At 39.7% G+C, this 144,179-nt stretch overlaps 1 protein-coding gene and 1 long non-coding RNA gene across 3 annotated transcripts; one reads left to right on the top strand and one right to left on the bottom strand.

Moving 5' to 3' along the window:
• Positions 1-29,478: 29,478 nt before the first annotated feature.
• On the top strand, positions 29,479-127,654 carry LOC122811465 (class II histocompatibility antigen, B-L beta chain-like). 2 transcript variants are annotated; one of them, XM_044083321.1, is made up of 6 exons: positions 29,479-29,668; positions 44,621-44,887; positions 99,116-99,397; positions 110,289-110,402; positions 115,293-115,335; positions 124,695-124,916. In XM_044083321.1, exons 1-5 carry the CDS (start codon positions 29,605-29,607, stop codon positions 115,331-115,333), a joined length of 768 nt encoding a protein of 255 aa, XP_043939256.1. In that variant the 5' UTR covers positions 29,479-29,604; the 3' UTR covers positions 115,334-115,335; positions 124,695-124,916. The 2 variants fall into 2 exon arrangements, with proteins under 2 accessions (XP_043939256.1, XP_043939255.1); XM_044083320.1 differs by lacking the exon at positions 124,695-124,916 and adding an exon at positions 126,730-127,654 and having other exon boundaries at positions 29,480-29,668.
• LOC122811466 lies at positions 126,785-128,101 on the bottom strand. Its single transcript, XR_006366260.1, has 2 exons — positions 127,320-128,101; positions 126,785-127,267 (listed from the first exon to the last, which is right to left on the bottom strand). It is a non-coding gene; the product is annotated as an uncharacterized LOC122811466 (long non-coding RNA).
• Between the last annotated feature and the right edge of the window lie 16,078 nt (positions 128,102-144,179).

Genomic DNA, 144,179 nt, shown 5'->3' with positions numbered 1-144,179 from the left:
ATATAGACCAAATAGGAGAAAAAAGTAGAATGCCAGAGGTCACTGCCAGAGTTTGAAGATAAGAAACCCACTCTTATCTTGCTAAATAATATATAAGAAAGTAAGTCACAAATTTTTCTCAGACACTATAGTCACTGTACGTCTGGTTTTAAGTGTTTTTCCTTGATTTTTAAATTGCTGGTTGTATGTAATGTTTATTGACTGATAAAGAGATAAGAAATATGAAAAGACAACTGTATACTGGGAGATGGGGGGTGCTAGTTATTGCAATCCGATTAGTATTTGCACCATTACCCAACCTCAATTAATTACACAAGTTAAATAAACTTGCAACAAAACTGCAGCTTAGTGGGGAAGACATACATTGAGATGAACTCGAAAATTCAAAGTTGGGATTAAAACCAGGCCGCCCCCCACAAAAAAACACCTTGGGGGATGTCTAGTATAAACAGACTGTATAACAAAAGGAAGAAACTGATGCCCAAGAACAAGAGGCAACTGCCTCTGCAGAGGAAGAATTCCCTCCACCGACTGAACAAGCAAATCAGAAGTCTTATAAAGTCCTCTGAAGTTAGTTATGAAGCTAAAATAGCACCCATAGCCAAGGACAATCATAAGGCATTCTTTACCTCCATCTGAAATCTAAAAGGGAGTGCCTAGCTATGTGCCATATTGTTAGTAGAAGGTACCACTCACACTATACTAGATTAAATTGCCAACCTGCTAGCTGACAGATTTAGTGCAAAGTTCACCTTCCTACCTCCACCAGCTATACCCCAAAGCATACCTGACACCAGTTCTCTACCTAGTATCTCTAGAGATCAAGTCATATCTGCACTCTCCAAGGCCAAAAACACAGCTTCAGTAGGGCCAGATAACATTCTAGGCTGCTTACCAAGCAATCTAAAGCAGGACCTAGCTAACTCACTTGCTGTTCTCTTTAACCATAGCCTGAGAACTGGATTTGTACCAACAGAATGAAAAACAGCAACAGTAATCCTCTTGCATAAAGGGGGGGCAATCAACTGACCCTGGGGAACTATAGTCCCTCAAGTCTAACCAGCCTCATCTGCAAGGCCATAGAAAGGATCATCATGTACCTTATCAGCAAAGGCCATAGGTGACCTTCAAACTCTAGACCCAAGCAGGTTTGACTTTGTTAAGGGTAGATCATGCTTATTAAACCTAGTAGACTTCTTCAAGAAAGTCACCAATGCCCTGGATGAGAGTAAGACAGTACATACTGCCTATCTGGACCTAGCCAAAGCCTTTGACTTACTCTCCCACTTGGGCATCATTGAAAAACTCTCCCAGCTAAGTGTTATCCCTTAGTAGCTAACTGGCTCACCAAGAGAATATAGACTGTCAAAGTTGATGACTCCACCTCTATCAGTAGACCCGCCATCAGTGGTGTATAGCAAGGATCTGTACTGGGCCCTTTATTTGTTTGACATTTGTTAACCGGGTTAGTCTGGCTGGGCAGCATGCCCTTTTTCAGCAGAGACCTGAAGAGAAAAGTTCCATTGCAAAACAGAACATACACAGAGAATTATAAAATTGAAGAAATAATGTATTAGTCTAATACATGGCTAGCATCAAAAACACCATAAACTAAATGGGAAATACATAGTTATTACAGGGAACATAAATTCTTAAATATAATGGTATGGGAGAAACAATAACATATGGTAAGTAAATATAAGAGGAGTAGGCTAAGGTAGGGGCTGAAATGATATGACTCTAGGACAGAACTCAAATAGGAATTGAGATAGCTAGAGCAGAACAGGTAAGAAACTGAATGGATAGGAGATAGAATGAGGGCAAGACAAAGGTTAGTGGAGAAATAGGCTAGAGTCAAAGGAGGTAGTATTTAAGAGGGGTCATTACAAGAGCAGATCCAGGTGTTAAGGAGAAATTCATTTAATGCTATTTTAAAACTAGATGTGATGTTAAGTGAGCGGATGCGGAGAGGTAGTTTGTTCCAGATAGTGGTGACTGAGTGACTAAAATGGAATTTCCCAATGGCTTTTTTTAGGTTTAGAAATTTGCAGAAATTGGTCCGAGCTACATAGGTCATGATTAGGAATATGCAGGGAGATGAGGTTTGTCAAAGATGGGCAAGCTAGGAGTTGGTGAAGGATGGAGTGAGTCAGGTGGAGCTGTGGTAGGAGGAGTTGATGCTGAAACTCAAGCCAGTGAGTTTTTTTAAGGAAAGGAAGTGGTGTGATCGATAAGGGAGCTTACTGGTGAATATGGTGGGGCAGCGTATAGTAGGGTGGAGAGTAGGTAGGCTAACGCTAAGGTCAATTTGGATTCTGGAGTTAGGAGGTTTTTGTTCCTATACAGTAGTCTAAGTTTTTGATCTGTCTTTTTAATACAATTATTGATGTGGATGTCAAATTTAAGTTCATCGTCTATATAAACCCTGAGGAGTTTAGTGTGAGATTCAACTATGATAGTGGTATTATTTAGAGAGGAGACAGAAATGGAGGGTTTGTTGTATTGGAAAGAATTAGGAATAAAGAGTAAGAGTTTTGATTTGTTCAGGTTGAGCAGTAGTTTATTGTTAGTCAGACATTTCTCACGTGAATGCAGAGATTCTTGAGCGAGGGTGAGTAGGTGAGGGAGATGGTCAGATGTGGAGATGATAGCTGAGTCATCAGCGTATTGTATAAGAGTGGAGAGTGGGCAGGATTGGTAGAGATTGTTAGTAATTTACTATTTGAAATCTATTTCTCAGATGACCAGGCTAAAGAGGACAGCCTCTGGCTTGTAAGTTCGCTGATGATTGTAAACTAGGTGGAATCATTGAGTCCCCCAATGATGTTAACAAATTACACTAGGGATTAACACAAACAAATGACTGGTGCAAAAGTCATGGTCTAAAACTAAATGCAAAAAAGTGCACTGCTATCCCATTTGGCAAAGTGGAATTCTCCACTAATTATAGTATTGACAGCAACCCCCTAAGTTCAAACCCAGTGGTGTGAGATCTGGGAATATAGGTCAACAGCAATCTGAACTTTGACCACCAGGTTTCCACGGTGGTAAGGAAAGCCTTCTACATTGAGCATCTCATAACCATTAATAGAGTACAATGTTCCTTTCTGCATGTATCTCACCAGACACTTGTAGCAATTGGAGACACCACAGAGGTTACTCACTAAGAAGATACAGGGCCTCCAAACCATGACCTTCATGGATAGACTGAAAGCCCTGTTATTGTACTCTGTATCATATAGGCTACTGAGAGGATACTTGTGCCTGGCCTACAGGGCAGTCTCTGACCCTGACCTGATGAAAATAATGCACATTTGCAAATCAAATGGCAACAGATTCACTAGCTCTAGGTATCTCAGCCTTGACAGTGACATTAACAAAACACACATGAAAAAATCTTCTCCTGGATACTGCAGCCAATGACGTAAAATTGTAAGTATCCAGAGAAAAAAAAGTTAGTCTGATGAAGCGGGAGTTGTCTACGAAAGAGCTTACTTTCTCTGTGTTCTTTTATATTAAACATATTTTTTCTAATGTGCCTGCTGTGTGCCACCGACGTTTTTTTTTTTTTCTCTGGATATTTACATTAACGGAACATGCTGGAGAGACAGGTATGTTTCCCAGAGATTTCCACTGCTCTGGAATAAACATCCATTTCATGTGAAGCAGGGCTACTCAATGACCCTATTCAAGTGCAACCTGGACAAATGGATGGGTGACTGCAAATTTGCCATTGGGGTGGCACCCATGTCCCTCATGGACAGGGGTAGTTGGATCTGATCTATAAAGTACGTCCATCTAATAAAGGACAATTGATGGAACCCAGAATTAACATGGTGGCTAGGCTTGCAAAGGCTCTATGGCAGCTAGCCTAGTAACCTCCTATGAACCTATGGACCACACCCCACCTCTGTGCTCTGAATTTGGCACCATCCTTCCCATCACCTGCCATGTCTGCAAAGGTCCTCCAACAACAGTAGCAATGGTTTCCTGCCAAACTGTGATCTTGCATTTTATGACCAGTGCACAAACATGCACAATCATGCCAACCGCATTTGTGTGATGGTAAGCAAAGAGAAACACTGCCAAACAAAGAGAAGGGTGTTTATAAAACAGCAATTATGATGTGAGATTTGGCATTGCTTTTTGGCATGTGTGCTGCTATACCTGGTCACACTTAGTCCACTGGTCAACACTGAGATACTAAATGACTTTGCTTTTAAGAATGCATATTTGCATGTCTCACAAATTGGGTCTGTGTTAGCTAAAAATAAAGGGCTGTTAGTAAACATGAGACAGTTGTTATAATGCCTCAAAGTACCAAATACAGATAGGCTGGCAAATAAGGGCCCCATGATAGCAAAGGAAAGATAAGGGACAGATTTGCTCATAGGTTAGAACAGTGGGCTTTGGGAGAGTGAAGGTGAAATAAATTAAATGGAATTGGCTAGTGGCATTAACAAAGCAGGAAGGTAGAGCACACAGGGTGTAAGGCTTCAGGTAAAAAAAAAAAAGCTAGACTAATGAACGCAATCAGGTTATCTGCAGGAATATTTAAGAAACCACTGATTACAGTAAACATTAAGCACAGTAAAGGTCATATCTAGCAATTATAAATAAAAATTCAGGCACAGTAAGAATTCAGAACAATGAAAATTCAAACAAGGTTGTACATAGAGAACTAAAGTTGCTAGGGATAAGACAATATAAACACACTAAAAAATCATGAATAAGTGAATGAACAGCAATGAATTACAGCAGCTGACAGGTGACAATGTCATGAAGCTACAAGGTGCTTATAATATAATGAGTAAAATGAATAAAAACAATTTCAGTGAGACTGATAGTAGCAAAAATTAAGCACAGTAAAGGTTTTAACACAGTATAAATTCAAGCACACTAAAAAGCAAAAGCACAGTTAATTCACGTTAGTCTAAAATTACTCAGGGAGGAGTCGCTATAGACGCTAAAATCATATATGGTGAGTGTACAGAAACAAATAATGCCAATAGATATGCAAAAAAACACATGAAAGAAACAATGAACTACTGGAATGGTGTGTAAGAACAAGTTCAGTGATCCTAACAGAAAAAAACGTAACCACTGCAGGAAATTTAAGCACAGTAAAAAAAAATCAAACAAAGGAATTCACAGTAAACTGCAATATTGGCAGTTGAAGGGAAGAACAGCATGGAGGTCACAAAGTACTGAAACAGATAAGCCTTGTACACTAATGAATACAAATGATTACAGCAACACAGAAAAAAGTTGAGCACAATAAAAATGGATCACCATAAGGATTTAAGGACAGTAAAAATGTAAGCACAATACTATATGCAAAATACAGTAACACAGGGATGAGCACAAGTCAACCTAGTACTATGTAATAATAGGTCAGAAGGAGTTGAAAGTGTAGCTTACCTTGTGCAGAATTAAATGAACAATTCAGCTTTACACAATAGGAAAACAAAAAGAGAATAGGAAATCATATAACAAGCGGTGCATATGGTGAACTTGGCACTGTATATAGTGCAGTAGTTAATCAGATCCCAGATGGAAATGGGAATGTGTTTCCGGCAAACGCTGTTTGTCCAACTGACAATAACTAGATATCTTTATCGCCATTAGCCACTTTCAGCGAACACAATTGTGTTGCCCTTTCTCCACTGTTATGTGATCCTGGAGTTGGTATATATAAGATAGGTGGATGTAGTGGGTCTCCACCCACATGGGGGGGGGGGTGCAGGGGGGCAAGCACCTGCAAAAAAAGCTTTACTTTGTGTTTTGTGAAAGTGAGTTTCAGCACTTTTTTTGCAGCAGAAACACCAATCATTAAATAATCATAAATGTTTGAGAACTTGTAGTAGTGGTCACCTCTTTCATTTTTAAAGTGCTCGGTTGTGTAGCATAGAGTACTTTAGTCAAAAGCGCACCCAATCATGCATCACTCCAAATTAAAAAACAGAAAGTTTACACCCATTCATTTTGCATTTTCATCACTCTGTTTCATTGTCACCTTGCTTTGCAGTATTCCTCAATCTTAATCTTATTTGTTGTAGTTTCAGTTTATGAGATAATTTCATGTTGCAAGTAAAATTAACTGCAATATACTGTATAAAATATATACTTACACTTAAATTATAATATTTTCTGACATTTCCTGTTATGAGCAATTCTTCTATATTTGTTTCTTATATTCAATTTCTATCCACTTTCTACTCTAGTACTTTTTCTTACATATAATAAACTCACACTCACTAAATAAATGTGAGTGTGAGTATACCTGTCTACCCAACTCACAAATGCATTCCCTCTCTCTCAACAATACTCTTGGACTTAAAGGCTCCCTCTCACAAATACATAATTTAACGTGCATGCATAGTCAAATAAAATCCATAGAATATTCTTGGAGATTGCCAATCAGCTTATTATTTATTTGTATTTGTTTTCTGGGTTAGTACATTACCACTCAGCTCATTGTCCGCATTGTGTCTTTCTTTTCCTGTACCATCCTGCATACATCTTTGCAAGGATTATTTCAGTACACTTAGGTTTTACTCAAATTTTTAAACAATTTAGCAAATCATTTGGGCAGCACAATGGTGCATCACTTAGCTTTGTCACCTTACAGCAAGAGGTTGTCTGGTTTGATACCTATGTTAATGAGGTTTCTGTACTTTTTGGGTCACTGCCCCTGAAGCCTTTAACAGTACATGATTCAGAGATGCCTGTGCTATGCAAGAACCAAGAGGAGAGAAACTGAAATGTGTTAAGTGTATGCAGCATTTAGCTGCATTGCAGCTACTTGTAGCTACAGACATTAATTGGAGAATCTGAGTAGAACAAAGCTACATAGCTTTGCTGATATTGCCAGTTTAAGTGAGTATTCCATTGCAGACAGTGTGTGTGTGTGTGTGTGTGTGTGTGTGTGTGTGTGTGTGTGTGTGTGTATGTGTGTGTGTGTGTGTGCCTTTGTGTGCCCATGAATGTCTATGCTTATATATGTGTCTGCGTGGGGGTATCTGCTTATGTGTGCATGTGCACGCTTGGGTTTGCATGTGTGTGTGTGTGTGTGTGTGTGTGTGTGTGTGTGTGTGTGTGTGTATATGTACGTGTGCATATGTAGCACTGCTGGGGCTTTGTTTCCCAAACCAAAGAAATGACTCTGATTCAATCCCACGTCAGGGTACCTGTCAGAGTGCTATGGCATCAAACACAGGGCATCGACATTCACAGGCATCATTGTTGTCATTTGTAGACATGCAGGTTGCCTTTCAATGAGGCTTAGGACCACAAAGTGCTTGCATGTCTGTGAATCACTAGTTTACATGAGAGCATGAGCGGTGCTCCTTCTTGGATCTCTAGAAATACCACCCAATATCTCTCATAACAGGTTTTAACCTAAATATCCACAAAAAAAAGAAAAGATGGCACAAATAATTTTCCTTAAAAATGTGTAGGTAAAATGAAAAGTCAGCAATAGCTGTATATATCAATGAAAAAATAAAAACTTTGATATAACAGCAATGACAAAATAGAAATTGTGAACATTTATAATGTCTTTGCCATTAGCCATCCCTTCCATATATTCACTTTTTCTTAAGTTTTGTTACATATGCTATCCCAGTTCCACATAGTTATAATGCATTACAGAAAAAGGAGCAAAGAGGAAGATGATGGAGCTGGTAATAGACACCTGGGGAAGAAGGTACAGTGGGGAGTCAGATCTCTGAAAAATACATACATACATACATGTATGGATATAGGGTCTATATTATAACAGCAAACACTTAAAATAGTGAAAGCTGTATAATCAACCCTTAAATATCGAAACATCAAAATGCTGAATACATAATCATCCCAGGGAAAAAAAATTGCTGCTTCGTAAAAAAAAAAAAACAAACAAAATAAATTGGAGCTGTGCCCCCCACACCCCCCCCACTTAAATACACCAACTCCGAGATTGCACCACAGTGGAGGAAATGGTAAAGTCCCTAAAGTTCCATGTATTCGGGATTTTGCAGTTTCAATTTAAAATGGTTGATCAAACAGCGTTCGCTATTTTAAGCATTCACTGATATAATAGGGAACCATATATATATATATATATAAATATATATATATATATATATATATATATATATATATATATATATATATATATATATATATATATAAATATATATATATATATATATATATGTGTGTGTGTGTGTGTGTGTGTGTGTTACTGGGCATCTGGGTGCCACAACTTTGAACTGAAGCTGAGATATGGATACCATAAAACTGATCACTTTTTCATTGACTAAATTGCAAACTGTGATGCAAGCCATTGCAAACTGTGATGCAAGCCAGTGCTGTACATTCCAGATGCCTCCTCTTAAGAATGTGATAAAAGTTTTCTTTTTTTTTTTTTGCTGCACTTATTTTTAGAGCGTGACAAGCTCTTCATATAGCCCTACACATAGGGGACTGTATCCCCCACACCAATGCATCTCTCTCTCTCTCTCTATAAATAAATAAATAAATATATCTATGGTTTATATATATATATATATATATATATATATATATATATATACATACACACACGCACACACACACACACACACACACACACACACACACACACACACACACACACACACACACACACACACACACACACACTGGTTTTTAGTTATATATCTAATGAGTTTCATATTACTGTCTGTAATAAGGCTTAAGAAATGTAATGTTTTCTGTTTTACATTCACCTTTTTGTAAACTGTGATTGTTGGCAGCTGTCAAACTGTTTGTATATTGTTTGTAAATCTTTTAAAAATGTTTGTGATCTTTTTGTACTATTGTTATGGAGCTTATCTCCCCACGTCTCCGCTGAAAATGGGCTACTTGCTCAGCCAGACTCTATCCAGTTAACAAATATAAAATAAATAAATTATATATATATATATATATATATATATATATATATATATATATATATATATATATATATACATACACACACACACACACACAGAGAGAGACGGATATCACTCATCAATGGAGAAAAAGGATATACGTCCTAATCCCTACTAGTGTGATCTGGTATCTTTTCTACACTGCTTTTTGATTAACTTACCAGTTCATTGGAAAGCATAGGTTGTAATCACTTGTTCCATATATCTATCTGGGTCTCTCTCTCTCTCTCTCTATATATATATATATATATATATATATATATATATATATATGTGTGTGTGTGTGTGTGTGTGTGTGTGTGTATCTGTGTATCTATATCTGTTTATTTATCTATCCATGTATCTATCTAGCTAACCTAGCTAGCTATCTTTCTATAAAATACTTTTTATGTTTCTATTATTTTTCAGTTTCTTTCTTAACTGTCTTATATCAGTATTAATCGCCCTCAGGTAATGGGATTCAAAGCAGCTAAGATACAATGGCCATACCTGGCAACCTCAAAAATTAAAGTTACCACCATGAAATAACTTTAACCAGTAACACAGAGAAAAGTTTTTTTTTGCGTTAGGATAAACCCACCTGTTCCCCACACCCCTGCTTCTCTAAATACACTAATTCTGAGATTTCTGAATGTCAGGGGCAAAAGAAGCATAATTGCCTTACAGTAATGTGAGTTTAACAAAGTCACAATGTTCAATTAATCAAGGTTTTGAATAAAAATAAATTACCAAAGTCCACTACAGACTAACTTCAATCTACAGATAATAACACTTATAGTACAGAAATAAGTCACTATTATATTCCTACCTTCTTGCCCCATCCCACTCCCTTGAGTTAGTTTTACTCTTTTCCATGTAGAGTTTAAGAATTACATTCTTCCCCGCTGTACCTCTAGGATTTCTGAACCTAAATCTTTTTGTCTGAAACTAAAACAGTGCCATCCACCTTGTCATGCTATATACGAATGCTCAGTCATCCTCCTTAGATTAATTTCTGACTTTTTTCCAACAGAAACGTTCCTTTCTTTAAAAGTGCATTTGTCTGTCTAAACACTTTTTCTAACCTCAAGTTTCTTTACTTTATTTGTGCAACATTTTTCCAGGCACATTTTATACTTGTATGCATTTTGCTAAAGTCTATTAATACCGAGCCATAAATACTGACTCTCATTAACAGTGAGTTTCACTGTTCTAAGCTTGACTGTTATACATTAGGCATTCTATATTTATTTTTATTTATTAGTATATACTTTAAGGATTTACTTTAGAGAACAGGGAGTTTCATTCTGTATATTTCATTTTGCACTGCAGTTTCAGTTTGAGTAAAATGCTTGAAGTGATGCAGATCATCACCCCCCCCTTTTCCCATTTTCTGCATGGAGTTGGGTTGTTGTGTCAACTGTTGCCATCTCTGTCTATTCAATGCCACTCTTCTGCCTTCAGCACTCATGCCTGACTGTCGCAGGTCTTCTGTCACACAGTCCTTCCACCTTTTTGCTGGACACTCATTTCATCTTGCCTTCTACCTGTCTGTCCTAAATCATCTTCAACGGATTGTGTTCTGCCTTTCTGCCCATGTGCCGGAACCACTGTAATCTGTTCTCTTTGATCTTTTCTACAACTGGTGCAACTTTGGCTTCTTCTGTTATGTCCTCATTTCTTCATCTGTCCCACAGTAGGCACCATACCATCCATCTCAAGCACTTCATCTCCATGACCTCTAGCTTCCTCAACTGCTCTGCCTTTACTACCCAGGTTTCTATACCATACAGAAGTACTGGTCGCACCACTGTTTTGTACACCTTACTTTTCTGGTTCTTTGGCATTCTTCTGTCATATACCATGCCTGACACTCTGTGCTAGTTGGCTGCAGTCCTTCTGATTCTAACTTTGATCTCCTTATTCAGATTTTCCTTCTCATCAACCACCCCCCAGATACTTGAAGCCGTTAACCTATTTAACTATTTCCCTTCTATCTCCATTCTTAGCTTCTTCTGAACTCCACCACGTGCTGCCATTACAACTGTTTTATCTGTATTCAGTTTCATCCCACGTGCCTTCAGTTTTACATTCCATTCTCCTATCCTCTGCTGAATTCCTTGCTCAGTCTGCCTCTAATGCTACATTATCTGCATACAACAACTTTGTTGCTCTGTCCCCTCCAGCCGGTTTGCTAATGTAGTCCATCACCAGTTTGAACAGCAGTGGGCTCAGAGCTGAACACTTGTGCACACCCACTGCCACTCAGAACCCCTCGGTGAGACCGAATACTGTTTGTACTTGAGTCACTGGGTCCTTGAACATAGCTTGCAGTAATTCTACCAATGTTTTGGAACTTTGAACTACCTAAGGACTGCCCAAATCAACTTTCTAGGGATCTTGTCAAATGCCTTCTCCAAGTCCAAGAATGCCCAGTTGGGCTCTTTCCTCATTTCTAGCTTCTTCTCTACCGTCTGTCTCAGTGCAAACAGCGGGTCATCTGTGATGCGGATGGGGAGTAAAACTATATTCTCTTTCCCACAGCATTTGCCCTTTTTCCATGTTTGTGGAAATATGGAGTGGTGCCACTTGAAATTCAGAGGAAATGTGATCTGTGGAACTGTGGAACTACAAGCGTGAATGACGAACTATAACGGTGTTAATAAATTGGTAGCAGATGTGTGGAGAGCTGAATTCACTCTTTCTTTTGAATAACAGTTTACCTTTTGAAGTGTTAGGAGTCATAGAATTGGATCTTGTACTTTTGATTTGAAGCTCCATATTTATACAGTGATGGTAGTGATGTACAGAGAGCTTGTAACCCAACAATTAATTTTCTTTTATTTTTAATTGTACTATAAAGTGTCTTTTACTATGCTCGATATTGTTGCTGCAGTGTTAATCATTACAATGTTTCCTCCTTCACTGTTCCATCAGGTCAGCTATTGCATGTGAGTACCTTTAAGTATCTCCTACTGTAACTTTCATACAGCCCTTCTTGATGCAGAAACGAATCCATCATTGTTATTCTCCCTCGCCCCATTGTAGACAGATTCCCTTAGATCAAGCTGAACGATTTTTAGTGTTTGCTTTATTTCCATCTTTGATTCAGATGTTTTAACTGCTGAAGCTCATATCCTTCTGAGGGAGTAGATTGTCATCACTGGATTTTATTCTGACTCAGTCAAGAAGACAATTTTCTGCTGATAAGTCCTAAGATACAGTTCTTTATGTTCTCATGCATGTTTACTAGTTTCCACAGGAATGCTGAAAAGAGTCCATCTTTTTTCTTCTGCCATTTTCGACACTGCCTGCAAATCAACTATACCCTCCATTTCCTGCAACAACTACTGCTCCTCCTCCGCCTCACTTCCTATCACCTGACTCAACAGTACAGCTACCTTTCATACCTTGTCACCTGTTACAGCCATACCATGATTCCAGCAGTTGACAAAGTAGGGGAGTGTTTATTTATTTTCAATATGTTAACCAGGTGGGTAGTACGGTTCAAGGACTATTTTCAGCTAGGACCTGCGCTGGAGGTAATGAAAGACAAATAGACTGCTACAATATTATTATACAGAGAACATACAACATGACAACACATACTGATACAATCAGGAGTTACTTCCTATAATGAGCTACTCTGATATTTGTTACAGTGTTGGAACTAGGGTATTTCAATATTAGAGGATATAATCAACACATACAGTTAATGCGCATTGTGCCATTTAACTTGCAGACTTAGATCAAACATTTGCATAAGTTCATAGTAAGTGATTAAGGATGAGTGACATACTCTGTCTCCTAGTATATTCAAGAATATATTCACTACCTCATAGCATGTACAAGAAGGAAGTCATCCACCTGATTAACTTTTGCACATTGTAAAAAAATAAGGGGACAGACTTTTACGCTACAACTTAGTGGATGGAAAGCGTAATGTTAGTAGACAAATGTTAGTGGCCTACATAGCATATGCAATGTATTCCGTTGGTAGTATATACTATACAGTGTTCAGTGTTAGTGGATACTTTAGATATTTACATTATTTCCAGTGTTAAGCATAACCTTATTGTCCAACAGAGGTATACCTAGTTTGTCAGGTAGTCTGTTGTTAGAATTGTAGTGTGCTGTGGCTATTACCTTATATCCCTACACGACCTGCATTCATGTTTTTCAGAAGCTTTATAATTTCCTTCCTGAAAGTAAGGTAGTCTATGATCATTTGGTTAAAATTTGCTGAGAACATTTAGTAGAAGAACTTTTCACCTACTGCTTTTTTTTTAATTGACCTCTATGTGATTTCAACATGTCATCTAAGTTTTCATTGGGGTAATAGAGTAAGTTTTTATGCATTATTTGAGAGGGAGGGGAACAGAATCTGCAAGGGTCCAGTTTACATATGAAGGCAGATAGAAGTAATTTCACTTCTGCAGTTATCAGGAATCAACTGACATTGTTTAGAGTTCTACAATGATGTTCTTGGTATGGGAACAAGTTAAAAAACGAAATACTTTATTTATAGTTGTACATTTATATTGCTATTCTCATGGATAGATTAATCCTGCTGTCTCCCCTGAAAAGTGGACACAGGACTGGTTGAACTTATTCAGTCAACAAAGTTATATATTAAAAAAAAACAAACAAAAAAGAAATCAAAGAAAGAAAGAAAGAAAGAAATGTTCTTTTTGTTACTATTAAAGTTTGTGTCATTTACTAATGTAAACCAAATATTAAAACATCATCTTCTTTTGGCTGTTCCTGTTGGGGGTCGCCACAGCAGATCACCTGTTTCCATTTCTTCCTGTCCTCTTCATCTTGCTCTGTCACACCAACCACCTGCATGTCCTCTCTCACCACAACCATAAACCTTATCTTAGGCCTTCCTCTTTTCCTGTTACCTTGTAGCATCATCCTTAGCATCTTTTTCCCAATATACTCAGAATCCCTCCTCAGCACATGTCCAAACCAACGTAATCATGCCTCTCTGGCTTTGTCTCCAAACCTTCCAACCTGGGCTGACCCTCTAATATCCTAATCCTGTCCACCCTCGTCACACGCAGTGCAAATCTTAACATCTTTAATTCTGCCACATCCAGCTCAAACTTCTGCCTTTTTGTCAATGCCACTGTCTCCAACCCATATAACATAGCTGGTCTCACTACCCTCTTGTAGACCTTCCCTTTCACTCTTACAGGTACTCGTCTGTCACAAATCACTCCTGACACTCTTCTCCACCCAATCCATCCTGCCTGTACTCTCTTCTTCACCTCTCTTCCACACTCACCATTACTCTGAACTATTGACCCCAAGTATTTAAACTCATCCACCTTTGCCACCTCTACTCCTTGCATCCTCAGCATTCCTCTATCCTCCCTCTCATTCACACACATATATTCTGTCTTAGTCCTGCTGACCTTCATTCCTTTCTCTCTAGAGCATATCTCCATCTCTCCAGGGTCTCCTCCACCTGTTCCCTACTCTCACTACAGATCACAATGTCATCTGCAAACATCATAGTCCACGGGGACTCCTGTCTGATCTCGTCTGTCAACCTGTCCATCACCATTACAAATAAGAAAGGGCTCAGAGCTGATCCTTGATGTAACTCCACCTCCACCTTAAAGCATCCGTCACTCCCACCGCACACCTCACCACTGTCACACTACCCTTGTACATATCCTGTACCACTCTTACATACTTTTCTGACACTCCTGACTTCCTCATACAATACCACAACTCCTCTCTAGGCACCCTGTCATATGCTTTCTCTAAGTATACAAAAACACAATGCAACTCCTTCTGACATTCTCTGTACTTCTCCATCAACACTCTCAAAGCAAAGATCGCATCCGTAGTGCTCTTTCCTGGCATGAAACCATACTGCTGATCACTAATCATCACGTCCCTTCTTAAGCTTGCTTCCACTACTATTTCCCATAACTTCATGCTGTGACTGATCAATTTAATCCCTCTGTAGTTACTACAGCTCTGCACATCACCCTTATTCTTAAAAATCGGTACCAAAACACTTTTTCTCCATTCCTTAGGCATCCTCTCACTTTCCACGATTTCATTAAACAATCTGGTTAAAAACTCCACTGCCATTTCACCTAAACACCTCCATGCTTTCACAGGTATGTCATCTGGGCCAACAGCCTTTCCATTCTTCATTCTCTTCATAGCTATCCTTACTTTCTCCTTGCTAATCCATTGTACTTCATGATTCACTATCCTTACATCATCCAACCTTCTCTCCCTCTCATTCTCTTCATTCATCAACCCCTCAAAGTACTCTTTCCATCTCCTCAACACACTCTCCTCGCTTGTGAGTATGTTTCCCTCATTATCCTTCATCACCTTTACCTGCTGCACATCTTTCCTAGCTTGGTCCCTCTGTCTAGCCAATCAGTACAGGTCCTTTTCTCCCTCCTTAGTGTCCAACCTTTCATACAACTCTTCATAAGCCTTATCCTTAAACTTTGGCACCTCCCTCTTTGCCATGCACCTCAATTCCTTATACTCCTGTTTACTTTCTTCATCTCTCTGACAATCCCACTTCTTCTCTGCCAACCTCTTTGTCTGTATACTCTCCTGTACTTCCTCATTCCACCACCATGTCTCCTTGTTGTCCTTCCTCTGTCCAGATGTCACACCAAGCACCTTTCTAGCAGTCTCCCTTACTAGCTCTGCTGTAGTTACCCAGCTATTCGGTAACTATTCACCGCCACCCAGTGCCTGTCTTAACTCTTCCCTGAACATCACCTCACAATTACCCTTTTTCAGTTTCCGCCATTTGATCCTTATAATCTAAAGTTTCTATATAATCTATTTAATGAAAACTGATACTATCAAAGAGATAAAAAGAATCAAAATAAAGCATAGCAAGTGACAAAAAATGCCAGCCGTTAAAAAGAAAATATCTATATACTGTTACCATAGTGATGGAGGTATCACTATATACCAAGATTTCCTAGAGTACTATACCAAGCTTTCCCCCAACTGGAGAGATTTGTATGAACTGCATATCTTCATCTGTCATTTATTTATTTATTTTACATTTTATAACTGGCTATGCACACTGGTCCAAGGGCCCTTTTTCAGGCATAACCTAAACCATTAAGACATTAAAGCACAACTGGTAGAGAATTATATTTAAGGCAATATTATTATGAATTCAACAATCAAGGCAAAACATTATTAGTACATTATAAATTATAACATGGATTCAGCAACAGTTACTACATAGTTACAAACATAATACTGATGTTAATATAATATAAACACACACACACATATATATATTTATATATATATATATATATATATATATATATATATAAAATCTATATTTAATCAATATATATATATATATATATATATATATATATATATATATATATACACACACACACACACACACACACACACACACACACACACACACACACAGACACACACACACACACACACATATACTCCTACAACTTAAGAAGAAATTCTATCTCAACATAAAATGCTCTCTTAAACAAGAACAAACCCCATGGTTCATCGAAAAGTTTATATCTCTTCTCAAGCTAAGGGATGAAGCCTGCCAGTCTTGGAAAAAACAGCATCTATATTACCTTATCATATGATCAAAAGAGTGAATGCTCTTTCATCGTACCGATAAGGTCTAAAGCACAAAATATCGAACATACGAAACATCAAATTTTTTCCCAGGGAAAAGATTTGCTGCTCCGCAAAAACAATAAATAAATAAATTGCTATAACAACCAAAACAAAATGACCAGTGAAAAACAGCTCTACTTTCCAAATACACTTTTAATCAAAGAACACACTTCTCCTAGCGCCTCGGCCGTAGCCTTTACAGAGTAAAAACTTTCTTTATTAAAAGACATCTTATTTATACAATTTCTATTAATCAATTAGCAATTAAGTTACAACAATTATTCAATTCTCTTCTTAAAGTTAAAAAACATTATATAAAACTTTGCCAATTGCATTCTTTGTTCATACCCTTAGGTATAAGTGTGTCATATTTCATTATTAAAATAGACTCCTTCTGTCTTAATACATATTTTAATAGCTCTACATTACCATATTGTAATGTTACTTGTTCCAGCACTGTTACTTTCATAGTTTTTATATCACCTTTATGTTCTTTATTAAAGTGTTCAGCTACAGGACTGAGAATTTTATTATTTCTTATGTCTCTCACATGCTCTTCTATTCGTTCTGCCAAAGATCTTTTTGTTTCCCCTATATAGCATTTATTACAAGAGCACATTATAGCATAAATCACACCTTTACTATAACAAGAGTACGTCCCCAATGTGTCAAATTTCTTTCCCCCTACTTTCTCTATTTTAGGTGTTATATGCTGGCATACAGAGCATTTACCACAGGGAAATGTTCCTTTAATTTCCACATTCTCCAACATTTTCTCTATCGGTCTTCTATATTTTGCATGTACCAAAAAATCCTTTAAATTTCTTCCCCTTAGGTAAGAAATTCCTAACTCTATTCATGATAATGACTGAACATCCCTTCTAATTTGTTTCCAATATTCCTTAACCACCTCTGTCAATCTCTGAGAAAATAAACTATATTTAGTAACAAAGAACATATTCTCCTTCCCAGATGTTATTTCTACAACTTTTTTCTTCCTTCTTTAAATCCACCTACATTAGCTCTTACCATTCCTTGTTTTTTATTAAATATTTTCTGTACGCTACCATACACATTGTCCATCTTACAACCTCTAGATATAAACATCACAGCCACCCTCTGAGCCTCTTCATATGTTTCTTTTATGTCACTATTCAATCTTTTAATCCTAAGCATTTCTCCATATGGAATAGATTCTATTGTATGCTTAGGGTGACAACTTGTGGCATTTAACATCAAATTTATTTGGTTAAACTTTCTATATATATTGGTATGTATTTTTTTATTTTTATCACCTCTGAGTGTAATATCCAAAAAATTTATCCTTGTACCTCTCTGAATACCATCAAATTTAATACCAAATTCATTAACATTTAAATACTCTATAAACCCAGATGAAATTTCTTCTCCCCCTTTACAAATAAAAATTAAGTCATCTATAAATCGATAATATTTTATTACATATTTTCTAAAAAATTCACTTCTGTAAATATGTATACTCTCCATCAGCCCCATAAATAAATTGGCATATGCTGCGGCAAATGCCGCTCCCATTGCTGTACCTATATTTTGTTTATATAAGTTGCCTTCAAATTCAAACATATTATTCTTAAGACAAAAATCCAGTAATTCTTTGATATACTGAGTCTTGGGACTATCCCCTAAAAAATATTGTGTGGCTTCAAGACCCAGAGTATGTGATATATTGGTATACAAACTCACTACATCTACTGTTATGAAATACATATTCTCATCCCATATCACATCTTCAATTTTACTCAGAAAAATCAAAAGAATCCTTAATATAGGATGCCAGCTTCATTACTTCCTTCACTAAAATTTCATGCAATAGACAACTTAAATTATATGTAAAATAACCTGTAGCTGACACTATAGGATGACCAGGCGGTTTTACTGGGTCTTTATGAATTTTTGGAACACAAAAGAATTTTGCTATTGTATTTCTCCTAACTTTAAGCTTATGTGTTACATCATAGTTTGTGAAATAATGTAATCTTACACCTTTATTTAATAACTTCTGAAACTCATTTTGTGCTCGTATTAAACTTGCTGTATCTATTCTGCTATATACATTCTGATCGTTTAAGTGTTGCATACACATAATATAATAATCCTTAGAATTCATTACTACTAATTTGCCCCCCTTATCTGATGGTTTAAAGATTATTTCATTATTCCTGCTCAGATGTTGTAATTTAATCCACTCATTCCTTGTTAAATTATATTCCTTCTCCGGATTTTTAAACTTATTAAGTTCTCCATCAATTATCAAATTAACTGCTTTATCAAAACTTTGAATGAATGAATTTCTATTCGGTGGCATAAAAGTACTGTGCGACTTAATTTTACTTCTGTCCAATAAGCTGTAAGCATTAATTTCAGTCTCCGATTCACATGAAAAATAAAAATCATGATTATTATCGGAATCTGATGTTTCATTATATACATTTCTTTCATCATTTTGCATAAGAAAAAAATATTCCTTTAAACACATTTTACACACCAAATTATATATTTCACCCTTCACTTCATACATTCTGGGTAAAACTGTCGGTATAAACTTGATTCCCCTATTTAAAACTGATATTTCTGTCTCATCCAACACATAGTCAGATAAATTAACAACATATTCCCGTGTAATAATATTTTCTACCTGTTTACACAGTCCATTTGCTTCTTTTAAAGTGTCCTTCTCCCGGGTCTCTGTTCCGATCTGGTCCCTGCCAACCTCGCTTCCTGGTGGTATAATTCGGTTCATTAGATCCTCTGAAGGTTTTCTGAAAGGATTCTGGATTTGCTGCTCCATGTAAATTTGGAAAATGATCATTTATTTGTTCTTCTTCATCATATGAAGATGCTCCTCTCTCCTGAAATAACGCTCCTACTCCTCTGTGGACCGGAAGTAACGTCATTCTTTTGAAACATTACACTCCTCCTCTTCGGTCGCTGATTGGCTGTGAGAGCAAAAGCTCTCTTGTGCTCATAATCTTTAATGTCTCTATTTAATTTATATTTTTTACGGTCAACTAGATCTTTTTCATAAGACATAAGTTTATTGTTAATATTCACCAGAAATGTCTCTAGTACCGAATTAGAAGTCATTTTTACGATTTCTTCACGTTTGTTTCGTTTCCATCAAAAGTCTCTCTTTTTATACTGTCTCTCTCAATCAAGATCGCTACCCACTCCAAACTGCACCGATGTGCTGCTGCTATCCACTGCTTCTGAAATTTTGTCTCTAACTCATCAGTTAACACAAATGGGGATGAGGGGTTTTTGATGGACCTTAAACCCCTCTGTGTTATCTCCAACTCCTCATACCTCTGGAGACTGCCTATATTGTAATAAACTGAAGTCTCTTTGAAGATCAATTTCTCAAGTTTAATTCACAAATCTTGTGCTGCTGGAATGTCTGATACTGGTACTTTCCTACCCACCATAGCAAATGGGTTAGTTTTAGTCCATTGCCTAGAATCCTCCCATTTTTTATAAATGCTGGATATCGGTGCCTCTGTAGATTCAGATACACCATTCAAATTTCCTAGTGTTGTTACTTCGTTGTTTCCGTTAATAATTGGTATCGCATTTCTGTTACTATTTTCACCATTTTTGCTGACAAAATCCAGTCCTGTTTCTTGGAATATCCAAGGAAAGGAGCACAGAGATTCACTGGTCATTGAAACTAATGTAACCACTCCTTATTGAACTGATAAATTGCTATAACAACCAAAACAGAATGACCAGTGAAAAACAGCTCTACTTTCCAAATACACTTTTAATCAAAGAACACACTTCTCTTAGCACCTCGGCCGTAGCCTTTATAGAGTAAAAACTTTCTTTGTTAAAAGACATCTTATTTATACAATTTCTATTAATCAATTAGCAATTAAGTTACAACAATTATTCAATTCTCTTCTTAAAGTTAAAAAAACATTATATAAAACGTTGCCAATTGCATTCTTTGTTCATACCCTTAGGTATAATTGTGTCATATTTCATTATTAAAATAGACTCCTTCTGTCTTAATACATATTTTAATAGCTCTACATTACCATATTGTAATTTTACTTGTTCCAGCACTGTTATTTTCATAGTTTTTATATCACCTTTATGTTCTTTATTAAAGTGTTCAGCTACAGGACTGAGAATTTTATTATTTCTTATGTCTCTCACATGCTCTTTTATTCGTTCTGACAAAGATCTTTTTGTTTCCCCTATATAGCATTTATTACAAGAGCACATTATAGCATAAATTACACCTTTACTATAACAAGAGTACGTCCCCAATGTGTCAAATTTCTTTTCCCCTATTTTCTCTATTTTTGTTGTTATATGCTGGCATACAGAGCATTTACCACAGGGAAATGTTCCTTTCATTTCCACATTCTCCAACATTTTCTCTATCGGTCTTCTATATTTTGCATGTACCAAAAAATCATTTAAATTTCTTCCCCTTAGATAAGAAATTCCTAACTCTATTCATGATAATGACTGAACATCCCTTCTAATTTGTTTCCAATATTCCTTAACCACCTCTGTCAATCTCTGAGAAAACTATATTTAGTAACAAAGAACATATTCTCCTTCCCAGATGTTATTTCTACAACTTTTTTTCTTCCTTCTTTAAATCCACCTACATTAGCTCTTATCATTCCTTGTTTTTTATTAAATATTTTCTGTACGCTACCATACACATTGTCCATCTTACAACCTCTAGATATAAACATCACAGCCACCCTCTGAGCCTCTTCATATGCTTCTTTTATGTCACTATTCAATCTTTTAATCCTAAGCATTTCTCCATATGGAATAGATTCTATTGTATGCTTAGGGTGACAACTTGTGGCATTTAACATCAAATTTATTAGGTTAAACTTTCTATATATATTGGTATGTATTGTTTTATTCTTATCACCTCTGAGTGTAATATCCAAAAAATTTATCCTTGTACCTCTCTGAATACCATCAAATTTAATACCAAATTCATTAACATTTAAATACTCTATAAACCCAGATGAAATTTCTTCTACCCCTTTACAAATAAAAATTAAGTCATCTATAAATCGATAATATTTTATTACATATTTTCTAAAAAATTCACTTCTATAAATATGTATACTCTCCATCAGCCCCATAAATAAACTGGCATATGCTGGGGCAAATGCCGCTCCCATTGCTGTACCTATATTTTGTTTATATAAGTTGCCTTCAAATTCAAACATATTATTCTTAAGACAAAAATCCAGTAATTCTTTGATATACTGAGTCTTGGGACTATCCCCTAAAAAATATTGTGTGGCTTCAAGACCCAGAGTATGTGATATATTGGTATACAAACTCACTACATCTACTGTTATGAAATACATATTCTCATCCCATATCACATCTTCAATTTTACTCAAAAAATCAAAAGAATCCTTAATATAGGATGCCAACTTCATTACTTCCTTCACTAAAATTTCATGCAATAGACAACTTAAATTATATGTAAAATAACCTGTAGCTGACACTATAGGATGACCAGGCGGTTTTACTGGGTCTTTATGAATTTTTAGAACACAAAAGAATTTTGCTATTGTATTTCTCCTAACTTTAAGTTTATGTGTCACATCATAGGTTGTGAAATAATGTAATCTTACACCTTTATTTAATAATTTCTGAAACTCATTTTGTGCTCGTATTAAACTTGCTGTATCTATTCTACTATATACATTCTGATCGTTTAAGTGTTGCATACACATAATATAATAATCCTTAGTATTCATTACTACTAATTTGCCCCCCTTATCTGATGGTTTAAAGATTATTTCATTATTCCTGCTCAGATGTTGTAATTTAATCCATTCATTCCTTGTTAAATTATATTCCTTCTCCTGATTTTTAAACTTATTAAGTTCTCCATCAATTATCAAATTAACTGCTTTATCAAAACTTTGAATGAATGAATTTCTATTCAGTGGCATAAAAGTACTGTGCGACTTAATTTTACTTCTGTCCAATAAGCTGTAAGCATTAATTTCAGTCTCAGATTCACATGAAAAATAAAAATCATTATTACTATCGGAATCTGATGTTTCATTATATACATTTATTTCATCATTTTGCATAAGAAAAAAATATTCCTTTAAACACATTTTACGCACCAAATTATATATTTCACCCTTCACTTCATACATTCTGGGTAAAACTGTCGGTATAAACTTGATTCCCCTATTTAAAACTGATATTTCTGTTTCATCCAACACATAGTCAGATAAATTAACAACATATTCCCGTGTAATAATATTTTCTACCTGTTTACACAGTCCATTTGCTTCTTTTAAAGTGTCCTTCTCCCGGGTCTCTGTTCCGATCTGGTCCCTGCCAACCTCGCTTCCTGGTGGTATAATTCGGTTCATTAGATCTTCTGAAGGTCTTCCGAAAGGATTCCGGATTTGCTGCTCCCTGTAAATTCGGAAAATGATCATTTATTTGTTCTTCTTCATCATATGAAGACGCTCCGCTCTCCCCTGAAATAACGCTCCTACTCCTCTGTGGACCGGAAGTAACGTCATTCTTTTGAAACATTACACTCCTCCTCTTCGGTCGCCGATTGGCTGTGAGAGCAAAAGTTCTCTTGTGCTCATAATCTTTAATGTCTCTATTTAATTTATATTTTTTACGGTCAACTAGATCTTTTTCATAAGACATAAGTTTATTGTTAATATTCACCAGAAATGTCTTTAGTACTGAACTGGAAGTCATTTTTACGATTTCTTCACATGTTTGTTTCATTTCCATCAAAAGTCTCTCTCTTTTTATACTGTCTCTCTCAATCAAGATCGCTACCCACTCCAAACTGCACCGATGTGCCGCTGCTATCCACAACTCCTGAAATTTTGTTTCTAACTCATCAGTTAACACAAATGTGGATGAGGGGTTTTTGATGGACCTTAAAGCCCATCGGTGTTATCTCCAACTCCTCATACCTCTGGAGACTGCCTATATTGTAATAAACTGAAGTCTCTTTGAAGATCAATTTCTCAAGTTTAATACACAAATCTTGTGCTGCTGGAATGTCTGATACTGGTACTTTCCTACCCACCATAGCAAATGGGTTAGTTTTAGTCCGTTGCCTAGAATCCTTCCATTTTTTATAAATGCTGGATATCGGTGCCTCTGTAGTGCAGATACACCATTCACATTTCCTTGTGTTGTTACTTCGTTGTTTCCGTTAATAATTGGTATCGCATTTCTGTTACTATTTTCACCATTTTTGCTGACAAAATCCAGTCCTGTTTCTCGGAATATCCGAGGAAAGGAGCACAGAGATTCACTGGTCATTAAAACTAATGTAACCACTCCTTATTGAACTGATAAATTGCTATAACAACCAAAACAAAATGACCAGTGAAAAACAGCTCTACTTTCCAAATACACTTTTAATCAAAGAACACACTTCTCTTAGCGCCTCGGCCATAGCCTTTACAGAGTAAAAACTTTCTTTGTTAAAAGACATCTTATTTATACAATTTCTATTAATCAATTAGCAATTAAGTTAGAACAATTATTCAATTCTCTTCTTAAAGTTAAAAAACATTATATAAAACGTTGCCAATTGCATTCTTTGTTCATACCCTTAGGTATAAGTGTGTCATATTTCATTATTAAAATAGACTCCTTCTGTCTTAATACATATTTTAATAGCTCTACATTACCATATTGTAATTTTACTTGTTCCAGCACTGTTACTTTCATAGTTTTTATATCACCTTTATGTTCTTTATTAAAGTGTTCAGCTACAGGACTGAGAATTTTATTATTTCTTATGTCTCTCACATGCTCTTTTATTCATTCTGCCAAAGATCTTTTTGTTTCCCCTATATAACATTTATTACAAGAGCACATTATAGCATAAATCACACCTTTACTATAACAAGAGTACGTCCCCAATGTATGAAATTTCTTTTCCCCTATTTTCTGTATTTTTGTTGTTATATGCTGGCATACAGAGCATTTACCACAGGGAAATGTTCCTTTTGTTTCCACATTCACCAACATTTTCTCTATCGGTCTTCTATATTTTGCATGTACCAAAAAAATCCTTTAAATTTCTTCCCATTTGGTAAGAAATTCCTAACTCTATTTGTGATAATGACTGAACATCCCTTCTAATTTGTTTCCAATATTCCTTAATCACCTCTGTCAATCTCTGAGAAAATAAACTATATTTAGTAACAAAGAACATATTCTCCTTCCCAGATGTTATTTCTACAACTTTTTTTCTTCCTTCTTTAAATCCACCTACATTAGCTCTTATCATTCCTTGTTTTTTATTAAATATTTTCTGTACGCTACCATACACATTGTCCATCTTATAATCTCTAGATATAAACATCACAGCCACCCTCTGAGCCTCTTCATATGCTTCTTTTATGTCACTATTCAATCCCTTTCTACTTCAAAAATATCTCAAGATATCAGTAACCTATTTGAAGACATGCCCACCCCTCCCCCAGGTTCAGGCCACATTTTCCCCTGTTTTTCTACCTCTGCAGAGAATATTTAACACAGCATCTTCATCTTTAATCTTTGCCCGACACAAGTATATAATGCTTAAAATCTGTAAACCAGCACGTATTACCTTCCTGTCCAAAGAATCTGTACCTTGAAACACCTAACATTTTCATTTTACTTCCATCCTATCCATTAGTGGAAAAAGGTGCTAGGAAAATTATTTGCATCCAACTCTCAAGCTACATTAAGCAATACCATCTCTTTAACCTAAAACAACATAGATGCTGGAGAGGTCACAGTGGCATGATGGCACTTTGGGGCCTAACTGATAACATTCAGTTACTTTACAGGAGCAATATTAATTGACCTCACAAAAGCCTTTGACCTAATTAAACATGACCTCTTCCTTCTCTCTGTCTCTTCAGAACACAGGCATTAGTAATACATCCCTCACCTGGTTCCAAGAATTCTCATCAGACAGATTCTGGAAAAGTTCTATTAAGCTCTTCCTTCTCTCAGCCCAAATGTCTTTCAATGGGAGAACCTCAAGGTTACATCTTAACTCCTCGTCTTTTCTACTTTCTGTAATAAGCTACCTTGTGACCTTCCACTTTACAACTCACTGACTATTCAGATGAAGTGGTAATCTTTAGGTCCAGCTACAACCGCTCTACATTTAAAACCCTCAATCTCAGGTTCATTAAGTACACACTAATACTTCCCTCTACAAAAACAAAAAGTATGCTATTTGGAACCATACAAAATCTTAGAAAGTGACCAAAGACCTCAACATCACTACAGTTTGTGGCAAACTAATAGAAACCACCAACTCTTTTAAATGTCTCAGTTTGTGATAAGACCCATCACTAACATTCTGTACCCATATTACGAAATTGAGGGCAAACATTAACTCGCTTCTTTTCTGGGCCAGGAAAATCTCTCCATACATATCCAAACTTGCCAGGGCAGCAATAGGCAAAGGAATGCTACTGGCACAGCTCAAATATGGACATCCTTTAAAATCCACAGCCTCTAATAACTCCATGCTGCAGACTACTGAAAACAAAATCTCTTGTTTCATCACAAACTTACCTTCTCATGAGCACCATTGCCTTACCCAAATGGTACCCACTGCAGCACAGAGTAGATCAGCTACTGGGCTGTCTTAGCTTCAAACTTCTCCATCCTAATCCATTTCCACCACTAGTGGCCACATTTTATACTAGACACACACACACATACATACGCACACACACACACACACACACACACACACACACACACACACACACACACACACACACACACACACACACACACACACTCTACATCAACAAACTTCCTAAGTACACTGCACCAACTACTCTTTCTCATCCTTGCTCCTTAAATATGGAATCTCCTCCCACCTACATGAACTACCCACCTTCAGAGCTGAACGTAAAACATTCCTCCACAACAAATCAGATTGTACTTGTCACACAGCAGGTCACATCACATAAGGACATCTCATTCTATAGCCTTACTCACTTTCTCTTCCTTCAGTTACTAATGCCTCTTAACTTCACCCCCTGCTACCCTCCCCTGCCCTGATGCTCATTATTCCACAGCATTTCCACCATGATGTAAACCTGAAATATAATCATGTAAAACTATAAAATGTACATTTCTCTCATAATTGTTGCTACATGTATTCATTACTAATGTTCAATATTTGCTATATATTGTTGCTTTTTGCTCTGTTTTTGGTATGTATAATTTACTGGCTCTGTTTCACTTTTTCTTCTTTGTGAATTATTTCACCCAGACTTTAGCTACAAGTGGTCAGTTGTGATCAGTGTACTACTCTGGTAAACACATGTAAAATACATACATATATCCATACATACATAAAGGAAATAAAAGTTCTAGTACAGAAGAATATTTTATGAGGGGGGCTAGTATTAACAAGAGAGACTGATGTGATGAAGGGCGGAGGTGGAAAATGTGCAAATGAACTGTTCCAGGTTTAACACTTAGGCATATCTTTCATGCCTTTAAGTTGGTAGCACATAAAGCATATGGGGACTGATGGAGATCTGTGAATCGGGATTCGTTATATTTTTCATGTCTAACACAGGTCAAGCATAAAACAAAAAATCTTGAGACTTAGTCGCTGTGTACAACAACTGTTTCCATTACAGATTCAGTGAAGAGCAGCATTTGTAGTAAAGGCATTCAGTCAGTTTTAGACTAATCGTGTTCTTATAAAAAAGGTCACAAAAGTCCTCTCAGTTTTAACAGCTATTTAATTTTGTTTATGCACAATGAATTGCAAGTGAGTGCACAAGCATAAACTCAGACACACACTCGTGAACACACACACACACACACACACACACACACACACACACACACACACACGCACACGTTTATATTCTGTAATAAACTTACCGGTATTGAGGGGTTTGGATGTCGGCTCTGTGGCCCAGAAGGAGGGAACTCTGTCTGCAACCTAGGTGATCCGAGTACCATTAGAGGGTTTGGTGCTTGAGAAGCTGACCGAGGGTAAGAAAAGAAGTGGCATTTTACCAGTCACCTATGCCAGGGAGTATGGGCAGTGCCATAGGTAAGGATAGCAGCTCTGGTGATACTGGGGAATACATTCCATACTTACAAGATACCAGGGCACATACAGATGAGCATTGTGGCTTTACTTTATTGCATACCAGGTAATCTTGTGGGGAAATGGGTAGGGCATATTAATCAAAATCCCTATGGCTACAAGAATGATGCTGCACTGGAATGCCTCAGTCTGTTCTCAGACAATGGAAAGGTTCTGTTTAGATTTTAGGGATCAGAAGTGAAACCTGCCTTTCAAGATTGAGGTGAGATACCAATGGCCGCTGATAATCTGCTGCATAGAGGCCAAACAAAAAGTATTTTAAAAAAGATATGGGGGCATTTAGCTGGATTTTTTTCTTGCAATAAAAAAATAATTAGTGTATAGTATTAGAATTGGAGTTGCAGTGGTGCCATGGTTAGCACTGCCACCTAGCAGCAAGAGGTTCTCCTGTTCAATTCCTGGTTGGGGTGCCTTCTGTGTGGAGTCTGCATGCCCTCCCTGCATTTGTGTGGGTTTCCTCCAAGTGCTCCAGTTTCCTTCCACATTCCAAAGACATTCAGTAGGTGGATTGGGTACTCTAAACTGACCGTAGGTGTGAGTATGTGCATATGAGTGTGTGCTGCACCCCGTGAGGAGGGTTGGGCCTTGGGCTAGCAACCCAATCCCATAAAACCTGTACTTGCTACAGAAAAAATGAATGCTGCAGGGTGCTAGCTGCCTGATGTGCTGAATGCACGTGAGTGAATGCAGGATTAGAATTGGAGTATGCACTTAGAGGAAGTTATAATATGTTTTTAGCAGTTCCTCTTTGCCCATTTCGACTTCTGATTCTTCTTAATTGTTTTCCTTCTGATAATATATATTTAATCTTTACCCTGGTGTCTGGTACTGACCGCTTGTTTTGCAGCAGTGTGAGATGGTCGAAGGCAGCACTGCATTGCTTGTGAATACAGTTTGTGAAATTTGTGATCACCAGCTAGTGCTAGCTACTTGGTAGCTAGCAGCTGCCCCATGTCTAAGGTGAGAAATGAAGTGTATTTTGTTTGTCTAAGTATGAGCCTGCTGCAGTTATTTATTTATTTATTTGACATTTGTTAACCAGGTTAGTCTGACTGGGCAAGAAGCCCCTTTTCAGCAGAGACCCGAGGAGAAAAGCTCCAAAAACATAAGCAAAATAAAACAAGACAAGAGAAATATATATGTATAGTGAATAACAAAGAACTCATAAGGTATACTCATAGTAAGCACACTTCTAAATACAATTTTAAATAGTTACATAGACAGAAAGTAGGATCACAGTTTACATTTGGAATTTGTCAACAAGTTAAAATATAAAAAGGATTTAACATTTGACAATAAATAGTTTTTGATTTTGTGGAAGATTGTGTACAGAAGAGAGAAATAGAAATAGGGTTTTAGATTACCAGAAAAGATAGTGCTGAAGGGACAGGAAAAACAGGAATGAGAAAGAGTAGGCAGATTGGAGAGAGGCAGGGGCAACACCATGTTACTTGATTATATCTTCAGTGAGCTACAGGAAATGAATATTGTAGGAGTTCTGCAAGTGTGCTGAGAGATCAAAGTACAAATTGTCAGTACCCAAACTCTCAAACTGTAAAATTAGCTCAGCTGTTATTGCATGCCTAGCAACTGATGACTGCATCAGTCTGCTATATAACTGGCTCAGACAAGCTGCCCTGAAATGTAGTAAGAGTTTACTTATAAGCTCACATGCTGTATGTTTTACGTGCTATAATTGGTGATACAAAAACAGGAAACCCTAAAAAGGACTGCAGCAACAAGTATCACTTGCACACACACCATTATTTTTTTTTACTTTTTTTATGTATAATTTTGCCTTCTTGAAGAATGTTGCTGTGGAACTGCTTATCAATCTGTTGTTCCTTACTCCTGGGTTTCCACTTTGCTGCAGGTGAGATAATTCTTCTCAGAATAAACAGTGTTCTGCGAAATGAAAATCACAAGGTTTTCGGTCCCTCTGAAATGTGTGTGTGTGTGTGTGTGTGTGTGTGTGTGTGTGTGTGTGTGTTCTGGAGATGGAGGAGACTCTAATGCTCTGTGTAAATGCATGCATGCCACCTGATAATGCATTTAGAAATCTGATTCATCTGTGTAATGTCATAATACTGTCAGAACTGTGAAATGATATATAGTGTTTTTATTTAGTTAACTGTTATATCCCAATATATTTTGCATTGGAAGAGGCTACTTTGGTGTGTTTTTGTGAACATCATGGATACAAGTTTATTCTGTCCAGCAACTGGACTTTATCAGTCAATATGGCAAATTTCTTACTGGTGTTTGGAATATGGGTAAATGGTCCTTTCAGATGAGCAGGATCAAGGCTGGATGTGGGAAGGCAGCAGGTGCAGGTGACTGGGTCTCTTACTGTCTGAGGGGGATGCAAATTAGTGGTCCCAAATGAACATCCTGCAAACAGAGATTGTCTTCCTTTTCAAATACTGCTTTTTGTGGTTCATTTTAAGATTCCTAATCTACACTGTAGCAGTGTTATTAATTAATTTATTTATTTATTGATTTATTGACATCTGATTACTGTGAAAGTCCAACTGGGTTAGTGCCCATTTTCATTGGAGGTCCAGGGAGAAAATCTCCAAAGTATGACAAAACATTTTAAGAACAATAATTGTACAAATTACTTTCAAAAATAATATAAAAACGTCTGCAGTTTAAATAATTACAACAAGTTAGACTTACAGTGGATATAAAAAGTTTACACACCCCTGTTAAAATTCCACTTTTTTTTATATAAAAAAATGAGACCACAATAAATCATTTCAAAACATTTCCCACCTTTAATGTGACCTATAACCTGTACAATTCAATTGAAAAACAAACAAATCTGTTAAGGAAAAAAATATAAAAAAATAAAAAACGTACGATAAGCTGGTTGCATAAGTGTACACACCCTTAAACTAATACTTTGTTGAAGCACCTTTTGATTTAATTACAGCATTCAGTCTTCTTAGGTAGGAGTCTATCAGCATGGCGCAACTTGACTTGGGAATATTTGTCCACTCGTCCTTGCAAAAGTGCTCCAAATCTGTCAGATTGCGAGGGCATCTCTTGTGCACAGCCCTCTTCAGGTCACCCCACAGATTTTCTACTGGATTAAGGTCTGGGCTTTTTTTTCTTCTGGTGAAGCCATTCTGTTGTTGATTTGGATGTATGCTTGAGGTCACTGTTGTGTTGAAAGGTGAAATTCTTGTTCATCTTCAGCTTTCTAGCAGACGCCTGAAGGTTTTGGTCCAAAACTGGTATTTGGAACTGTTCATAATTCCCTCCACCCTGACAAAAGCCCCAGTTCCAGCTTAAGAAAAGCAACCCCAAAGCATGATACTGCCACCACCATGCTTCACCATGGGGATGGTGTTCTTTTGGTGATGCGAAGTGTTGTTTTTGTGCCAAACGTACCTTTTGGAATTGTGGCCAGAAAGTTCAGCCTTGGTCTCTTCAGACCATAACACATTTTCCCACATGCTTTTGGGAGATGATGTAATGTTTTGCAAATTTTAGCCAGGCATGGATGTTTTTCTGTGTAAGAAAAGGCTTCCATTTTGCAACCCTACCCCATAGGCCAGACATATGGATAAAACAGGAGATTGTTGTCACATGTAGTACACAACCAGTACTTGCCAGAAATTCCTGCAGCTCCTTCAGTGTTGCTGTAGGTCTCTTGGCAGCCTCACTAACCAGTTTTAGTCTTGTCTTTTCATCAATTTTGGATGGATGTCCAGTTCTTTGCAACGTCACTGTTGTCTTATATTTTTCTCCACTTTTTGATGACTGTCTTCATTGTGTTCCATGGTATATCCAATGCTGTGGAAATTTTTTTGTACCCTTCTCCTGACTGATACCTTTCAACAATGAGAGCCCTTTGATGCTTTGCAAGCTCTCTGCGAACCATGGCTTTTGCTGTAGCAGGCAACTAAGTAAATTTCAGGAAAATCCTTCTAGGACAGCTGAAATTTACTTGGGGTTAATAAGAGTCTCTTTAATTATTGACAGGTGTGTACCTAAGAAGACTGAATGTTGTAATTAAATCAGAAGGTATTTCAACAACGTATTAGCCTAAGGGTGTGCATACAACTACATATTAGTTTAAGGGTGTGCACACTTATGCAACCAGCGTATTTTACATTTTTTTTTAATATTTTTTCCCCTAACAGATTTTTTGTTTTTCAATTGAATTGTACAGGTTATAGGTCACATTAAAGGTGGGAAAAGTTTTGAAATGATTTATTGTGGTCTCATTTTTTTATATCACAAAAACCTGGCATTTTAACAGGGGTGTGTAAACTTTTTATATCCACTGTAGTATGAAAACATTGGTTAAAAATAGATGCAAGTTATATGACAATGATTTATTACATAAATTTTAGCCTGACTATAGAGAAATTAAAAGTAAATTAGTATAATATAACCAGGAGTGAGAGAAAAGCAGGCTTATTGTATATTAAGAGAGAAAGCCGGGGAGAGAAATTGGTAGAAGTATGGAAGAGATTGAAGAGGGGAGAGTAAGGAGGTACAATGTTTGAATAGGTACATGTTCACAATTAAGTATTTAATTTATCATGGCGTTGAGCAGTTTAGTAGTGATAGGCAAATTAAGAGCACCCCTCTGTACTTATCACCATGCATGGATGGCCAAAACTGACAGCATTTATGCATTCTAATTTCTGTTACATGGAAATCCCTGTAGTAGGTAATAGTAGGTCAATAAAATCTGGGTCTGAGAGAATAAGCCAGAAGCAGGCTGGTGGAGACACCTACTCACTAAAGCTCAGTATGAATGCAAAATTTCAGTAGTGAAATCAGTGTAAAACTCTACAGCTGATATGAGGCAATGGTATCATAGAGAGTTTATAGACATTTTGAAGATGGCAAGTACCCGCAGTGGTGGTGCTGCGGTAGCGTTGTCACCTCACAGTAAGACGCTGTCCAGTTTGATTCTCAGCTAGAGCGTCTTCTGCGTGGAGACATGCGTGAATGGGCGTACCTTCGTTGAAGGTTGTGCATCAGGGCTGGTAACTCGGCACGTAAAAATCAACTACCACTCATTAGCGGACCGGAGTTCCGCTGTGGCGACCCCTAACTGGGAAAAGCCGAAAGACACAACAACATAGCCTAGTCTAAGGCATGCCTTTGTAATGAATCTAATCTCAAACCAGTGCAAAACAAATTTTAGCCACAGCAAAGAACCATCTACTAATAAATTCTCAGTGCTGTGACTGCTGAAAAATAAAAAAAAAACAATGAATTATGTTCCTGAAAACAATTGGTGTCAGCATCCTAGTATAAATCCTAAATAGAGTTTCCACAGCTATGCATAAGGATAAAATTACAATTTCCATTGAACTGTGAAGCAAAATATTGACACTGTGCTAGTTTGTTATGAACAATATGCCAGTGTTATAAGGATGTGATATTTAGCCCGAATTTTTGGTACGTAAATGAATTACACAGGTTTAAATTCTTTACTTAGTACTAGTTACCATCATAAGTTGCTTGCAAAATAAATATTGCATCTTTGTATTCTGTGTTACTAGTTGCTTTCCTGCCTTACCTATGATGTCACTTTAGGAGAGAGAGAGAGAGAGAGAGAGAGAGAGAGATCCGTAACTTAAAGTGTTCCTTCAATTTACTGACATAAGAAAATATTTTCTCCCACAGAGAGCAGTTGCATATACTAGAACAGGTTTTTTGAGAAGGTTGTCAATTAAAAATAGCGGGAAATTGCAACACATGTAGAAAAGAAGCAGTGTAGTTGTAGTGCCAGGGAAGATGATGCAAACTTTAACCTGTAAGGATCAATTACTTATCCTAATATCAAAGATTGGGCACACTGGATGGGCCAAGAAATTGCTAATTCATAACAGTCTATACTTATTTGTTTCTCTTCATTTCTCCCAACTGCTCCTGGAGTATATGCCATGTGGTATGTCTGTGCTGTTCATCAAGTTTTCTACTTAGCAAGTGAAGCTATTAATTTTTCTCCTGGTGCGTCTATTGGTAAGTGAAAAACCATTTAGCAGAAACAGTGTGAAGAGAGGTCAAAGTTAACTTTTTTGCATGGGATTCTGGACGGTAAATGGAGACATACCACTCAATCTCTTAGCACAAGAAATCTGGGCAAGCCTGACATAATGAAGGACAAAGGCCTAAAATTAGGGACAGATTTTAAATATTGTTCTTATAAACTTAGAAAGCTAATAGAATGACAGGATTCGTCTTCGCATCCATTTTTCTGAAGAACGTGATTTCAATCCTCAAATCATCCTAGTAATTTGTCAAAAAAATACACATTTTATGATAAACAGACCAAATATAAGAGGTAAAAATCTGGATATTCTATGAAAATCTGGACAGCTATGAGGTATGAATGGAGGAGTCTGCCAGACTAGGCTGAAGCTTGTGTTCTCGTCCAAACTATTTTTAGATATAGCACTATCCTGAAGCTCTTTTGCCTTTGGAAAATACCTGCCAGCTGATCAGGGGATATTGTCAGCCAGGGTTTTTCTTCTTTGTCTCAAGAAAATGTAAATCAGCAATTAATGCAGTACAGAATAGGATTACTTTCCTGGTCTGGCATTAAACAAATGTAAACGCAAATGGAAGTAGTGCCATAACTTGGCACAGAATTTATTAAAGTAGACTTTAAAAAAAATCCTACTGGCTAAGATACTGGGAACTGGTGTGGAGATTTGGAAACCAAAAATTAGATAAATCTTTATAACTTACTGACATCTGAGCTTATGAAAGAGACATAAGTTTTTCTGGTGGTAAGTGGGACCCCAGAAAAGCTGTATTAGTAGACTAATCAGACTTCAAAGAGACAGTCACCTTTTTGATAGAGAGCAGAATATACTGCTATAGAAATGTAGCATGGAAAAATATCTGAAGACAGCTACTCAGGATGACTGCAGCTAATTAGTAGTGTGAAAGTGATTACTTACAAGGGCAGTAGTACTGACAAACCAACCAGTAACCACCAGTGTGGAAGGATCCTGAAGATCACACAACCAGCTAACTCCTGGGGTACCAATTTCGCCAGTGCAGGCCGACTCCCCACCCTGTGGTCAAGACAGTCATGTTTGGTGAAGGAATGCAACAAAGACAAAATTGCAGCATGGATATCTGCAATAGAGACATTCCTGAAGTAAGAACTGTAGGCAGCCAGTCCCTAAGTGGAGTGAAATTTGATGACATCTGTGACAATGTGAGGTATTGCCAGCTATGCCAGGAGAATTAGAGCATGGGTATGTAACATATGCCAGTGTAGCTAGTTTGAGTTTTGTAAAGAATTATATGTCATTTGTATATCAAACTGATTTGTACAGGTGCTTCTGTTGAAAAATGTGCCAACAGTGGCTCCTGCTGGACAGAAAAAGAAGTATACATATATTCCAGACTGTATGTTAACTACTGAAATGAATACATTGTAACAGAGGATACTGGAAGAGAAGAGATTAATCTCAGTCCATCTGACTTTGAAAAATAGCTTGAAATTAAATTAATTGGTATAAGCCATAAAAATTGTATCTCACAGGTCTCAATGCAGCCAGAGAAAATAATTCTGTACTAGGAAGCTTTCTTTATTGTCCTTGGGGTGAACTAACTGCTACACTGGAAGGGTGGAAGTTTGAAATTATTTTATGACTTCTAGAAGCTGAAACAGATCCTAGCAAAGCTCTATGTGTCTGTATTATTGACACATATGTGCTAGATTCTGGTTCAATTGCTAGGAAAGGGGGTAGTATGGGAACCAGAGTCAGATGACCAGATGTATGTGATGTCATTCTGTAATCCAGGACTAAAATGACGTTTTAATACCAGATGAGACAGAAGTCTCAGAGCAGTCTGTTTTTCTAACCTGACAAAGAAGGATCCCTCACCCATTTCATCTTGCCTTACTTTAGTAAGTAACCAGGGAATAGTAATTCTTTAGATCAGTCAGGAAAATATAGTGAGATTAGTTAAGTACTGTTTTTCTGTATCTGTGTGAATATATTCATCTGTGTTATTTTAATATTTCCTGTGACTGAAACTCTGGTATTTATTGTAAATAGTTACTATCTTCATTTTTTTATTATTTATTGTTAAATATATTTAAACATTTCATTGTGGCAGGTCTTTTACATAATATTTTAACTTTTGGGAGTACTGATATTTATTTGGTGACATTGTGGCCACTTCTAAAAGCCTTACTGCATTGGTCAAACCCTACCATTTGTACTAGTATTAATTTCACTCAGTATAATTAGGTACCCTTTTAAGAGCCTTAGAGTAGCTGGATTTGGAGTGTCTGGTGGCAGCAACTACCTTATAGTCTGGGCAGAGGGGCATGAATGGTGAATCTGTGCCAGCCTTTCCCAGGTGTGTGTGTGTGTGTGTGTGTGTGTGTGTGTGTGTGTGTGTGTGTGTGTGTGTGTGTGTGTGTGTCTGAACTACTTGGAGCAGGGACACAGAGTACTTGTTTCACAGAGGGAATGGTGGAGGACTTGGCTTGGACACTTGGCTGAGGACTCGGCTGTGCCAGTGGGGAGTCTTGTTGGTGGCTTGGAGAGAGAGAGGGAAACCAAACTCCTGGACTGAGTGTGTTCCCTGTGTGCTCTTGGGGAGGATTGTGCTTGATGCAGAGAGCTGCATCTGGAAATATTCTGTGTATCAATTTTTGTTCCAAATGAACATCCCTCATTGGTGAGGGTTCATGCTCCTTGATTACTGGCCCAGAGGAGGGAACGTCGCAGCATCATTTGTCAGTGGATGAGTATTTGCCATATGACAAAGGACGGATGGCTGCCATGATCCATCTAATGTTACTTGCTCTGCTTTCCGTAGTGCAAAGTAGACAAAAAAAAATAGCCATATTTCTATACTCATGCATTTGATTTGGGGAGAATCTGCACCCTCTCTCCCTTGTTTTCTGCTCCCATGAAGAAAACCAAGAGAAAGCTGCCCCAATATAGGACATTTTCAAACCTGCTTTATGGAGTGCTCCATCTTTTTGGAGTATCAGATATAATTCCCTAGACATAACAGACTGCAGCTCCAAGACTGCATGTATAAAGATGAGGGTATCTTACCACAGGCAACATACACATGCTTCAGTCAACCTTAACCACAGAGACATGCCATGCAGTCGCCCCCCCAAGTGCATAGTACCAGTAACAACAACCATTTCACTACTTTAATAACCACTGTCATAGTCTCAGTTGCATTAAAATGCAAGCTAACTGCTGTCACCTGTTTTTATACTTTTCTAATCACTTTTATGCATTTCCTCTCAGTTTAAGTAAGAGTAAAAGTACAAATCATCGAACCATAAGGATTTCATCCACTGCTGCTTCCCATTGCCCCAATGAACTGAGCAAAAGGAGGAGATGACTGCAGTCCCATAGATGGTAAATACGTTGATCAAAGGAATGTCTCACTTCCAATGCACCCTTACCAAACAAGGCCTCTAAATCTGAAGCTCTGGCAATGGAGTGCATCACTTCCAATGGACCCTTACCAAACAAGGCCTCTAAATCTGAAGTTCTGAAAGAAGCATGGAACTATGATGCAGGGAATTTGCCAGATCATAAACTTCTCCAAAGATGCAAACTGCTGTGAGACCGTTGTCTCTGTGTAGTCCATTACCAAAAATGCATAGCCTCTGACCATGGGGAGGTATTATTCTGTTTTCCTTTCTTATTAAGTTACCATACAATTGACTGCTTCTGTGACCAGATGAAAGATGCTACAGTAACATTGTCATTAAAACCAGGAGGACTGTCCTTACCGCCAGCTGATTGATATCTTATGCCATGTGAGAGCTTATTTCACAAAAAAATCTTCCATTCTTAAGTATTGGTGTCATTCAAAGGGGATCCAATGCCTGTCAGCCTGGGGTGACATGCTCGACAAGCCACGATGCTTCGCTAGGGACGGCTTGCACCTGTCACCCATGGGCTTTCGGATATTGGCAAAGGCTCTTGCTACCCCCATAGTGCCTTTTTAGGCAAGGCTCAAAAGACAAACCCACCTCCATAGGTATCACAAGGGATAAGAAACTAAGAGTAATGTTACTCAACGCCAGAAGTCTAAACCTCAAGATGCACGCACTCGAAACTCTCCTTAGCATGGAGAACATTGATATCTGTGCAGTAACAGAAACCTGGTTCAAGGCTCCAGAGAGCACCCCAGCACTACCAGGTTATACCTCATACCATGCTTTTCGGCCCCAAAACTTGGACCAAACCACAAAAGGAGGGGAGTATCAATATTCATCAAAGATACCCACACCTCCAGGTTGGTGGCACAGCACGAAGCATCAGAGACTATCCATGTGCAACTAACAGTGGGTAAAACTGCCTTCCAGTTTATAGCCTGCTACAGACCACCCTCCCAAACCCAGGAACCCCACTTGGTCTTCCTGAGAACACTGGAAAATATGAAGGTCTCTCCAAATACCATTATATTGGGTGACTTTAACTACCCAAACATAGACTGGGAGCATTACTCTAGCTCCAACACCCTAGCCCAAAGGTTCCTAGAATTTATAAACTCAAATGCTATGGAACAACTTGTTACCACTCCCACAAGAGTGGAAAACATACTGGACCTGATCATCACCAACATGGGGACTCTATGCTCCAGACCAGAAGTGTATCCCTCATTGGTAAGATCAGACCATAAACTAATCTCACTGGATATTCACATCCCGACTCCACCCCTGCCCTGAAAACCACAGTGAAAAACTTCTCTAATGTAAATTTCACACTCCTCAAAACTGAGGTGGAATCCTTCAAAGCCCCCGGGCCTGTGGAAAATACGGCCCAGACCACAGAATCCTTTATAAACGTATTCTATGAACACCTTCAGGAATGCATGGATCATACAATCCCAAATAAAACCAAGTCCCAATCCTCCAAAGGCAGACGTCCTGTCTGGTGGACCCCAGCCATAAACAAACTATACAATAGAAGGAGGAAGCTACTACATGATAGAGCAAAATCCCAAAAAGGGAAGGCATCTCTGATCAGTATTAGCAAAAAACTACTGGCACTCATTATATCGTCTAAGGCCAGCTTCGAGAGAAAAATTGCACAGGACACTAAGGATAATCACAAGGCTTTCTTTAGTTATGTTAGGAACCTGGGTGGGAATTCCCAGATATGCTCAGAATTAGTCCAAAATGACAAAAAATACACCGAACCCACAGACATTGCCAACATCCTAGCTGACAGGTTCAGCACAAACTTCTCTCCCCCCCTCCCCACCAAAAGGGCAAATATCTATCCCAGCAGAGTGCTGCCCTTCTGACATCTCAGATGCTCAGGTAAGAGCTGCCCTCTCCAAAGCAAAAAACACAGCATCAATGGGACCAGATGGTGTCCCGGCTGCGCCCTACATGAACTGCAAGAAGAGCTAAACCCAAACATAAAACTACTGTTCAATCTCAGCCTTACTACAGGATATGTACCCAAAGAGTGGCGTACAGCAACAGTGGTCCCTCTCCACAAAGGTGGTGCCTCAATGGATCCTGGAAACTATCGCCCCATAAGCCTGACTAGCTTGGTCTGCAAAGCTATGGAAAGGATCATCATGGACCTCATAAATAAAGATATTGGGGACCTACAGACACTGGATCCTACCCAGTTTGGCTTTGTTAAGGGCAGATCCTGCCTCTTAAACCTGGTTGATTTCTTTGAAACAGTCACTAAGGCCATTGACGAGGGAAGGTGGTCCACACAGCCTACCTGGACCTTGCAAAAGCCTTCGATACAATACCCCACTCAGGCATTATAGATAAGCTCACCAGCTTAAATATAAACCCCTATGTCACTAGATGGGTTGCAAACTGGCTCCCCACATGGTTAGAATTGCTGGAGCCATGTCAGACTCCAAACCAGTTACAAGTGGCATCCCACAAGGCTCAGTCCTGGGACCTCTCTTGTTCGGTATATATTTCTCGGAGGTACAGGTCAACATGGAAGGACTGTGGCTGACCAAGTTTGCAGATGACTGCAAACTGGGCGCCATAATCAACACTCCAGCCGACACAAGCATCCTCCAAAAGGGCCTCATAGAAACAGACAACTGGTGCCAGAGCCATGGCCTCAAGCTAAATGCCAAAAAGTGTATAGTCATCCCTTTGGCAAAACAAAGTGCTCACAAATTACCACATAGGTGGTAATCCATTAAGTACAGAAGATGTAATTAGGGACCTGGGGACCCAAATTGATAGCAATCTCTCATTTGACAACCACGTGGCCAAAGTGGTTAGAAAAACATTTTATATAGCCCACCTAATCATGAAGGGATTCACATCTAGATCAGGGGAGGTCATCATGCCTCTTTACTCATCCCTCATCAGGCCCATAATTGAGTACAATGCCCCTTTTGGGATGTACCTTACCAGACACCTGCAGCAACTGGGAAGACCCCAAAAGCACCTCACCAAGAGGATCAAAGGGCTCAAACAGATGCCATATGCTGCCCGGTTAAAGAAACTCCAGCTCTACTCAGTGGCATACCGCCTGCTCAGAGGCGATCTGTGCCTGACGTATAAAGCCATGTCCAACCCAGAATTAATGGACATGCTGCACCTCAGAAAATCCATCCCATCGAGCTACGCACTCGAGAGACTTGAACCTCAGCACTGAAATAAATAGGACATGCTGGAGGGACAGATTCATAACCCAGAGGCTGCCTTCACTCTGGAATAAAATCCCAGTCCAGGTTAGGCAGAGTCCCTCATTGACTTTCTTCAAGAGGAATCTTGATGAGTGGATGGGAGATCGTAGGTTTACCCCGGGTATCACTTCTGTGTCACTGTTAGACAGAGGCACAGTATACTAACCTTGAAAAAGGGCATAACAAAATTATTTTAAAATGGGTGGCGAAAGCCAAACACACTCTGGCTAGGCTTATAAATGCCCTAGGGCAGATAGCCCAGTATGAACCTATGAACCTATTACTAAAAATTGTGATAGATAAGGATGCAGAACTAGAAGACCCAAAAGAAACCTGTGATTTTCCACCATTCTAGGACCTACCTGACACTAGAAGCAATATCGTAAATATGTTGATTCTGAAACCATTATTCAGTCATACTTCACTGTAACACATACATAATCAGATTCACAGAGTAGCTTCAGGCAGATCATGGTACCCATCATCTGTAAAAAGAAGGAATAACAAGCTCCAAACCTGGACCCTGCACTGTAACTTTACCTAGTCCACTAAGACTATAACCTCTGCAATGGTAGGAATGATCAACATGGATGTGTGACCCGTATCACACAGGAAAAGGCTTATTTCTGAGCAGGACTCAGAAGGGACTTCATCAAATGTATGGTCACCTACAGGAACCAAAAATTTAGGAGTATCACAACAGGGCTTCTTCTATAAAGTCCCCTGGATGGGGTAATTAGGAGTCAGTCATTCAAGTATGGGAACACTAGGAGATCCTTCTACTGCAAAACATTGGCAATACAACATACACCTTAGTACCTTTGTGCTGCAATGAATGCCCATAGCAAAACAGAGGAATCCCAAGTATAGACCCTAAATGTTGATATGCCAGCAAGTTTCCATTATGTCAAGAAAGACCATCCAAGTGCTCTCCAATATCAAAGGCATAATGCCGTGTAGGGAGACCTTCCAAAACTGAATAAACAGATGTGTTGGTTAAACTCTTTGAGATCCAGAGTGGGGAGAAGTTATCTACCTCTTTTGAATTATGATGCCTTATGCTGACCATCTAAAGAAACTCCAGCTATTCTCTGTCGCATATCGCCTACTCAGAGGCGAACTCTGCCTAACATACAAGGCCATGTCAAACCCAGAGTTGTTGGACATGCTACACTTAAAGAAATCCCAATCCTTCAGAGCCACACACTCCAGGGATCTTAACGCTGTCATCAAAATGAATAGAACATGCTGGAGAGATAGATTCCTGACCCAAAGACTCCCCATACTCTGGAATAGACTGCCCATACATGTCAGGCAGAGCGCCTCGATGGCCCTCTTCAAGAGGAACCTTGACGACTGGATGGGAGATCGGAAATTCACCCCGGGGATCACATCAGTAGCCCTGCTAGACATGGGTCCAAGAAAGTAAATATTTATGGGAAGCAATAGGCAGGGAATTGTTATGGCTAGGCTTGCATAGGCCCTAGGGCCAAGAGCCTAGTACCTACCTATGAACCTATGAACACTGGACTAACCACATCTGCAGGAGGCTGGTAACTACCCCAGTCTGAGTTATATGACTTGGCTTATTTCTTCACAGTGTTATTGAGAAATAGTACACCTGTTAAAACTAGTAAATTAATGGTGACATAACAATGAAGAAACCCTATCATGGCAATTGCATGTAATAAGAGTATGATACAAAGAAATAAAATGTCATTAGAGATGGGCTGTGACTTTACTCGTTACAGTTTTTAAAGGAAGAACATGGAGAGGTAAAGAACATTATTAGAATGTTTCCTTTGTCTCTACTCATAGTGTGTCATTGTATGAGCCTTCTGGTCTGGCTAATAGCTGCAAATCTCTGAGAACCAGTAAACTTACCTGGTTAACAAATAATAAAGAAACAAAAAAAAAAAAAATTAAATAGGAAATGTAGCCATTGCATGTCAAAAAACATAATAACTAAAGCTGTGTCTTTGGCATAGAGGGATAAATCCCTGACAGTGTTCCAGACACCCCAGGTTTGACTAGTGACCTAATAGTTAGATTAGCCTATCATGGAGGTATAGGAGTAGTTGGCTTATGGACAACCAATCCCTTTATGATGCATTATCATTACATTGCAACTAAATATTCTGTTGTCAATTACTTTAAAGTATCATTACCATTTGCCTCAGGTCATGGCTGAAATGGTCTGTGGACCAATCCACCCTCGTTTGTTAATAATATATCTAGAGAGATAAAGACATTGACCTAACCCATTGCAAGAACACAGGCTGAATGAAGGCTTAGAATCCCTGTCCTAAAATGAGGGGATTCTAGAGCATCATAAGTGTGCTGCAGCACAGACCTATACTGGTCTCATCACAGTAGGAAAGGCACAGTGCATGACAGTCAACAGTGGAAGTAAAAGAATAACAAATTAAATAAATTTTAAAAAAAGTTCATTTCCAGTGCAGGAAGATGATGTTAACCTCTGCCTACTTTTGGCTTTCCCTTTGGATGTATTTTGATGCCTGGACCTGGAAAAAACAAATGGACCTATCATGGATAGAGGCTTGATTGTCACTTTGGGCGGGATGGCAAAACTCAATAAAAACAGAACTAATAACTGATAAAGAGAGATGAAATGACCCTGGACTGAATTTGGATACCAACTTGTAAAACTCTTACTGGTTTCCAGAAGTGGACATTAGTTTAGAACATTATGACAGGCACATTTATTTAGCTGAAAAACAGTGACAGAAATGACAAACATCCACCCATATTTTAGACAGATAATTAGACAAATGGGATAGTTATATGCAAATGCAATAAAAAATACACTTATTAGAAATGTTTGCATGAAAAGAATCCCAAAAGAAAACACAGAAACTAGAAAGCAGCCTTTTTGCAGGAAGACATCTGTTGTATCCCTATGTGTGTGCCCCTAAAATCTCACTCTGTAAATATAATAAATCCAATATTGCACAGCAGTGAGGATAAAGGTAAACATTGTTAACATCACTGTTCCATTAACTCACACCTAATCATATATATATTTCAGTGAAATGGAAACTGGAAAATATAATAGACAAGTCTCAGCTAACAAAAAAAAAAAAAAAAAACATAATCAGCAACCTTAACAGCTTTCATATCTGCTCTTGTGGACCATGTCCTACTGAGGTTTACTTGGACTTGAAAACTTGAGAGGTTAGCTAGGGAAGGCTGGGACTAAGAAACTGAAAGACAGATCAGCACAGTGAATTAAAATTAAGTAGTTAGAGTGTTCTAGAGCTCATCTGGTGGGGTAAATACACCACATTCAAATGATCCCTGGATAGGGTTTGTACAGTGTTCTAGAGCTGATCTGGTGGGATAAATGCACCAAATGCAAATGATCCCTGGATAGGGTTTGTACAGTGTTCTAGAGCTCATCTGGTGGGGTAAATACAAGAGCTCATCTGGTGGGGTAAATACACCACATTCAAATGATCCCTGGATAGGGTTTGTACAGTGTTCTAGAGCTCATCTGGTGGGATAAATGCACCAAATGCAAATGATCCCTGGATAGGGTTTGTACAGTGTTCTAGAGCTCATCTGGTGGGGTAAATACACTGCATACAAATGCTCCCTGGATAGAGTGTGTACGGTGCTCTAGAGCTCATCTGGTGGGATAAATGCACCACATGCAAATGATCCCTGGATAGGGTTTGTACAGTGTTCTAGAGCTCATCTGGTGGGGTAAATACACCACATGCAAATGATCCCTTGATAGAGTTTGTACAGTGTTCTAGAGCTCATCTGGTGGGATAAATGCACCACATGCAAATGATCCCTGGATAGGGTTTGTACAGTGTTCTAGAGCTCATCTGGTGGGGTAAATACACCACATGCAAATGATCCCTGGATATGATTTGTACAGTGTTTTAGAGCTCATCTGGTAGGGTAAATGCACTGCATACAAATGATCCCTGGATAGGGTTTGTTTACATTGCTCAGATGGCTATGCTCTAATTGCTCATCTTTACTGCCAAGAAAGTAATATAAAAGATAATGTCATAAAGACAAATGCAAATAATCACGTTAGGAGATTTTTGTCTTTTGCTGTTGTTGATACAATCTTCATTGCACCTGGCAGTGTTCTGCAGATGACTTACATTGTTATATCTTTCTACAGGGGGTTTTGTTTTGCAGATGATCTCAGAGTGCTCATTCAGCAGCCTAGAAGACATGCAGTACTTGTATATATTCACCTTCAATAATCATCCGTTCCTTTATTTTGATCCCATTGAAGGGATGTTCAGTTCCTTAACACCCTATGGATATACTATAGCAAGACAACTCAACAATGATGCTCAGATGTTGGATGAGTTGAAAGAAGAGATAAATGTGACCTGCAAGAATGACATGAGTGAATACTGGAAGCAAACAGTGCAGAGAAAAGGTAAGAAATGAACTAACATCCAAAAAAAACCTCCAAAAAAACAGCGGCATGCTTGTTTCTTCCCAAATTACCTTAAAAAGTACAATAAATTAAAACTGTAACAAAGTTCCAGATTACCATTGGATGATAATGTCTTCTATAGTTTTATAAAAGCCCATAATACAGGCAGAAAAGGTACAGAAGTCCTACGGCTAGCAATGGGTTTGGTTGTCATTGAGAGGTTCACATAAAAATAACAACTTTCTAGACATATTGCTGTGCTCATTGAGTTATGTCCTGAATACAATGAAGGTGAATTAAAAGATTTCTGACCTTCACCCATTTAATGAGTTACTAGTTCAGTTTAGCTAGTACTAAACACTGACTATAACTTCTAATTAGGAAAATATTATGCAGGTGAACATCCTGTAACGAGTCTGGTGAAATGCTGCTACAGTAAACCATTTTTAATACTTTCCCTTCTATGGTTTTAGCCAGAATGTATAGGAAATAAAGTGCTACTACAAAAAGCTTTACCTTATTATTTTACTAACCTTACATACGTATAGTGATAAATAACACAGTGAAACAGTTTGTGTTAAGTATATTTGCTTTTATGAAAGTTAGGCAGCTACTCTCTTACAATTTCCTGTTAATAGTGACCAACAACTAATAAAAAAATACACAGAAAAAAATCACTTGGGCAAAAACTTAAAAAAATCTGGGTAAATAAGTCTTCACTGTGTAATACATTTCAGTAAAAACTGCAAAAAAAAACTGCAAAAAAAAAAACCCAGCCTAATCTAGAGCTTTCATTGTACAGTACATTAAACTTCCTGTAATGGAGGCCCATGGGATATATGCAAATAACCCATTAAGGACATCAAGAGTTTCAGCTGTTTGTCTTCTGAATGTCCCTGCCTTTTTCACTTTTTATGTCATTATGGCTACATTCAGGCCTATAAGATCAAACCCCACTAGCTGTAGAAATGCATGTTTCAGCATTTTTATTGATTTAATCAGTACAGCATAAGTAGATAGTTTGGCTATACTACAGAAACACAGAATAAACATTAAGGTGCCTGCAAAATATCCCAACTAACATCAAAACCAAAGGGTAAAAAGATCACACAGGCAAGCCATTCAGTAAAAACTGCAAGAAAAACCCAGCCAAGCTAGAGTTTTAACTGTGTGATACCTTAAACCTCCAGAGAGACACAAAGGCATAAAATACATTGATCTGCAGGCAGAAACGAGAGCTATGTGGAAGAAAGATACCCAGGCAGTTCCAATAGTAGTATGAGCAAATGGTTTTATAAAAAAGAATTTACAATCGTATTTAGATATGTTACCAATTCATGTAACACCGTACGAATTGCAGAAGGAGTCATTACTGGGCACATTGCGGGTGCTGCGAAGAGCACTTTTGGCTAACATCAAAGAGTGAAACAATACTAATTTTATGAACTTTAATCATACTTTGACTTAGGAATGGGGACCATTCCTGTCATGGTATTAGAAACCCAAAAGACTTGGAGAAATTAAAAATGACATAATGTTTTAGCTACATGACTTCTGAATATCCATGACCTTTTTTCTTTTTAAGTCTTTGTGGTTACTTTCAGGTCAACAAAGGCAAACCCCTCGCAGACCTCCTCTGAAGGAAGATAATGGGAAAAATGCAAATAACCCCTTGATGACAGGTGCTCCAGTTACATGACTTCTGAACTTTTAAAGTCTTTATCAAAGGTTTATATCATTAGATGGGTTGCTAACTGGCTCACTGATAGAACACATATAGTCAAAATGGGGGAATCCACCTCCAACAGCAGACCTGTATCCAGTCCTATAACCTCTACTGTTTGGAATCTATTTCTCCAATGTACAAGCAAAAACTAAATGTCTGTGACTGACAAATTTTATTGATGACTGCAAACTGGGAGTGGTCATAGAATCTACAAATGATGTCAACATCCTAAAAGACGGACTTACACAAACAGATGATTGGTGCCAAAGTCATGGCCTTAAACTCAATGCAAAAAATGTATTATCATCTCTTTTGGTATGACTGATGTTCCTGCTAACTACTGCATCAGTAATAACACCCTACGTACGTACTCAGTGGTGAGGCACCTGGGCACACAGGTTGACAGCAACCTTACCTTTGATCACCAAGTCCCTACAGTGGTAAGAAGGGCATTCTACATTGCTCATCTCATAGGTAAGGGCATTGCCTCCAGAAAAAGAGAAGTTATAACCTCCCTGTACTCTTTCCTCATCAGGTCAATAATTGAGTACAATGCCCCTATTGGTATTTACCTTTCCAAGCACCTGCAGCAATTGGAGAGACCACAAAGGCTCCTCACAAGGAAAATTCAAGGTCTTCAGCATCTGTCCTGTGTGGATCATCTGAAATCACTGTCACTTTATTCTGTTTCATACACACTAATCAGAGGCGATCTCTGCCTTGCATATAAGGCAATCTCTGACCCTGTGTTATTGGAAATGCTGCATATCCACAAGTCAAATGTTAAATGGGTTACTTGCTCTAAAGAACTTAACCTGGTATGTGACATTAATAGAACCCACCTGCTGGAGGGACAGAATTGTTTCCCATAGGTTACCACACCTTTGGAACAGACTCCTACCTCACTGGCGCTCTTCAAACGCAATCTGGACGATTGGATGGGTAACTGTAAATTCACCCTGAGGTTCTACCTGTGTCCCTCCTGGACAGGGACAAAAGGTGCTGATCATGGAAATAAGGGTAGAACTTGTCTAGGTTTGTAATGGCCCTAGCTAGTAACTTCGTATGATCCTATGATCCTATTCAGGCCAATAAAGCCAAATCCCACTTCCTTTATACTATACTGAGCTCTCAAAGAAGGCAAAATATTTTGTGTCTACTGCTAGTGGAGTTTGGCTTTATTGGCCTGAATGGCTCGATAAAAACTTTATAGCATCAGTGGCGGTTGCAGTGACTACAGCTAACAGAAATGGTTAACATTTTTACATTATCACTGCTGATATGATCTCTGCCCTATAGGTACAGGGTCCTGGGATCGATACTAAACTCTGGTCACTGTCTGTGTGGAGTTTTATATATTCTTTCCTTGTCTATGTGCATTTTCTCAGGGTTTATCCATTTCCCGCCACCTCTCAAAACATACTTTCTCGTTGGCTGCACTACGTTGCCTGCCTATTGTCTTTGTGTCTGAAACCATGGATACAAAGTATCTGAGGACCAGATAACTTCCCAGTTAACAAATAAATAAATGGAAAAAAAATACTGTTTAACTCAAAGAAATGATCTACAGCTGCTGCACATTCAAAACTAGTGTAAGAGGCTTGGCTTGCTTTGCTACGTTTCCCAGCTAAACTCTCTCCAGCCAGTAAATACACCTGGCAATAGTAATATGTGTCAAATAGATAATCCTGATTTCATTTGCCAGTCATTTCAAAATCTAAAGTTTCCACTGGTAACCAACTCATTGGAACGAAGACTGACTGGGGCCTTCTTCTGTAGAGTCTGTGTGTTAGTCAGTACATGTCAGCTGACTGAGGCCTTCTTCTGTAGAGTCTGTGTGTTAGTCAGTACATGTCAGCTGACTGAGGCCTTCTTCTGTAGAGTCTGTGTATTAGTACGTCAGTGGTAAAAGCGCTGCTTATCTTTGTAACTAATAATGCTTCTTTTGCAAAACATAACTCGTGAATAGTTCCTGGCTGGTTATAACATTTGTGATGGTAAGTGGTTATAGCTGAAATTGCCCTATGTGAAAATAATAAAATGAAAAAAGCTATACAATTTTGTACCTTCAACAATCTGACTAATATGCAGGATTTTATATTAGACAATGCCAAAACATTTTTTGTGCTAAAAGCGATAATACAAGGTTGATCTCTTGTATTAAAAATAGTTGGTAAATCAGCAGAGCTTTCTGTATTACTTGTTTTATCTAAGTTGTGCACACCTTAAATCTTGTAAAACAGTTGCCAGTAAAGGCTAAGGTCCAGAGTGAAGTTTCTGGGAAGTATTATAAATGTTTGTAAGATTTGGTAGGTTTACAATAACATTATGGACAGGAAAAGTAACTCTGGGAAATGAAAATGGGAAAAGGGTTGGCAAACCACAACAGTTTGTATAACGGTTTAACAGATTATTCTATTAAGTATGATCAGGATAGTGCTACTGCCAGAAGGCAGGAAAATTAATTTATTTTTTTTATTGTTTCCATCATGGCATATATACTGGTTAATCAAACTGAATAACTCTTAACCTGCTAAAGGCACAGATATCCTGGATATCAGGATCATAGGTTCATAGGTAAGTACTAGGCTTACGGCCCTGGAGCCACTGCAAGCCTAGCCCAATAGTGCTCCCAGTCATCTGGCTTACCAGACGTTAGTTCCCTGTGCCCCTATCTAGCAGTGCAATTGAAGTGATCCCCAGGATGAATTTCCTATTTTCCATCCACTCATCAAGATTGCTCTTGAAGAGGGCCAGTGAGGTGCTCTGCTTGATGTGAATAGGGAGTTTATTCCAGAGTACTGGAAGTTTCTGGGTTAGGATCCTATCCCTCCAGCAGGTTCTGTTTAATGTGTTGATAAGGTTGAGGTCTTTGGAATGACTAGCACGAAGGGATTGGGATTTTTTCAGATGAAGCATGTCTAGCAAAACTAAGTCAGACATGGCTCTGTATGTCAAGCAGAGATCACCTCTAAGTAGTCGATATGAGATGGAGTAAAGTTTAAATTTTTTAAGTCTGTCTGCATAAGGCACATGTTTAAGTTGCAAGATCCTCTTAGTGCTTAACTTCTGTGGCCTTTCCAGTTGTTGGAGGTGTCTAGTGAGGTACATGCCAAATGGGGCATTGTACTCTATAATGGGTCTGCTGAGGGCCAAGTAGAGAGAGATAATGACTTTTTTTCCTGGTTGAGAAACCTTTTGTGATGAGATGTGCCACGTAGAAGGACTTTCTAACTAGTGTCAACGTGGTTGTTTAAGGAGAGATTGCTATCTATCTGTGTCCCTAGATCCCTTATAACACCTTCAGAGTTAAGTAGGTTCCCTTCGATATGGTAGTTTGTGGGCACCGTGTTTTTCCTGAAGGGAATGACTATGCATTTTTTGGCATTGAGCCTAAGGCCATGGTTTTGGCACCAGTCGTTGGTTTCCGTTAGGCCTTTTTGTAGTATGTCCACATCAGCTTGAGAATCAATAATAGCTCACAGTTTGCAGTCATTCACAAATTTGGCTAACCAGAGTCCCTTGGTGTTGGTTTGAACTTCAGAGAAGTAGATACCAAACAGGAGAGGACCCAGAACCGATCCCTGTGGGACTCCACTTGTAACTGCCTGGTAGTCAGATTTGGAGTCAGCTACTTTCACCGTGTGGGTTCTGTCAGTGAGCCAGTTGTCAACCCATCTAGTGATGTATGGGTTAATGCCTGGATTAGTGAGCCTATCAATGATTCCAGAGTGTGAGATGGTGTCGAAGGCTTTTTGGCTAGATCGAGGTAGGCTGTGTGGACAGCCTACCACTCTGGTGGCAGCTTCAAGTCTATCAGATTGAGCAGACATGATCTGCCTTTCATGCCTCACATGATCAGGCTTATAAAACTTGACTTTGAGTATTCGATCTGATCTATCACATATCTGTGTAAAATATTTGAGGTGAAGGTGCTTGTGTATCTCAGTAAAGTTGTGAGCTACTTCATGTAGGGCCACCGAAGGCAGATAGTTCATGGCAGAGAAATGGTCCACTGGGCATGATAATGCAATCCATTACACTTTTTTTAGAGACATTGATAGATAACATCACTAAAATAATCAATATTAATTTGCCAGAACTTAAAGAAGTAGCTGTTGATAGGTATGTGTCTTGTGGCTAGGTATGCTGAAGTACCAGTGGTCATAAAGTGTTGGACTTGACTAACTGACTAAACAACACCAATTAGAGAGTACATTTCCTGAAAGAGGGATGTGCGCCCATGTTGTGCCTGTTTATAGAACAGGAAACTATAAGGATATATCCATGTTTCTTTATTAGCCTACTGCCTCCACTTCCAATAGATTTAAAAAAACAAATAGTTTATAAATAATTGACCACCATTATGAGGGATTTGGCAAGGTTTCCAATACTCAGCATAGACTGTCACAGTTCATATAATGAAGCTGCTTTAAAGACACCTAAATTATAGAAGGATTTTGGAAAGGATAGAGTGGAAATGCTATGTTATGGCTTTATGAAAACATTCTGAATAAGATAATGTCCTTGGTAATGAATGAAGTACATATCAGATTTTTTTCCAAGAAAATGCAATTTAACATATGATGTACCTTACAGATTCACACCAGGTCTGTTTTTCTTTATAGTAGTTCTTGAAGAAAATGTTTAGATATGTAAAAGTCATTCAGCAATTGCCTGTTCTGATGCTTTAATAGTTTTGTGTCAAGTAATAAATGATGGAGGATACATAATTACAATGCAAAATAATTTTATAGAAATCTAGGAATGGAAGAATTAGCTTAAACATATGTTTAATCTATAGAAGATGAAGGGAAATGTATTTGTCATCCTTAAGTTGCATGAATAGCTTAAAAGCACTGTCAAGATAGGAACTGGGGGAGTGGTTGTATTTTGACTTGGAAGTTGTGCTGGACCCACGCTTCCTTTATTCATTTATTATAGATAAAATTATGAGATCAGTCTTAAATGTGAATGTGCTATAGTATATAGAATGTGAACCATTCAGATTATAACTATTTTTTGGAAACTTCATTATTGCTGTCAGTATGGATGATATAATTAATTGTTCAACCTTAAATAGTACATAGGAAAATTCAAATAATGTATTTACCGTTCTAGAAGACATATTTAATTTGAATACAGTAGCTCATTGTTAACATTTTGTCAAGTTATAAATGGAAGTTCATTAAAAAGTAGAACTAATTTGAAGTTAGTAGTTTATAACTAGTAGTATTACATAAACAATTTTCATCAGTAATTCTTAAATTAGTTTAATATCATACATTGAGAGGGCAAGATTAGGAAGCGAATTTTCACCGTGTTTGGCTAAATTAACCATTTTTGCACCAGTCCCCGTACTCAGAATAATATTGGCATCTAAAAGGTTTCAACACACAGAGCCACTGCAAGTCTGTCCTTAAAGATGTATTTGGCTTATCAATTGAAAACTAGCTATGATTGATATTAACTGCTATTTTTGTTCTCAGTATTTGTTTTTTTTTTTGCTATTCCCCCTCAGCTGTCTCTCAGTCATCAGACCCCTCTGAACCAGTTGGCCATTTTATTCCCCAATCACTATGGTGATGGCCAGATGAGGGTCAGGAAGAGCCATTGTTTAGGCAGCCTTCATGGTGGTTTGAGCTTTTTCTGATTAATGACACTACTTTTCCATGCACACATCCATGTGTAGTGGGCTGACAGTGAAAGATGCTCCCTCACTTCCACAAGGGGTATTCCCTCTGTGCAGTCTTGCCCCTCTTCCTGAAACATTCCCTCACTCCCTCACTTCCACAAGGGGTATTCCCTCTGAGCAGTCCTGTACCTCTTCCTGAAACACTCCCTCACTTCCTCACTTCCTCAAGGGACATTCCCTCTGTGCAGTCCTGCCCCTCTTCCTGAAACACTCCCTCACTCCCTAACTTCCACAAGGGGCATTCCCTCTGTACAGTCCTACCCCTCTTCTTGAAATGCTTAGTAGTAGTTTCTCCAGTCCTTCCCATAGAAACTGTAATGCCTTGTGTGACCCTGAATATACAGAACCCTCCCCAGCCCCTTGGAGAGGTGATTAGGCTGTGCCCTGAGTGCACACAACTGTCCACAGCCCCTTGGAGAGGTGAGTAGGCCATGCCCTGAGTCCATACAACCCTTCCAAGCCCCTTGGAGAGGTGATTAGGCTATGCCCTGAGTGCACACAACCATCCACAGCCCCTTGGAGAGTGAATTAGGCCATGCTTTGAGTCCACACAACCCTCCACAGCACCTTGGAGAGGTGATTAGGCCATACCCCCTTATTCTTGTTCTCCCAGTGCAGGGACCTCTAACTGGAACCTGAGTCTCCTGGATCAGTGAAGATCTCCACCCTTCTGCACCATTTGCAGTATGTTTTAATGGCTATCTACTATAATATGGTACAAAACTGTATTTGTCTATAATTATATGGAGAGAGTTGTATGAAGTCATTACATACTGTATTTATGAAGTTATCTAATGCATTTATTTTAGCTTGAGAAAATGTGATGGCACTCAGTCCATCCTGCAGAATAGTTAGCACAACAGTATTTTCTCTACTGTGTGAAAGATGAGTGACTGGTTATTTCAGCAGCATGTAAAAAGGTAAGTAACTCTTAAGTATATATTTCAGTTGCCAGAGATTGTATAGTAGCACAAGCTATTTGATGTCAGCATGATCAAAGTCTACCCCTTCCAGGAAGCACTTTGCCGTATCTGTGGTGATGGAACAGGTGAGGATCCTACTGTAAATGTCTCACTGAGGCTTGGTTTGAGTTCCCTATGGATAATTTAGCAGTTTCAAAGCAACTGCACAAAATCAAGTACATGAACTCCAATCAGTAATATAAGAAATGGGGGAGATTTTCAAAGGCAAACCTTGGTGCACTTAATTGAATAAACGTCATACGGACACAGGAACCAAAAAGTCAGTAAGACAGGCTTTCTATAAGGTACCTGATAATATAGGAGCTATGAGAAATGTCAAACCTAGGTTAATCCAAGAGTCAACCAGTCAAAGAAGAGCCCCAGTTACCAGGAGGTAGTCCACTACAGCTAGGTGACTGGGAGGAACACCCCTTCAGCAAGCATTGACCTGCATTTTCCTGGACTTGTAAAGTACTATTGAAAAAAGAAAGAGGCAGTGCTTAGTGACACCCCTACAAATGTGCTAATAGGAATGCAGTCTGACTACACAGATGTCCTCATAGCCATACTTTTGCAGTTGAATATGATATCAGTGATAACAGAATGGGGATCACAGAGGCTTGCCAGCTGGCCTTCCAGCTTGTGTGTGTCTACAGATGGCAGAACATCCAGTTCCTATGGGTAAAGCTATACAGCAGCAGTGGTTCTGAACTACAGCTGCAAGAAATAAAATGTACTGGACCTCCTTCAAAGGTTGAGCAAGTAAGGGTTAATTTGGAAGACACAGCTCAAGCACAACTGCCAGATCTTACTTTCAGGGCTTATGGAAGCTTTCACAGTATTCCAATCCTCCAGGGGAAAAATGAGTGAGTATATTGTGACACCTGTTTGTCATATTAAGAATGGACTTTAAATGAGGTGCCAGAGAGATCATCACTGGATGATAATCACAGCAACTTATTTCAATATATTTTTGGATTGTTTCATCAGGTAACAGAAGAGACAAGTGTGATATCATATAGGTGCACAGGATCATGTCATGGTGGTGTGAAGCAGTCATCTGAAAAATGAAGGACAGTTGAAAAGGGAAGACAGGCAGTAGATTATCTGGAGTACTTCCAGGATCTTTGAAAGTACTTCACAGAGAGGGTTGCAGACCTAAAGAATGGACTATCAGAATCAGTGGTACATAAGGAATTTACCAAGGCATTCAAGCATTCAAGTGGTTAGAAACAAGTGGAGGAAAACTGAAGGGTAAGATAAGAGTAAAGAAGTGGACTGTTGAATGCCATTTAACAACAAACTAAATAGGTTATTGCCTTCTTCTGTCATCAAGCAAATGTAATTAAATGAAAGCATTTCAGAGTGTAGCCATAGCTATGGAGGGGCCATGAAACCTCTCAGCACTCCAGATTCCAGTGTAAAAGTTTATATTTGTAGCCATGGACTAAGATGCTGGGTATCTTGAGATTTGGACTCTGTATGTTTTGAGGTAGGAAAAAGTGGCAAATACTCCAATATAGTTTCACAGCAGAATTTGTTGTTTCACCTGGAAGCTATGTTAGAGAGGAAACTAATTTCATGATAGAGCTGCTGAACTGTCTGTGAAAGTTCTGTGAAGTAGTGCAGTCCACGATGACTCTGTGAGGTTTACATGCAGATGGTTAAGTACAGTGGTTCAATTCCACCCTTAAGGTCATGATTAGAACATTCTCTGACCGCATTAAGAGTCATGTTTTATTTTATTTTTATCTGTTTATTTATTGTTTTATTTTATTTTTATCAGTTAATTTATTTACTAAGTTAGTTAACAGGGATAGTGCGCTGATCCCTTATAGACTCATTTCAGCCACAGTCTGGGAACTACAAAATATATTTAACATGAAGAGAAACAAGAAACAAACAGCAAACAAACTGCTGTAAAATGATGTTGCAAAGTTAGCTAATATAACATTAGTATTTACACAAAAAAGTTATTTCAGTCACGGAATATGAAACTGTTAAAGCATACTTGCATACAAACAATGAACGAATTCTCAGGCAATGTTCAACAACGTGATGACATTGTTCTGAGATGTAAACAATGTGTAACATGAATATTTGCACTGTTATATACATTATATGCACAAAGTAGGATTTTATTCTTCATCAGAAAATAAAGTTGTGAATATAGCAGGAGAATTAGTAGAAATTATTATTGCAAGTTTTTGTTTTAGGTTATATCAGGTTATTTAAAACAAGAATAAGTATTTATTTTTCTTGTGGGGACAGTGTAACAAGTACCCACCTCCTTTCTACCCAAACGTGACAAAATTGTACCTCTGACAGAAATGTTGCAGGCAACATGGGGGGGGGAGAGGCCCAGTGTCTTTGTGTGCCATTACATGAAAAATGACTGATGTTAACCATATAGTGAAAAAAGCAGAAATGAGTCAGTAACACAGTTTCCAGTATATCGATGCAGTCAGGCCTTACTGTGGCAAGTATGCATCACCTTTAAATATGTGCAGTGGCTCAGAGAAGAAGACTAAGTGATCAACTGACTGTTCTTTCCAGCGAAGTTTGGTCTGAGATTTAATTTGATAATGCAGTACTTTCAAAGTAATTATTGCCTATGCAGGTATAGGGAAATTAAAGGAGTGTTACAGAAGTTTGGGAGCTATTTATTTATTTTATTTTATTTATTTATTTGACATTTGTTAACTGGGTTAGTATGACTGGGCAAGAAGCCCTTTTTCAGCAGAGACCCGAGGAGAAAAGCTCCAGACATATACAAAAAAATAATGCATATACAAGTACAAAAAACAGATACAGAGCTTAACAAAATAATAAACATGCAAAACCAACTAAGACAATAACACAAAATGTAAAAACAGTAGTCTTCACACAGAGGGTAATACTACAATTACAACACTGGAAAATAATTCATTAAGCAGTGGCATGTTAACCCCCTTCGATATATAACAACTGAGAGAAAATGGTTTATTAATATCCTTTGTTGGCCAATATTGATTGGCAAATTAAAGTCCACCTAAACGGGCATGCATCATGAGAACCCAGGGTCCAAGAGCCAGTAAGGCTTTTTATAGGGTACCTAAAAAGGTGGACAGACCACTATGGAGCAACTGCAATAGATGTTGAATCTTGGAGTGTTCTCAGGATTCCAAAAGTCCTGATTTACAGTACCACTTCCTAAAATGGATTGTCACATCTGGTGCTGCATGGACTACTAATGGGTAAGAAATCCAAAAGGATCATATTTTTGCCTCATAGTTAAGATTCATGAGTCTGTAGAGCAGCTGGATTTGGAGGAAGCAAAATACTTTACCTTTATTACTTTAGACAGATGTTATTGGCAAGTATTCTTGACAACAGAAGTAATAAACGTTCTTAATTCCTTGAAATTACATGGATTTACCAGGCAGAATTTCAGCATGCTAAGCTCACCCTCTACCTTCAGAAGTTAGCTGATCGCACATGTGAGGCGATGAAGACTTTGCACTTGACTACATAGGTGATATCATCATTTGCACCCTGACGTGGTAGGATCATAATCGGCATGTTTGTGAGACGTTGGGTAGACTGAAGAAGACAAGTCTAACAAATCAAGGCTAAGGTGTGACAGGACTAGCAGAGGCTCCTCACTTTGGGCACAGGCAAGCCAATGCATCCTCTAGACAAAACTTTCAGAGTGAGAACAATCTAGGCTTGACCTTTTTCTAAATTTAAGAAACAGGGAAAGGCATTCCATGGGAGGGCAGGATGTTATTATTATAAGGTATTCTTCACTCAATGCATCACAGAAGTGACAAGCAAAAGCAAGCTAGACAAAGTGAAGTGAACTATGACTTTGGATCAGGCTTTTCAGAAAGTTAAATATTTTTTAACAGATGCACTGTGCTGACCTACCTGATTACATCTGAAAATCTGTGTAAGTTAAATGCTTCAGACCATGATCTGAACTCGTACTCAGCCAGGTTTCTCTGCATGAGAGTCAGATGGTGTTTGCCAGCTATATACTCCTGTTTACACAGAGGACATGCTGCAGTGCTAAAGAAGAGCATATTGGCATTGCACTGTGTGATACATTCGATATGTACAATAGATGCAACAGGAGGTTCACAGTGGTCACGTGTCATGCCCCTTTAAAGAATGCACATTGTCTTTTATAAGTAAATTATCTCCTGACCATAAACGTTGTCACACTATACTGTTTCTAGTGCAGGAAGCAGATGTTTTGGGGTTTATTTTGTTGCTAAACATGGCCCCTTCAGTATTCTTGTTGATTCAACTTACCTCATAAGACATTAAAATGGGAGAGGTATGTAAACTGAGAATATATTCGATAAAGGCTATTATACGTTGTTGCTAAATGTAGCCAGAGGGACACATACTCCGGTAAAGACAGATACAAATGTTTATGGGTCAGTACTAGGCAAGTGGCCTGAACAGCCATATAGAGCCTAGCCACAGACCCTAGGAAATATAGCCAGTAGATTTACCTTCCTTTGTGATAAGGGCCATAATATTTATCTGAACTCATCCAATCATCTGGTTTTCAGTTGAATTAGGCTGAGGTGTTACACTGTTTAACAGGCAAGTGATGTTTATTCCACATGTAAGGAATTATTTGGGTAATTAGCGTACCTTTCCAAGAAATTCTTTTTATGTTACAATATAAGTTGAAAGCTTTGGACTGTCTGTTCCTAACATTATCAGTATTTCTACGTTGCAGGAGATCTAGTAACACAAATCATAGAGTGTACCTTGTATATTAACTAGTGCAGAAATCCCTCTTTTACCCCCACATTCACTGCTAATTATATATAATAACTCTGAGACTGCATGCTCTCAGGTGAAGGGGCATGTTCCCCAAGCCCAGAGATTGTCAGTCTCGCACACCTCATAGCTATCTTTTTGTTGACTTAATTGTGTTTACAAAACAGATGTTGACATTTGAGAGTTTCATTTAATAAATGTGCTCCCATTCAGATAAATAAGGAAATCTATTCAGATAAATAAGGAAATCTATTCAGACAAATAAGGAAATCTATTCAGACAAATAAGGAAATCTATCTCATTGATACTTTTAATTAGGTAGTGTTGAGGTCTTTCAAACTGGCTTACATATTTTGTGAAACACCTACCAAAAGAAGCATTATAGTCAATGAATAGCCTATTAAGGGAGAAATATTGGTAGAAATGTAGGTAGATCTCTTTGTATCTTGATGATGTACCTTAACTAGGCAATGAAAAAAAGATTTTCCTTGTCTGACTGTTACTTGATAATCAAAGCACAGTTCACTCTTGATAAAAGTGCCTGGATCTTTAATGACTGTACCCACCTTAAGAGGGGTGCCATTTATTTGATAATCAATGCAAATGATTTGATATTCAAATGCAACTTCAAGCCCCAGAGACCAGCCAAAGAGATCTGTGTATAACCCAGCTCACAATCTACAGTATCCCACCCAAATACAGGTCCAGACAACATGGATATGCAATTTGTAAATGTCTCTGTAGCCAGCTTTGTAGATATGGGCATCATGAGACAATGTCACAATTGTCTTATTTTTCACAGCCAATCATTTAATCCTTAAAGAACAAATATAAGACAGATACACATACATAATTTCACTGGAGTCAAAAAGGCTGTCAGGAATACACACTACATTCACCACACAATGTCCATCGCACACATAGACTGACTTATGCTGATGCACTAAATAGCAATCTTCCCAAGCCTCAAAGATCTCCTAAGTCTATAAATGGCAACATCTATCCTCAGTAATCTCTAAAGCACTCAACTGCAGCAACAATAAACGCCACACATACGCCTACACCCACTAGTGTACCAAGAGCAAAGACGATAAGGCAAGTAAACACATTACCCAGGACTCTTGTCATTTGGGACTCCATTGTACAACACACAGATGCCCTGCTCACCAGTCAACAAGAAGATAATAGTTGTTCATCTGGAGCCAGGCTCCACCAAGTTATACACACACTCAAGTTACTACACCACAGGTTCATAGGCTATCTTTTTACAATTTACTTTACAAGCCTAGCTCCAGGTTTCTTTACTTACGCCAACATAGTATGGGGTTGAAAGCTATTTATTTTGCTTTGCCTGTGCCTCTGTCGACCTGTAATCCCTGGGTATTCTCCTATATTCGATCATGAATTTCCCCATCAAGCATTCACTCTGCCAGGCTGCTGAGGTGCTCTGCCTCACATATATAGGGATTCTATATATGAGCATAGGAGGATCCAGGGTGAGATGAATTATCCCTCCAGCCCCCCCTCCAGGCCCTATTAATAGTTTTAAGTTCCTCTAAGTCTTGTGGCTTTTTGATGGGATAGATTTTTCAGGTGAAGCATATTCATCAAATCTGTCTTTATGGCCTTTGTATTGTAGGCAAGGCTGCAAGTGAGCACTACCTAGAGCTAGTGAGAGTCAGGAGAGTTTCAGTCGGACATTGGGGACAGATGTTGAGACCCTTTATCCTTTTGTGAACTTTTTTTTGTGCTCCAGTCGCTGTGCACAAGTGTCGGGTCAGGATACATTCGAATGGGGCATTGTACTCAATCATTGGTCTGATGAGTGATGAAGGTAGGAGGAGGACCTCCTTCCTTGATCTAGAGAAGACCTTCATGATAAGGTGGCAATGTAGGGCCTTCCTACTACTTACTAGCTATGCTACATGGGTGTCGAATGACTACTATCAACTCCCCCTCCCTCCCCAGATCTTAACTAACTTCTTCTTCAGTGGATTGCCACCTATTTGGTAGCTAGTAGGGTAACCTTTTCCCAAGGGAAGGGTATGACTTTTTTTTGCATTTTTTACTTAGGGCATGGCTCTGCACCAGTTATCCGCCTTCGAGACCCCTTCTAAAGGATATCTGTGTCAGATGTGTTTTCTACTATGGCGCCCAGTTTGCAGTCATCTGCAAACTTTGTCAGCCATAACCCTCCTGTGTTTGCTTGGATTTAATGAATTTAAGGTATCATATGATTCTATCGTAGTCCATGTGGGTGTTAATGATCTACTGGAATATATCAAGAGAGACATTAAAACTTAATGCGAAGAAATGTATTATAGTGCCTTTTGGGAAAACTGCCACTCAGGCTAGCTGCTCTATCAATAAGGCACCCCTAAGAGTTGACACAGTAATAAGGAATATGGTAACATATGTAGCTGTAATCTGGCCTTTGACAAACATGTGGCCAAGGTAGTAAGAAAATCATGCTATGTCGCCCAACTTATAAGTAAGGTCATGGCATCCTGGTCCAAGAAGGTCATAGTGACCCTTATTAAATCCATCATTAAGTATAATGACTCCTCTGGCATGCAGCTGACCAGACATAAGCAACACTTCGAATGCCCACAAATGTTCCTCACTAGGAGAATCCAGGGTATAAATACACTGTCCTATATGGATCACCTTAAAGCCCTATTTCTATACTTGGCCTGCTACAGTTTACTGAGAGGTGATCTATGCCTGGTATACAAGGCATCCTCAGATCCAGCTCTGATGAAAAATGAACAGCATCAGAACTAGTAGATCTAAGAATTTAAATTTTGCTTGTGACATAAATAAGGCATGCTGGTGAGACAGATATGCGACTCAGAGGATTCACATACTCTGGAACAGGCTCCCCATCCATGTCAAGCAGAGTCCATTCCTAACCCTATTTAAGTGTAACCTTGTGTAAAAGAAAAACTTCAAAGACCAATGCACGTTAGGTTTAAGCAAGGCACCCTTTATTACTTGCAGCAAGGAGACAAAGCATGTAGGTACAAGGTTTGTCTGGTTTTCTGGAGATTTGTATGTTATTCTTATACAGTTCTCTTCATGTCACACAGAAAATGTTACTAAATCTACTGCTGACGTAGTCAGACACAGCTTTCTGTATGTTGTATATAAAATAAAATAAAAATAAATTCAAATACAGATTGTCAATATAAACTATTTAAAAGCAGACTGAGCGCTGGAAGCAGACTTCTGCATTTCGCTTATCTTTAACTAAGCGCTATCTTTAGGAATTGTGATGTGAATAACTTTTTTTCGTCTGTTCAGTATGGAACTTTTTATTTTATTTGGTTGGTTTTTGCTGTTGGACACAGAAAATGCTACCAGACTTATTACTGACATGGTCAGATTATTGCTGTCTTGCAAAAACATTTGAGGAAAAACAACCTAGCCTTGGGCTTATTTTAGCCCTCCTTGGTTCTTCAATTCTTCAGTTGTACAGTTCTAATACATGTGTTACATTTTGTCTAGATTCAAGGTACATTTCTAGCTTTGGTACAAGTAATGCTGACTATGGTTTAAGCTTTCAAACATCTATTGTTTTCTTTATCAAGGCTTCTAGCAGCTGCACATTTTCACATGGCATAAGCAGAATAAAATGTCTCTTATCAGGTTTCTAGCAGCTGCACATATTTTCATGGCATAAGCAGAATAAAGTGTCTCTTATTAAAGTTTCTAATAGCTGTGCAGATTCATACAACATGAACAGAATAAATGTATTAACCCTTTTAAGCCTTTAATGCACTAAGCCTGAGTATTGCTATTATGCATTTTCCTAACACCTTGACCAACGGATGGGAAATTGGAAATTCACCACAGGTCTGGCCCCCCCATGTCTCTGAGAGACAGAGGAAGAGATTAATACCCAAACTAGCATACCCCCACATAACCTCTAGAAGCTTCTTAATTAACATACCCACTCCTAATATATACCCATGATACATAGGGACACAATTGGGCTGGGTTGCATGGCTAGGCTCATAAAGGCCTAGTATACACCTATGAACCTATGAACTACACTGACCTTTTCTGCGTTAAGTGTATGGTCAATGTCAGAACACTAGGTGCTGATGCTATCTAACCCTTTTGGAGAATATAAGAATCTGTGGAGGAATCAATAGTGAAACCTAGTTTGCAGCCATCCACAAACTTGTTCAGACACAAACCTTATATATCCATGTTCACATCAGCGAAGTAAAGACCAAAGAGAAAATGACCTAGCCAAGAGCTCTAAGGGACTCTAGTAGTGACTAATCTATTAGATAAGAGGGTACCCCCGACTCTCATCCTGTGCATGTTCAAAGAAACAGCACTACATCAAGTAACATATGGGTTAATATTTATTCTGGTAAGCTTATAAAAAAAATTAATTCATGGGGAATCATACTGAATGCCTTGGCAGTGACAAAATAAGTGGTATAGACAGAATGACCCCTTACAATAATGATAACCACATCATCAAAAAAAAAAAAAAACAACCTAATTAAGTAAATAAGACATACCATTTGCAAAACTATACTGACCAAGGATGAATATTTGTAAGTTAACAGTTTTGCTGTTAATGAGATTGACTAAGATCTGTTCCATGATTTTAAGGTGATACTAATAAGGCTAATGAGGCAATAATTACCTGGGTCATTTCTAATACTGCCCTTATATAGGGGCACTGCAACCACACTTCTCCAGAACTCAGGTACATAACTTGAGGAGAAGCAGAGATTAACAGGCCTGAGGAGGGGTTCAGCAGTAGAATAGTTTGTGTTAGCAAAAAGGCAGCCAGGTATATTGTCCGGCCCAATGGATCTCTTATTTTTAATATTGGTATTAGCTTTCAGGATCTGGTCCATAGTGATAATAGGAGGACCAGTAATAAATGATTCAGGGGAAGGGAGGCTGGAGTGCAAGGAAGGGAAAATTTTGAGCTACTTTTGTCACCAAGAACACTTGCTGCGGTTTCAATATCAGAATATGTAGTACCATTCAATATGAGTTCAGAGCAGTACTGGATATTACTTCTATTCTCCTAATATAGATGAAAAAAAGCCTTGTTATTATCTTTTGAAGAGCTGACTACATTCAATTCATATTCAGCCTGCTTTTCCTAAGCACATATTTAAGATCCCTGCATACCTGTTTATATTCTTCTTTCTGACTATTGATGGAATTTTTTATATGAACCATTTATAGTTCCCCTCCCTTTACAATGTTTGTTTATTTGAAAGTTTTACAGGGTTTACCTTTGAATATATCACCATAGTTATGTTTAATAGGTATTAACTTGTCTATGCAGTTTGATTTGGCTATAAAAATCAAAGTGAATTGTGGTGGTTTTGGAACTATGGTCAACAGTAAATAAAGAGCTTCTGAAATTCATAAGGCCCTTGAGTAGTGACAGAGTGTTGATTCTGGAATATTCCCTCAGTGTAATTGAATTCATATGGAATTTGGTACTAATTTTGATAGAAAATTTTGTCAAGTCTGGTGATTTGGGAGGGGAGTGTGTTATCAGGCATGCAGACAAAGACAACATTTGTAAAGACAGAGTCAAGTATGTTTATTCCTTTGTGGGAACTTAGAGTATCTGATCTATTGAGCTGATTTTAACAAGCTTTAGGAAATGCTGGGCACATTTATTGCTAGCTGTGTAAGACTCACAGTTGACGGATAATTGAAGTCACCTAGGATTATGGCCCTGAGACTAAAAGAGAAGGAATTAAGGCACCTAGTACAGTCCGCAGATGACAATGAAGGAAATCAATAGCTAGCAACAACGTGGTAATTGACCTTATCAAATGATACCAAAATGTTACAGAGTTCAAATCAAGAGTCTTCAATTATTTGGCACAACTTAATATGTGAGTGGACAAAATAGGTACCCTCCAACCTCCCCCAATGATGTGACGGTGTGGTAGTACTGCACTGTGTTGTAGAGGGACATTGAAACCGCATTTCTTTAATAATTAATAGCAACACATATATATCAATACTCTTGAGTTTCAAGAAAACCTCCAAATCAGGCAATTTCTTGTTGAGACTCCAGGCATTGACAGAGCCACCTTATTATAGGCAACATTAGAATTTTCTAGGCTGGAATGATGAATAAATGAAATTTGCCTAAAAGACTATTGTGGAGGCAGATGAAGTCTTCTCAATGTATATATGCCCTAAGGAGAGAGGTGAAAGCAATCCCTGGCAAGCAGGCAGACCTGTCAATCATTACCTCTTGTCATAGCGCATATTGAGTCTCCCTGAAATGACACCAGTAACTAAATCAGTTGTTTTTGTTTGAAAATAATTCTGGTCAAGGCTAGTGTCTTAACCGCCTTAGATACATGCATGCAGAGCCCACCTGTATTTCTGTGCATAACCGCAATATAAAGGATCTAAGGGCATTCACCCAGATGTAGGTGACAACAAGATTATGCTCATATGCGGATACTTACGATGAATGGACCTCAGAGCTCTGGTGAGATCCCTTATCCTGGCACCAGAGAAAAACAGCTGAGCATGACCCTGTCCTTGCACAGTCTACTGACTGGAGCATCAGTGTGCCTATCTATAGAGCCACCTATTACTAATACATTAACATATGTGGCTATAGTCTCAGCCATCCCTATGTGCATGGAGCTAGGAGGACTCACTATAGTTGTAGGTGAAGTTGTGATGATGTGTTACAATGGGTAGTGCTACGTGGGTCAGGTTTGTTCAGTCAAAATCTTGGTAGCTTACAGAAGGTTTTTTTTGTCTTAGCAAAAGTGAGTCTGTTGCTTCATGGTTGTGGTGTAGTGTTAAGTTGCTTCCAGACTTGTGTAGTGGGCAAGAGACTAGTGTCCAAATTTAACAAATATTTACACCTCTCAAAATAGTATCAGCAAGTAGTAAAAGTAAATAGTTTCTAGTGACCATGAAACACTTTCTACACTGTCACAGATTTCGAAAAATGAACAAGCTAGCAACAGAAGGAGACAGAACAAACTGCAAAGTCAGGGTGACAGAGGCTGATACACCACCATATATCAATTACCACCTAACTGGTGAACTATAGCAAGAATTAAGCAGAAGGGACCCTCAGTTGTCTTAAAATTGAATGAAATTTAGCAGATCACTAGATCCAGGTTTGACAAGAATGAGCTCAGAAAAAACGCATAAAATGTAAAAACCTGTGGTTGCACCCAATAATTCCATGCCAATAATATTAAATTAACTATTGTGGTGCTATAAGTAAAACATAACTCAGTACAAGCATAGCAAATCCAAATCAAGGTAAAACAAGAACCATACACACACACACACACACACACACACACACACACACACACACACACACACACACACACACACACACACACACACAAATCTACTTCATGCAGCAGGACTCCCATCAAGCTCAGTAAACCACGGTCCACCATTATGAAGACCATGCCTATTTACATAACTTCCTTACATGCTAAGCAAATACCTGTCTGAAGGAGAAATCCACTGCTCAGGTACAAGGGAACAGCAGACAGACAATTAGCAAGCAAAAGTAAGGGAAACAGCTGACAGTTCAAACAGGAGTAGGATCGTTCCTCATCCCACCAGAGGTAGTGCCGCCAAGCTCAAAACTAGCAACAGTCAGTCCTAAGTGACCCACCTGCTGTCTGGTTCAAACCCAGAGAATCAAGCCAAGGCAAAAAAAATGAGTTAACACAGCAGGTCCAAATACAAACAAAATCCATTTAGTATAGCAAGGCTCCATGAAGCTCAGTAAACCACATTTCAGCACTATGATATATCAGCCCATGCAACAAAGCTCCTTAGCATTATTTATTTATTTACATTAACTGGGACTGTCTGACTGACCAGTGCTACTTTTCAGTGGAGCCACAGGAAAATAAGCTCCACTAATGCTACGTATTATAATTACAAGTTCATACACATGCACAGGAGTTTAAACATTATTTATAGTTCATTAATTTTTAACATACCTACATTACACATTACATACATAATCAGAATATTACTTTACAGCTGAATGAAAAGTTTTTGGTGTGCAATGCGTGATGAGAGAGGAAACATTTTTTTTCTACATACATTGAATCATATGTATAATTGATACACTGAGTATTTATTAATAGTTGAGACAGTTATACGCAGAAAATTAAGAGTTTGTATTTATTTTATACTGCAGGAGAAAATATCAGTCTCTGTGGTCATATATTGGTACATAGATATAGAGATCAGCCCACAGGAGTCTGTATGGTGATCAGTTTAGGGACATGCCTTTTACTTTATAACTGCAGCTAAGAGTACTCAAATCTGAGATCTTTAGTGAGGAAACACTGAGGCCTCTCTAGCTGGTTTAGGTGCTTAGCCTGGTGCATGCCACAGGGTGCATTATATTAAATGATGGGCCTAATAAGGGTGAATAAAGTGGGACTGTATCTTCTTTGAACCTGGATGATGTACCATAAAGGATAAGTTAAGCAAAGTTAAGGGATTTTCTAAGCATCACAGAGAATGGTGGTAAAAGAAGAGTGTGTTAGTGCATGTCCTACATCGCCAATGAATGTGTTAAATATAAGTGGAATGTTAGCTGTAAGGAGAAGTGATGTTAGAGCATTATCAATGCATGTACCCACATCCCTGATGAATGTGTTAAGTGTAAGTGGAATGTTAGCTATATGGTAAGGAGAAGTGATGTTAGAGCATTGTCAATGCATGTACCCACATCCCTGATGAATGTGTTAAATGTAAGTGGAATGTTAGCTATATGGTAAGGAGAAGTGATGTTAGAGTATTCCCAATGCATGTACCCACATCCCTGAAGAATATGTTACATGTAAGTGGAATGTTAGTTATGGTAAGCAGTACCAAAGGAAACTATGCTGTATTTCTTGGTGTGTACGATAAGTCCATGATTTGTTTGGTCAGTGTTCGCCGGAGAATTTCAGTATCCGAATGGGACATAACCACCCCAAGTTTGCAATCATCAGCAAACATGGTTCATCATATTTCGTTCATATTGTTTTTATGTCAGAATAATATATGCCAAATTGTACATGTGAATTAGTGACTCTCAGTGGAAAAAGTGAGTGGTTTGTCAGGAAAGCCTGTATTAATTTGTGTAAAGCTTTCAGAAATATGACGTCGTGTTAGTTGGACCATTGAGGTCTAATCAATGTAGTATAGTGTATGAACACATGCATTTAGTGGTTGGGCAAGTTTTAATGGTTACTGGAATATTTTGAAGAAAGGGCTCTTGTTTATTTTCATTTGTTATGGGTGGGGAAAAATGAATCTCCATGGTGGTTATTTGATTTCTCAATATGCATTATGTTCTGAGTTTGAGATCAAAACACTTGCCTAAATTGGAAAAGCACCAGTCAGCTACAAGACAGCAACAAAGAGGCAATTAGTAAGAAAAACTCAGGACAAATACAAATTAGTTTATTCAGAATATCTAGCACTGTTCCTTTTTATCAAAAGCAGTAACCACAACCACCAAGCCTAAATTCAGCAACAGTCAACCTCAAGTCACTCACTTACTATCTGGTCCAAACTAAAATTAAACAAAGCTGGATGCTTGTAAAATTGACTTAGAGCAGCAGGTTGAAAACCAGTTGAAACATGGGCAATATATAAGCAAAATTCGCTTAACATAACAGGACTCTAATAAGATCATTAAACCACACCTGAGCAATATAAATGTATATACTGTCAACTAAACATTACAAGTCAACTGCCTACATTTACTATGAGATGTTATATCATTGAAATCAGATCATAAGCAAATGTATTCATATCTGAAGATACAGACTGACTTTTGTTTGATACAGAATACGTTTTTGCTATTGGCATATCCTGGCCACGATATCAGCTGATATCATTCTGGGGTATGACATAGTGACAATAGTGACAATATGTAAAGATGAGAGAAAATAAAGTCTCAAAAAGAAGAACAAAGCTTTCCTCCTTTACAGAGTAAAGTGTTGCACCATTATATCTGCATTACAGCTTCCAGTAAAATAAAATGCTGAGCTAAGGTCTCTGGAAAGATGTTACACACTGTTTAAAATGGCTACAGGGGTAAAATAAAGCTTATCATGTGAGTATACATCCTTTCACCACTAGGGGTCTGCAGTTCCAGTGCAGAAATATAACTTTGTTGTGAGATACATGTACTGGGATTGTCCTAAAATGAGTCAGTTTCATGCCTCTCAACTGTGCAGATTTTTGCAGAATGTCCAGATTTTCAGCTCATATTTTTGGTCTTTTTCTCATAAATATGTGGTTTTCTGGCAAATCACTGAGATGATCTGAGGAATGAAGTCACTAAATTTTTTTTTATTTTTTTTAAGGAGATTATCTATTATGGCAGGAATATTAGATATCTGTAGATGTGGCAACAAGACGGAAACAAATAGCTGACAGAATCAGACTTGATGATATACCACATTAAAAAATAGCATAGTAAAAAAACAAAAAAAACTTGCCTAAACCATTATGAGCAAAGTATAGAATAAAACAAATGGAAAACATGTTCAAGGACATATATCTAGGAGATGGAAGTCACAAATAGGAAAATGATAATGCGTTTTACTGATTAGACCACAGTTAAGCTGCAACTGAAGTTTTAAATACAGACCTAGAGGCCTTATGGAGAGGGAGTGTCATATAATTAGATGGATACAGGGGAATGTGATAAGAATGGTGTATGACTTATGAAGAGAGGCTAAGGGAGCTTGATCATTTCTCAGTAAAACAGAGAAGAAACAATATATTAAGAGGATGATGTGATGGAAAGGAGTCAGAGAGGAGTAAGACAGGACAACACCAGCAGATCAGTGGGCCACCTTTAAAATGACATGAGAAAATATTTATTCACAGAAAGGGTAGTTGACGTATGGAATAATTTATCAGAAATGGTAGAAGAAAATGAGAGAGCTGAGATTTTAAATCAGCCTTAGCTTCCTGACAAAGCTGGATAAAAGTTGTGCGCACGTGTGTGTGCGCTCGTGCGTGTGTGCGCGCACATGTGTGTGTGTGCCTGTGTGCGTGTGTATGTGTGTGTGTGGGTCTCTTGTGTACACGTGTGTGTGTAGTGATGGGGAAACAACATGTCTTAGGGAAAGCTGCAGTCTCCTGCATGTTATGTTATGTTACATGCTCTGTTATATCCTATTGCATTAATCTCAAATTAGAGACTAAGTGAAGTCTAGATGCAGACACCTATCTGACCTGTGTAATATATTGTAGTAGAAGAAGAACAAAACATACTTAGAGCAGTCTATTATGGTACATGGTAGCAAGGACCTTGCTCCTTTAAAAATGTAACTTTATGTAAAAAGCCCCTTAAATAAATGCACCTACAGTAATTTGTAACCAAGTGACACTATATAGAGACAGTCTGCTTCTGGATGTCTGAGAAACTCATCAAGAACCAATTTGTAATTATTTTAAGCTTTCTCTTTCTAAATGCCTGCTTTGCTAGGTATAGTTTTTGAAAACAGTCTTTTTCAGTGACATAAGAAACATAGCTTATCTCCAGACAATTTTCTCACAGCTTCTCACTCCTTGCCAGTAAATACTTGATTTCTTTATAAATGACTGCAGTGTTATTTGCATACTTCAAGTGTATTTGGTTAACCTTCAGTACAGAATACTTGCTTGCAGTTGTTTGACATATGTAAAGGGACCCTCCCCAAATATAAGTAAATTAGGACTATTTTTATGGCATCTGCCTTCTGAACAGAAAATTTTAATCAACCTGCCAGGCTATCACAATCAGCATATTGTTGCATTTAATCTAATATTCTATTGTGGATTTAGTGCAATATACTGCCTTAAAGCTTTATGCGTCAAAAGATTAACTGTTTGAGAAACTATTAAAAGTCAGTTAGGGTTGGGGGTTTGGAAAAGATGTAGTTAGTTAATCGTGTGTGTGTGTGTGTGTGTGTGTGTGTGTGTGTGTGTGTGTGTGTGTGTGTGTGTGTGTGTGTAAGTTAAAACATATATGGTGTCCTTGGTCAAATGCAATTTAACTTTTAACTACTCATAAAGGGTTGGCACTTGCACTTTAACTGCATATATTGATATAACCTAAAGGTGAGGATATATGTTATCTATTCTAACTGATACTCTTTGCATAATTAGTTTTTCTTATTTGTTAATTTCTTCTGTACCACTAAATATTAATGACTTTAAGAAGGTTGACTTTCTTAGGAAAGAGCAGTATGCATCCATGTTTAATTTTCTTTCAGGTCTTCAAAAAAAAAAGTGGTTAGCCAAGGATATGTTCCTCTACTGGTGGGCACTATGAAATTTCTCGAGTGGCAGTTACCTGAAGCAAAAGACTCTGAGGAACATAATGTTGACCACTGTTTTCCATTGGAAATCATTCCCAGTATGATTTATAAGTCTGGGTTAGCAGCAGTTCCTTTCTTTTTGGGATATTTCTCCCTTCTTTTGAGTTGGTGCAACTATGGAGTTGGAGTATATATGTTTGAGGGGTCTGGGAGTCCCCCCCCCACATTGGGGATTAGTCCCCCCCCAAAAAAAAAAAAACACTTGCATGCAAGTTTTCCACCAAAGTTTTGCTGTTTGGTAATTGATCCATAGTAGAGCCCATTTGCACAAATGCTGCAAATTCAGCAAAACTTAAGTAGCCACAAGTATTCATATGTTTAGTCTTTTAAAAAAACTTGTATTTTTCTGCAACAATACGTCAGCATTAAACTAGTACAGTCATTTATGCACAAAAGAAAGAGACCAAGTCTCACGATCCACTCCAAGAGTATTTATTAGCACTTTCATCACATAAATAGAGACTTCTTCGGATAAACACCGCTGTTCAGATTAAGTCCTGTACCACAGTAACAGAAAAATCTGTAAGCAAACTTTACTTTGAACATCAAGACAGAGACAAACATCATCATCATAGGCCCATCCAGCTGCCGATATGATATGCAGAAGTACTTGTAGAGTTTAGATTGTATCTTTCAGACCTTACTTTTCCACCTGAGGTGTTCTACAGTCTATATGCTGACGAGTCCGACCTAAAACTGTGTAAACTGATCACAAATGTTACAGCTTAGGCATGTCTGCAAAATAATTTGACTAAATTGACCATTTGGGCACAGGAGAATAATAGGTTGATAAACACATCAAAAACTAAGCATATGAGATTTGGGAGACATAAACTGAAAGGTGAATATTTAATACAGCACACAGTGATTAAAACTGTAATGGGTAGATTCAGTTATGAATTTTTCTAATCATATCAAACAATTGGCTAATGATAGTTACAGAACTATAGGTTGTATAAAAAGATTTATAAAGTCTAGGAAATCAAACATAATGAAGTCATTGTTTGTTAGTTACATTAGACCCAAACTTGAGTATGGAATAACAATATGGAAACCCTATAGGAAAACAAGCATGAATAAACTGGAAAGAGTACAGTGGAAATATACTAAGGGCATCCATGGATGTGAAAATCTAAGTTATTATGAAAGACGAAAATATGTGAACTTGTACAGTGTCTCTTACAGATATTTAAGAGGAGATCTTATTCAGGTATATAGGGTATTTAGAGACAACTACCTCTGGGAATGTTTGGGGTTATCAAAAAGTACTAGAGAATAGTCAGATAACCTATGTAGAAGATTCTATAGGAATGAGAAGTGCACTAATTGGTTCTTTGACAGAGTAGCTGATGCTTGGAACAGACTACCAAATTATATTAAAGCAAGTACTAGATTAGATATTTTTAAGAACAGCCTGGACATTTATTATGGGAACAAGTGTTTTGGCATATTGGCAAGCTAGAAGGGCTTTAATGCCCGTGCTTGAAACATTTGTTTGTATGTATGTATATGTATGTATTTACTGAGTTTGTAGTTAACAATAATCCACATACTGGCATGTCTTAACAATATTTTTATCAGACTGGATCCGATAATTAATTTTATTTAAAAGTTTATGATTTGATAAAACTACTGAAGAAATCACACTCCACTTCACAGGGGTATTTTTAGCTAAACCTAGTAGAAACATGGGATTCAAAAACTGAAATAATATGACATTAAAGTAACAAGTATAGATTATGATTAATTTAGAAAATGAGAGTTACTTTTCACAGGTTCAGATCAACTAATTTACAACTATCAAGAAACAGATATAGTGCATTCCTAAGAATATGGTACAAAACTATACCACTGATTACCACTGATTATAAAACTGCATAAGGAACAGACTCTCCCCAGGATTCATGAAGCTTGCACCAGGCGCAGGCGTAGAGTAGGCGGTATAATGCCAACTATGGCCGTCGAGCGATTCAGGTATGATCCAATTCCACGTGCACTACCGGCGTATGCCAGAACTGTGCAGCCCTCGGCTTAGGTATGCTAATCACCCCATGTGCAGTGACGCACCATGCAAATGAAGGTAAATAGTGATTCATGAAGTGGTGCAGGCGTAGCGTAAGCACACGGAAATGTAAACCAAAAAACATGGTTTACATTTTCCCAAACAGAACATCGGAGCTATGGAAGTGGCCAAGCCTCATGTATTACAAAGTTAACATATGCCAATGGCTAAATACACAGCCAATGGCATAAGAAAAGATGCACAACACTTAAAAAAAAAAACATTTAATGTCATGTCCACAGTAACGCAAAGTACAACTGCAGGACATGTGTGCGCGAACTGGAACACAAAGAAAATATACACAAGTGTCATAAAATCGCAATGTAATACAAATCAGGATTTCACCATAATACGCAATGGTATGCATGGTACACCACAACCAAGCTGCAAGGGTTGCTAAGGGTCTGTGACAGTGTTCGGCGTGGTAACTATGAATTAGTAGTCAATGCCATGCAAATGAGGCAGGTAATACTGAATCGCAAACGTCCCGCTAGATTAAGGATGTACCATACGGTGCAGCACTATAACACCGAGGAGTTGCTCAGAGGTATACATGACATCAGCAGTGGGGTGTGCCACCGTAGCTGTAAGCACATTGGAGCAATGCAAATCTGGCCTGGCCGTTGCTAAGCAAAGCTGCAGGACAGGGGTGAGGAGGTAGGTATAGAATCGTTTAGCTGACAGCACACATGGTGCGTGAAAGCGCATGTGTACGGGGATGAAAACGTGCCCGAAACCCAGTAAGCAGATGCACGTGCCGCAAACCATAGCACAAACATGAAGGTCAGAGGAAGAAAAGAAGGAAATGCCACAGTAGGGTAATTGGAGTACAACTGAGCAATTAACACCTATTAACTCACAACGGGCAATCAACGGCAGCTGACAAGTCTGCTCACAGAAACCTGCAAAACAGGATAGGGGAGGCATCGGATTGCAAAGAAAGGAGAACTGTCATAGCAGAGCAAAGCAAACCTACAGTAGACTGGCAATAGAACACATTATGCAAGATAAGCCAGGTCTAGGAAAGTACAAATGAAAGCAGGCTGCTGGATGCATGCCAGAAAATTGTAGGTGAAATGTGAAGAAATGTAAAGGGAAGAGCAAGAGGTAATCCACGGCAGACAAATGTAATTCAACACCAAAGGCACCACAATAGTAGTTCCTGTAGTAAAACACATAAGATACCCTGTAGCTACGATCGTACATACACACCCTATGACATCATTGGTGTTCACAGCACAATAGTATAAAGTGTGAAAGCACCCTACACACACCTGTGTATTCCCAAACACTGCACCATAGGTGTAAACACACGGGGAACTTTTAAAATGTACATGTTGGGAGCTGCCATAGCTGTGATTCATCACCATGTGTTAGAGACTGACGGTGTTGTGGAGGATGATGCTGACAACCACCGCAGGCCCCGGAGGAGGAGAAGAGTGTTCAGACCAAGGGTAACCTATCAGGGGCTACATGATCTGGAGATAGTACAGTGTTACAGGGTGGACAGGGACATCTTACAGCAAATAGCTGAGCTGTGCCGGCCATGCCTGAGAACCAGAAATAGAGGGGAACCCATCCCAGTGGACACGAAGGTATGTGTAAGCTTGCGAATACTAGCCACAGGTACCTTTCAAAGGCCAACTGGAGATATAATGGGGATCTCACAGGCATCAGCATCTAGGGTACTACACCAGTTCCTTGATGCCATGTTACCACATGCCAATGAGCATATATACTTCCCCCGAACTCAGGAGGAGTTGGCCAGCAATATGCGTCACTTCCACCATGTGGCACACTACCCTGAGGTACTGGGTGTGATAGACTGCACGCACATACATATCAAGTCACCACCCGGTGAGCATGGTAGGTGCTACATAAACCGCAAGGGATTCCACTCCAATTGCCAGGTCATGTGCAATGCCCAGGGCATTATCATAGATGTGTGTGCTGGCAGCCCTGGAAGCTACCATGACTCCCACATCTGGCATGCCTCACAGCTGTATCAGGTATTTGTCAGGGGGGGCATCCCACATGGCCACCTTGTGGGAGATGGTGGCTATGCACTGGAGCCGTGGATAATGACTCCCATCAGAAATGCACACACACCCATGCAAGAACGCCATAATGAGGCACATGCACAAACCAGAATCATCATAGAGCGTGTGTTCGGGATGCTGAAATCACAGTTCCGTTGCTTGGACACATCTGGTGGAGCCTTGCAGTACTCTCCAGGCACGTGTGCCCACACCTTCATAATATGTGCCATGCTACATAACATAATCCTGCGGAAACAGCTGCAGCAGGGACAAAATGGTGAAGGCCCTCATAGCCCACCACAATTGCCAAGGCCATCACAGGCACAGAGGGATTCAGACCACGAACACCCTGTGCCAGCCCCAGTAAGTAGACAGAGGCATGCCCAATATGCCTACACCTTGGCAAAGAGGGAACGTATATCACATACTCTGACAGTGTAGGCCCCTACAGACTGACACACCTCTCCACCTGCGCACACAGTAAAATGGATGGCACACACACACGACCACTTGTAAATTGTAATGTATAGGTGGCCTACTGTGTGAATCCTACATAAGCAGCCCTCAAACATTGTACACACAACAGCTATTGGAACAAGGAATGTCAACACCTGAACAGTGCATGCGCCTATCAGCAGATGTTGGTGCTGTGTGTATAGGTTCCTAGGTACATCGGTAGGTACACGCCCGATTGTCAGAGGCCATACACCAAATGAGGTAAACAGTGTCTGCTGTCGCCACAACACCGAGTAACCAACTGTCACTCAGTGGAGCAGAGGCAATCGCGGGATCACATGTGTGTAAGCACTGTTCTGCACACACTCTGCACGGATTCCCTGCTGCGTTAATGAGGGGCTCCACATAATGTAATCATGGATGTTGTGTCAAGGCATGGGGTGTACCCATGACAGGTATTCGTCATCCCAGCATGCTCCACCTACGTTCGTTTGAAGGTGTAGCACATTATCGTGTGTGGCTCACTGTGCTATACATACCCAATGCTGGAGCACATCCAGTAAACTTCACATGGACATACCAGTAATTGGACTCATCCATATGTAAACTAACTGAGTTACCCATGTGAGTGCAGTATGGAGTAACAGCCGTAGTATACTCCACATACAAAATGCTATAACACGTGTACAAATCCCAGATGGCCAAGTGGTAAATGCAGTGACCGTCATGCATGTTCCCAGTCCCACGTCCTGCAAGGGATGTAACATAATCCCGAAGACACGAATAATGCATGTCGGATGCAGGTCATTAGATCATGTTTAGCACACATTAGCGGGAATATGCGTTGCTCAGTGCTGGTAAGCGATATTTAAATATGAGTATAGATATGCGCGAAACAGGGCTAAACTTCTCTGAATATAGCACAGATCACGGTCAATGATGTCCAGAACAGGTGAAACCAGCATTATTCACCCCTGTACTAATAGCGCCTGCTCTGAGGGGTAAAACGACCACTGCCAGGAGTAGAACACGCAATCATGTATACAATCACCTAACACCATGGTAGCTAAGATGTACCTACGGCAGGTGTGTAATGTGACAGGTTCAGACACAAACGTGTGGGGTCCAGGAAACAATATACACCGACAAGTACACAATGAAAGGTGTAGTTTGCCTGTCACTTTCCCTGTCAGATATATATATATATATATATATATATATATATATATATATATATACATGCATACATATATACATAGACATAATGCAGATAGAAAGGGTGATAGAGAGATATATGTTGATATATACGGATTCACCAATATCTGCAAATATATAGATAGGTCAACGACATTCATAAAACCTTGGAGGTACAAATAAATAGGACACCGCCAACTATGGAATGTGTCACATACCGACACGCGTAACTACGAGGCTGAAAGACCAAAAGAACACAGTACCGGAACACTAGAACCGCGAGTAATATTATCACGATAAGAAGGGACATTTAGTCACCGTTGCCGGTGTTGCAGTCCACGTAGGTACTGTGTTCAACTGTGTTTGTGATTGCCGTAGTCTGTGTATGTGTGTGTTGAGGGTGCCGTGTGCATTTCCATGTGACTGTAATGTGTGTGTGTGTGCCTGCATCGTGTGTCTGTTAGTGCCAACTCGGAGGTAGATCATTACGGTAGGTGTGGTTATAGCTAGCCTTAGGCATACGGTTGCCACCTGTCCCACATTAGGAGGGACAGCCCCTCCCTGGGCAGTTGTGTCCTGACATAAAATATTACAAAGGGCAACTGTCCGAGATTGTAGGACATTATTATGTGCCATATATTATGTAATAGTTGCATTAAATAGTTATGCCTGTGTGTAAGAAACGTAAATGTTACATGCAATATAAGTAGCCAAAGTCCTACAACAATAAGTATGTATTGAGGATAAAAGTATGTGATATCCTGTGTACTGACCATGGGTATGTGTCGGCCTGTAAACACCGATGTGTGTCCCACAAGTGTCCCACAATGTCCATTTGAAAAGGTGGCAACCCATGCCAATGAGGTTCAGTTACCAACACAACTGCAATGATTGCAAATATCTGGGACAGAAATACACGGGACAGCTATCAGTTAGTAACATCCCTTTACATATCGCTGTAATTCCGGAGGTATGGAAATATCAACCTCACCTACATACTATACAGAAACCAATTAACAACGGCCCAATGTATAATCCCGTAACAAAAGTCTACTAACTGATAGCTCTTTAATTAGGGAAGGAGCCCACACACATATATGGAATATGTAGAAATACAAGCCCCACAAACCTGTATATGCTACGTACACCCACCTACATCCCTCACACACGAAACTATAGCAATACAGACTGTAATTACATCACAAACATCCAGTCAGTCAATTACATCTACAGAAGCGTTAACATACCTTGTGAGAGACACATTTAAAGGCGCCATGTGAAATTGTAGCCGTTGTATAATGGAACAAACAGCGATGTTACAGGTTTTGTTTGCAATAGTCCCTTATCATACGGTTGGGATGACAGGTACACTCACATGTAGAACCACATACTCTAGCCGTCACACACAATCCACGGGGGACATGAATCCAAACTATACGTGTCTCTACACATAGCAGTTGCAATTACACAGAACAAAACACAATACAGGCCGTCTCCCCAAAGGTAGGGCAAATGGGCAACGCCCAAGTGGAGAATTCAATTATACCCCACTGTTGCCACGTAATTGGCGAATGGAGTAGCTGCACAGCTGATGTGCAAGTAATAAGTCATTCAGGAACAGCAATTGGCGTCAGGAAACCACATGTTACAGGTATCGACGTATATAAGGATGACTTGCCAGACATTCAAACCGTATGCTCATACCATAGAATTGTTTAAACAATGTAAGAGAGATAGTTACGAAAGTCCGGAACGATAACAAGGTATGTAGAACACTCGGTATGTAAGTGTATGTATAGCCTGTTTTGTATTAATTATGTTAATGTATGTATAGCCTGTTTTGTTTTAATTAAAAGTGTCCGCAATGCATAAAGTGGGACAAGGTATTATGTAGTGATGTCTTGCTGAGCATAGTAACGCTTGTAGAAATTGTGTGTCCTGCAGTGGGCCACAAGGTAAACATCACAGACACCACAAGAGATGCTACATGAGGGCTTTAAACAGAACAATTCCATACCACCCGCCATCAGTGGTAGGGTATGTCCAACAAGTACGTGCCATAGCAGGGGTAGTATATGTTGATATACTGTCACAGTGGGCATGTGTATGGGCATATAACGACAATGACATGTCGAAGGTGGTCCCGCTGTGCAAGTATGCTTTGCATTATGGGATACTATGTAAAATATGTGTAATGTACAGTATTGTAGGTAGATATGTCAGATATTCTACACAGCATAACAGGCATATCATGCATACCAAAGGTATCGTCTATTGGCATGTACAATATACAATAACAGGATACATATGGCTTGTAGTCATGGGACACTGTAATAGCATGATAGCTAATCTAAATGGAAGGGCTACTCAATTAACCATGCACAAAGGACATGTAATAGCTTCACAGGTTCATAGTGGGGTACTATGCAGTCTGGCAAGTCTGTGTAAGCACAACTACAGTGTTCACACCAGTGGCACCTCTCTAGGATAGTGTCCTGTCTGTGAACAGCAGAGCCATGTGTTACCTGCACCTCTGCACAGTACAGCCACTGCAGTGATTCCTGGCATACATGTGTCTCTCATCCACCAAGTGAGGTATCATATGAACAGTGCTACTGAGTGTCCCTGAGTGATGTACATAGGAATCATGTTCCAAAGCATGGTGAGTGTCTGGTTTGGGAATGTAACCCTCAAGCACATCCCACTCATCATTGCGTGTGTGCACATATAAATGAGCATGTTGCTCACAGTGGCTTTTGCTTATGTCGCTTATGTGGAGTATATCCATGAATATTGTTGTGGACATAGGCCATGTCTGTTCAGCAGAGGTCACCCCTGGGTATGTAGTATGCAAATGTGTACAGATGTGGTGTCCGTAGTTCTGCCACATATTTCAACCGTCGGAGCTCAATAAATGTCATAGCGTGTTAATGTTGTGGTATGTAAAGCCGTAGCTGTTGTGTAAGGTACATCCTAAACAGGGTGTTGTACCCTTGAATGTGGGTATACGTCTGGAGTTCAGAGGTACAATGGGTGCCTATGTTCCAGCTACAAACCCAGTACAGATAAGTGTGGCCACGTAAAAGGATATCCACGCTACAGTGGCAATATGGTTATCAAAGGAGTGGGTGTGACATATGTGTGTACTACGAGCACGTACAATGAAACAGGTATGTAGGGGACTACCACCTATGTGATAGTCAGTGGGTGAATGGTGTAATGCAAAGGGGATGTTCATGCACCTTGTGTCATGCAGCTTGAGGCCATGATATTGATATCAGGTATCCGTCACAGTGACACCCTTATGGAGGGGGTCAATATCAGCTGGAGGATCAATTATGGCGCTTTGTATGCAGTTGTCTGTAAAGCTAGGCAGGGAAAGTCCCTCTGTGTTAGCCTGTACCTCAGGGAAGCATATACCGAACATGAGGGGCCCTATGACTGAGGACTGTGGTATGCCAAGTGTAACTGAAATACAGTAGGTACTATGGTATGCTACCCTCATTCTGTGTGTCCTGTCCGTGAGCCAATTTGCATAACATCCTGAGACATAGGGGTCGATGTGCAGGTGGATGTGTATGTTGTCAATACCAGAATGGAGAACAGTGCTACAAGGCAATGAGTGGACAATGTAGGCTGTGTGGACCCTCTTACCATCATCAACTACCCTGGTAACTGTATGAAAGGAGTCCACCAGGTGTAGGAGCCATGCTCTGGCCCTAACAAGTCCAACCTGGGTGGCATCAAAGGACCGGAGCCCACCAATGTCTCTGTGAATGACTTCCATGATGATGTGCCCCATAGCCTTGCAGAACAGTCCAGTCAGGTGTGTAGGGAAATAGTCCCCCTCGTGCATTGTGGCGCCACCTGTGTGAAGTGTGATAACTGTTGCTGTGTGCCATTCAGGGGCCACAGTGTCTGATACAAGGCTATTACTGAATATGGTGGCCAAGTGGGGAGACATGTCGTTCAGGGGTTTGTGTAAATCACAGCCTGGGATGTTGGACGGTCACATGGGCCAGTGTTTCAGGCCATATAGAGTGCAGGTTAGTACTGTGTAGGTGTGACCGCAGGGACACTGCAATGTTCCTGCATGGATTATGGCCTTGTAGGGAGTGAGAGGGTGTAATGTTAGCATTGAACCCATCCGCCAGCATGTTGCCAATATCACCTGGTTCTGTAATGTTCCTGAGTAACTGTTGTATGTCAGAGCAGATGTGGTATTGCCATTGACTACTGACATACCTCCATAATGCCCTGTGGTACACCCTGGAATGTGTCGCAGTAATGTTTACGTAGCTAGTTAAGGAGTATGTGATGAGGGATCCTGTAGCCCTACTGAGGCTGACCAGTGAGCTACCCCACCCATGGGATTGTACTCCACTTTGCAACATCCTCCACCTGTTGTAAATTATGTCCATGGAACTGGACCCCCAGAGTGGCATCTGTTATCTGGTGGGTACCATCATGGCTCTGTGTGGAATAGCATGATCCATGCAGACATGTAAGTGCTAATGAAGTGCACTGGGGTATGTTTCAGCATTTGTATGTGCATTGTCCATCTGCACGGGTGTCATGACGTTAACTACTGCTGTCATAAGATGTCTGTAGTAGGCGTTGTAGTACTCTTGTACTGTGTATGCCATGAAGGGTGTGGTGCCGGGATGTGGATAACAAGGGTGATTAGCATATATTCGGAATCCACCAATGAGGGGATAACCCCAGGTGTGGAACACCAGTCACATGTTGGTAGTGTCCATGTCAAGGATATTGTTGGTCTTGGAGGTGGTGTGTATAGGTTGATCCAGCCGAGTGGAGGTTATGAATCCCGGACAGCTTTGGCCTAATGTGCTGGTACATGAGTGGCTATCCCAGTTAAGTGTGAGGTAGTGTCAGTCTCACATCAGTAAGACCTGTCTGAGCCCTACTGTCCAGTACACCAAGAAATGAGGTCTGGTAACCGTGGGGTATGTTGTTGAACCCGTAGCTTGTTACAATGTGTATAGCAGTTCTGGCCACAGTTAGTTGCACGTGGATCACCTCTGATGCATTGTGCTAAGTAACTAGCCAGTATGTGTGTACAACATAGTGGAATATGAAAACACCTCAGCTGTGGGTGTGCCGGTCCAGGTTACATGACTGAAAAGTATGGTCTGTGTATAACCTGTCATTGCAGGTGTGCTCTGCAGAGCCTAGAGGCAGGTCCCAGTCACTGCAGAGATATTGAAGTGGTCCATTATAAGGAGTGCCTTGCTTGCGTGTGTCAGAGATGAAGATGTCAAGCATTGCATCACATGACCCGATGTTTTGCTTGCCTGTTCCCGTTCTGGTGGTGAATGTTATTGAAACTGTGCAAGACAGACAGTATAGAAGCAGCAAGAGCCTTACATGTTATCTATACTCCCAGGGCTGACAGGTGCAGGTCAGCTGTGCCAAAGCATCGTGTTTTGTTCACCATGTCAGTCAAAGCAGACAAATACCAGATGCCTGTGGAATGACAGCAGTAGCATAGGCAACTGTTGAAGTGACACAGTCAATCATTGTACAGTGGTATCAGGTCCGGATGAATGCATTATGCTCCCCAGGGCTTGGCCCATACCTTCAGGGCTAAAAGACTGGTGAGCTATTGTATGTCCGTGCACACGTAGTCTGTGAAGTTGCATCTCAGGGCAGTCACACTAACATGGAGAATGACAGACAAATTGTACCTGGTGAGGTGTGGCATGGGTGCATAGGTTATGTTGCAGAACCAGTTACCCGACAGCAAGATGTAAGCGACTATCGCCTTGTGTAGCCTGCTGAGTTTAACATCAGTGTGACCGCCTACAGAGTCACCTATGACAGGTGTGTTGTGTATGTTATAACACCCTATTGGCTGTATGTGATGGGCACACATGAGTCTGTGGGCTATAAGTTATTGTTGTTGTGTTTGGTGATGGGGGCTGCCTTTGGTGCCCACACAGAGTATGGAGAGGTACTGAACAAGTTGTACCCGTATGTGTGGCCTGTGGTGGTGGAGATCTTGTGAGACTATGTGATGAGTGGGGTGTGTTGCGAATGTTACACATCCCCACATGATTGTCAGGTGCAGTCAGGGTTGGTGACAGCATTACCCCCAGCAGGACTGCATATGTGCATCTCCCACAGGCTGTAGTGTCATATGTTGGGAGGTGAGCATTGACTGTGTACATGAGACAATTGCTCTATTGCCACATGTACGACATATTCATCATATAGACAGGCAATAGCATTGGTACGTGACAGTTGGAGATGCCTGTATATACAACCATGTCTCACAAGATATGTGAGTTACATGTGTACAACAGTTGTTGTACTGTAAGCAAGCTGGAAATGTAAGGACAGACAGTGTACTTGTGAGAAATGGTGTGGAATGGGTGCTATATTAATCAGTAGCTCATGGAAGTGCTCACAAGTTCTGAACAAGTGCTGAGCATGGAAATACAATACAGATAGGGTGTTGGATAATATCAACCCACAAGTGGTGACGACAGTCATAATTGGTGGCACCACACTATAACCCTGCTGAGTATGGTCTGCAAGTCCATGAACCATTATCAATGTAGATGTTAGCAGTACAGATGTACATGACAGTACGGATGTTTGACTACATATACCTTTGTATGTCACAGGAGTGTTCTACCAGTGGCCTGTTGACAGAATCAACACTACAAAGGGTGCCAGAGTGACATGTGCTATCACACCAGTGCCAGCTACAGTAAAACAGGGTTAATGTGTTGTACTCCACCCTCATTGTAGCCCATACCACACAGACAAATGTGAGGCATCTGCGTATGTAAGGATGTGAATGGCCATGCCCTATGAGCAATAGCTGTCTCAGTGTTGTGAACAACATACAGAATGGGCTTTGTGGGTGAGGTGTGTGACATATGTGCACATTCTGATGGATGATATCAGCATTGTCTCCGCTAGGTGAATATCCCTGTACCCATTAACTACCACCTAGGCTACGGTCAACATTATGGACACTGTGTAAGGGATGGTGCTGTACAGTTTACCTCCCTGAGTTGGTGATGTCTCCAGGCCCCCTAGGCAGTCATACAAGCATGGAGAGCATTGGACAGGCATACACAGCACTCGGGTGACCAATATTGGATCACATATCACCTTTAAGGGGTATTGGCCATGCGTGGATGGGTGATACCAGCCTTCACAATCCTCACCTCCACTATGCAGCATGCTGTCTACCTTGCATAAAGAGATGTGCTACACTATGATGTTGGACATGCTACATGGCCATATTCTGATCTGAAAGACATACGTCATGGACAGCCACCGTCCTACTACTAGGATCGCCACATGCTGGACAGATCCCTGTGCCATACATGTGACATACTCCCACCATACCATGCAACCCTGTACATCAAAGCTGCACATATCATCTCTGTCATACATGGTGTGATGGCCGCATGGTAGATGTAGTATCAACCGTCTGGATCAGTAATGTGGCACTGATGCACCTCACAGTGGCAAAATGGCTGTCGGATACAGCTAGGAAACCTTGCCCGTACATGCTATAGTTGATAACCATCCCTGTGAATGACGTCCGACTAGCCATTGTCCCATGTCTATCACATGTGCAACACAGGCGATCCGTGGCAGGATGTTGAACAGATGTACAGTGCCGTGTAGATGTATATGGCAAAACACATGCATGTAAAGGTTTCCATGTGTATGTGTGCATTGTCACTGTTCAAGTCCATTAAGGCAGTGTATGTGTTGATATGTGACATATACACAGCATCAAGGTCAACAGCATTACCATGGACACATCCAGGCATATGCTGATAGGTAAGAACACCAGTGCAGGCAAACAGACATGCCCACATCAAGACAGCATTCACATGGAGTATGAACAATGTAATGAGGTGACACACATATATGGTGATGATATCCAATGCATAACGGGTGTTACATGTGTGTGACACAAACATTTCAGTCATGTCAGTGTCATGATGATTTGCAAAGATAACTGTGCAGATGTACTAGATTTACTAGAAATGTATGTGCGGCAGTATCTCTGTACATCTCTAATACGGTGACCTGTCACCATCATTATGTCTTACAGATAATGCCTAATACACGCCTGCCAGCATACAGCTGCCAGGAGGATGATGTCCTCATCCCGTACCTCCACGAGAACTACGAGGTGTTGTTCAGCCATGTGCCACAGCATGCCCAGCAGCGTGACAACCTGTGTCAGGATCTTCGCAGGAGGGTGCATGATGTGGGTGGTCATAACAGCACCTATCAGCAGGTGCGCAGACACTGCACGGACTTGATACAACATGCAAAACAGCATGCTACTGCAATCACCAGGGAACAAGGTAGAACAGGTGGTGGGCCACCAACCCAGCCCCCACTCACACACACCGAGGAGCTACTGGCCAGTCTGGGGACACCCTCAGAACAGCATCCTCAAACACTAGCTGCCATCGTGGAGGTGGCTGTCTCCCAACCAATGAGCCTGGAGTTGCCTGGTAAGTCACTACTGCACATATGGCCATTATATCCCATTTAGTTGTATGTGTCACTGTACATTATGTAATGTAACATCATATGCAAGGTATGTTTACACACATGCATACTACAGTATGCTACCCTGCACACATGTGCATACTATATGCTATTGTACAGGCAAATGTGTCAACATGCACAGTGCACCCTGTGGCTGTCATACAGTCATGGGTAATGTTCAAACTGCTGTGTCACCCCTATACAGGTACCTCTGGCGTGCCGCACAGACATCAGTCTGTTGCAGGTGAGACTGTCATCAGTATCAGGCATGTTAAAGCATAGATCTATTCTCCATGTGGCCAGTTAACACCTGTACACATGATGTTCGGTCCAGTCACGATATACAGGTCGCATCACCTATCATTCACACTGGCCACCCATGTGCAATATATACAAACAAAATGATACGCCGACATGACACCACAGTATTCGTCATTGCTACATGTGTGGACAGCTGTGCATACAATGGTGGAGGTGTTGTACAATGTAGGCATGTGTACTATACATTGGAACAACACGTGTGGTACGCAAACAATACCACACAGTGAGCTGTGATATGGGCAGTCCACAGGAGTCACCATTGTGTTATATGCTCCTGCAATGGGTGCACCACATTGTGATGTGCCATCTGACATGTCCCAGACACAGTGTTCTGGCTGCAATAATGTCACACTATCCCATAACCCATACCCCACATACCAAACATACAACCCGTTGTCTGCATAACCCTGTTGATGGTGACATATCCGACATCTATGGGTGTATGTCATATGGGACAACACAGACATGTGAGATTGACGGCCATCATACACATTTGGCCAACACATGTGCACACATGGCCATGGGGGATGGCCTGAGACACATAGCCACACAGTAGATGTGATGTGTATACACCCTGTTGCACATTGTCCACACATGGTCCAATTATAGCCTTAGTTGACTGATTATACAGTTGATGTGGTACACTGGACATTCTAAAAGCCTGTGCACAGCTAGTGGAGGTGTCACTGAAGTCTACCATATAAGATGTGTTGAACATCACGACTATGTCATAGCATGACAGAAGTCACCTCTACAGCTTCCACAGACATTGACACTGCATCAGGCCACAGATACTGTACATTTCCCTTGCTGCTGTAGGACATCACCGTCAGCTGTGCACCTCGTGTGTGTGGTACATCAGTGTCATGTGGGACATGGTGAATTGACAAGTCTGCTATGTGTGGGCATGGTTACCAGGCAGCTAAGACTCTGTAGTAGTTGTGCAGGGGTGTCATCTGTAGGTCCTCCAGTGACCTGTCACATGACACAGCATGGTTTGGTGTGTATACGCCTCAGCATCGTGGGTCACAACCCACAGTTATGTCATGAGTATGCATGCAGTTATGACTATGCAATATATTATGCACTGTATAGCAATATAGATGCCTCATGATGCCATGCAATGGCACAGTGTCTGTACCTCACACTGTATAGCAATGTAGATGGCTCACACTACCCTTCCATGCTCATGCACATTTGCTAAACATGCATTCTATCTGTATGGCATACAGACAACACCACAATGTGATGCCCATTACAATGCTGTACATGTGTCAGGACACCATTGTGTCAGACATGTATGCATGTTAATGCACATGTTAGCAGATTACATGTCAAGGTCACGTCAGCCATGTGTACTGTTATCCTGTCCTGGTCCACATGGTGTATCACGGGGATACTTGCATACTACCATGATTGTGTGAACTGCATGGCTACTGATATGACACCTGCTTGCTGTATTGTGCACCCCAGGGAGGTATGCTAACTAACACTATTAATGTCTGAGCTGCATGCCATCTGCTGTATCACAGGCATGCTGCATGCCATCTGTCAAATCACATGCATGGTGTGTCTGTGTGTGTGTCTGTGTGTGTGTGTTTATTGTAATTTAGAGTCTTTCTTTGCATTCACAGGTGATGTAGGTGCGTTACCCTCCTGCGGTCCATCTGATGTTAGTGCCCCCACAGATACTAGCAGTGATGAACATATGCATGAGGTACAGGCAGGGTTGTCAAGGGCTGAATCTGTACCAATGGTTGCCATCCCAGCTATGTCTCCCTCTTCCCCGCACACAGTTCTGCTGCCAGTCAGCATCTGTTAGCGTGGAACAGGAATGTGTGGTGGCTACAGAAGGTGTGTGTCCACACCATGGTGTCAGTGTAATGACTGCAGATGTGCCACACAGGCATGTGGCTGGTGCTGCTCGTAGGAGGACCTCTGGCAGACATGCACCTGCAGGACAGAGCGCAGAAGCTGGTATCACCAGATTCATGTTCTAGACTGTAATGGCGGCACAGGCACATGCTGAATGGCAGAACAGAGAAGGGCAGAGGCTGCAGAGGGCTGCCATCCATACCCTAAACGACAACATGCAGGCATTGGCAAATGCTCAACTGTAGATTGCTGATGTTCTGGACAGGTGATTGGGTGACATGGTCGGAATCCTTGACCATGGCATGGCAATCCACGAGCGTGAGCTGTCTGTGCCGGAACATCTGGTAGGAGTGAGGCATAGGCCACGTGGACATAGGCCAGCTACACCACCCAGTGCAGGTCAACATGAGCGTGCCACCTCACATGCCCGCTCCCATAGTGCCGGTAGCAGTAGCAATGCAGCTGGTGCTGCGCTGTCCACACCTGGACACAGCAGGCCATGTGGATGTGGCCCTGTATGTTCTCAGTGGGGACACGGTTCCAGTGGACATGTGTCATCGGACAGTAGCCAATCTGTACCTCCGCCTGGTAGTGCCCGTGCAACCCCTGGCAGGCACAGGTCACATAGCCATGGCCGGGCACAGTGAGCTGTACAACCTCGTCTGTACAATCTGGAGCTGTCAATAATACCCCTGTGTAGGCTTCACAAAAGGCAGAACTGTGTGCACACATACACGCACACAGCAAACACATCTGTAGGACACCACAACACCCACATGCATACTGAACAGACATGTCCAATCATATCACTGGCCCTTACCCACACACATGATGTCATCCATTGGTGCAGCCTATACCCCTGGCAAACATTATCACCCTGTGCATATGATGACGTCTGTGCCACATCCCTGTCATCCACACCATCGGTGCAGGGACATGCTCAAATGGTCTGATGCACAGGGTGAACAGAATAGTGAGAGAAGTGTATGTTGCATTAGTTGTGTACTGTTAACATGCACCAGACATACCATGTAGTACAGGTTTAGCAGGCATTGTTATATGTTCACAGTATGTGCCTCGGTAACAACAGTAACAGCATGTTGGTAATGATGCCCTGGTTCCCTCCTTATGGTCTACTTGCATATGCCTACAGGTAGCAGTGTTTGCAATCTCCCATGTAAAACTGTGGTGTACTCGCAGGCACGTATGGCAATATCAGCATGCTATACATAGCCTCAACCTGACTGTTGGAAAGGCTAACATACCACAGATGTCCACAGATATACTGATCCAGAAGCATGTGGGCAGTTTAATAGGCTATAGTGGCTAGAGACGTGACATCCATACCAGGTCACATCACAGGTATGTTGACATGGTGCAGGGGTTGTACACAGCGGTCTGGCCGATGATAACGTTAGAGGCCACTTGATAGCATGAGGCCTCACTGTGTAGCAGTATTACCCTGTCACATTACAGGAACATGCCCACACTCACGGGGTCAACAACACTATAATGCACACCCCATAGTGTTGAGGTGAGGACCCCTGCCTATGTGGTCATCACCCTCACAGTACTGTGCACCCACACGATGCGACACAGAGAAAGAACATGTACAGGTAGCCAGTACGGCTGAGACCGATGGCATTAACAGGGTAGCAGACTGCATCACCATGAGGGGTTAGGGATCTTGTGTGTTCTGTATGGTAGCATACACCCTCACTTCATGCACCAGACAGCCATACATACATACACACACACACACACACTGTGGAGACCACAAATGTCATACACATACGGATAGCTGATGTGTGTGATACACACACCACCCCTGCCTACGTCATGCTTTCCACACTGCAGTATGTACAGATCTCTACAACAGTGTACAGGGGTGTGTAACAATTGGGATGTATTCCCCACCATATGTGGCATATATGGTCACACAAGCAAACACACATGGCAGTACTGTGAATGATACACCTGCTATATGATGATACGTCTGACAGACATGCAGCAGTATTGGCCACATTATGTGTACCAATGCTACGTCTGGCAATTGTGCTGCTATATGCACACGGGAGGATGTAAGTGTTACAGGTGTCAAGTGACATACAGTCAGTAACACCTGACCGCTGTGTAGGTTTTATGTCTTCACCGTCAAGTAACAGTAACATAGCGTACTGTTTGCACATGTAATAGTAGAATGGCATGTGACACACCTGTGAGCCGTCCCCGGCAAACATCCATCTGCACAGGTGGATCACCACTTTATGTACACATCCATCCATACGTGATGTACATCCTACCATACTGTCAGTATGTCACCATATACAGGTGTCAATGATGGGGCTGCATTGCAACTGCATGTTGTAGTTAGGCACAGATGAGTTACATACATCAGCTACTGCACATGCATGGTAGCTGCATACGCACTACAAGTTGTACATGTGTGTTGGTCCTACATGCCTGTCATGTAGTCATGTTTGTATGCATTGCAATTGGTGGACATGTGTGATGACATACATAACACATGGACTGTTGTATGATATGATGGGTGTCATGGGTAACTAGTACAGAGGGAATGTGTCCTCGGTCAACATTGCTACCTCATGTACTGTTAGCATTAAACAGCCATGGACCCACCTTCCATTTGTGATCCGTGTGATTGCTGTAGCCACTTGTCTGCACGGAGGACAGCAAAAACTATGCTATGTACATATGTGTTGTGTGTGTGGTCCATGCACATATCCACTGCAATTACATGTATGTCATATCCAAACATGTGTGTTCTTGGGTGTACAGCGACAGTCATCTGTCACAGCTGTGTAAGATCCAGGGCTCCTGGTTATTACAGTGGTATCATTGCAATGCATAACACATGATGGAACCCTGCCGGTACATGTGTAGTCTGCACAGTTGCTGTAGACCTATGTACAGTCCACTGGTCATGAGTCACACAGTGTTGGGGTAATGTATGGCTGTGTATTGCTGGTCCAATGACATGGTGATGTCTGAGGGCTACATTGTAGACTGCGGTGTGTACCTCTGTGATCTGCACCTGAGACATCTGTGATGGCTCCTGAGTGTGTACTGGTCAGTACATGTGAGTGGCCTTCATGTACGTGGGGACAGTAACACCATACTGTGCCCTTCCATGTTTAGAATCCATGTGACCGCAAGACGGCCCTTTGCAACTAAGTGTGTGAGCATGCCCAGTATGCCGTTGTGTAGATGGACACACAGTACATTCCAAACTGTGCCCTTCTGTGTTTAGAATCCATGTGCATGCAAGACGTCCCTTTGCAACTGCTGTGTGAGCATGCCCAGTAAGCCATTGTGTAGATGGACACACAGTACATTCCAAACTGCGCCCTTCTGTGTTTAGAATCCGTGTGTATGCAAGACGGCACTTTGCAACTGCTAAGTGTGTGAGCATGCCCAGTATGCCGTTGTGTAGATGGACACACAGTACATTCCAAACGGACGTGTGATACTAAGCGTGTGGGCATGCCCAGTAACACCTTGTGTTGGTGATGTGCCTCTGTGTATGGGCATGGCCATTGACATCCTGTATAGTGATGGTGGTCATCCAGGCAACAGATGTCCATTTACAATGTCATGATGGATGCCTACATTGAACACACTGGTTGACTGTCTTGAAGGGTGTACTGTCTGTGGCGCGTCCCATATCTATGTAGTGTTGTCGTAGTGCTCCGTAGATATTTGGTTGCCCTGATCACACCACTGCCGTGTGTGTGTCTACATCTACCTTGGGACAGTAATATGCTTTCAGACTGCTCACTCTCTATACATTCCCTATCAGCGTCCATGCCTTTGCGGATGATGTCATCCACCTAGAAGTATGCCTCTGGGAGTGCTGTGTTCAGTAATCTTGGTAGCGCGTTCTGTAACTGCGTATTGCTGTAGTGTGATAAGGTAGTTAGGTGTATGTTCGACTCCCAGCCCTGCCAGGTGTGTGCCTCTGTGTGTGTGTGTGTGTGTGTGTGTGTGTGTCTGTGTGTGTGTGTGTGTGTGTGTGTGTGTGTGTTTCCAGCTGCCTGGGGACAGAGTAATGCTTTTAGACAGCTCACACCACATACATTCCCTATCGGCATCTTTGCCTTTGCGGATGATGTCACCCACCTAGAAGTATGCCTCTGGGAGTGCTGTGTTCAGTAATCTCGGTAGCGCGTTCTGTAACTGCGTATTGCTGTAGTGTGATAAGGTAGTTAGGTGTGTGTTCGACTCCCAGCCCTGCCAGGTGTGTGCCTGTGTGTGTGTGTGTGTGTGTGTGTGTGTGTGTGTGTGTGTGTGTGTGTGTGTGTGTCTGTGTGTTTCCAGCTGCCTGGCAACAGAGTAATGCTTTTAGATGGCTCACACCACATACATTCCCTATCAGCATCTTTGCCTTTGCGGATGATGTCACCCACCTAGAAGTATGCCTCTGGGAGTGCTGTGTTCAGTAATCTCAGTAGCACGTTCTGTAAATGTGTATTGCTGTAGTGTGATAAGGTAGTTAGGTGTGTGTTCGACTCCCAGCCCTGCCAGGTGTGTGCCTGTGTGTGTGTGTGTGTGTGTGTGTGTGTGTGTGTGTGTGTGTGTGTGTGTGTGTGTGTGTGTGTGTGTGTGTGTTTCTAGCTGCCTGGGGACAGAGTAATGCTTTTAGATGGCTCACACCACATACATTCCCTATCGGCATCTTTGCCTTTGCGGATGATGTCATCCGCCTAGAAGTATGCCTGTGGGAGTGCGGTGATGCCTGAACTCGGTAGCGCATTCGGTTACTGCATAATGCTGTAGTGTGGTAGACTAGACAGGTAGATGCTCGATTCCAGGGCATGGCAGGTGTGTGTTTGGCAGTTATACCGTATGTGCTGGTATCTGTGGGTGGCTAGCTGCAGGATGTGTCCAGTTTGTTTTGTTGCTGACCTATTTAATGTCCTTAGCCCGCATATTCTGCCAAGACACTGGGTTGTCAACACATACAGTCATCAATAGGTCTGGTGAGTAACTGTCAGCAGCCCTACTCTTACCCTTGCTATGGTCTGACCCATGTGACGCAACATAACACACATGCCTTGATGTAAACAACACTACATGATGCAGGTGGCACATGTGGTTTCCTTTCCATTCCTGTCTAATGCATTGCTGTCATGTGGTTCGCTGTTATGACATAAATGCCATATCTACATATGTGTACATGTATATGTGTGTATGTATATATACATATATATATATATATATATATATATATATATATATATATATATATATATATATATATATATATGTCCATGTATATATGTCTACAAATAATATATGTGATTTATGTAGATGTAGAGGTGGACATAGATGTGAAAATATGTCTGGGGACTTCAGCACTATTGACTATTTGTGCCGGATGATCTGTACGTGATAACCTGGGATCTATGTATATCTGTCATGGCGTGGTGTTAATGCACATTGTGATGTGCAGGGCCACGGGTTGTAGTCATGTAGACACCAGTTATTTTGTTGCTGGAATATGGTGACGGTAAGGTACCTGTTGCCAGTTGTGTGTGGATCTGAGCGACACTGAGCAGTGGTTAATATGTTGGAGGTTCGGTATGGGTCATATAACTATTCATTAGAAGACTATACTATGCAGATGAGGTTGACTATGGTGTATCACATTTATCACCAGGGTGTGCTGCTGGTCCCTGGAGTGTATGTGTGTAGTCAGCCAGGTGCAGGTCTCGCATATAGTTGATAGCATGGGAGGGGGGTCAGGATTACTGTACATACATTGCAGAACTGTGCCTCGGGAGTGCTCCTGCCTTAGCAAACCTAAGCTAGGGGTGCATCTATACCTGCCTGGTGATGTTGGGAGGGATGACAGCAGTGGTGGGGTAGTCAAGGTGTCTAGGCTGCACAAACAGGTGTTGATCAGCACAATCAGCTGATGACATGGCCAGCCCACACATGAACAGTACACTAATGCGAGCAAGCAGCATACACACATGTTTCATCCACACTCTACACCACCGGTGTATACCTGCAGGGACATTTCATGACACAGTCCAACCAAATGACACGGGCTGCAGCAGGCAACATATACCAACATGTGTAGGGGGCTGGGGCAGTGCGGATGTGTATGCTGCCAAACAACCCTTACTGGGGTGACATAAGACTTTATTGACCGAGGGTGACTTACCAGGGTCTACATGGGCTGGGGATGTTGGAGCACTATGGGGTGGACAGAGACCTCCTACAGCAGCTTGTTGACCTGTGCCTAACACATCACACAGGCCGGGGGGAACGCATCACAGTGGATACCATGGAATGTGTTGTCCTAGGTGTACTAGCCACAGGTACCTCACACAGCACAACTGGGGATATCATGGGTATCTCACAGGCATCTGCATCCAGAGTATTGCACCACTTCACAGATGCCATGTCAACACATGCTAGTGAGCACATACAGGTCCTCCACATACGTGATTAGTGGACCAGCAATATGAATCTGTTCCACCACATGGATGAGTACCCTGGGGTACTGGGTGCTATAGCCTGCACATGTAGCACCACCCAGGGAGCAGGATAGGGCATACAGTCAGTGCAGGGGCATACCCTCCAACAGCTAGGCCCTATGCGATGGCCAGGGCATGAGATTGAATGTGTGTGCTGTCTGCCATGGAAGCTCTGATGTGTCCGATATATGGCGTCTGACACAGCTGTAGCACACCAGTGCCTATGTGGACATCCCCTATAGTCTCCCAGTGGGGGATGCTAGGTAAACACTGGTGTAGTGGCTTATAACACCATTCAGCAATGCACACACACCTGAACACTCACACCATACTGAGGCGGATGCACAGGCAAGACATATACATGTGCATGTGTTTGGGATGCTTGGTTCACAGTTCTGGTATCTGGACACATCTGTAGGGGCTCTGCAGTATTCACAAGCTACATGCATACATGTTATGTTATTTGTTATGCTACACAATGTTAGCCTGCAGTAACAGTTGCAGCAGAAACAGCATGGGGCAGGGCCACACAGCTCAACACCACTGCCAAGGTCTATACAGGCACAGTGTGACTTGGTGAAGAAACTACCTGTGTAGGGCACAGTCGGCGACAGCCCGTGCACAGTATGACCTGCCCTTGGCAAAGAGGCAACACACGGCATATGCACTGACACAGTAGGTACCCACAGATTTCCCCTCTCTGACCCGCACACAGTACAATGGATGCCAAACATGACAGTACCTGTGCTCGGCCATGTATGGGAGGTGTACTGTGTGCATCCGACATAGGCAGCACTCCAGCACCATCCTCAAGTCCGTAACACAACCAGGGTATGTCTATTGACCTAACAAGTGGCGGTTGTATTAGAATGTGTACTTACCCATTGCTCTGGTATGTATGTGAGCATACCAGTGACTGTGGTGGCCAAATGTTAGGGCAGCAGACAGTACACATCCATAGTGGCACCATGACCTTTGTAGCACATACGGGGGTCACAATGGTAGCCTGTAGTACACAGGGTGTCCTACCCACTGCAGATTATGGGCTGACCATCATGTGTGTTGGTACAGCCCACACACGTTCCATGCAGCTGGACAGATGTGGACCAATACAGACAAATGATATACAATGGCCTATGGATATGTCCAATGACTGACTCCAACCCTGTATGACACACACAGATGACAGCAGGCCAGGCTGTTTGATATAGGATGTGTAATAGGACGTCCAACACCACTGTGCTGGTAATTAATGTTGGGAAATGACGTACTCTGGTATCCCTCCAACCAGCAATTTAGGTAGGTCCACACACTGACATGGAGTACCCAGCAGACCAGTACAGTAGTGGCAGATGTATACAACTGTTGGCTGTGCCTCCCGTCACACCTACACATGTGAGTGTCATGTGCACCACCCACGGTGCTGTGTAGGACTGTGGTTGCATGTCCCCCCATGCTATACAGACATGTAGCAACTGTCAATGCCACATGACCATTAGCTACCCTGCAGACACAGCATGTCACCTGTCTGTGTAGAACGGAGGGGTCAGCAACACAGTACTAACTATCTGGACATGTGACACATGCAATACAGTTGACCATACTTTGCATGCTCACACACATAGCGGTATTGTCAGTCTACAACATGTGCAACAGTCATACTGGAAACACAGGATGGCCAGGCATGCACACACCAGTGGTCCAGACATATCTGCCAGTTCATTGCTATACTGTTGGATGTCTGCGCTGTATGGTGTTTGTGGTCTATTGTCTGTACATATGCCATGGTCTATTGTTAATTCACATGAGCTATGTGCACAGGGTACTTCTACCATCACGTGTATAGGGCGGTTCTTTGTTTGCGGACAGGCCGATGCCTTTGGATACAAACCGGGTAAGGCACAGTCCAGTAGGTGGGAGCTGTTGTGCATGGGTTTGCACAGTGTTAAGTACTGCTGACCTCTGGTCACAGCACCTTATACACGTTTACACTCCACATTTCTTTGACAGGGCACTACTGGCATACTGGTAGACAAACACGCTTACAGCCGCTCGCTCTCCGACATTTCCGCTTACATTTGTCATTCACGCTGGGTGTGTGTGATCCCTTGTGATGCGTATTACATCGGACTACATGACTACAGTATCGGGTTTGTGTAATCATTTTGCAATGGCAGCTGTTCGACTGTACGGACTTGGCGGCCTGTCCAGTGATGTAATCATATTATATGCGTGTTCCTCATACAATCTGCTTCCATCTGCCTGATACATGGGAACCGATACTCTGCAATGCTGACATGTGACTTGGGTTTGTTAACGCAGCTGTCTGCCGAGTCATGCTTCCCTTCCCATTTGACTATTTCATTCATTTATACATACAATGAATATTATTCTGGACATCTGTTATGAAATCACTACAGGTATGCAATAGTCTAGTCAACAGCTGGGACAGTTGGTTGGTGTACGTCTGTGTACAGACCTCTCTGATACTCAGGGACTCGTGTCTACAGTGACAGGGACAACTCAGGGACAATCACAGACACTTTTACCATATTAGTTCGATTAACTTGGAACATGTTGACAGATTCGTAATACTACTAATTGTCTGCAGTTAAACGCATCTAGTACTCTTCATTGTTGTGAGTAGTCATTCTCATTCAACACCTTTCCCCCAAAGGGCACTGGCTTTGTGAGTTTTTAAGGGTCTGGCCAGTTATTGTGTGAATGCTCTGACCATTGGTATCGTTGACATTGTCATATGTACGGGTTGTGCTGTATTCCGGTGACTATGGTTGGCACCTTTTCACATGGGACATTTTCGGAACACACCAGGTTTTACAAGCCAACACATACCCATGGTCAGTACAACGGATAGAACTTTACTTATTTGCCTACATAAAAGCCTATTGTTGTAGCGGTTTATTTGCTTATTCTGTTTTTTGTAACATTTAGGTATTGTAGATACTGCAATAATTATTTTCTGCTACTATTACATAACATATGGGACATAATTGTGTCCTACAATCCCAGGACATTTGCCATTTGAAATGTCTTTTGTCAGGACACAACTGTCCAATGATGGACTATCCCTCACAAAGCAGGACAGGTGACAACCCTGCTGTGGACACCAGAATGTTTGGGCCAACACAGCCATGGTCACTGCAGGTTTAGAACAGTCATTTGTTTCCTAGCTGTAAGCCTTATACCTTTTGCACTTTTGTTGTTTGCCTGTTTCTTGTACAAATAACATTTATTCTATTCTGACGTGACCGCTTTAGGCAACTGTTACATGCAGTATGGTGCATAGTTATTCCCTGTGGTCACAAGACATTTGGCATTGTACCATTGTTGTTCAGGTCACACCTACACACACATTAATTGTCCTTCACACAGTGGATCAGGGGTATCCTTTTTACGTCAGTGCCTTCATCACCCTTATACCATGTGCCACTATGCAAATGTGTGCAACATATATTCTCCCGCTTATTCGTGTTGGGACACGTGCGTCACGGGCAGGTGTTTGATCCTGGGTAGTAGGTTATGCATGACCACTTAGGGCTGGACAGTGTCGTGCACCTCTAATGCACATTCCAACTTGTGTCCAGATATCTACTGGACTGGACTTTGTGTCTTCCATTCTAATGTTTACACAGGTTACGTATCCCATGAGGGATATCCAAAAATTGGACCGATCCACAAGAAGAGAAATAACGAACATCTTTTTGGCGATATGAAAATGTGCTGGGGGTTTTACATGCAAGGGATACATAGTGTGCAGTCCTGCAACTGCCTAGGGTGACACTACCTACTACATATGTGTAGTGGTCACTATGTGTAGCTGTGGCTGCACCAAACCAGTAGGCCAAGTATGGCTGGATTTGGTGGACGTTCAGGTACGGGAGCAGGTTGTGTGATGTGGAGGGGATGCTGGGTAGTCAATTATGCATCCAGGTGTGTTGCATTTGTTATGGCCAGCTCCATCAGGAACAATCTGTGGGTATGTGCCGGTGACATGTCTATACATTTGTATCGCACATTTCAATATTCATATGTTTGTGGGATTGTGTTCTACAGTATGGCCTGTCTGGTTGTATTGCAGCTGTTTATACATGTGTTTGTGTTTCTTTCAGCTTCACCCGCTGCTCCCTCATACACCTCCGGTTCACCTATTCTGTATACAACACAGTATTGCCTTGGAGGATTGTACCATTACCCATCCCCACACACACACACACACACACACACAGATTCCTCACACCCCATATATCACTGCTTTGGTTGTTGGCCCATGACACGGCCAGAGTAACACACTGAATACCCTACATGTGTCAGGTACCTGTATGGTTGTGTGGATTACCCTGCCATGTTTGCTTTCCATGTGCTATACCTCACACACATAGGTACACGCCCATACTTAACTTTCATTACATGGTTGGCATACCCAGGTACTACCCGTTCAACTGTGACACATCCTGGCAAGTTCGGCTTGTACCGCTGATTTCTGGATTTTGGCAGCCTACATGTTTCCTTATTGTTGTAGCTGTTTATATGCTCCTTCTGTTTCATTTACATGCTTATTCTATTTCCTATCACATTTGGTATGTGAAATACGGACATACCTTTTGTATGTGACTATTACATGCCTTGTGGGATATGATTCGGACATACGGTTGCTAGATATCTACATTTATCGTGTATTTTGTTATGGACACATCTGCCCAGCTGTGTACCCTCCCTCACATTATGGGTCAGCTGGTGACCCTCACTATTGGGCTGGACGTACCTACTGGTGGCTCGCTAACATATGATGCGTTTCACTTCCACTTAGTATAGCTATCTACACTGCGTTGGACTATGGCCACACAGTCTTCCATGTCATTTGTTCACGGGATAGGGACCCATTATTCCCTACCGTGCATTTGTGTTTGCTTCTTCACTTTGTGTTCGCAGGAACTTTCTTGCATGCTTTGCATACGTTTCAGTATCCACGGACACTGACAGATGTGATTACTATCTTGCAACTTGTTATATGCAAGCATTTTAGGTTGCACGTCTACAGCTGCCATTTCCACGCCTCCGTGCGGCACTTCGACACGCCCTATGCACTCACGCTCCTTTCCTGTGCATGTGGCTGTGGCAGCAGTGCGCCTTCATTAATATGCATTTGGCGCTACTGCACCATCTTCATGCCGCACTGTCGGCGCAAGCCTACCGCTGTCCATGCGCCGAGCTTCATGAATCCCGGGGTCTACTTAAAAGTGTTGTGGTACTCTGTGATGATCAGTGAAAATCTAGAAATTATTGGATGACTAATAAGAAGTCAGATGGCTAAGAAATTAGTGGTAGTGTATAACCTAAAAGCCAAACCATTTTGTATTAGTGTCAGCATATTGTATAATATAGTTTAATTAATTATGAATAGGCACAATTATTTTGGACTACTATTTTTTTTCACTTCTTTAAATATTTGCCATGTGGAGTATACTATCAGTATAAATATTTGCTCAAATCAGGGCATATATACAATAGGTTCATAGGTAGGTACTAGGCTATCAGCCCTAGGACCCATACAAGCCTAGCCAAAAAATGTAACATATGTTCTTGCATTTTACAAAGCTGTGCTTTGCCTTGGTTTTAATGAAACATTCAATGTTTTTTTTGGTTTGTTTTACAGCACAACCTTCTGCAAAAATAAACACCATTGTTCCCAAAACTAGAGCTTTAAGTGCATCACTAATATGCCATGTTGGAGGATTCTTCCCTCCAGATATCGCCGTCACATGGATAAAAAATGGCGAGGTGGTCGACCAATCTGTTCACACAACACCAGTATTGCCGAATGGTGACTGGACCTATCAGATCCGTACCTCAGTGGAGTTTACACCACGTATAAGCGATACCTATACCTGCATGATTAACCACATCAGCCTCGAGCAGCCTCTTTTAGTGCACTGGAGTAAGTTGGTAGTTTTTGTTCTTTATAATCACATCTTATACTAAGCAGAGAAATAAGGAATTCTTGGGCGATAAGTGGATATCTCTACAGACACAAATGTAATGATTTTTCCAACTGAACACAACCAAATTTAACTAAGGTGTAAAATTCCCAGGATATGTGTGTTGTGTCTGCAGACCATGATGACTAGATCATGGTAAATCAAGACCTATTACTTCAAACTATACTGAAGTAGAAACCTACTGAAATCTGGAAGCAGATAGATATGGATTGGAAGTTAAACGTACAACTGTTTGTAAAAAAACAAGACTGATAATTGGTCCAGTTGTTTGTTGCAAGTTTAGAAAATTATGGAAATTAGAATTTAGGAGTTTTAAAAATCATTTAAAAGAACCAATGCATGCATTAAAACTGGCAAAATGAATGCTGTCTGTTATTAAAAGCTTTCAGAGTACTCATTTGCACGGTATGGCATGTGATGTTCCACAACTTGCAGTAATCTGGACATCTGGTTAATACTATACTGTCTTTGGAGCAGTGAGCTATGAGACATGCAATGAGTGGGAAATAAAATAACTCAATCATTTATTATATCTTTAATTCTGAGTGCATAAAGAGTCCAAAGAAAAAACATATCATACACTGAGTCCCTCTAAGTATAAAGTTAGTTGCCTCCCATGTGCATCTCCCATGACCTTGCCCCAGCTTTTATTTTTTTGCTCTGTCTGAACAACTATGAATCCTAATAATTACTTATTCTGTACTCTCAATAACAGGCATTGGATTCTAGGACTCTGTTAAAGCTTTTCTACATAGTTTTATTTTCTCAAGTCTAATTTTAGAAATTTTAATTTCTAAACTTTTATCTCAACCCCCAAACAGCCCATCATAATAACCTTCAAAAATTCTGGAAATCTGTTAATCAAATCCTGCACCCTGGTAGCCCTTCATCTCCAAACTCTTGTCCAACCAACACTCCGCAGAAGCTGCTACCATATTCAACTCCCATTTTATTAACTCTATTAGCAATCTAAAACAAGCCCTTAGATCCCCTAACCCCGCAGATCCCCCACTTCATCAAAGAAGACCTCCCACTCCCACACCCACTTACACCCCCTACAAACAACAATAATTCCTTTTCTTTGCAACCAGTTTCTACTAGCTATATATAACACCTCCTTCTCAAGCTGAAGCCTTGCTCTCCTTCCATGAACAACCTTCCTCCTTTCTTCCTCAAACTAGCAGCTAACTCCTTAGCTTACCCCATTTCTATTCTTATAAACCAATCTATTAGTGAATCCACCATTTCCTTAATCTGGAAACAATTCTATACCATACCTCTACATAAGGGTGGCAACTCCATAGAACTATCCAACTTCCAGCCTATAGCAATTCTGTCCCCACTGTCCAAAATACTATTAAAATGTCCACACAAGGAACTCCTGGACTACTTACTCCAAAGAAAACTTAATTACAAACACACAACACAGTTTCTGTCCTTACCACAGCACTACTACTGCACTCATCTCCTTTATAAACTCAATCTCCCTTGCCAGAGACAATAACAAACTTAACTTCTTGTCTCTTCCTTGACCTATCTAAGGTATTCAATACCCTATCTCATCCTATGTTACTCTCCAAACTCTCTGACCTAAACCTATCCACTACAACTATTTCCTGGTTCACAAGCTATCTCACTAATTGACAGCAATCAGTTAAATGGCTCTCTTCAATGTCTCCCTTCTCCCCATCAAAACTGATGTTCCTCAAGGTTCAGTCCCTGGTCCCTTATTATTTAATATCTTCAGTAATTACTTACATTCCTCCTGTCCGGACTCCTCTCTTATACAATACACAGATAACTTCACAGTCATCTCTACCTCAGACTCCCTCTCTGACCTTCACCTCCTCAGCCAAAACTCTTAATTCTATTGAACAATGGCTCTCCAATAACCAACTCATCTTTAATCCTAAAAAGACTAAGCTTCTTCTTTTCTTACCTAAATCTTTCTCACATCTCAAACCTACCTTCTTCATTGCATCCCTTGGCAACACTGTCATTAATGCTGAAACTCACACAAAACTGCTCCGAGCCATCACAAAAAAAAAAAAAACAAAAACATCAAAAAACTGGAGCTACTTTATTTTAAAACGCTGTACCTTTTACATCACAATTAAATGCAAACCAGACTGCCACAACTTCACTCACAAAATATTACAATTCAAAATGCGTTTTCCAGAGAGTTAACTAACCTCTCCATTGCCGTAAATATCAAAGGAAAATGCCACAGATGCATTTGTGAACTCCCTCCAGTGACTCTCTCAGAATAGCACCTGTTACCACAGAATAAGGTTAGCTTACTAATAATGTGGGTTCCATTTTTTATTGAACAGTACAGTATTAAATGCTAGTTTCCACTGTTTTTAGAAAATGTTATATCTTGTTTTCCCATTGTGATAAGGTCCAAAGCAAAATATCAGTAGTTGCCTCAGAAAAACATTTTCTTTTTTACGTTCATTAATATTTAGATAATAAAGTATTGCTGCTTTAGCTGTCTGTTGCACAAAGAGTATCACAGAATAGTGAGACATACTTCAGATGCTCCTTGTCATGAGTACCTGGGATACTTCTTGGTGCTTATTCACTTGCTAAGTGCACACAGTCTATCTACAAGTACAGTTTGAAACTGTAACTGACAGTGCTCTATACCTCTGTAAATGATGAATCACATGTACAAAACAATACCTAATGGGTATGAGTGAGCCCTTCATGTGCTAATGTTATATAAAGCTGGACAATGATTATTTGATTAATCAGAATGTCCACGGAGATTATATCAAAGTTAAGATTAGCAGAAAGTAGGTGATGGCAGGCTGCTGGGTAGATTAATCTGAGTTTGGAGTAATTTTATTAAATTGTAACTGAAAGGCAGAACAAGCAGCAGGTGAGGAATGTCAAGTAACTGTTTTTCTGACCTGACTTCAGTGTGTGGACAGAATGCTGCCTGTAGAGGGGTCGCTTGTTATTTATTTAGTTAGTTAGTTATTCATTACTTTCTGGAATATCTTCCAGATGAATTTCTCTTTACTTTTTTATTTCATTGTTTATGCTTTTCTCTTAGAGTTGACACACAATGATTAATGAAAATCTGCTTGTACTGTATGGATTTGACATTTGCTTTTGAAAGTGAAGCCAAAGTTTTCTTCAGTTCTTCTGATATGCTTCAGTTGCAGCAGATTATCGGAACAATTACCATGTGTCATCATATCCATTGATATTTTTATTGTGCCTATATTTTGTCAGCATTATATGATCTCTTCATTAATCACACCTATGTACCTCTTTTAATAAAAAGTGGTGAGTAACTAATACAAATATGAATTTTCATTCGTTTATTTAGGAATTAATAAACTCATATGGGTTTTTGAAAATATTTATATTTTGCAAAATAATACTTTCACAAATAATCTCTGGATTTAAAAAAATGCAGATGCTGTCCTATCCTAATCAAATGATGACATACATGCAGAAGCAGTTTTAGTCCACTGTCAATACCTCCACAATAGTTGATATGACCATCTACTTCACCATTCACAATTCTGCTCCAGTGTTCTTTCCAGTGTCATCTGTTGTGGTGACAAACTGGAATTCATGTCAAAGGTGTGGAACTTAGGGATGATATTTGTTGATTGTGTCATTCTTAGGGACCAGTGGGCCTCATGCTTTCATCTAAGGAATATCTCCCTTGTTAGATTCCTTATTCTGCCAGCATTATTACCTTTGGTTATGTATGTTCTGGTCTCTTCATGGCAGGACTACTCTAATGTTCTGCACCCAGGACTTCCAAATGTTGAGCTTGACCATCTGTGACTTGTGCAGAATTCTACAGAACAGCTACTTAATGGGGCATCTTGATCCCATCACATCACTCCCATGTTGTAGAGTCTGCACAGGTACCAGTTCAGTCATGCATTACATGTGAAGCTTTTGCCCTGATGCATCTTGCCTTTCACAACATATGTCCTCCCACCTTGTGGAACTTCTTAGCTAATGTCAACCTGCTTGTACTTCTAACACACCATTGCTGGAAGTTTCGAGGTTAGAGCCAGAGTCATCTAGCAAGGATTGTTTTGCTTTTTAGGGGCTGTATCATTTGAACCCCTTATGTGGTTGAGGTCTGCTCTAAACCTTAATGTTTTTTTAAGAGATATTTTAAAACATATCCTTTGACCTTTCTTTTGAGAATTATATATTTTAAGTATTCTATTTATTGCCCTTTTCTCTTTGATATTTTATTTTAGTTTTGTAGCAGTGCCTAGTCAATATGCAGTTAAACATCAGTTTAAATTTGAAATTGAGTATTGAAAACTGACTGGTAACCTAAGGTATCTTTTTCTGGAAATCTGAGTTTTATTACACCCTTATCTTGGACAGATGGCATTACGGTAACTGCTAAAATTAAGGTTGGGCCAGTAACCAAATTATCATAATTAATGAACTAGAAATAAAAAACACTTTTTTTCTGTTTTGTGTTTTGTTTTCAAGCAGTAGGAGGGTAAAATCAAATCTTAATAAAAAAGAATAAGCAAAATAACAATAAGATATGGATTACTGAGAAAGAGACAGATGTACAGACTTGCATATCCAGAAGAAGAAAATTATTAAAAATGAGTACGAGAACATTTTGCAACTTTTCAACTTTAACAAAGAGAAATTAGGGGATAAAAACTCTGCAGTCTTTATGTTACTTGGCATGTTTAAGGTGAATAATTGCAAAGACTTGACATAAATTTAAAAATCAAGAATTTCCAGCCCAGATGACAGTATGAACTTTTCTGGTTAAATGTCATCTTCAGCCCGGGGCAATGTGCGACACTGTCACCCTGTGTGTCTGGAGATGTTTCTTACCATACTTCAGTACATATATCCACAGAGGAAGGAGCACTCTGGCCCTGGATCAGATTGTGAGCATGCACATTACTGACACAGAGCATGCAATTCTAGAGTGGTACCTGAACTGTGTAATAAAGAATGAGGTCTCCACATTCAGCTGTGTATTGAATAGTTCTAACTCAAGCCTGACGACCTTTTCAATCATTGAAGATCCATTGTTATGTTCTCATAACTCTTTAATACTCCTTTCCAGTTGCCCAAAGGGTAACCAAGTGATATCATTTATATATGTACTTTAGTCCTGGCACTGACCAGCAATACCGATTGGAAATAAATGTATCCTAGATAAATATATAGATAAGAAAATCGGCCACTTCATGAATACTATGTGTACTACATATGTGTGCGTACAGAAACCACATCCAAAGCATTTAGATATGAATATGCTTCTGCCAAGGAAATAGCCATTGTTGAGTGTACTGTAAATGTACTAATCTAGGTGGAAGTAGAGCTCAGCATCACAACCTCTGTACTGGTGTGCTACATGACTGGGTGTCACACAGTTATGGCACAAAGCAGAGCAGCTTATAGCAAGTAATGTAGTTTCTAACAAGCAAATAAGCTACAGATCACTACAGCAATATATAAGGAAATAACATTGATCATAGCAGTGTAAATTAACGCCTACTTACCTATAACAAATAGGACCAAGGCTCTGGAACAGTTATCTGATGTTATATGACATACTCTGCATGCTAATGATGACAACCTGAGTTCAACATACTTTTGACACACATGGAGACCGGGCAACTGAGAATAGCTTAAAAGTCAATTTAGATAAGTCAGTTAGTATGAGATAAGATAGGGGTTGGAAGGGTGGCCTAATGGTTAAGGTGTTTGCCTTATAAACACAAGGTACGGGGTTTGAATCTCACAAGGGATAATTGACTAGGCTTAAAATGACTCACAAGGGCAGTTAGCTTAGTACTAACCTATGAATAAGGAGCCATGAAATACAATAAAAATATGACTTGGATAGAACCTATCCATTTAAGTAAGCAACTGAGATCTGAGTTCTAGGAATACTAGCTACTGCATTTTTTATCAACATACAAAAGAGAATTGTACCGTATCAAGGAAGAAGATAAAATGATATTAATGTTCATATTAAGCAAGCATTATGCAGGAGTTATGAATAAAAAGGTATAGTGTGTGTTTCCATAACTAGATCATTGACGGAATATGGTCAGATATATGGTGCCTATAAAAAAAAAAAAAAAAGCAAAATGTAAAATTAGAAAGATTATAATAAGATATTCTGTGGTGGTACGGCAGTAGCGTTGTTACCTCACAGCAAGAGGTTCTCCCGTTCGATTCTCGGCTTGGCTTGGGAGTGCCTTCTGTGTGGAGTCTGCATGTCCTCCCCGCGGTTGGGTAGCGTTCGAAAGACATGCGTGCATAAATGAGTGTGCCTTCGTTGAAGGTTGGGCATTGAACTGGCACCTCGGCGTTTCATAAAAATCTACTGCCAATCATTAGCGGACTGGAGTTCCGCTGTGGTGACCCCTTACCGGGAAAAAGCCGAAAGACAAACAACAACATAATAACAAGAAATAGAGAGGAATGGCAGATGGCACAGCTGAGCTATGGAAATTGAATGGCAAAACAGATTCTGTATTGCAGAAGTATTAGAAGACCTAACAATGATCTATAGGCAATGATAATGATTTTATACAAAGCTGCAGACAAGGGATAATGCATATATAGTATGCTGAAGAAAGGTCACCCTTAACAGGAATCAAACTCCTGCAACAGTGTTTTCTTTGGTAGGATGATGAGGGTGTGAGTGTCTCTGGTGCATATATCATGCTGATTGACCTGTCTGGCTGTGATGAGTATGTTAATTAGGGCTGAGCTCATTATTACTTGTACAATGTAATACATGCATGTATCCCCTTTTTATAGGGCAGTTGGATCAGCTGACTTGGGCTGTTAAGGCTCTGCTGTCACATTGTGAGGACGGCTATGGGTTTAATTCCCGCCCCCCGGTATTAGTATGAAAAATATTTAATTTTGTTTTTCTGTTTGATTAGCATAACTACAGCAGTACATGGGTCAAATATGCAAGATCATTATTATTAGTTGACTAGTATTATTTAAACACAAAGATAAGTTATTTCCATTGCTTATCACATGTAAGTGAAATATGTATGCCTGAGCAACATCTATTGCTTTTGTACATACATTAGTCTCACACATAAAAATGGAGCATCTCTGAATCCAGGCTGGTATTTAATGGCCTAAATAGCTCATCATATGAATCCTCTATCTGTCAGACCTTTCAGAATACACATAATGGTGGTTGCTGACTCAATTCTCTTTTGAATTTATATTTGCTAATAGCCTTGTTAAATTAACTAATTTTTGTTTGGTCCAAGAAATATATATTATTTAATTGTATCAGTCTCGATATACAAGAACTTCAGTTTTTCATTGCATTTGTACTTTTCCCCAACCCCTTTGTCACCATCTTCTTTCTTAAATACATTTATTTTCTTTGTTACTTTATCTCCATTTCTTTTAATATTATATGCAGCAGTGTAGTGAAATGCACACAACCCACTAACAAGGCCTGTTGCACCAGCAGAAGTACCACCACCAGAAGCACCGAGCACATCCGAGTCCCAGCCTGCCATGTTTGCCTCCACGTCTCTTGCCCTACCTGCACCACCTGCTTCAGATACCCCTGCACTGGATGCTAGTACAGGTGTACCCCATAAGCAGTGTGATTAGAGCTGACACCTTTGTCACCTATTGGCAGCTGTCACATATTTTGGGTGGTATTACAGACAGGAAGTTGGAGGCTAAAATCCCTTTCTCTGGCAACTGTTTGAGTTGTGTCTCTGTCCAGCATTGGCTCCACCATCTGAGTCAGGACCCAGTGGTGATTGTACCTGTGATGGAAAGTAATCACATAATGAGCTTCAACTGGCAGAAAATACAGCTGCAAACTCCCCATCCCATCCCATCCCCCAACCTGGTGTTTCCCTTCCTTTTGTGTTCGTGACTGAGAAGAGTGAAGGGTAGAAATCCCACAGGGTTGTATGTTGTTTTCTTTTTTTTACTTTTCTGCTTCCATAATGTAAATGTTTAAAAGTCAGCTGCTATGTAGTAAACTGACATCTCTACTAGAACTGTTTCTGTACTTCAGATTGTAAAAAAAGAATCATAGAGCCCTAAACAGAGTAAAGGGTTCGAATACCCTTTTGGTTGTATATTGCTTTTACTTTTCTGATTCTGTTCTGTAAATGGGAAGCAATCACCTGCTATTTGTTTTACTGACACCTCTACTATGACTGCTTCTGTGGCTCAGATTGTAAATTAAGTGATGGGGAGGGTGTCAGTGAACAGAGTGGATGGTTCACATATTCTTTGGGTTGTATGATATATACTTTTTTTTACTTTTCTACTTCCACTTTGTAAATGTGTAACAATAACCTACTATGTGCTTCACTGATAGCTTTAAGGCTACTGTTTCTGAGACACAGATTGTAAGTGAAGTGCTTAACTGAATGTCAGAGAAAAGGGTACTAGTTTCAAATCTGTTCATGGTTGTAGCTGCGTTTTTTCATGATGTTTGAATTATAGTAAGGGTACAGTGATCAAACTGCTGATATCATAACTGGTTTCAGTGGATACATACTGTTATTTTTCTGTACCCCACCTACCCAGTATGCCTTTCACATTTTTTAACTTTAAGTACTTTAGTTTGCTATCTGTGTGCATGTCTCCCCACTTCTCCATTGTCTTCTACATTTCTGGATTTGTCACCACCTCCCTTTGCAGTCTTGTGTCTTTTGCTTGTGTGTTTCTGTGACCTTACTACTGCCTCTACTCTCCTCCCCAAGTCATACTTCCTTCCACAACAAATGTCTCTGCATATATGGATCTTTGAGTTATAATAGATATGCATACAGGTAATACCAACTGTGCACGTGGTTTCGCTCTGACAACCCTAGAGGCTTGTTTTCAATCAACGTTTTTTTCTACAGTTGTTTGTATATTATTACAGCTGTGAGCTGGTCCCACATGATCTTCCCACGATTACCTGCTGCTGCTGTCTAGAGAAGCATGTCACTGCACACACTTGCATGGTTACATGCATTGTTAATGAGCCACGAGACGATTGTGTATGTCATGTTTCTGCATCTCTGGACTATCATCAGTTATATTCACACACCTGACTTGTGACTCTCATGTTTTACTACTTTATTCTTTAAATAATCAGATACTTCTTTCATACTGTCTGTTGTGTTAATGTTCTTGTTTTACATTCATGTATTTTTCTTATCTTGCATCTGTAACACTTCTAGTGATCTTATACACCTAAAGATTTTCTGTAGTGTTGAATCTGAATTTAAAAATGTTTTTCCCTGCATGCTTCCTCAGTAACATTTCTAATTTTTTCCTCTTCTCTCTTCCTGAGCAATATTTCTGAATTGTGTCTTTATTTTTGTTTGCTTGCTTGTTTGCTTCTGACTTCAGTTACTTGTTAGGGCCCTTACTCTTGTGCAATAAACATATGGTTTAATTTTCTTTTCCCATAGTACTCCTCATGCTTATAAATGGCAAACGGTATATTTTCAGCTGTTTCTTTTTTTGATACCCTCTGCACCTGCTGCAAGTCAGCCATCAGCCCTTTCCTGACTAATCAGTCAATTTGTTCCCCATCATCAGGGTGAAGGTTGACTGAGAAGAGGTGTCATTCAGACAGCCATCAGGGCTTGCTCGAAGGTTTTCAGCCGAAACCTTTTGGTCCCCAAGAATGCCTGACTTCTGAAACTGAAGGCAGACCTGCAGTGAGCTATAACGTATGGTTGTCCCTCACTTCCACAAGGGATATTGACAGAAAGCACCCCATTCCCTTGTGTTAAGCACCTCAAGCACAGGGAGTGATTTCCTTAGTATCACTCAAAAAATGCATTTTCCTATGTGTGCAGATGCTACCCTCCCAGCTCCACATGAGGGGTGAGTGAGCTATGCCCCTTCACTACTCAACCCCCCCACCTCCACCAGAGCCAATAATCAAACCCAGATCGCTGGCTGCAGTAAGGGATTTGTTCCTATGTGCCATGGATCCAGTCTAGATTTTTCGCTTGGTTCAAAGTTCTTCTCTAACTTGTTTTGTACATCAGTAAACTTGCGATTTAGGTTTAATGTGGCCTTATTTATCTAGTGGTTTTTCCTGCCCTCTGTAACAATAATTCTTTAAATCTTTCATCTGTTGTTATATTTAAGGCAATGACGTTGTTAAACCCATAGTGACCTATCTCTTTTTCATTTGGCCTATGTTTCGGGTGTTATAGTTACAATTAAATAACAGCAAAGGGTATATTTAAAGGCATTTCTTTAGGATTCTCCATATATGGACTGTCTTCCTTTATCTATGCTATGTGGGATGTCTCATGTGCTGTTACAGCGTTACCAACAGAGCTTTGTATTAAACACTGATTTTAAGAGAAATACTACTGAGTTTAAACAGTGAATGATTTTGTTCTGCCAGCATGGCAGCAGAATTCTGGTGTACACATACTATTGGCTTTAAGAATACAAATCTATCTAATCCCTTTGTGTGTGTGTGTGTGTGTGTGTGTGTGTGTGTGTGTGTGTGTGTGTGTGTGTGTGTGTGTGTGTGTGTACAGTTATGCTGTGATTCACAAAAAGCTGCTGAATATCTAAAGCTAAAAATATTATATAACTGTTGCAGTGACAGAGATAAAACACAAAGAATTGTGTTTCATTCTTGGTATTAATACAGAGATAAAATGGAATATGAGACTGGGCCACTGATAGCACAGTTTTGCCCAAGGGAGAACCATTAGAAAAGGAATACTGAAACAGTTATGTGAAGTTAAATATTTTGTTTCAGACTCTCTTTATTTTAGATATATTTCAGCAGCAGTGTCATTAACACAACCTTATTTTCTCCTGTAATAGAGCCAGGCATAATGTACTTTGAAAACTACTACACGGTCATTGCTACAGCTGTGTTTGTTGTGGGATTACTGACCTTCTTTGTGGGAATCATCTACTGTAAAACAGCCTCCTATGGTAAGTCACCCTGCAAACATATTAAACTTTGTTAATTACTTCGGTGTGAAAGAGTGGGTCTGTCACTTTTTTTATTGATTTGGTTACCTGTTATATGGGCTGGTTCAAAAACAAGAGAACCTAGGAAGCCTTCATTCAATCACTGTCATCAGACCTCAGTAATGGAGTAATCTAAGAAGAGAGGACGGCAGTCATTTGTCACCTGATCACATTGTTTTAGAATAGTGTACATTGTTTTCATAAGCATTAATGTTAGGCTCCCTTGCTTGCTGGGCTGGGGTACCCTTGTAGATTGCTTAACCTTGCCTGTATTGAAGTAAGTTTTTACTGTGCTACTGACTAATTGTCTGTATGTGAATAGAGTCTAAATGTTGCCATAGCAACACCAACCATAATTTTGGCCATTTTGGTGTGGGTGTTGGCTGAGCAATGTGCTGCACTCATTAGAATTGCTGCCTCATATTATGTTGTTCCCCAGTTTGGCTGCTGGCTCTGTGGAGTTTGCATGTTCTGCCTGTACTGAACTGAGTTTCTACAAATGTCTCTTGTTTCCTGCCACATTCTAAAGATGTGACAGAATGGTGTTCTCTCAAGGTTACTTGGTGTTCTTTCCAGGAGCTGCAGGATACTACTTAGCACCTGTTGATTGTCACCAAAGGCTTGGCACTCTGAGACTTACAGTTAGACAAAGTGCATATAGAAATGAATGGATAGTAAATAAGCTATTCTTAACATAATAAAAAGTTTGCTAAAGTCTGCAGGATCAACAATTTGCAATTATTCCAACCTGACATCCCTTTCAGAGTCATTGATCTGACAGTTGGCACAAATGCTGATGGGACTACACTTCCATCGTGATGCAGAAACAGCAATAGCAAAGGAGCATTCATTTTATGCTCAGTTTTGTTTCTTGAACACAGTATGAGGAAGGAAGTCCACACTCCTTTTTGTGCCTATAACTGAGGGCCTACTGCACATTGTATACATGCGTGCATGTGCACGTGCATATGCATGCATGCATCTGTGAGTGTGTGCACGTGCATTTGTAGCATGCAGTTTCACATGCCCAGTTAAAGGAATCTTTTAACAGCCCAATTCAAAATAGCTAGTTTCACTATAAACACCTCTATGAATGTGTGTATGTGGGAACCATAATATTTTTTGGAAGAAGTAGACAAAAGGCGCCATTATCTTGATGTTTGTTGGATAGTATGGAAATCTGATATTACCTATCTGAAGAATTTGTACAATATTTGAATGACAACAAATGGGGGTACAATTCAGTTTAAGTTATAATATGAATCAGATCTTCTTTTTGGATGTTAAGGTTGTTAAAAATGTTGGCACATTATCCACTTCTTCGTTTTGGAAGGAGTTTCATTATAACTCCCTTTTAGATGCTATTAGTTGTCATTCACCCCATACATTTAAGAAATTTCTAAGTTCCAATTTTTAAGGGTCAAGAGGATTTGTTCTTCAGCTGAGGATTTAGATAAGTATAATGTAGAAATGACAGCATGATTTCTAGCTAGAGGGTATAAACTGGATGATATCCTTTGTGGACACAAGTTTGCTAGCGCCATGGATAGATCTTCATTACAACATTATGGAGTAAAAAAGAAGTGAGATGGTCCAGTATGTATGATTACTAGTTTTGGACATAATTCCACAGCTTTTTGTAATCTAATTAACCAGCATCGGGGAATAATTTTGTTGGATAACAGGTTAGCACAGCTGTTACCCACACATTGTGAATTTTCTTATATAAAACTATTGGTAATTATTTGAACCATTTAAAAAAAAGTTTTCCATTTTGATCCAGTTGTAGAACAGACTATTGAAGGGATACAATTAGTAGGCAGTTTTCCTTGTGGACACTGCTCAGCCTGCAAGTTTGTTATGAAAGTAAAACAATTTTCATCTCCCAGTACATCTCTGTTTTTTGATATTCTATGTATGAATACTTGTGTCTCTGAATAGGTTATAAACTTAGTTGAATGTAGCTGTTCTGCTTTTTATATAGGACAAACCTCTAGACAGTTTAAAATGTATGTTTCTGGACATTTTAGTGATATTAGGAATTGTCGTACATCCAATGCATTGAATAAACATACCCTCAAGCATCCACTGCTTTATTTAGATTTACTGCTATTGATCATATTTGTTTTAAAGGATTGAATAATTTAGGGTGGCATGAATTATTAAATAAGAAAGAATGGAGTTGGATTATTAGATTGGGTACTTTGTTTTCCCCTGGACTCAAAGATGTGTGTGTGCATGCATATATATATATATATATATATATATATATATATATATATATATATATATATATATATATATATATATGTGTGTGTGTGTGTGTGTGTGTGTGTGTGTGCTTTAATTTAAATGTATATTCTTTTTGGCACTGAAGAAGGCTTTTGGCTGAAACTGGTTTGTCTTGTTTGAATTACATGCCTCTAATGCTTCTGCATGCTTTTTAATAACTATAAATAAAATGTTAGTTATTGCAGATGTGGAGTGCTGGCCAGTTTTTGTCTAATGTAACTAACAGACAATGACATCATCATTTCTAATTTCCTAGACTTTATAAATCATTTTATACAGCCTATAGTTCTTTAACTATCATTAAACAATTGGTTGATATGATTAGATACACTCACTGGTGGATCTACCCATAGACACTGGTCCTTAAATAAATCTACAGTTTCAATCACTGTGTGCTGTATTAAATATTCACCTTTCAGTTTATGCCTCCCAAATTCAATATGCTTAGCCTTTAATGTATTTATCAGCATATTATTCTCCTGTGCCTAAATGGTCAATTAAGTCAAATTCTTTTGCAGACATGACCTATCTGTAACACATATAATCAGTTTACCCGATTTCAACTCATCTGCACTTTTCTGATAGTGCCTTTTGCTCACACAACAACTTTCACAAATAATGCTCGACTATGCTTTCTATCTAGACTGTACAATGTCTGAAATAATTGCTAGCAATCCCATGCCTGCCATACATGCGAATGGTTGTACCACTGTAAAAGATGGCTGCACTGTAGATTAAGTACTCTGTGCAGTTCTGGAGGTGACATTTTAGTAGGCATGCAGTCTTGAGAGAAATACTCGAGAGGATCGCAGTAATAAGGTACAGAGATTGCAGCAGAAATCATACAAGGAGATACTTACACATGTATTATCTTGAAGAACAAAGGAGAGGGTGATGTACATTTTTATGCAAATGGAGTCCAGGTGGCTACTATATTTAAAGAGAAATCTATGAGAACAGGAGCATGGAATTTGAAAATGTAAGGTGGATTACTCAGGAAAGACTCAGTGAAGTATCTGTTCACAGAAAGAGTGGTACTTCACTAGCTTAACTGAAATATTGGCACATACAAACACAGTCACAGAATTCAGTGATGCCTGTGAAAATGTAACAATAATTTCTACATGGTATGAGATAAAAAAAGGAAAGTATACAGTTAAGTAAGGTGTCCATTTTTTCCAATAGTCAGGAAAATGGCAGATTCATCAGCTCAAGCAACCCTTAACTGCCTTCAAAAATCTGTGATATTGCACAGAATGTTTAAGTAGTGTGGAGTGTCACACAAGTAATAATTTCTGTTAAGATGTGACAAAATAAAAGATAAGAACATTTGCAAACTAGTCTTATACCCCTGATAAGTGCATTAACAATTATTAATTAACATGATGGATTGCCTTGTTATATTTGTATTTATAAAATATCAGTAGATATGATTTTGGAGATGGATATAAAATTGAAAATGTGGCAGCTGTTTATTTGCAGTGGTTTAATACACAATGGCCCGGATTCAGAAACATTAGTCAGAGCTACTTGGGCAGTGCCATAGTACTCAATAACTTGACAGTGATAATCTATTATTCTGAGACAGGATTCAGCTAAAATGAGCAACATTTCTTTAGCACCTTATTATCATGTCTCTAAACTGAACGCTTTACTTTTAGATCTAACTGTGCTAGTGCTTTCCCTACCAAGTCATGCAACACACGCACACACGCGCACACACACACACACACACACACACACACACACACGCACGCACGCACACGCACACACACACACACACACACAGCTTCAAAGCACTTGACCCCTGCAGCATTAACAGCTTCACTCCCGCCGTAGATGTGAATGGGTGTAACACTGAAATACATGTCATCTATGCTTTTTTTTTATTTTGCTGCTTAGATAGCATAACAGAGCTGAATTGCTCTGCCATGTTATTCTGATGTCAGCAGATTTTCCAGAGAAGCGCACATGGCTAGTTTGCATTAGATGCACCCCCAGACTGCCATATTTGCATGTAGCCTTCCTCAGTGAGTCTGATGTTATACCACAGGCTAGTGCCTTCATACATCTGTAGAGGTATCACGGTTTCTGAATAACTTAGGCATAACTGTTCAAGACAGTTTACTGCAATGCATTTTGCCTTTCTGAATCCTAAGGAATAGGAAGGCATTTCTTTGGTATTAAAATCAATATATTTTCCTGACATCTTCTAATGCTGCTTGTTCTTGCTTTACTACAAGAACAAGCTCTAATATTACTAACTAGCTATTTCAGCTATGTGTTTATAGAGGTTTTTGATCTTCATAGGTTACTTTTATTGTCAAGGTGCAGTGTCTGCTGTTTTAAAACAGCATTCTATACCTAATCACAATGATCAGTTAAATAACAGAAACCTCTATAATTTTGTACATCAGGTTTTTAACTGCATAAAAAGTGCTGTCCCTTGCTGACTGACTTTTGTGATACCCCTTAAACTTTAATTACTGATTTACTGATTTGAAATGCAACATTTCAAAAAGATATAGCAAAGTAAACTTTGTTTTGCTTTTCTTACAGGTTCCAGATACATTTCAATTCCAGGAAACACTGATGAATGAAGGTAATTCTGCTTTGCATTTGCAACATTTCTTTTGGTAAACAGTAGTTTCTAGGTTCAAACGAAATTCCATATTGAGTTCTGATTTATGTGGCGCAGAGGGAAGGGATGTTGATTTTATCAGAATACATCAGTCTGGTCTGTTGTTGATCCCCATTATCTGCCCTGCATGGGTTAGAAAGAGGATGAACTAGAACTCTAGTTTGTGCTAAATAGCCTGAAGAGAGTCTCTGATAAAGCTGGCTGATGTCATATAATCTGCTAGAAGTTGTAAAAAATTGCTAGGATAAAAGATTTTGCATTAACATGCATTTTATGAAGGCTATGAAGTCTGAAACTCAAATGTCTGTCATTACTTAGTGACTGCGATCTTCAGTGATTTGTCAGCAGAGGAACAGACTAAAATATGTGGAACAACTTGGACATTCAGTGAATTTCTGGGCAGTTGATAGGAATGATCTTCACATATTCACCCCTGCCTTCATGTGTAACTTGTGCTCTCTAAATATCTGCAAATTTTCTTTATCAGCAGACCCAATGAAATGGTGCTCCTCCTGTGACCTGAAAGGAATAAGTTCCATTAAAGAAAGTCAGTGTAAGTAGATGTTTGAATGATCACTGCTGCAGTAGCCTGAGCTATATGTTATATCCTGCAAAGGATATAACAGCTGACCAGTTTCCAAAGCTTCAGGGCATCTTCTACACACACAAACCGCCTGGTAGCTCGATCTAAGCTGTCTAAATGACAAGTCTGAGCACCAAGCCCTTCAGTGCTTTATCACCAATAAGAGAAGGAGAGTGAGCCCTGAAAGGACAAGGCAAGGAAGAACGAAAAATAAATGACCACATCCTGGCACAAACAACATAATAAGCAAGGGGGATAGTATGAGGGTGTGTCTCCTGAGGCAGTGATCTTTTAAACATTTACTGTTATGGTAAATTTACTTACTTGGCTGAGCTATTGTCTTCATATTCTTCACTGCTGTAGTAGCCTAAGCTACAAATTTTGGGAGATGGAAGTTAAAAGAGTCCAGGGGTCCCTAGAGAATGGTCTTAGCAAAGCCTGATCTAGACTTAGAGAAGGAATCAAATTTATAATGCTTTGTAAAAGAATGTACAGAGGACCAAGTTGCCACTTCTAGAATAATTCTAGACTCCAACCATTTCCAAAAAGCCATAGATGAAGCTAAGGCCATGGTTGAGTGGGCCTTCACCCTGCCTGGAATAGTTTTGTTGCTGTGAGTATAGCAAAAGGTAATAGCCTTAGACAGCCATTTGAAAATAATCTGCTTTGACACTGGTTGCCCTTTTTTTCCTTCTCAAGAAATGAACTGATCTAAAGAGCTGATATATTCAGTTCTGTCACGATAGTCCCTGAGTTGTCTGTGGACATCCAAGATATGGAGTATCCTTTTACCCTCATTTTTAGGTTCAGGAAAGAAAACGAGGAGATGGATAGTTTGGCTTAGGTAAATTTGGATACCACTTTAGGCATAAAGGAAGGATTAGTTCTCAAATAAGCCATCCCTGTGGAAAATGAGGTAGGGTTGACTCACCATAAGAGCTTGCAACTGAGATACCCTTCTTCTAGAGGTTGTGGCAATAATTTAAGCTGTTTTCCATATTAAGAACCTCAAGTCAGCCATGTTATCTTGTTCAGATGGAGCAAATGTTAACTTCTCTTACACAAAACTAAGATCCCAAGAAGGGGCCATTGGTTTCCTTGGAGGCATCTTATTCAAAACTCATTTCAAAACCATTTTGACATGAGAATGCATTGAAAGATTAGGATCCATGGGCAGACATGCTGAAATGGACAATAAATGAACCTTGATAGACGAGTAACAAAGGCCATAGGATAGTAATTGACACAAATATTGCAAATCCAGACAAAACTTATAATCACTAGTCCTATGGAACCTTAGCAATGCCACTGAGCATTTCTTTAATAATCTCTTCTTTTACCTCCTCTAAGTACTTTTAGTTTTCCCACCACACCTCTCTCTTTTCATAACTGTTTTCTTGTCACTATCTTTACTCTTCTCTACACTCCTTCTCTCCCCTCTACATTAATCCTTCTATTTAACACTCTTTCTTCCTCTCTACCTACTTATACTACACATCAATGTTGTTTGTAGGTCTCATGTTTTTTGTTCATCTCTTTCATTCTTTATGCCCCATTTGTAAATCCTCATTTTTGTTACCAAGCTCTACCTCTATTAGTTCATAGCTGTACTTTTGCTGAATGTTACACTATTCATTTTCACTGAGGCATAAAACTCTGCTAATTTCCACTAATTTCCACTAAGGCATACATTTTTTGTTCTTATGTATTTTCATATTCATTTTAGTTGTAATGTAACTTTGTTATTGTTATTTTATCATTTGTTTTGGAGCTTTTGTCCTTGGGTCTCAACTGAAATTGGGCCCCCACCCCAGTGGACTAACCCGGTTAACAAAAGACAAATAAATAAATAAATAAACAAACCAATAAATAAACAAACCTAGCCCTGAATGGGTATTGGTTATGTTGTTGGCACCAAAAAGAAAACATTTTCTACCTGCTAATGCATGATTTTTTGAGTAGCAAGCTTTATTGCCTTCATTAGTACCAGCTGTACATCCTCAGAAAACAGGTTTTTAACAGTATTAAGATGCTATCATCCAGGCAGTCAATTGAAGTTAATTGGTGTTAGGGGTGTATTAAACACCACTGTTCTTGTGTGAGTAGATCCAGTCTGTGAAGAAACTTATGGCAATTGCCCCTAGCCATTTCCAAAAAAAGGGAGAGCTACAGTTGTTTTTGCCAGAAGGAAGTCACCACAATGATCTTAAGGGATTCCTTCTGAATCTTTAGAAGTACCCTTGACATTAGTGAAAAGGGGTGGAAAAGCACACAGGGGCATTCCTGTCCAAGGAAAAGAAAAAGGCATCTGTCTTCCAGGCCTTATTGAAAGAGCCCTGATGATGAATCATGCCAGCTGATTGTTCAAAGAGGAGACAAAGGGGTCTTCTTGAGGAATTCCCCACATTTGGATCAAATCTTGAAAGAACAACAATCTGATTTCTATTCACAAGGGTCTGTCCTTGTCCTGCTCAACTTGTCTGCCACACAGTTTGGCTCTGACAGAATGCAAGATACCAGTAGAGTGAAACTGTGCAGTGAAGCTATATCCCAAGCTAACATGGCTAGGCTGCAGAGAGGGTATTACCTGGTTCCCTTGCTTGTTGATGTACCACATGACTGTAGTATTCTCTGTAACAACCTGAAACAACCTGAAGAAATCCCGTGGACGAAAGATGATTCAAGTTGATTGCCTTGATCAGAGCAAGTATATCTTTTACATGTATGTGCTTGCATCTGCTCTTGGTGTCCCACACACCTTGCACTTTTATCTCTCTTGAAACTGCTCCCCAAGCAAAGTTCAAGGCATCTGTAGTGACTGACTGCATTGGGACAGGGAGTGAGAAGGAGACAGACCTGGATTTAGGGATATCTGTTGTCTCCACCAACTGATTTCCTTTCTGACAAACCCCAACACTAGGATCTGAAAAGTCAAGAGATATTGGTATTGGGACCAAATAGACTTCAGATACCTCTGTATCTTTCTCATTTGAAGTTTTGCCAAGGGTATCATGAATATCATAGAAGCCATGACACCCAAAATCCAGAGGTATTCCCTTGCAGTGACCTAAGTCTAATGAAAACTCCATAAACAGATCTAGATATAGATTTGTTTTTTTTCCCTGTGGAAGAAAAGCTCATTGAATTATGATGTTTAGTTGATATCTTAGAAACACAACCTTATGAAAAGGAGTCAAGAAAGACTTTTGAGTGTTCTCTTTGAATCACAGCTTAGGAGATCTCTTACTCAAGAGATTCCTTACACTTTGAAAAGACTGTGCAAAGATAAGCAAGTAATCTAAATATGAAAATTGTGGATACCCTGTAAACTGTGATGAGATGTGACTGGAGCTAGACACTTTGTGAATACCATTAGTGCAGTGGTTAATCCAAAGGGTAAGGAAGAGAACTAATAATGTGATCCAGACATACAAAACCTGATGAAATGCCTGGATGAATAGGAATGTAATGATAAGCATATTTTAAATCTAATATTACAAGGAAACTTAACTGAGGAAGATGAGGTAAGAGGTTGTGAAGTGACATAAGTTTGAATTTGGGCACTGTTACAAGCAGGTTTAGGAAAGAAAGATCTGGAACTGGAGTTCAAGCATTTTCTTTCTTTGGCACTAAAAACATAATTGAAGAAAATTCCATTCCCACCTGGGAAGGGGGAACAGGTTCTATCACTCCCTTGGACAGCATGTAATGAAGGACAGCTGGAAACAAAATAGTCTCATCTGGAGGATGAGGGATTACCCTCTGGAATGGAAGAATTTTCTCCCACTGCCATCTGTAACCTTGATGAATGATCTTCAGAACCCAGTTTTCTGAAACTATCTGTTGCTGAAGAGAAAAGTGGAGATTCAGACTTTCTGGATGAAAAAAGGGGCTGCCAGAGTGGGAGAAGGGAACAAAGTCTAAGAATAGTAAATAGTCATTCTGACTTACTGGACTGTCCTTGTTTTTTGGCGTTTCCAGAATTCTTGTTGGAACCCTCTTGCTATTTCTTCTTAAATGTCTTTTTACCTGTATTTTGTTGAGACTGTTTATTTTGTTTCTTACTAAAATTATGCTTATGCCAACACATATCCAAAATTACTGAGAAAATGTCAGGAACTGAATTTGAAACTTAGTTCAGATTATATATTAATAATGAATCAATTTTTTACTAAAATAGAGACTGAGATGCAAGATGAAATAATTAAGCTTGAGAATGACATTGCTGCATTACCTGTATTCAAAGAACGTATGCAAATTTATTAGTCTATGTTGGATCGGCCAGCAAATTTTGATATGAAACTACAGCTTGCAAAGAAACATAAGCTGTTGAGAGATCCAAATGACTTTAGTTATGGGCATATATTCTCATGGCCAAATGAGCATACTAAAAAAGATAAAACTGGAGTTTCAAAGGGATCTATGTATGCTGTAGATGAGACAATGCTAGAAAATACTACAGCTTCTGCTTCAAGTCTTCAGAATGAACAATTAACCACTATATCTCGATTGTCAGCTAATTCAAATGCACTGGTAGTGTCAATGTCTGATAATGAGCAGTGATTGGGTGAACAGTCCATTCTTCAATCCATGCAAACTAATGTGTATGAGGTTTTTCAGACTCTTCCTGCCCAATTTTGACCTATCCTGCCAGAGAAGTTGGAGAGTCATCACAGGGACCAATTGAGAGGTCAGTCACTAAGAAGGAAAGGTGAAATTCCAGTCAAGAGAAAGCACAGTGGCCCACAAACTAAAAACAAACAGAATTGTCTGGGATAAGGGAATGTTTAAGTACTACTAATGTTATTAATCTGTCTGACATGAGTTTGGGATCTGACAACATTGCTGTACTTAACAGAGGCTTGCAGTTTATATCGTCTAGTGTGGACTCCGTTACCAAGGCTCTCATAAACTTGAAACTGTTCACAAAAGGTATAAATTTAAAGTTAATTTTTCATAATACTGCAAATTTAGAAAATAAGAGTTATAAGAAAACTAGTGCGTTTATACCTAATAGCTTTCCAACAGTGTCAGCTTTTAAAACCATATGTGAAAAAGAGTAACGGCAAGTATATGAAAACAAAGTGAAAAGACGATATTATAATTTAATGGTTAGGGATTATGAGGCATTAAACAAGTTACAAGCTAACCCAGATATTGTCTTTAAAAAAGCTGATAAGGGTGGAACAATTGTTGTAAGGAACTTGAAAGATTATATTCCTTTGATGACTGATTTTTCTTCTGGTGAATCTACTTTTATGAAAATAGACATGCTAGATGTCAAGAAGTATATTTCTGCTGTAAATATGGTTATTTATGAACTGCAATTAAATTAAGATATATTTATTGATTTCTTTAACTAATTAACTGTGACTTGCCCCATCACCCCTATTCTGTACAGATTGCTCAAAGTCCATAAGTGTCTGGTACACCCCCCCCCCATGAGACCTACTGTCTCTAGAAGGGGGTGGGTAAGAGAACCTATCTCACTCTATTTGCAGTCTATACTAGGTAGTTATGTGTATAAGGTAAAAAGTTATGTTAAGGATAAAATACTTTTTAATGACATTTTACGATTAGTATGAGTCATACCCTGAGAGAGATTTCCTTTTAGTAACTTTAGATATAAATTCACTTTTTACTGTTATTCCCAATGAGTATGGGTAGGAGTCAATGTGAAGTTTTTTACTTCAAGAGACTGAAATGGATGGTAGGAGCATTGAGAATACTTGTCAATTGTTAGAAACAGTACATAACAATATATTTATTTTTAATAATCAATTATATTATCAAAAATCTATATAAGTAGTAATGTTTTTATACATCCTGAAACTTTAAAAGAATTTGTATTCCACTACTTTGCAATATGGAATAATGTAAATATTGTATACCTTGCAACCTGTACTGAATGTACTACGTATTACGTAGGCAAATGTAATTGAAGATTAAGAGACTGTATTATTGAGCATTGATCAGAGATTCGTAGAAATATTTCCATGAATGCATTAGCTAAGCATATACTAGAATAAGGTGAGAGTCATGATTTTAAGTTTAGGGTTATAGATGTGATTACAAAGAGCCTTGGGGTGGTAATGTTAATAATGTTTTGGAAACCAGGGAATATGAATGGATATTAAGGTTGCATACAGACACATGTCCAGACATTAATGCAGTTAGTATAAAACCTATTTTAATTAAAAAACAAATATAGTACAGATAGTGTATATATTTTGATGTTTTTATAAATGTCATTTTTATGAATGTATTTAAAAATGTGAATTTTATTGTTTTTATTTTTTGTCAAAATTATTCAGTCAAATAATGCTATTGGTGGCTTCTGTCATATGATTTTTTTATTGCAAGTATGTAAATGCAATTGGTTGAGTTAATTGTTGATTATGTACTGAAGAAGGGCTATGCCTGAAAGCTTTGCATGCTTTAAGTTAGTTGTTTATTAAACGTATCTGTTTGAAACATTTCTCAGCCTGAGTTCTTTGTTTTGTTTGATTTTTGCTGAACATTTGAGGCTGAGTTTACCACTATATTCTTCCAGTTTTTGTTGTAGTTTGTATTGTAGTTTGTATATACATTCTAGACATAGTCTCAGAGAATCTCCCACTAGGAGAGCCAGAAACTGAGCTCTCCTCTGTCTCAAAATCAGAAATCTGAGGAGAAACTTTGTATCAGTCCCTACAGTCAGGAAGGATTAAAAGCCTGAATTACTCCTGAGCCAGACTCAGTAAACTCATCCTGTCTAATGAAATTGAGGAGAAGTAGATACATGCTTACTTTTTCTGAGGTTTTTTGTCAGGAAAATTGGTACCAACAGTGTTATTAATGGCAACAGCATCTTCCCCAGGTATTGGCACAACATTTTGACAAAATAGGGAAGTCTTCCATGTTCCTTCTACCAGTACCAACAAGAATGTCTCTCCCTTGCCTACTGAGGGGACCCCAACAGCAGCAGAGCGTGTGGATAACCTCCCAGTCCATAATGGCTGTAGGTGCTACACCAGAGAAATCCAGGATAAAATATAAGTGGTCTGAGTTACATCTAATGGCCACAGCAGAGTCATCCACCTGTGGCTGAGGCAAATTACTAGCCTGCTGTATGCCAAAGACTGTTTCTTTAACTTTGTCTTTTTGTGGCTGGAAGAAAGACCATCCTTTAGCCAAACAAATTGTTCTATGGACAAACCAAAAATTGTCTCTCTTTTCTGGGGAAAGCAAGTAGCAAATGCTGGAAAAAAATCTTTAACAATTGCTTTTTCAAAGAACACAGTAAAGAGCACTTTAAAACACTCTGCCAGCACCACAAAGGAAAATAAACACAATTTTTCTACAAAAAAATGATTTTCGGTTTCTTTAAACAGTAAATAAAGTATAGTCTTGTGACAGTCTGTTAAAACTCCTAACTTTAAAATAACTTGCCTGTAGGGAACAGTATTAAAATTAAATAAAAAATATAGAATGTAAGTTTTTTTTTCCCCAAAGGGAACTTATCTTCCCTGCAAAGGAACATCAAAGGACAACTGTCAATCCTTGAAGGTCTCAGAGGAGCATGTTCTTCTGTAGCAGTGAAGCTCTGAAAGGCTTGGTGCCCAGACTTGTCCTTTACTCAGCTTAGCTGGAGCTGCCAGACAGTTTGGACACTTGGAAGGTGCCGTGAAGCTTTGGAAGCTGACCGGCTGTTATATCATTAGCAGAATATGAACCATATAGCTTAGGCTACTGCAGTAGTGATCAACATGAAGAGTGCAGAAAGTTACAAGTAGTAGCTTCACTGGTATGCAGATTTATGTTCTGTGCATTTTGCTCACCAGGAGCTAACAAATTGGCTGCCCTTGAAATTCTCCACAGCTTCATGTCTCAAAATTATAATACAGCCAAGGTATTAAAGAGACTCAGGGTTAAGCAAGCACCAAGTCAAAGAACATTTGTTTCCATAGGACTATCTTAATGGAAGTTACTATATCCAGGCATGACATTAACAGTGGATTCCTTTACTTTCTGACTACAGCTAGACAAATGTTATTTTAATTGTGGAAGCATTCATGTAAATATTGTATATATGCTGCTAGAATGTTGATAGAAGATTTGTCTGGATATTACCTCTGTATTTCTCTGTTAAATGTTTGTATAAATAAGTGAAAAATAATAAAGAACTATTATTGAAATATATATATATATATATATATATATATATATATATATATATATATATATATATACTCAAAAGGGTTAAGTGCAACTGCTGTATATAGACTAGTGCCATTCTAGTTTATTTAAAACTTAATGACCTAGAACCTGCCTTTATTCTAAGTTAATTTAACTTATTTATATAAAGAATTGCCTGTTTGTCTTATATTACAGGTTATCACTGCTGTTGTCTGTATGTTGCTTTTCCTGTTATTTTTGTCAACTTATTATTACACTGTATATATGTATAGTTTAGTTCATTATTTGTAATATAATCACATCTTACACAATATGTCTTTGTTTACGTTTTTAACAATTCTTACACAATATGACTTTGTTTACGTTTTTGACAATTTTGTCTTATAGTCTGATTATATGAGAAAATGGTGCAGTAAGACCAGACCACCTGCCCAGTTAAAGCAAATAAAATGTATAATTAATACATATATAAATAAACATGGCTGTTATTGAACTGTCACATTTTGGTAGTGAGAAGGACAGACATAAAATAGAAAATAATTCACTTGCCTCCTTGCAGACTAGAAGAAAGATAATCCTGAGGCAAAACAACCTGTCATGGTGGAGGCAGATGCAAATAAATTTGGACATTAGTGAAACAATACAGAGTGAACCCAAAGGACCCAAGAAAACATATATCTTCTACCTTTTGTTGATGTTTTACATTATACTTTTGTTCCTGATGCACTATAAACACTTACCATTGTTTGACTATATTACAAATAAAAATTACATCATAGTGTGGGCAAAGTGACATGATTTTTTTTCTTGAAGCTTTACAACTTATTAATATCTAAACCCACCCTGTGATTCAGAAAGCCTTACCACAAGTGGAAAGCCTTAATGTGCAGGTTTTCCCACTGGTGGTAGGCCTTTGTGATTCATAGACTGCTCTATGCTGAGGTTTTGTGCTAGAGGGAGCCTCAGCAAGGACGTGGTACTGCTGGCCAAGCTACACAATAAGGACAAATGTTAGCTGCTCTCAATTTATACTGCATTAAATTTCACTGTTGGAGGAAAAATTGGCCACTGTAGAAACACAGCAGTGACCCATTCCTTACTATGGAAGTACTTGCAGTGCAGGTTAATTCAAAAGAAACATGAGTGGGATGTGTTTAGCATATGTCTGTATGTGGCTGTGTGTGTGTGTGTGTGTGTGTGTGTGTGTGTGTGTGTGTGTGTGTGTGTGTGTGTGTGTGTGTGTGTGTGTGTGTCTTTGTGTGCATAGCGGCATGTATGAAACTGCCTGAATGTGTGTGTGTGTGTGTGTGTGTGTGTGTGTGTGTGTGTGTGTGTGTGTGTGTGTGTGTGTGTGTGTGTGTGTGAGCATGTGTGTGACCATATGTGTATGTATGTGTGCCTTCTGTGTGTGAGTATTTGTGTGTGTGTGTGTGTGTGTGTGTGTGTGTGTGTGTGTGTGTGTGTGTGTGTGTGTGTGTATGGGTGGCTGCACTAGGAGAGTTAGAGAATCAAGAGTGTGTGTGTGTGTGTGTGTGTGTGTGTGTGTGTGTGTGTGTGTGTGTGTGTGTGCCTTCTGTGTGTGAGTATGTGTGCCTTCTGTGTGTGTGTGTGTTTGTGTGTGTGTGGTTGCTAGTTTATGGGTGTGGGTGAATGAATGAATGTTTCCCTGATTATGATCAACTGTGGGAGGCTTGTTTGTTGATGGGTGGATGTGTTTTGTTTGTGCACTGGTGGTGGTTTACTGTCTGAGGACTTTTGGTGTGTTTTTTTATTTGTGAACTGGTACTGGTTCACTCTCTAAGGACTTGTGGTGTGGTTTTTGCTTGTGCACTGGTGCTGGTTCACTGTCTGAGGACTTTTGGTGTGATTTCTGTTTGCGCACTAGTGCTAGTTCACTGTCTGAGGATTTTTTGGTTGGTTTCTGTTTGTGCACTGGTGTTGGTTCATTGTCCGAGGGCTTTTATGTGTGGTTTCTGTTTGTGCACTGGTGCTAGTTTACTGTCTGAGAAAGTGCCTTGGTGCTGGTTCACTGTCTGAAGACTTTTGGTTGGTTTCTGTTTGTGCACTGGTGCGGGTTCACTGTCTGAAGACTTTTTGTTGGTTTTTGTTTGTGCACTGGTGCTGGTTCACTGTCCGATAGCTTTTGGTGTGTTTTTTGTTTGTGCACTGGAGCTGATTTACTGTTTGAGAACTTTTGTCTTTTCTGCACAGTTATGGGGGTGATGTCATTATTACAGGTCTGGTGAGGGCAAAGATTTTTTTATTAATATCTCATCAACCTGAAGCTTTGGTACTTTACTGGATATGAGGTTTGCCTAATAATGATCATGAATACAGAAAGACATTATATGTTTGATGAAATATTTCCTAGTACAGTCATTATTTAAAATGCACTGTATCTGTACAATATATCCAATAATGGATTTGAGCATAGTTAAGAAATGAAGTCAGTTTCATTTTGTAAACTTAGCACATGCACCACAGTGGTAAGATTTTGCCCCCATTGTCACATTATTCTTTGGATGCAGCCATACATAACTACATACATAACAGACTATAGCTTCTTAACAGAAGTACCTTTGTTTCCATTTCAGAGCCCTGCCAATGATATTTCTGTACCATCTTGCCATGATGAAGGAGAATGTTTTTCACATGGAGTCACCAGATTATGATGCTATACCTGCAGTTTGTGTGCTCTACCTGCATGGAGCCCCCAGATTATGATGCTGTACCTGCATGAAACCCCCAGATTATGATGCTGTACCTGCAGTTTGTGTGCTGTACCTGCATGGAGCCCCCAGATTATGATGCTGTACCTGCATGGAGCCCCCAGATTATGATGCTGTACCTGCATGGAGCCCCCAGATTATGATGCTGTACCTGCATGGAGCCCCCAGATTATGATGCTGTACCTGCAGTTTGTGTGCTGTACCTGCATGGAGCCCCCAGATTATGATGCTGTACCTGCATGAAACCCCCAGATTATGATGCTATACCTGCAGTTTGTGTGCTGTACCTTCATGGAGCCCCCAGATTATGATGCTGTACCTGCATGAAACCCCCAGATTATGATGCTGTACCTGCAGTTTGTGTGCTCTACCTGCATGGAGCCCCCAGATTATGATGCTGTACCTGCAGTTTGTGTGCTGTACCTGGATGGAGCCCCCAGATTATGATGCTGTACCTGCATGAAACCCCCAGATTATGATGCTGTACCTGCAGTTTGTGTGCTGTACCTGCACTCTTCATGAAGGATTGCCCTTTGTGTCGCAGATAAAAAGTGATTTGTAAAACTACTATGTGCAAGGCCTCCATCATACTATGAACTGGGAGACACTGTGACTGACTCCCCTCCATGTCGCCGAGTTAATATCTGATTATCTTTGAGTAAATTAGATGATGCTGACCTCCAAGTACAGCACTGATGTATATTTCAACATGTTCATTTCTAACATCTTGGATAGCTCTAATTCTTATTGCAGTATGTATGGAAATAGGAATAATAAATGCAGGACTGTCTTGTGATGTCCTATCTGTTGCTTAAATTCATATAGTATTTACGGTCAGGATTTTCAAACTGGAGGAGATGCCCATTAAGATAAGTGATACTTCTCCAATTGTGCCATTGTAAAATTATAATCCATTTCAAAAACATCTGCAAAAGTCTGACACACAGAGTAAGTATAATCTTCTTGCTAAATATTCTTTGTATGACCTTTTATTATATTTCTTTCTTGTACTTTGGATTTGTGTTATTTTATACTCAATACAAATAAAGTTTTAATTATTTTCTTAATAGGAACAGGTGCCTAACTTTTCTGTATATGATGAAACAGTCTCCATGTTATAGTAAAATAGGATCATGGCTGAAAATGATTCTTGAACTAGTCTGCATATTCTGTTAATAAATGTAAAATAAATTAAAATAAAAAAATGGTATATAATAGCTTCACACATTTGTATCAAAGAAGCAGGATTGTGGCATAAATCTCCTAGTGTGCTAATGCACTTCAGATGTGGCCTGCAGCATTGTGTTGTATATGAAAAGTGAAGTTATGGAGGGAAATCACATCCATTCTGGAGTCTGCCTTAAGAAATTGATAAGCTGTGACCTTTAAATCAAGGGTTTGGTAGATTACAGGGGGAGTAGAAGAGCAACAAGACTTCAGCTTGCTTTAACTTGCATCCTCTTTTCCACTGCACAGTGTGCTCCTCAGCCATTAAGTACAGTAACATACCTTTCCCTTAATGGCAGTAATGTGGGAAATATGGCAGCATGCAGGTGATACCATGGATAACTGCGAGCCTTAAGGCATCCCAGCTAGAATTCATAGGCCGCTCTAGTGCATCTGTGGCTTCAGTGAGCTCTAGTAAGAAGTACTGTTATGTGGGCCATCCTGTCACATTGTCTATGGGAATTTTAATATGCAAATTGAAATACTATTTTCCATTAGGATTGTGAATGTCATGGTTTCCCCTCAGTTTAACTTTTCACCAGAACAACTGCTGAAGTTGATTAGTTATATTTTGTTACTCCAAAAGTAAACACAACTTTCTACTGAAACATTATACTCTGGAGTTTTGAAACAAAGCATAATTCTTAAGGTTGTAAAACATTCAGGTTTTAGTACCTTACAAGATTGATAAAAAAGTTAATCTATTGAGCATGCAAAAACAGCATTGTGTTTTACCAGTAGGTGGCACTGTAGGCATGGAATACTAGAAGCACTGGTCTGCAGCTACCATTTTGTTAATTATACCTGCATGTATTTATTTATTGACAACCTGGCAGGTGGACTGGTCAGCTGGCCATTTTTTTCAGTCACAAAAGCAAATAAGATATGCAGCAGGAAGTAAATAAGCAAAATCCATAAGAAATATTATAACAATTGTATGCAGTACATAAAGAAGTAGATACAAAGACTAAAGCTTTGTATACAAATAGATTGCATGAGTGTAGGAAGTGCAATGATAACTATGGAATAAAGTGCTTCTGTACTTGCTAAATATTTATATATTCTACCTGGATTAAAGGGTTTTTGATTTAAACAGAAAACATGTTAGGTAAGAATGCTATGCTAAATTACTATTTACAGAGGCACATTCAGTGGCCAGAGAAATCATATGAGATAAAATACTCTTACAGTACATGTATAGTTTGTTTCCAAACTCTGGCCATCCACAAGACTTAAATGATGAGTAGTGATGTGGGAAATCTAAATGCTCTCTAATATGCTTGCTTAAGCTTACTTGAGTATAAATGCTTTATTGTAGCTACTGTTTCAAAAAAAATCATGAAAGCTACTATTTTAAAAGTATCAGAGCTACAGGTATTTTATTTATTTACCGGCTATCGGTGATATGTATGATGGATATATCGTTTTTAAAGTACAGCTTAGTCATTTGAATTATGTTAATGAGCATTTATCATTATATTCAGGAATTGTCACTGTTACTTTGTATGGTGACATACAACTTACTAAACATAAATGTATAGAGGGAACTCACCTGTGTAGTTACAGTACACAGTGAATGTGGGGCATTAATCATTAATGAAGGGACTCGGGCTGCTTCTGATGACCTGCGTAAAATAAGGAACTTTTGTATTATTCAGCTGTTATTCAATTTTGTTAACATTAAATGAACAAAACATGGTGCACATAAAACTTGCTACCAGGGCATTTTCCTTAAGATAGCTTGTAACTCATTGTGAAATGTACATGTTTCTTTTTTAGGTAAACTCTGAGCTGGTAAAAAAAAAAAAAGTTTTTCCATGATGAGTAATTTACTGAAAAAAGTATTGTGTTCTTTAAAAATATCCACAAATGTTTTATTTTGGCTACCATTTCAAAATTATCATTTATCTGAACCAGTAACAGATTTTTACAAGAAGAGCAGCAAAATAGGAGAACAATCGGAGATGACCTGTAGAACTCTGGGCAGCTGAGACACATAAATGCAGACAATACTGTTTATCATACTGCCACCTACCATAACTCTCAGCTGTACATACTTTAGAACAGCATCCCTGATTGTCCACATGCTTTTCCCTTGTCCCTCATAACAATTTTTGATTTTCTTGCAACTCACTGACAATAACAGCAATGACAAATAGACTTTTCAGCAAATGTACAAAAATGCTAACTTGTTTGTCTTTAGGGTCAAGCACGTATGTCTTCTTTGTAATTCTAGTTGTTGTCTGCAGTCAGATTCATACATTCTTTAAAGTAAATACCATAATATTTGTATAGTTGTGGTGAAAGCGGTCGATTGGTAGTTGAAACTAAGTGTTGTTTCTCTGCGTGCTAATAATAGACTCACAGAAATGTTTAACAATTACAAATCTATGGGCAGTATAGCAGTAAAAAACAAAACAAACCTATCCCACACTAATAAACTGCTCCTATATGAAAGAAAAAACAATTTCAATGGTGGGAGTGCCCTTAAAGGCAGCTCCCCAGCATACCTAGCAAGCTGTTCCATTCCAAACCAGGCATTCCTGAAAAGCAGACCTTTATGAAGAACAGACCAGAAAATAGGTCTGTATCTGGAAATCTACAAAAATCTACATAGTTCAATCTCAATAGGTTAAAAAAAGAGAGAAAAACAGACAGCAATCCAGTGCAGCCAATTAAAAAGTCAGAGAATGCATAGTTACATACTTGGGATGCCCCAGACTACTACAATATGGGAGAACACCACTAAAGTCCATTTATACAATATCATTGTTTAGAAAAGGTAAAAAAAAATCTTGAATAATGTCAGTGTATAATAGCAATAATTCAGTCCTATGTATGGGTAAATCAGGATTTACCCATGACTGACTTTGTGTAGTCTCTTGGCCTTCACCCTCATGATCAAACCAGAACAACCATTGGTAAATCCTGCGTTATTCACACACAGATTTGTGTATTGTTGCGAAAATATTGCTATAGCTTTTGAGCCTTACTTTTGTGTGGTCTGCTGTTTTACAATTTATGTTATGTATTCCCCTTACTTTGAGGTACAGCAATCTCAGAGTTAGCACCTAGAAGTAGTAGAGGATTGTGGGAAACAACCACCCAATGTCAGTAGTGCCTTAAAGGTACAGTGGCAAGGTGAATACATCACTGTTTTTGTCAGAATTGCAGTTTAATTTTTGAATTGTCAAGATTTGTACTAAAGAATCACTTCTAATAGGAAGCCAAGCTATACACCATTTCAAGTATCAATGTCAGTGGCGGCTGGTGACTTCAAATCAAAGGGGGGCTGCAGGAGACAGCTGAATGGGTGGGGGTCAATGGGAAGGGGGTGTGGCCAACCAGAAAGGGGAGGAGCCATGCTCAAAACCACAAAAACTAACTAAATACACTGCCCTGGGTGCCAAACCGTCATTATGAGAGTCCAATCAGGACAAAATGAAGTGCAGAAGAATAAAAATATTTCAATGCATTGGCTGCATGACAGCTTACTTAATATCTAGATGTGAGGCATGAAAAAATTAATTACTTTTTAAATACATTAATGGAATGCCAGTCAAAATCAAGTATAAGAAAAACAAGCAGCACTCAACTCAAACCACTTCTTGCACTGCAGTTCTAATTATAATTTATATTCAGCTTTATTAAAGTACCAAGTAACATGCTGAAAATAGAAATCTCTGATGCCCCCACTTGTAAAAATGTTTCTTATCCAAAAAAAGACCTGCTGCCTGATAACTATCTACTTGTTTCATGGGGAAAACATGATTAAAGTAAAAAATGAAAAGCAAACAAGAAATAAGCTCAAGATACATTGCTTTACAGGATTATTGTACAGGTTATGGACCATGCGATTGGCATTCTGTTTAGTTTACAGGTAAAGCCTGCAGAGATGACTGGAAGTCTCCAAGTGTAATGAGCTTCTTAAAATAATGTAATCCTGTCCTTTATTACAAATACTGTCATATGCATTTCAATACCCAAGGCTTATACATTATCTAGTTAAGTATTCTCTACATGGCAACAACAGAAAGGCTTTCAATGTTGGCAATTCTTTAACAGTATGCTTATTAAAGCTTACTTGCATCTTACGATCTCAGCCAAGCTTACCTGATGGTCATTAAAGTATTACTACTTAAACTCAGAGCAACAGGCACTTTGAGTAATAAGCATAAATCAACAGTACAAAAAATATGACAGAAACCAGACCATTCTGCAAAAGTCAAGGACATATGAAAAGCCACTCTAGTACTTGTGTCTACCTTGGATGGGGGGGATACTCTGCACATTTACACTGCATAACTTCTCCTTGCCTTGCTTCGACACATCCAGAGTCACTACATGGTGGAGTGGGGTGCAACAAGTATGTCACAATTTGAAATGTCTCTGGCTGACTGTGATGGCCCTGACACATTTGTCATACCTCTCAACCTCAGAGCAAGAAATCTGGACAAAGCCATAGAAAGAAGTGAGACAAAGGTCCAAAAATAAGGACAATTTTTAAATATTGCTCTTATAAACTTAGAAAGATAATAGAATAGGTCTTGCATTAGTATGAATTTTCTGAATGGTATGAAATCTGAAACTCAAATGTCTGTCATTATTTTCTAACTTCAGTCTTTAATGATTTGTCACTAATTTGCCAAAAAAACACAATTTTATGAAAAATGGACCAAAAATGTGATGTAAAAATATAAAATAGCCACACAATACAGCTGGGAACCTGTCAAAGAAGTGACACTTTAATATTAGTACTGCTAACTTGAGCAGCTGACAAAATAAAAGAATCTACATGCATTTCTGAAATAAAAGTAATCTATAACTCTGATTATTACAGTTATTTCTTAATTGTAAGCCCTCCATGTTTTCTTCCAAAAATTGCTATTTTGCGGAGGGATTATTAGGGGGAAGAGCAACATTTTGAGCCAAAATCAGGGACAGTTGAGAGGTCTGGCTATGCCTAATTCTGTAAAGCAATTTATTTGCATGTACTGCTGAACCTGTTAATGCAATAAATCTGGACAAGGCCAAATATATTGGGGGAACATATAAACAGTACTAAAAATTGCTCTTGTATAAACTTAGACAGTTGATAGAACAACAGGTCTTACTTTAGCATGCATTTTTCTGAAGGTTATGTAGTCTGAAACTCAGTGTGTCATTATTTAGTGACTTAATTCCTAAATGGTTTGCCAGAAAACCACAAATTTTATGAGGAACAAACCAAATATAAGAAGCAAAAATCTATTCATTCTTTGAAAATCTGAACAGTTGGGAGGTATAGTTCAGCTGGGGCTGTCTTTGAGTTTGCCACCCTCCCACCTCACAAAATCATGGTCGAATGGAGCCTCCCCCTGCAGCCATTCCAATTATCCATTACTTGGCTATTTCACTCCATTTACCATAAACACTAATGTGCATACTGATTTACTTCTATGATGATTTGGACTTCATTTGAAAGATTTATTTTGAATTTTACAGCACAAACACTAAGACATCTGCTAAACAAACTTAGCATTAAAACTTCTCCGCCCTTGAAACTCACATTCATTGAAACAGCATTGAAACCCACATTCAAAGAAAATACATTTTATCAGTGGCAGATAAAGATTAATTCTGATCTGTTTTCAAATCATAGACCCCTTGCATATGAAACATACATGTGCTCTTTGATACACCTTCCTATTGTTTTGAACATTTTTCCAGTAAACTATGAAACAAAACGCATTCACCAATAATGACAAAACTGCCCAATTCAGAACATCTTTCCAGTAAACAATGAAACAAAATGCATGCACCCATAATGACAAAACTGCCCAGTTCAGAACATTTCCATCATAAAAGTCTACTCAGACTTCTACAGTCCACCATTACCAGTAAATATGCACAATTCTACAGGCCACCATTATCAGTAAATATGCACAATTCTACATTCCACCATTATCAGTAAATATGCACAATATCTGAAGAAGTAAAAAAGTCATCTAAATAATTCCACATTAAATAAATCTGTAACTAATGAAGAGGTTGCTGCTAACAAACACCTTTATATTTCATGGTTTCATTGAAAAATAAAGTGTCTGATGCCCCTGAGGAATAAATTGCCTATATTACATTAAAATGATAAGTTAGTAATATTGCAATAGGAAATGGATGGCAAACTGATAACAGGCTCATAGTTAGTATCTTAACTTTTTCAGTACGGCAGCATTCACCCCTTGTGGGAGTAGAACCAACAACCTTCTGCATCAAAACCAAGTACACAACCTGTTGTGCTATTAACATTGCAAGCTGACATAGCATAAGCAGCACTAAACTTCTCTTCCCCTGCAGCTCTCAGCTCCTTGTAAAATCTACTCAATACTCAACTGCATCTCAACTTCGCAGCACAAGAAATCTGGAAAAAGCCAAATTTATTGGGAGTCAAAAGTCCAAAAACCAGGGACACATTAAACATTGCTTGTATAATCTTGGAAAGTTGCTAAAATAAAATGCTGTGTTACCACCATAAATTTTACTGCCAAGGTCCCTGTGCAAAAGAGTCAGAGCAACATACCACTATGCCATATCAGCTGCTTTGTGAAAGAAAAATGCTGTTACCCCCATACATTTTACTACCAGTGTCTCTGTGCAAAACAGTTAGAGCAACATACCACTATGCCAAATCACCTGCTTTGTGAAAGAAAAATGCTGTGTTACCACCATACATTTTACTGCCAAGGTCCCTGTGCAAAACAGTCAAAGCAACATACCACTATGCCAAATCAGCTGCTTTGTGAAAGAGCAGAAGACTGAAACTTAAATGGCTATCATTTAATGAATTCAGTTCTCATCATAGCTGTCAACCTCTTAGCACAAAACACCTGGACAAAGCCAATAATGGGGTAATACAGTCCCAAAAATAAGGACACATTTCAAATATTCATCTTATAAACTTAGAAAATTGCTAGAATAAAAGGTTGTGTTAGAATAAAAGGTTGTGTTACTATGTATTTTCTGAAGAATATGAAGTCTGAAATTCAAATGCCTGTCAATTTTACTTCTGATGGAACAAAAACAATTTTCAGCAGAGGCCCAGGGAGAAATACTGCAGACACATGTCTTTGTAAAATGGCAGGACACCAGAGCAAATCCACACAAACACAAGGATGAGATGCAGACTACACACAGAAGGCACCCCAGCCAAGAATCAAACCAGAAAAAACTATAGCTGTGAGGCAACAATGCTACCACTGCACCATCAAATATCAAGCATTGCAACATTTAGAAGCCACAGGTATTATGAGGAATAGATCAGATCAAATATGTGGCAAAAATCTGCAATTTTTTTACACACACACACACACACACACACACACACACACACACACACACACACACACACACACACACACCCTACCCAAATCCCCTCCCTTCAGTACATGTAGATCCCTTGATTAAATCCAAATCCCTTCAGACTCCCCGCGCATTACATCCACTACGCGAGATCCTCCGACGAGACTCCTGGAGCACATCCAACATCCACCACGTGAGATTCGAGACTCCAGCCCTGCCTGCCGATATTGCAGTCCGGGTCTGATCTGATCTGTTTCCAGCGACAGTCTATGCAGTAAAAACTGCATAGACTTCTGGGATCTCTGCTGTTACATATTTCCCAGTCCGGGATCTTTGCTGTTACATGTTTCCCAGTATGGACTGCTGCTGAGACAGTCTGCGCATGCTCCAGACTGTCTCAGCAGCAGTCCGGACTAGTGCGCATGCACGAAAGTCCGTCTTTTTAAATTTTTTTTATCCGTGAATTTTAAATTGTTTTATTTCTTTACTTTTTATTTCTTTACTTTTCTTTACAGCTGAGGGGGGCTGCAGTCCAATAGCACGGGCTGCCCCTGGTCAATGTACTAGGAAAGGAGGCAATGGGAAATAAACACTTCACAAACAAAGTATCACACTAAATCTGTCAAAAAATAATGACAACAGACTAGCACAATTAAGTCATAAGATAAATGGTACAGTATCGGTTTTCAATATACTATCATTTGTTTCCCATGACAGCCTGATACAAAAATTAAGCTACATACTGTTGTGGAGTTTGTCTCCGTGAAGGACTAGAATGAACTGGAAGCTTAAGTAAATTTCTTGTTTGCAAGTTTGTTTTCCTTACGTTTGCAAACCATGTTTGCTTAATATTAAATATACTTTGTTTTAACACAAATGATTTCAAAGAGTTGCATGACATGTCAATGAGTGCTGCATTACTATCCACATATTCAAATTTAGCAGTGGGTTTTGTTTTTATATATATACTTAAGGAGTTTCGAACTAAGATGATCACTGGACTATAGACCGTCACCTACTATACCAAAACAGGATTGATGCCGCATCACCATACCCTGTGTCTTACAGACTCCGGCACAGTGATTTCTGTTTCCTTTTTCTGGCTGTTAAGGACCCAGCCCTCTCTGAACTTCTACTCCTTCAAAAAATAAATAACTTCACAAACATTCAAACTAAAGGCAACTCTCCAGCAAAAAATAAATAAGACACACTGGAGAGACAGATTTCTTACTGAGTGTGCTTCCTCAATCTGTGGAATAATTTTTCACTACATATAAAATAAAGTAATACCATTGCTTCCTTTAAGGTAAACTTTGATGGATTGGTTGAGCGACTACCTTCTTTTCCTTTCCTGGAGGCAGCAGATGTACTATGAGGTTGGTGTTGGCTATGGGATTTTGCTCCATAGTCTTTCTCTGCCTTGTGAATTCTATGAATACATTTAACATTAACCCAAAATTGTGCAAGCACTTTGTTGATGATATTTGTATTATATGGCATGGAGACATTAATGAGTTACATAGTATAGTCAGCTGTGTTAGTAACAATATTTTCTGCTCCAAGTTTGCCAGCAATTACACAGTTGGGTTGTCAAAACAGTCTGTTAGATGTAACTTTTTCAAAAAGGTCAACAAAGCAGGTTAAATTCTAAGTAATGTGGAGCCTATAAAGAAAAAGTTTTACATGGTGAGAATATTCATCTAAAACATATTTTAATAAAATAGATAAGACTCACTTTTATAGAATATCATGTGTATCTAGTGATTTTATTCATAGGTTCACAGGTTGGTACTAGGCTATTGGCCCAAGGGCCTATACAAGCCTAGCCATAACAATTCCGTGGATATTTTTTCCCACAATATTTACTTCCCTGGACCCCTGTCTAGCAAGGTGACTGACATGATCCCTGAAGTGAATTTCCTATCTCCTATCCAATTGTCAAGGTTCCTTTTGAAGAGGGCCAAGGAGGCGCTGTGCTTGACATATATGGGCAGTCTATTCCAGAGTATGGGGAGTCTCTGGGTCAGGAACCTATCCCTCCAGCATGTTTTGTTCATTGTGATGACAAGGTTTAGATCCCTGGAGTGTGTGGCTCTGAGGGATTGGGATTTCTTTAAGTGGAGCATGTCCAACAGCTCAGGGTTTGACATGGCCTTGTATATTAAGCAAAGATCGCCTCTGAGTAGACGATATGCCACAGAGTATAGCTGGAGTTTTTTGTAGACGGTCAGCATAGGGCATCTGCTTTAGGCCTGTGATTATTTTAGTGAGGTATTTCTGTGGCCTTTCCAGCTGTTGCAGATGTCTTGTGAGGTACATACCAAATGGGACGTTGTACTCTATAATGGGTCTAATGAGGAATGAGTACAGTGGGACAATGACCTCCTTTTTTCTGGATGAAAAGCCCTTAGTGATGAAGTGTGCCACATAGAAGGATTTCCTGACTGCTGTGGTGATGTGGTTATCGAAGGTGAGACCACTGTCCACCTGTGTCCCTAACTCTCTCATCACACTTTCGGTGTTTAGTGTACTGCCACCTTTGTGGTAATTCATGGGTACATGTTTTTTCCCAAAGGGGATAACTATACATTTCTTGGCATTGAGCTTGAGCCCATGGCTCTGGCACCAAGCATCTGTTTCTGTAAGGCCCTTTTGTAGAATATCCACATCATTTGGGGATTCAGTAATGGCTCCCAGTTTGCAGTCATCTGCGAACTTTGTTAGCCAGAGTCCCTTAGTGTTGGCCTGTACTTCAGAGAAGTAGATGCTAAACAAGAACAGACCCAGGACTGAACCATGAGGTACTCCACTTGTCACCTGTCTGGAGCTGGATTTGGAGTCGGCTACTTTTACAGTCTGGGTTCTGTCAGTAAGCCAGTTGGCAACCCATTGAGTGACGTAGGGATTTATGCCCAGCTTAGTAAGTTTATGTATGATTTCAGAGTGGGGGATGGTGTCAAAGGCCTTGGTGAGGTCCAGCTAGGCTGTGTGGACCTCCTTACCCTCGTCCACAGCTCTGGAGACTGATTCAAAGAAGTCAATCAAGTTCGGGAGACAAAATAGACCCTTCACGAACCCAAACTCGGTGGGGTCCAGTGTTTGAAGGTTGCCAATGTCTTTGTTTAGAAGTTCCATGATAATTTGTTCCATGCCCTTGCAGATCAGGCTCGTCAGACTGATAGGACGGTAGTTCCCGGGATCCAAGGTGGATCCTCCTTTGTGGAGTGGGCTAGCTGTAGCTGTGCACCACTCAGTGGGCACGAGGCTTGAGGTGAGGCTATGATTAAACATGACACTTAGGTGAGGTGCCAGTTCATTTTGTAGTTCACGTAGTACACAGCCTGGGATGTCATCTGGTCCCATGGATGCTGTATTATTAGCTTTGGAGAGTGCGGTTTCTACCTGTGTGGCCATGATTACTGGAATTTGGCAACCTTTTGGTATTGAAATGGGCCCTTTAGGGGGTGGGGGGGGGTGAAGCTGGCACTAAATCGTTCTGCCAGGATATTGGCAATATCCTTGTGATCAGTATATTTCATGCCATTCTGTTGTAGCTCAGATCAGATCTGAGCATTGCCATTTAGATTCTTGACATAAATATAGAATGGTTTGTGGTTGGCTTTGGAATCTTAAGCAATTTTATTTTCGTAAATTGGTTTGGAGGATTGTATGAGGGCTCTCAGCTTCTTATTGAGGCTGGTAAGGAAATTGTTTGCATCCTGGGACTTTCTGCAACAGTTTCCTCCTTCTGTTGCATAGTTTGTTTATGGCATGGGACCACCAGATTGGCTTCCTTTTTTGGAGGATAGCATCTGGGTTCTATTTGGGATGGCACGATTCATGCACAAGTGGATGTGCTCGTACAGTGCCTTAGTGTTGGATTCAGCAGTCAAACTTTCAGCTCCCGTCTGCATGGGTGTCATGATGCTTGTCACTTCTGACTTGAGTAGCATGAAGTTGGGTTTGGAGAAGTTTTTTTACAGAGGTTTCCTTATTGGGAGATGGGGGTGGGATGTGGATGTCAAGGGTGATTAGCTTATGGTCAGACCTGACCAATGAGGGGGTGACCACTGGTGTGGAGCATCTATCTCCCATGTTGGTAATGACCAGGTCTAGGATATTGGAGCCCCTGTTGGGACAGTGGATTAGTTGATCCAGGGCATTGAAATTTATGAATTCCAAGAACCGTTGGGAAAAGGTGTTGGTACTCGAGTAGTTTTTCCAGTTAATGGCAGGGTAGTTGAAATCACCCAGTATTAGGGTGTTTGGTTGTATCTTAATATTTTACAGTATGTTTAGAAAGGTATAGTGAGAATGGGGGATCTGTAGCAAGCTACAATTTGGATTTCAGTCTTATCTAGTGTTAGTTGCACCTGGAGAATTTCAGATGCATTGTGTTGGGCAACTAGCCTGGAAGTGTGAATCTCCTTGGTGAATATGGACACTCCTCCACCTTTAGTGTTTCGGTCTTGGTTTGGTGGCCGAAAAGTGTGGTAATTGTTGTAGCCTGGTATTGCAGGGGTGCTCTCTGGAGGCTTGAACCAGGTCTCAGTTACTGCACAGATATCGATGTTCTCCATTTTTAGGAGTGCCTTGAGAAAGTGCATTCTGAGGTTTAGTCTAGCATTGAGTAGCATTACCTTCAGATTTTGCATGCTTGTATCTGTTATGGTGGTTGTTTTGTCCTTTGAACCTTGCCTAAAAAAGGCACTATAGGGGTGGTAAGAGCTTTAGACAGTAACCTGAATCCAGGGGTGATAGGTGCAGACCATCTCTGGCAAAGCATCGTGGTTTGTCAATCATGTCATCCCAGGCAGGCAGATACTGAATCCCCTTTGAATGACACCAGAAGCTTAGCCAGTTGTTGAAGTCAGTCATTTTGTCCTTATACTGTGGTATCATTCTGGGTGAAGGCAGGATGCTTCTCAGGGCTAGAGTCATACCTGCCTGGGCCACATGATCCGAGAGCTCTTCCATGTCTCTTTTCATGTAGTCTATGGAGGTATGTCTCAAGTCATTCACTCCAACATGGACAATGACATATTTGTACTTGTTGTGGAGTGACTTGAGTGCATGCGTTATGTGGTGGATCATGGCACCCGACAGGCAGCCGACTGTAATTTTCTCCTTGTTCAGCCTAGTGAGTGGGACATCAGAGTGCCTGACTATAGAGTCAACTATGACTAAAGTGTTGGGTGCATTTTCTTGTCTTAGGGGCTGTTGTTGGGTGGCACACTGGTGTTGTGAGCTATGTGTCACTTTGGTTGTGACTGGTATTTGTTTGCGTTTCAGCTTCGGAGGTTCTTGTTGCTTGGGCAGGTTAATGTTAAGGGCCTCTGCATATGTGGGTTTAGTATTGCTATGTGTGGGTGTTGATGGTATGGGTTTTGAAGGGCTATGTGTTGCTTGATGTGTAGTGCAGGTGTTAACCTTCTCCTCTTGACTGTCTAGCACAATCTTGGCTGGAGAGAGCTTTGCTTCCAGTTTGGTTATGTAAGTGCATCTCTTGCAGGTTGTAGTGTTGGGTGGTAGGAGGAGAGGGTGGTAGGAGGAGAGGGTTATCTATGTACATGAGGCAGTTGCTGCCTTGCCCCAGTATGCCCAGATTCACCAGGTGGACTGGAGAAATCACAGGAAGCTGACCCTTGGACATGCCTGTTTAGGTGCTTTTTTTGTAAAGTACAAGAGCTGTTTTCCCTTACCTTTGCAAGGTACTTTGCAATTATAGGCTGTTTAGTGCCTACGATTAATTTCTCCTTATTAACAAGGAGAGTTGAGTGCTTGTATCAGTTTAAGGCTTCCTAGTGCTTTCCAGCAGATTTTAGAGCAAGTGCTAGTCACACAGGTTCAGATTTTAATGCTACTACTGAGAAACCAGATAGTTCTAAGGGAAAATTTGAAGAGCAGACTTTCTGGCACCTGGAATAGTTTAACCGTAGCCCGCAGTGCTGCACGATGTGAAAAACACACAAACACACGTGTTTTTAAGCCAGAAAGTTGAAAGGGATAGAAATCAGCCCAAAATGGCTAATAAAATTACAATTTCAGAGCTGGAAACCACTCCTCTAGTGTTAGATAGGCAGTGCAATGCTCTCCACTCCCACTGGTAAGCAGTAGGACTTCCCTCGATCATCGCAAGGTCTGTATAGCTCTGAACACAGAAAATAAAGTCCTGAAACCAGCAAAGCCTGGGATCTGGACTATACTAGCTAGGAAAGACAGGAAACGGGCAAGCAAGATAGTATTTTTTTTTGTTCATTAAAACAGGCTAAACAATGCAATAATACAGTAAATAAACACAGAAAAGACTAACACACTTGAGTGTGTAGCCCTAAACAGTAAATGCAATTAAAACTCCAGAAAATTAGCAATTTAAAACTTTTTAAATGAAGTGCATAACTGAAAAATGAGGCAGTGATACAGAAGAATAAGTAGCTAGTTTATATATACAGAAAAGTCTGTATATACAGAAAAGCAGCTAAAAACAACACTAAAACAATTCAGATGCAGTGCAACCTACAGCACCTGAGTTGTAGCACTATTAAGGCAAATACAGCTTTAATAAATACATTAAAATGTACTCTATATTTTCAAAATGTTTGAAAAGCACAGACAAAACACTAGGATAGGGAGGGAGGGTGGGGAGCTGTCTAGTCAGAACACTCTACAGAAATCACTTCAGGCAGAAAACACTACAGGCAGTGAGCCAATAGCCATAAAATACAGTAATAAAGTATGCAGCAGACAATAAAAGTGCTATAAATATCTAGAATAACCAATAACTAGTAAAAATAAGCAAAAAAACAGTCTACTTATTGTTATATATCAAAGTTTTAGTCAGTGCTCCTTCTCGAACAGCTCTGTGTGGAATGGCAGAAAACACTCAAGTTAACTTCTTAAGTAACAGAAAGTTGAAAGCTGAAACAACTTTAAAAAAATCTCAAAAGAACCAATGTGGTGCTTTCTCCAAGCCGTAGACCTGGCAACCCCAACCAGCAATGACCACAAACACTACACTCTCACTGTAGTGGGGGATGGTTTTTGCTAACTAAGATGGCCTTGAAAATAAGCTGAGAACACAGCATCTAACAAACAACTAGGCCCAGAAACACCGTCTTAAGTATGGAAACTTTTCAGGCAGAAAACACTACAGGCAGTGAGCCAATAGCTATAAAATACAGTAATAAAGTATGCAGCAGACAATAAAAGTGCTATAAATATCTAGCATAACCAATAACTAGTAAAAAAAGTCTACTTATTGTATTATGTATTGTGTCACATATTACAGATCAGAGTTTTAGTCAGTGCTCCTTCTCCAATAGCTCTGTGTGGAATTTAACAATCAAGTAAATCATTTATGTAATAAGTCTATATAAAAAAGTTACAATGAAACTTTTATGAACTGAATACCCTGGGAAAACATTAAAGGCTATGGAGTGAATTGTGCGAGGAACTCAAATGTGATTTAATAACATGTTAGCCAAAAGAGGTTGGACCTCATTATTGGCTGATTTGCATGTTTCCTGACTTGCTGTTACTACTGCTATATGGTGACCTGCACATCATGGTAGTACCCAGCTGCTCATGTAGCCATCAAAATATCTCTCCATTCACTCTCTCACACATACATGACAAGCACAAGCACAAACGCACACATACACACACATACTACAGTCCCTGTAACTGTCCCTGCTCTCTCATATTCTCCTCAACACCCATAATACTTTAGTGCCATTACAGCACATATAACTTAGGCTCTGGTCATCTAGTGTATCCCCCAACCTCCAATTAGCATTGTGACATTGGTGCTGTTATGTCAGTTTAAAGAGAAAGCCTTAGCAGTCTATTCTTCACCTCCGACCCCCATTACAATGTCAGTGCCATTACAGCACTTTAAAAAACGTCAGCCCTGGCAGTCTACTGGTTCTCCACCAGCACTATAATACCATTGGTGCCATTATGGCACTTAAGACTGTAAGCCCTGGTGTCTGGTGTCTGGTGGTTTACCCTCCAATCTCCATCATATTGTGTGTGCCATGGGGAGGTTTATGGGGGTATTCCCTGGTGGTTTGGTGTATCCTCTCACCCCTGTCCACATAGCAATGTTGCTGCCATTATTTCACTTTAGAGATGCTTTCCTGGTGTCCAGTAGTTCCCACTACCTCTCTCGATCCTAGTAGTAACACTGATGCCATCACAATGATGTATTTCTTGGTGGTCTAATGGTTCCCCCCACCCATGACCCTGTACTGTAGTTGGTGCCAGGTCCCCCCCCCACACATTTCAATCAAGCTCTTCTGTGGCTTAGGGTGACATACTCTGGTGTCCAGTATATCCCCCATCCCCCCATGGTAGTGTTGATATCAGTATATGTCCACCACCTCCTTGGGCCCCTTAGTAAAGGTGGTGCTGGTAGGGCACTTTTAAACATTATTCTCCATGGTATTTGGTGCTTCCCCCACCCCAATACCCATTTTGATGATGATGCTTCTATGACACTTTTACAGCAAACCCTAGTGTGAAGTGGTTCCCCACCATCATATTCATGTTCAGTGCTTAACAGAGCCTTTTGGCTGTGTTCATTCCCGTGATGTAGTGGGAATGACAGTGCTGATTTACATAGCTGAAAACATTACTGAATCACTTGGCCACAGAGATGGCTTCCTAAGGGCAGTTCCAGGCAGAGAGCACTTGGCTAATAAGCATATGCCTCTACCTCAGAATGCCTGATTGGCATTCTGTACAGCTGT

This window comes from Protopterus annectens, chromosome 9.part0 (genome assembly GCF_019279795.1).
Source record: "Protopterus annectens isolate FY-2018-M chromosome 9.part0, PAN1.0, whole genome shotgun sequence".
In the NCBI taxonomy this organism is placed as follows: Eukaryota; Metazoa; Chordata; order Ceratodontiformes; family Protopteridae; genus Protopterus; species Protopterus annectens.
The sequence above is the reverse complement of the archived record's forward strand: the minus strand, read 5'-3'. Positions and strand labels throughout refer to the sequence as shown.

Bases quoted from the DNA above. Each gene is read 5' to 3' on its own strand.
- LOC122811465 (XM_044083320.1), top strand. From the start codon at position 29,605: ATGTTGCTGTGGAACTGCTTATCAATCTGTTGTTCCTTACTCCTGGGT. The intron at 99,398-110,288 runs GTAAGTTGGTAG...CTCCTGTAATAG, and splicing joins GCCTCTTTTAGTGCACTGGA to AGCCAGGCATAATGTACTTT. The intron at 110,403-115,292 runs GTAAGTCACCCT...CTTTTCTTACAG, and splicing joins CTGTAAAACAGCCTCCTATG to GTTCCAGATACATTTCAATT.